The sequence below is a fragment of the Sphaerodactylus townsendi genome, linkage group LG13 (genome assembly GCF_021028975.2).
Source record: "Sphaerodactylus townsendi isolate TG3544 linkage group LG13, MPM_Stown_v2.3, whole genome shotgun sequence".
Lineage (NCBI taxonomy): Eukaryota > Metazoa > Chordata > Lepidosauria > Squamata > Sphaerodactylidae > Sphaerodactylus > Sphaerodactylus townsendi.
In genome coordinates this window covers 43261333-43397818 of record NC_059437.1, presented here as the reverse complement: position 1 = coordinate 43397818, position 136486 = coordinate 43261333, and the positions used below count along the sequence as shown (strand labels likewise).

The following is a 136486-nucleotide window of genomic DNA, read 5'->3' as shown; positions in this document are numbered from 1 at the left end:
TTTCCTTTTATTAGTACTAATTCTTCCCCCCAACATTTTCAATGAATGCCCCCTGGTTCTAGTATTGTGAGAAAGAGAGAAAAAATTCTCTCTGTCAACATTTTCTACCCCATGCATAATTTTATAGACTTCAATCATATCCCCCCTCAGCCGCCTCCTCTCCAAACTAAAGAGTCCCAAATGCTGCAGCCTCTCCTCATAGGGAAGGTGCTCCAGTCCCTCAATCACCCTCATTGCCCTTCTCTGCACTTTTTCTATCTCATCGATATCTTTTTTGAGATGTGGCGACCAGAACTGAACACAGTACTCCAAGTGCGGTCGCACCACGGCTTTATATAAGGGCATGACAATCTTTGCAGTTTTATTCTCAATTCCTTTCCTAATGATCCCCAGCATAGAGTTTGCCTTTTTCATTCCTGTCCCCACCCCCAAGCTGCCTCATGTTCCTTATCATGACTGATGCTGCCTTTCAATTGACCCATGATAAATTGGGATTACATGATTCTTGGAATATTTTTTTCTGCTGCCCTTTGGTAGAGGATGCTTTGAAAACCCATCCAAACCCGTTGCACCCTGTTAGCGGGGAGACACTTCTCCACTGAGTTTTGGAAATACAGTTCTGACCTTAAGCACAGCCAAGGCTGAATTATTATGATCTTTGGAGGCTCTAAGTACTGGGAAGATTATGCTACCCCCATATACTGTATATGTAATTTAAAATAAAAATAATAACGAGCCGTAAATATATGTATATTCTAATGAATAAATATCATTATTTGAATGAAACAAAACACCTTTCATTCCATTGCTTTCTTGCCTTGAAGATCCACAGCGTTTTAATTTGCACAAACCAAAGATGCAAAATAACTGTTCCTGTTGCTTACTTGTAACTTTATTTACGCTACAAAAAGTATTCTCCTGCATTTTTTAAATTGCAAAGTCTTTGATCATTTCCTCACAATTAATCGGATGTAACCAATCTGTGTCATGCTTTGAGGGAATGCTGAACAACAGCTGATGAATACTTTGTTTACACTTGCCAAAGCAGCAGCAAAACACAGCCAAGTGCAACACAAAATAACACTCCGTTTTGCTGCTTGCTGGGTGATATTGGCTGCTCAGATTTGGCTCAGTGTGTGCCCCCTTTACTAACAATGTTAGTGTAACCCCCATGCCCAGAATGGGTTGGCTCAGAATGGGTTGACCCAGTAAGGGGGTGGAGACTCAGAGCAGCAGAAAGGCTGCAAGAGCTCTTTGCAGAAGACAAGGCTACCAGACTCGGACCTTGATTTCTATAAGCCCTTAATACCTTGTTAAGGTAATTGCAATATTGTTGGGAACTACTGGGAAGGTAGTTGTTGTTTTTGCTATGTTGTAAATGTTGGAGTTTATTGTTTCAGGGTTTTCTTTTGTGGTTGTAATGGGTGAGAGTTCTCCTGGAGACCTTCATCATGTTGCAACCTGTTCATCAAGCCCTTGGAGTCTTCAGGAGCCAGCCAACTTGCAAAGAAGAAATTGGACTTGGCAATATCAGTAGACTGTAAATAGAAGGACTTGAAATGCAACCTGAACAGGACCTTGAATTGTAACGTTAAATGTTGATGTTTTAAAAGTGTTAATTGTAAAGAAAAGTAAACCATTTTGTTGTTTAAAAATTGTTGCTGCAACTCATTCCAAGTACTGCCCCACAGAACCCACAAGCTGAGGTTACAATAGCACGTGTATTGTGGCACGCTGAGTGAGCGACTGAACGCTGCTTGCCGGCTCACTCACAAGTGACGTCACGTTTGACATGTACTGTCATACTGGACACGTTCTAAAGCAGCGATGGCGAACCTTTTCGAGACCCAGTGCCCAAATTGCAACCCAAAACCCACTGATTTATCGCAAAGTGCCAACACGACAATTTAACCTGAATGCTGAGGTTTTCGTTTAGAAAAAACGGTTGGCTCCGAGGCGTGCGTTACTCAGGAGTAAGCTTGGTGGTAGTCGATGGCTTTACTTTGAAGCAACCGTGCAACTCTTCCAACGGGTCAGTCACGACCCTAGGAGGGTTTACTCAGAAGCAAGCCCCATTGCCAGCAACTGAGCTTACTCCCAGGTAAAGGATTGTGCTTCAGTTCTTCGCATGAAAATCAGTGGGGTTTAACAGCACTTAACAGGGTTGCCTATGCTGCTTCCCCAAAACTAAGTCTTAGGTTGAATGCTAATAATCGAGCCCAGCAGCCCAGGTCAGCCTAGATGTGGGCACTCTGTTTGCATGTGCCCACAGAGAGGGCTCTGAGTGCCACCTCTGGCACCCGTGCCATAGGTTCGCCATCACTGTTCTAAAGGAAGCGGAGGTCGCTCTGCCCCTATGGACCATGTGGCATTTTCCAGATTCCAATGTTGTTGTATTCCCAAGATTAAAATATATTATTAACCTTTTCAATACTATAATTATGTTAATTTTCCCCCCATTTATTGTGGGGGGCCCTTTTTATGGCCCCTGGTTCAGCTGCAACATTGCACTGTGGTACATTGTGAATATGGCACTCGAAAAAACTTCTTCGGGGCCTTCTTGACTTGAGGTCCTAAGCACGTGCTTATTTTTCTTAATGGCGAATCGGCTCAGAACCGCTATGCCAAATCTAATCCCACCATTTTCCTGACATGCTGAACCTCTGAAATATATTCTCAGGAGCCTATAAGGCCTGTTCCGATGCAGTCCCAGTAGGTACCATTGACTCGAACCAGGTGTTTGTCACAATATAAAGCAGCAACATGTACGCATATAGATTGCTGGCCGGCTCACATCAGTGCCTGGTGCAGAGAGAGGCAAAGCAATTTACAACTACTCTTCCGTGTCCACAAAAAACATTTTTACTGTGTGCCCATAACATATGTCACCAATTTTAATTCAAAAGGGGGGACAAAAACTTTGTGCCTCAACCGTTTTAAGTTTAGGATACATTTGGGCACCCTGCTGTTTCCCTGCTGTTTCCCCATTTGTTCCGTCTCGGCTGAGAATTGGTTCCAAAGCCTGTCAATTTGGCACTACAGTGTTAAACAAAACAAAATGCACAAATGTAAAAACTCCCTCCTTTACAATACCCTTGAGTCAAGGAGAACGGGATCAATGGAATGTACCTTGCATACAAAACGTCTGGGCCTCTCCAATGGCACAAATTGCGTTGCATCAGGGTAAAGCATCAAAGCTTCAACAAACAAGGATTGGAAGGACTGTCCTTAAGAATGAAAGGGAATATTTCAGCTGCCAAATGTAGGGGAGAGCTCTTGGGACTCTCCCTGTTTGAAAATCTATCTCCTAGATGAAAAACTGAATTTCCATGCCTCTGATGGATGATACTAAATTTTACCTGGTAGAGGTGACATTTCTTCTCCACTGAGTTTTGGAAAAATAGTTTTGAAGGACCTTGAAGTCAGATGTTCAACCTATCACACAATTTTCCTGAATATAGGCCTCGTTTCCCAGGAATCGAACAAGTCTGCTCTTAGGCAGAGTCTTAGCAGGAATTAGATGGTAGAATTCGGAAGCAGTTCTTCACTCAAATATTTAAGGGTTGGAGCCATTTGAAACGGCCTTAGGTCACTTAACAAACCTTGTAAACAGGTGGTCAAAACATGAATTTGATGAGAAATGAGAACCTTATTTCTTGAGGCACACAGTCAAAACATGAATTTGGTGAGAAATGGGAACCTTATTATTTGAGGCTGAATTGACTATGTAAAAAAAATAACAAGAGGAAGAATATTAATTTGTTAACGATCAAGATACGAGAAAATCATTTAGCAATTATGTTGTAGAGCCAGTGGACAGAAGGAAGAAATTTTAAGACTGTGTAACGTTCTTTCTGATACCGTAATATTCATTTTGTAATCTCAAACTTCAACATGTTAAGAGCTAATATTCATACAGTTTTGAGGGAGCTGTATTATCTTTTTCTGTTCTGTCTTTGCTGACCTTTTCTTTTTCCTGCTTCATATTTCTTTTTTTGTTTGTTAACTATTTTGAGAAAATTAGTAAAAATATTATGTATATATGTAAAAAGAAACTGCAAAGTTCTGTGGCAGCATGGAGATCAGAATTTGCCTCTTCCAGATGCCAGTCTGATACTTGAGCCACTATGCCTGGGTCCTTCTAAATGCAAAACAGGTGCTCTCCGGTCCTTTGAATCCTTTATCTAAAACAGACATCTGTAACCTTTTTGAGCCTGTGGGCACCTTTGGAATTCTGACCTAAAGTGGTAGATGCAACCACAAAATGGCTGCCACAGGAGGCGGAGGCAAACATAAAATGGCTGCCGTGAGAGGTAGAGCCAACCATACAGAGGATGCTGAGGCCAAGTCACACCCCTCCCTGCCTATTTCTCCTCCCACATAACAGTTCGCCTCTCCTTAGGCCACTTTGAACTCTCTGAGTAATTATGGCACCCTATTATGAACACTGTAGCACAGTTCAAGGAAATGAACTCACATTCACTGCAGTGGGTAAAGAAATAAGAACTCCTGTTGTATTCCAGGTTTGCTCTTTTATCAGCTGGTTATTCAAACAACCGGCGAGGCTTCGGGCTCTTCCCCTGCACCCAAGGATGATTCAGGACTTCATCAATTCGTAGTCGGTGAGCCACATTGGGATGCAGCATGTGGAAAATAAGATCTTTGCATTCGATTGTCATAGACTCTGGGAAGAGCAACCGGTGTTCCTTCTGCAACCGGAGCATTCGCTTCACGTTGGAGTCATCGTACGGCATGTATCCAGAAACCATGACATAGAGGATGACGCCCAGGCTCCACATGTCATAAACTTTGGGGTGGTAAGGGATGCCCTGGATCACTTCTGGAGCCGCATATGCTGCCGAACCACAGAAAGTCTGACTGGGGATGATCTTCCCATTCCCATCCCGAAAACACCGTTTGGAAAAGCCGAAATCCGACAGCTTGATGTTCATGTCTTTGTCTAGGAGGATGTTGTCACATTTCAAATCCCGGTGCACCACGTCTAAATCATGGCAGTACTTAATCGCGTAACACAGTTGTCGGAACATCCTACGGGCAACTTCCTCGGGCAGCCCCCGGTTGCTCTTGATGAACTCCAGCAAGTCTCCTTGCACCCCGAGCTCCATCACGATGTAGACTTTCCCAGATGTCTCGAAGATCTCGTAGATCTTTATGATCGAACTGTGGCTCACTGTCGACAAGATATCCAGTTCCCTGGGGAGAAATTTCTCCAAGAACTCGTCGGGGACGTTCCTCCTGTCTGTTATTTTTACTGCCACGTTGAACTTGAGGCGCTCCGAGTAGGCCGACTTGACTTTGGCAAAAGAACTCTCGCCCAATCTGTTCCCCAGGATGTATCCTTTCCTCTTAAGCACGGCCGCATCGTCCATGATGCAAAGGATGGGAATGCCAACCTCCCATCTGAATGTGGTCTAGCGGCACATTTTTTGGGGGGATGTGTAACAATCATCTCAGGGGTCTGGGGACTGCAGCTGTCAGACCTCCCTCCTGTGTTTTCAGGAGCTGATGTCAACTTGTGAGGTCATAAGGCTACGCTGTCACTGAACATGTGATTTTGGGGCTGGATGAAAGGGTGTGTTATTATTCAGCTTCATCACAGAGGAAAAGAGGGACTTGTTTGCATTTTCCCTGTGCTTACACCAAGGATCACAAGCTTGCCTTCTTCCTTATAAACGCTGTTCTATACTCAGCCAAACCTGTGGTCTACCACAGTGAGTATTGTGTACTGTAACCCATAATAGCTCTTCACAGGGTCTCAGATGGAGGTCTTTCCCATCCCCTGATTATTTTTATTTTAACCTGGAGATGTTGAGGCTTGAACCTGGGACATTCTGTGTGCAAAGCAGATGTTAAGCAGCACTTGTTCGCTCCACAAAAGTCTCTCCTTTGCCCATTGAAAAGGCATGAAAGCACTTATTTGAAAGAAAATGCCGGGCACAATTCTACAAACTGGCAGGTCTTGCTAATAGGCTTCCGGAGCAATATAAAAGCTACTGTAACAAAGCGCTGTGTTTCCCATTGTGTATAATAGTGGTTTTGACGGAAGTGGCAATTAAATAAGCTTTTAAAATGCTGCCAGCGAGTTGGAAGCGGTGAGGCAGGCTCTAGGACTCCGCAGAGCATCACAACACAGGAAGACGGGGCAGATTACTGCACACATATCCTGTGAACTTTATCCTGAGAAGGGTATAGTCTAGGACACAAGTGTCAAACTCTGGGTGGGGGGGGGGGGGGGTGGGGGGGGGGGGGGGTGGGGGGGGGGGGGGGTGGGGGGGGGGGGGGGTGGGGGGGGGGGGGGGTGGGGGGGGGGGGGGGTGGGGGGGGGGGGGGGTGGGGGGGGGGGGGGGTGGGGGGGGGGGGGGGTGGGGGGGGGGGGGGGTGGGGGGGGGGGGGGGTGGGGGGGGGGGGGGGTGGGGGGGGGGGGGGGTGGGGGGGGGGGGGGGTGGGGGGGGGGGGGGGTGGGGGGGGGGGGGGGTGGGGGGGGGGGGGGGTGGGGGGGGGGGGGGGTGGGGGGGGGGGGGGGTGGGGGGGGGGGGGGGTGGGGGGGGGGGGGGGTGGGGGGGGGGGGGGGTGGGGGGGGGGGGGGGTGGGGGGGGGGGGGGGTGGGGGGGGGGGGGGGTGGGGGGGGGGGGGGGTGGGGGGGGGGGGGGGTGGGGGGGGGGGGGGGTGGGGGGGGGGGGGGGTGGGGGGGGGGGGGGGTGGGGGGGGGGGGGGGTGGGGGGGGGGGGGGGTGGGGGGGGGGGGGGGTGGGGGGGGGGGGGGGTGGGGGGGGGGGGGGGTGGGGGGGGGGGGGGGTGGGGGGGGGGGGGGGTGGGGGGGGGGGGGGGTGGGGGGGGGGGGGGGTGGGGGGGGGGGGGGGTGGGGGGGGGGGGGGGTGGGGGGGGGGGGGGGTGGGGGGGGGGGGGGGTGGGGGGGGGGGGGGGTGGGGGGGGGGGGGGGTGGGGGGGGGGGGGGGTGGGGGGGGGGGGGGGTGGGGGGGGGGGGGGGTGGGGGGGGGGGGGGGTGGGGGGGGGGGGGGGTGGGGGGGGGGGGGGGTGGGGGGGGGGGGGGGTGGGGGGGGGGGGGGGTGGGGGGGGGGGGGGGTGGGGGGGGGGGGGGGTGGGGGGGGGGGGGGGTGGGGGGGGGGGGGGGTGGGGGGGGGGGGGGGTGGGGGGGGGGGGGGGTGGGGGGGGGGGGGGGTGGGGGGGGGGGGGGGTGGGGGGGGGGGGGGGTGGGGGGGGGGGGGGGTGGGGGGGGGGGGGGGTGGGGGGGGGGGGGGGTGGGGGGGGGGGGGGGTGGGGGGGGGGGGGGGTGGGGGGGGGGGGGGGTGGGGGGGGGGGGGGGTGGGGGGGGGGGGGGGTGGGGGGGGGGGGGGGTGGGGGGGGGGGGGGGTGGGGGGGGGGGGGGGTGGGGGGGGGGGGGGGTGGGGGGGGGGGGGGGTGGGGGGGGGGGGGGGTGGGGGGGGGGGGGGGTGGGGGGGGGGGGGGGTGGGGGGGGGGGGGGGTGGGGGGGGGGGGGGGTGGGGGGGGGGGGGGGTGGGGGGGGGGGGGGGTGGGGGGGGGGGGGGGTGGGGGGGGGGGGGGGTGGGGGGGGGGGGGGGTGGGGGGGGGGGGGGGTGGGGGGGGGGGGGGGTGGGGGGGGGGGGGGGTGGGGGGGGGGGGGGGTGGGGGGGGGGGGGGGTGGGGGGGGGGGGGGGTGGGGGGGGGGGGGGGTGGGGGGGGGGGGGGGTGGGGGGGGGGGGGGGTGGGGGGGGGGGGGGGTGGGGGGGGGGGGGGGTGGGGGGGGGGGGGGGTGGGGGGGGGGGGGGGTGGGGGGGGGGGGGGGTGGGGGGGGGGGGGGGTGGGGGGGGGGGGGGGTGGGGGGGGGGGGGGGTGGGGGGGGGGGGGGGTGGGGGGGGGGGGGGGTGGGGGGGGGGGGGGGTGGGGGGGGGGGGGGGTGGGGGGGGGGGGGGGTGGGGGGGGGGGGGGGTGGGGGGGGGGGGGGGTGGGGGGGGGGGGGGGTGGGGGGGGGGGGGGGTGGGGGGGGGGGGGGGTGGGGGGGGGGGGGGGTGGGGGGGGGGGGGGGTGGGGGGGGGGGGGGGTGGGGGGGGGGGGGGGTGGGGGGGGGGGGGGGTGGGGGGGGGGGGGGGTGGGGGGGGGGGGGGGTGGGGGGGGGGGGGGGTGGGGGGGGGGGGGGGTGGGGGGGGGGGGGGGTGGGGGGGGGGGGGGGTGGGGGGGGGGGGGGGTGGGGGGGGGGGGGGGTGGGGGGGGGGGGGGGTGGGGGGGGGGGGGGGTGGGGGGGGGGGGGGGTGGGGGGGGGGGGGGGTGGGGGGGGGGGGGGGTGGGGGGGGGGGGGGGTGGGGGGGGGGGGGGGTGGGGGGGGGGGGGGGTGGGGGGGGGGGGGGGTGGGGGGGGGGGGGGGTGGGGGGGGGGGGGGGTGGGGGGGGGGGGGGGTGGGGGGGGGGGGGGGTGGGGGGGGGGGGGGGTGGGGGGGGGGGGGGGTGGGGGGGGGGGGGGGTGGGGGGGGGGGGGGGTGGGGGGGGGGGGGGGTGGGGGGGGGGGGGGGTGGGGGGGGGGGGGGGTGGGGGGGGGGGGGGGTGGGGGGGGGGGGGGGTGGGGGGGGGGGGGGGTGGGGGGGGGGGGGGGTGGGGGGGGGGGGGGGTGGGGGGGGGGGGGGGTGGGGGGGGGGGGGGGTGGGGGGGGGGGGGGGTGGGGGGGGGGGGGGGTGGGGGGGGGGGGGGGTGGGGGGGGGGGGGGGTGGGGGGGGGGGGGGGTGGGGGGGGGGGGGGGTGGGGGGGGGGGGGGGTGGGGGGGGGGGGGGGTGGGGGGGGGGGGGGGTGGGGGGGGGGGGGGGTGGGGGGGGGGGGGGGTGGGGGGGGGGGGGGGTGGGGGGGGGGGGGGGTGGGGGGGGGGGGGGGTGGGGGGGGGGGGGGGTGGGGGGGGGGGGGGGTGGGGGGGGGGGGGGGTGGGGGGGGGGGGGGGTGGGGGGGGGGGGGGGTGGGGGGGGGGGGGGGTGGGGGGGGGGGGGGGTGGGGGGGGGGGGGGGTGGGGGGGGGGGGGGGTGGGGGGGGGGGGGGGTGGGGGGGGGGGGGGGTGGGGGGGGGGGGGGGTGGGGGGGGGGGGGGGTGGGGGGGGGGGGGGGTGGGGGGGGGGGGGGGTGGGGGGGGGGGGGGGTGGGGGGGGGGGGGGGTGGGGGGGGGGGGGGGTGGGGGGGGGGGGGGGTGGGGGGGGGGGGGGGTGGGGGGGGGGGGGGGTGGGGGGGGGGGGGGGTGGGGGGGGGGGGGGGTGGGGGGGGGGGGGGGTGGGGGGGGGGGGGGGTGGGGGGGGGGGGGGGTGGGGGGGGGGGGGGGTGGGGGGGGGGGGGGGTGGGGGGGGGGGGGGGTGGGGGGGGGGGGGGGTGGGGGGGGGGGGGGGTGGGGGGGGGGGGGGGTGGGGGGGGGGGGGGGTGGGGGGGGGGGGGGGTGGGGGGGGGGGGGGGTGGGGGGGGGGGGGGGTGGGGGGGGGGGGGGGTGGGGGGGGGGGGGGGTGGGGGGGGGGGGGGGTGGGGGGGGGGGGGGGTGGGGGGGGGGGGGGGTGGGGGGGGGGGGGGGTGGGGGGGGGGGGGGGTGGGGGGGGGGGGGGGTGGGGGGGGGGGGGGGTGGGGGGGGGGGGGGGTGGGGGGGGGGGGGGGTGGGGGGGGGGGGGGGTGGGGGGGGGGGGGGGTGGGGGGGGGGGGGGGTGGGGGGGGGGGGGGGTGGGGGGGGGGGGGGGTGGGGGGGGGGGGGGGTGGGGGGGGGGGGGGGTGGGGGGGGGGGGGGGTGGGGGGGGGGGGGGGTGGGGGGGGGGGGGGGTGGGGGGGGGGGGGGGTGGGGGGGGGGGGGGGTGGGGGGGGGGGGGGGTGGGGGGGGGGGGGGGTGGGGGGGGGGGGGGGTGGGGGGGGGGGGGGGTGGGGGGGGGGGGGGGTGGGGGGGGGGGGGGGTGGGGGGGGGGGGGGGTGGGGGGGGGGGGGGGTGGGGGGGGGGGGGGGTGGGGGGGGGGGGGGGTGGGGGGGGGGGGGGGTGGGGGGGGGGGGGGGTGGGGGGGGGGGGGGGTGGGGGGGGGGGGGGGTGGGGGGGGGGGGGGGTGGGGGGGGGGGGGGGTGGGGGGGGGGGGGGGTGGGGGGGGGGGGGGGTGGGGGGGGGGGGGGGTGGGGGGGGGGGGGGGTGGGGGGGGGGGGGGGTGGGGGGGGGGGGGGGTGGGGGGGGGGGGGGGTGGGGGGGGGGGGGGGTGGGGGGGGGGGGGGGTGGGGGGGGGGGGGGGTGGGGGGGGGGGGGGGTGGGGGGGGGGGGGGGTGGGGGGGGGGGGGGGTGGGGGGGGGGGGGGGTGGGGGGGGGGGGGGGTGGGGGGGGGGGGGGGTGGGGGGGGGGGGGGGTGGGGGGGGGGGGGGGTGGGGGGGGGGGGGGGTGGGGGGGGGGGGGGGTGGGGGGGGGGGGGGGTGGGGGGGGGGGGGGGTGGGGGGGGGGGGGGGTGGGGGGGGGGGGGGGTGGGGGGGGGGGGGGGTGGGGGGGGGGGGGGGTGGGGGGGGGGGGGGGTGGGGGGGGGGGGGGGTGGGGGGGGGGGGGGGTGGGGGGGGGGGGGGGTGGGGGGGGGGGGGGGTGGGGGGGGGGGGGGGTGGGGGGGGGGGGGGGTGGGGGGGGGGGGGGGTGGGGGGGGGGGGGGGTGGGGGGGGGGGGGGGTGGGGGGGGGGGGGGGTGGGGGGGGGGGGGGGTGGGGGGGGGGGGGGGTGGGGGGGGGGGGGGGTGGGGGGGGGGGGGGGTGGGGGGGGGGGGGGGTGGGGGGGGGGGGGGGTGGGGGGGGGGGGGGGTGGGGGGGGGGGGGGGTGGGGGGGGGGGGGGGTGGGGGGGGGGGGGGGTGGGGGGGGGGGGGGGTGGGGGGGGGGGGGGGTGGGGGGGGGGGGGGGTGGGGGGGGGGGGGGGTGGGGGGGGGGGGGGGTGGGGGGGGGGGGGGGTGGGGGGGGGGGGGGGTGGGGGGGGGGGGGGGTGGGGGGGGGGGGGGGTGGGGGGGGGGGGGGGTGGGGGGGGGGGGGGGTGGGGGGGGGGGGGGGTGGGGGGGGGGGGGGGTGGGGGGGGGGGGGGGTGGGGGGGGGGGGGGGTGGGGGGGGGGGGGGGTGGGGGGGGGGGGGGGTGGGGGGGGGGGGGGGTGGGGGGGGGGGGGGGTGGGGGGGGGGGGGGGTGGGGGGGGGGGGGGGTGGGGGGGGGGGGGGGTGGGGGGGGGGGGGGGTGGGGGGGGGGGGGGGTGGGGAAGAAGAAGAAGAAGAAGAAGAAGAAGAAGAAGAAGAAGAAGAAGAAGAAGAGGAGGAGGAGGAGGAGGAGGAGGAGGAGGAGTTTGGATTTATATCCTCCCTTTCTCTCCTGCAGGAGACTCAAAGGGGCTTACAATCTCCTTGCCCTTCCCCCCTCACAACAAACACCCTGTGAGGTAGGTGGGGCTGAGAGAGCTCCGAGAAGCTGTGACTAGCCCAAGGTCACCCGGCTGGCATGTGTGGGAGTGTACAAGCTAATCTGAATTCCCCAGATAAGCCTCCACAGCTCAGGCGGCAGAGCTGGGAATCAAACCCGATTCCTCCAGATTGGATACACGAGCTCTTAACCTCCTACGCCACTGCTGTTCCTGGTAAACCTGGCCGCCACTACCTATTGGTGTCCTCAGCAGGGGCCAGGGACATCCCTGTTCGCCCCAACACAAAATTTCCTGCAAGTAAACAACTAGCCCATCAGCAAGAAGTCTTCCAGCTCAGCCTCCTCCTCCCTGCCAACTTTTAAAAAGCTACTTACAGGGGATTTTTCAAAAGGAGAGATCCTACAAAAATGATACTGTCTTCCCCACTTCAGCACTCTACCACCCCACTCTGTTGTACCAGGCCTTGAAGTAAAAGAGTAGAACTGTCCTATGCAAAATAGAGCTGCTGTATGAAGACCTTGTAAATCCACGGCTACCTGCACCGTACTGTTTATGAATGTTCTTTTCCTCTCTTCTCTGAAGCTTCCCCACTGATGGGAGCCCAGCAGTTTCTCTCTTGTCACACATGATAAGGGAACAGCCGCCTGCTTTGAAGATCAGAAGAATTTTTGAAGGAGTCCAGTGAGAAAGAGCAGCAGGGGAATTCTTGTCTATGAGAGAAATGCCCCAAAATAGATACTCCAGCACAAGCCCCATTTTTGGGGACTTACTTCTGGGTGGCCCAGGCTAGAACGGCCTCATCAGAACTCGGAAGCTAAGCAGGTTTGATCATGGTTAGGACTTGGATGAGAGGCTGCTGAGGAATACCAGGGTTGCTACGCAGAGGGAGGCAAACTACCTCTATTAGTCTCGTGCCTTGAAAACCCTACTGGGTTGCCATAAGTCAGCTGCAGCTTGACAGTACTTTACACCAGAGGTGTATCTAGGGAAAATGTAGCCCGGTACAAAATCTGAGTGGGGGGGGGGGCGGGGGGCTCCCCTCCCACGACCAAACAACATTTTTTTGCACCAAGTCTTGAAGTCAGTGTATGGACCTGGGGGAGAAGGAGGAGGTGTGCGTGGGGGGCGATTTTCCGTCCCCATGTGACTAAATGGCCGCAGCCCGGGGACATTTGACCCCATATTTCCCCTTGGACGTTACGCCCCTGCTTTACACACTTCTATAGCAGACTGCGACTCGTCGATACAGCACATGCTTTCTACGCAAGTTTGGGATTCAGTCCCTGGCATGACTAGTGGAAGGATCTCAGGCAACAGGTATTGAGAGGAGGCCTTTCTCTTCTTGACCCTGGAAAGCTACCACTGGCCTGAGTAGAAAAAAAAACTGATCTAGATGAACCAGTTGTCTGATTTGGTATAGAGTAGCTTTAGATTATGATATGGCTTCAGGAAAAGGGTGAGCTTCCTTGACGGTTAACTTCGCGTGCAGAAGATTCCCGGTTCAATCGCTGGTGCTTCCAGTTAAAAAGCTCTCCGTTAGAAGCCATTGGACAGTTGCTTGTTAGTACTCAGCTGCTTAGATCAGTGGGATGACTTAGTGTAAGGTATAAGTTTTGCAAGTCCACTTATACTGAGAGCAGAGTATGAAAGGCTAGGCAGGCAGACAAGGAAGTCAGGCCTGATGTGCCAGTGCATTAACATGATAAGCTGCTAGATGTCATTTCAAAAGCAGAAAGGCAATTACCTTTCAATACTCATAAGAGCATATGTATGTGATAAGAGGTGGTGTTAGTAGTTAATGGGTGCACCAGTTCCACTGAAATGGTGCTCAGCTTCTGACAGCGGGGAGAAGTTCTGGCTCTGTGATAGGAGGTGTGCTTTGCATACAGGAAGTCCCAGATTTGATCACTGGCATCTCCATTTTGAGTCTCCTATAGGAGAGAAAAAGGGAAATATAAATCCGACTCTTCTTCTTCTTCTTCTTCTTCTTCTTCTTCTTCTTCTTCTTCTTCTTCTTCTTCTTCTTCTTCTTCTTCTTCTTCTTCTTCTTCTTCTTCTTCTTCTTCTTCTTCTTCTTCTTCTTCTTCTTCTTCTTCTTCTTCTTCTTCCTCCTCCTCTTCTTCCTCTTCTTCCTCTTCTTCTTCTTCTTCTTCTTCCTCCTCCTCCTCCTCCTCCTCCTCCTCTTCTTCTTCTTCTTCTTCTTCTTCTTCTTCTTCTTCTTCTTCTTCTTCTTCTTCTTCTTCTTCTTCTTCTTCTTCTTCTTCTTCTTCCTTCATTTAAAAAAGTCGTAGGTTCTGTGAGAAGACCTCTTGGCCTGTGGCCTTGGAGAGCAAATTGCCACTCTTAGCTTTAGCTAGACCAACATTCTTAGTGAGCATAACGTAGGTTCATGTATCTTCAGCCTAATGATGATTCAGATCTGATAACGCAGGACATTTCTGCATGGATTTGGAACTGACATCTGGTAAGAGACATTTTTCACGGAGGCCTCCCTTGGCTGCTCTAACAGAGCTCAGCATTTTTTATCCAGGAGCTGATTTATGTTTTGCCTCCTTATTACCATCCCCTCCTTACCGAGGCTGCTGAAGTTATGCTGGGCAGCGGGAAATAACCTCCTCGACCTCTTTCCGTCGAGCTGCCAAATGGATGGCATGCTATTAAGAGCTGGTCTCACTAAGGTCAGCCTCTCCCACATACTCTATAACTAGGAATCATCTGTCAAAGAGAGAGTGTGTGTGTGTGTGTGTGTGTGTGTGTGTGTGTGTGTGTGTGTGTGTGTGTGAGAGAGAGAGAGAGAGAGAGAGAGGAAATAATTACAACACACCTAACCATATGGAAACCTAGGAGGCAGGTGGCCATGAAAGCACATGCTATATTCTAAAAATAATATGCTCTCTGATCTCTTAGGGTCTGGTGCCAAGATTTAGTGGAGATCGATGTACAAGGGTGTCATGGGGTCATACTCCAGCCTCCCCAAGTGCCCTCAAAACCTCATTTTGAGGAAAGACGAATGTGAAGCAGCCCCCATGTCCTTGACCAAGGATGTTACTGAAGAAGGGCACAGGGATAACCTTTGTGGTGGATGTAAATGAAAATATGGGTGTGGGGAAATGGATGTTGTGAGGGGATCTGTCAGTCTTTGGGCAAAGGCGGGATGCTGACTACTCGTTGGCCTTTGTCTTGGCCTCCTTTAAAAGCATCCCACCAGGACTTGCATGCCTCCCTGTTGCTTCTAGCTTCTTGTGGGAAAATGTTTCCCTGAGACAGCTAAGGAGCTGGTCTGGCCATTCCTGTTGCCCTTTGCCCAGCCAATCTGGAATGCTGAGCCTCAGCTGGGGAGGAGACTGTATCTCTTTAAAAGAAGGCATCCCCGTGGCTATCTGTCTTCACCGATATAGCACTTTCCCAGTACGTCTGAGGACTACCTTAATCCTGACCTGGCAAATGGGATGATGAAAGAATGGTCAGCCCACGTAAAGTTGCAACCTCCAGCCATCCGCTGGAGCTCTTCCAGAACTCTTCTCCACATGACATTCCCCTGGAGAAAATGGAGGGAAGGCCACATACAAAGCTGGTAATAGGCCCAGGCCAGATGGGAAATGCAGGTCCCATTTCAAATTGCTCGTTAAGTATTTTTGTAATCAGTGCTAAATGTATGTAGCATGCACTTTCAAAATTGTCATTGTCCTACAAAACTGATCTTCAAAAACCCATACGTTGGTTTCAGTTATCTGCATGTATTTATATTTTATCTGAATTAATATTTTATTATTTATCTTCTTTAAAATATGAATACTTTGCGCTAAAAGATCCCCCTTAACTCTCTTGGCAATACCAATATTTCTTACCAAAGGGTCCCCTTTGCCTCTGCCTGAGTAGGTCCCCATAAAATTGTAGGCCCATGCCAACAGGTCCACCTGGTACCCCCCCCCCCCACTGGCCTGTTGGAAGGTGAACTCTATGGCAGTCCACCCCATTGATGTCCTTCCTCTATCTAAACCCTGCCCTTCCCAAGGTCCACCCTCCAATCTCCAATCTCTTGGAAGTTTGCAATCGAGAATTGACAACCTGAAGACCCAGTGACCTTCATGGCTAGGTGTGTTTTTCAGGCAGAGTCTCGTGCCTAGCTGCCTGATGCTGCTGACTTTCAATTTAACCTACATCATGGCAGCGGCTACTCCTTGTGACATTATACTTATGTCTAGACGTTGTGCCAAGCAGCTCTAATCCACTCTGCAGAACCACAATGAATGGGCCACAAGGACTCCTCCGATATAAAAGGACTCCTGCTGATATAAAAGACTACATGGCACAGCTCGGCCCTTGGGGTGCCATCTGCCGAGTAGGGAGAAAAAGTCCACCCCCCCTCCCCACCCCCCGGTAACCTTGGCTTTTGGGCAGGATCATCATTAGAGATCTGATGGAAATGTTCTTCCCATGCACAGCATTTGGCTTTATCAGATGCTTATGTTCCTCAAAGCTAGAATTAATTAGCCTCCAGAAGGCAGATTGGGAGTAGTCTGACCTAGCTGTGTGTTTTGTCCCAGATATATTGCTGGCTACGGGCGTATTTGCTTAACCTGCACTGCTTTCTTAGCTTCCTCCTTCCTATCAAGGCCTTGACTGACTCGCTCCTCTGCCCCAGTAGATTTAAATCACCTGGCAGCTCATGTTGCCGACCTTCTAGCCACACGGTCAAAGCATTTGACTCCCTTTTGCTCTGGATTAAATAACATTCCAGAGAGACTAAATGTTGGTCATAGACTCACCAAATAGCCTTTTAGACACTTTTCTAGCTTTGACTCCCTTTTGCTCTGGATTAAATAACATTCCAGTGAGTCTAAATGTTGGTCATAGACTCACCAAATAGCCTTTTAGACACTTTTTCTAGCAATCAAGTTAATTGAGGAGGGACCATTTTAGTGTATTGGTGGATTGATTGTATTTTTTTACCTTGTTTTTCATCCCTCCCAATAGTTCTAAGAGAAATCAGCTTTCTTTCCCCTTGCAACTCTTTAATGGACTTTCCCTCACTTCTCCGTTTGAGTGAGCGCTTGCTGCTATTGCTGTAGGAAGGGGAATATTATTCCATCAAACATAGATACAGTCTTCTTGAAACCTGCCTGTGCCGTTTCCCTCCTTCTGCTGCATAGGTCTTAAAAAGATTTGCCCTAAGCCTAAGTCATCTGCGAAGTAGTCAGCCAACCATGGGTAGTACTGGATCCAGGTGAGCTAGTTAGTTAGATCTGCCCATGCTAAGTGGCATATCGGGCAACAAGTTCTCTCCAGAATCCCAGTCTTGGGGGAGTATTTCAGCCTCTTCCCATTCAATATTCAGCGCCTTCAGGTCTTGCTTGAATGTTTTGGGGGCGTCCTCGCCGTTGTTTGGCATCAGGATGTATCCACCTTATTGCCATCTTTGGGATCCGACCGTTCTCCAGACAGTCAGAGTCTTCTGTGTGCAACGATGGTGTGGAGTTTGCACGTTCTGCTTCTTCGGAACACCTCTGCGTTAGCAATGTGCTCATAATACTGGATCTTCAGGATTCGGCATAGGCACTACTGTTGGAAGACGTCAAGGCTGTTGTTACTTGTTGATGCCTTCTAAAGGGGCCACCTTGCAAATGGGTAAGATGATCCCAGCTACCCATTCTCATGCATTCCTGGTAGTGGTTCCCGCCTTGTGCCACACCCTGCCTAAGGAGATCAGGAGGGCTTCCAGCGGAATGTGCAAAACCAAAACGTCCAACAGGACATTTTTAGAAAGGGATTACAACCGCAATAGAATGAACAGCTCAGGAAGGCGTCTTTATACTGAAACTGTCCGCTGCAATTATTTGGGCAGTTATCACCTGCTTTCACTGCCATCGTCTTTCCCTTGTAATCCACTTTCGGTATTATTTATAGTTTTCCTGCCTACGTTTGTTGTTCGCTTTGCTCCTGATTTTGCAATCGCAGTCCTGTTGCATCAGCTGTTGGTTGTCTTGTGCTGTTTTATTGCACTGTTTATGTCTTGTAACTGGCTTGAAAGGTGGACTATAAATCAAGTAAGCAGATTAAAATCAGACACTAGAGGTTTAACATGCAGAAGCGGGCAGCTGAAATCTCTCATGGCATGAAGCTAAACAGCGTCACCTGATCTTTGCTACAGATCAAAGTGATACTAAATGGACAGCTAGACGGACCGACTGTGCTCACGTGCCTACAACTGATAGGTCTAGGACGAACCAGATGACACAATGCTTACAAGTAATCTGAAAGTATACACATGCCAAATGTTCAGGCAGCCTATGGTTGAGACAGGTCTATTGGTCTCTCTCTCCCTCATCCCCTTCCCCTCTTACCTTTTCTGTGGAGACTGTAGGAATTTTAATATATAATTTATTGAGGTTTTACTGACATTAGGATATGTTTTACTGACAGACCAGGTCATGTATACTATTTTACTGCATTTGTAACTGTATTTGTACTATGTTGGAAGCCGTCTGTAAGAGGAAAGGCTGCCCACAAAACAAACAAATAAATGCCATATCTGCTTAGGCCAGAGGCGTAGCAAGGGGGGAAAGCGCCTGGTGTGTTGGTGTGTCCTTCGCCCCTGTCTTGCCCAGAACCCCCCATCCCACCCTGGAACGCCCCTGCCACGCCCCCGGAAGGCGCTTGCCACGCCCCCACAGGGGCGCGTGCCTGGTGCGTCTGGCACCCCCTGTTCCCCTTGGAGTTACGCCTCTAACTTAGGCCCAGAGTCTCAGTCTTACTGCTTTGTCCTGGTGTGTAATGCTTCACCTTCTTGCTCTCTGACTGGCTTTGTGCCCTAGTGACTTGGTTCTATCTTAGTTCTTCTTCCCTCTCTGGGATTGACTTTGGCCTTTCCTTGTGACCTTGACTCCCGCTGGCTCGGCTCATTGAGTACAGTCTGGAGTTCTGGCCCCATGGTATTAACCCTTGGATGGCTTCGCAAGTCAACCACCACCTTGCGATTGCCCATTTGTGACCTTGACTGCTGCCGGCAACCCTGGCGGCCCCATTCAAATGGCAGGGCCCCTGGATGTGGTGCTGCGGCCATGCTGACCTGGTACTCCCAAGGGGGCTTTCTGGTGGTACGGGGAGGCCAAAAATGCAAACAAGCCTTCCTGCTGCTAGAAAGCCCATGTTGGACTGAATGGACTTACACCACCAAAAAGTTGGCATAAGTCCAAAGCCCTGGCTGTTGGCACAGTGGCGGCAATGGCTGGGAAGAAGCTGATTATTAGTGTGGACTCCTCCCCTGACAACATCCCTGGACCCCCCTCACTACACCAGAGGCACAGGTGCAGGGGTGGTGGTGCAGCATTCAGGGTTGGGGAGGGTCATGGCGGCCGCTCGCAGGTGGATTTGCCCGGGCAGAGTGTCCTGGTGAGGGCAAATCTGCTAGTGCAGCCCCACGCCGCTCTCGACGGAAGATTCGGCTCATCTTCTTGGATGGGACTAGAAGTTATTTTAGATATCCAAAGCTTTCAAGTTATCCATCCAGCCTATCTTTCAACAGAAGAGGTTCAAAAAGAGGTCAGAGGGAGGGAAGAGAGAGCGGGGGGAACTTTTCCAGCTAAAACCAGAGGAAATTACAGTAGTAATGAAAATGAATGGGGATAATAACAAACAAAACCAAGCTTGTGAAATGACAGCAGGAGGGAACCTTTACAGATTTTTACTGCCAGACATCTGTTTCCTGAGAGACAAGGGAGATGGCATTGACGCCAGCTAAGGCTGTAGTCTGTTGTCTGTTTGGCTGGGATCAAAGGACAGCTAGCGATTCAGTGCAGTGTAGTGGTTAGAGCGTTGGGCTATGGCTGGACTGAGCTGAGCATCCATCCACCATGAATCCACCACCTCGGCCTCACACACCTCTCCGTTCCTAGCTTAATGACACAAACTGTCAGCTGATACAGAGCCTTTGATCTCACTGGGTTTTTATAATGAAATCCCTCCAGGGATGGCATCATGTAGAGATTTGGAGAATTAAGAACACTGCCTAATGAAGAGGCAATCAAGCTTCTTTGCCAAATGCAGGCTCGTAAAGAACAAAAGCCCAGCGTTGCAATACCTGCATTTTGTGAGGGCACGTTAGAGATCGAATGCAGAACTACGGGCCAAAGCTGATGAGAGGCATAATCTAGATACCTTGCAAAAATAAGTTCAACGCAGCTGCAAGAAGCAAAGGCGATTTGAATCAGGGTCATGTTGCTCCTGGATGAACCGTTTTGCACATGGCAAAGTCTGATTGTTGTGGGTTTTTCAGGTTGTGTAGCCATGGTCTGGGAGATTTTGCTCCGAACACTTCGCCCACATCTATGGACACGGATAGAAACACATCTTATGCCTCTGATGATGCCAGCCATGGATGCTGGGGAACATTAGGAACAAAATCTCTTAGACCACAACTACACAGCCCAGAAAACCCACAACAGGCAGTTGATTCTGGCAGTGAAAGCCTTCGACAATACATATTTACTCTTCCTCCCTTGTCCTTGGAGTTCCATGCTGAGAACATAATTCTCTGATTGACAGACTTGGGGCAGGCATGGCGACTGAGGCAAGAAGACACTTCATAGATGTGCAAATTGGTCATCAGTTCTGGCCTGTGGCATCTGCAGGTACGTTGCTGACCTTGGCGGTGGAGAAAGTGGTGTGGCAATGAATTGTGAATCTCTGTGTCAGGGTTGCAAGTCTAATTGATTTATCTCTTAAGGATTTATATTTTTAAAAAACTTTGGGAGATCTTGAACATAGGCCACCCAAATCAGGCCCAGTTTGGTTTTGTTCTGGTGGCAAAATAAGGATTCAGCTTGAAGTCTGTGGAAGGGATATAGAACGAAAACATCTGCCTGACATTTTTGCTCGGGTCTCCTGTGCTTTGTTTTGCTTACCACAGCCAGGTGTTTTTCCTCTACATACATGGGAGGGGGATGTACCCAAACGACATGGAAGCAGATGTTGACCTGAGTCCTGTGAAACGCTTATCTGTGTGGAACCAGCGACTGGCCCTGTTACATTTCCCATGATCCCAAAGCAGGCAGCACCAGAAGAAGTCTTGCTGACTCTCGTAGCTTTAATGGGCTTTCACAAGAAGCGTGATGCAAATCTGGAAAACAGGCCCACATAAGAACTGGCCTGCTGGATCAGACCAGAGTCCATCTAGTCCAGCTCTCTGCTACTCGCAGTGGCCCACCAGGTGCCTTTGGGAGCTCACGTGCAGAATGTGAAAGCAATGGCCTTCTGCTGCTGCTGCTCCCAAGCACCTGGTCTGCTAAGGCATTTGCAATCTGAGATCAAGGCAGATCAAGACTGGTAGCCATAGATCGACTTCTCCTCCATAAATCTGTCCAAGCCCTTTTTAAAGCCATCCAGGTGAGTGGCCATCACCACCTCCTGTGGTAGCATATTCCAAACAGCAATCACACGTTATGTGAAGAAGTGTTTCCTTTTATTAGTACTAATTCTTCCCCCCAGCATTTTCAATGTATGCCCCCTGTTTCTATGCCCTCGCATCTATGTCCAGCCTGCCAGATCCTGCAGCCCGCTGCAGATTTTGGGCTCGGGAGCAAACGCAAAAAGTAACACCGAGGAATAGAATTCAGTATCCTGCCAATCTTACCGATCTTAAAAAGAAGTCCATTGCTACCGTATATACTCATGTATAAGTCGAATTTTTCAGCACATTTTTAATGCTGAAAAAGCTCCCCTCGACTTATATGCGGGTCATTAAAATTTTTTTGTGTTTTTATTTTGCCGGCCAGCAGGGGGCGCAGTTTTTATGCTAGCGGCACAGAAATTTCAGGGTACCCTCAGAAGACACTCCTGATGATACCAGCCAAGTTTGGTAAAGTTTGGTTCAGGGGGTCCAAAGTTATGGACCCCCAAAAGAGGTGCCCCCATTCCCCATTGATTTCAATGGGAGCTATTAGTAGATGGGGCTACCCTTTTGAGGGTCCATAACTTTGGACCCTCTGAACCAAACTTCACCAAACCTGGCTGGTCTCATCAGGAGAGTCTCTTTATGATACCAGCCAGGTTTGGTGAAGTTTGGGTCAGGGGATCCAAAGTTACGGACCCCCAAAGGAGGTGCCCCATCCCCCATTGTTTACAATGGAAGCTAATAGTAGATTTTCCATTTCTGATAATATCCCTCTTAAAATCTAAGTTGGGTTACATTTGGACATACAGATGATGATGAGGAATCCAGTTTTGAAGGATTTTAACTCTTGTGTTTTAGCTTGGTTGCTGGTTGAGCTAAGATTTTTGTAAAGTTATTGTTGAGACCATATTGTTCTTGTTGACCCTCTTTTCCACTTACAGAGCCAGTTTATTGTTTTTCTTTGAAATAAATATTCAAAAACATTTAACCTACTGATACCTCAATTGATGTAATTTTATTGGTATCTATTTTTATTTTTGGAATTTACCAGCAGCTGCTGCATTTTCCACCCTCGACTTATACGCGAGTCAATAAATTTTCCCAGTTTTTTGTGGTAAAATTGGGTGCCTCGACTTATATGCGGGTCGACTTATACACGAGTATACACGGTAGTCATCATGGTGGGGAAGCCTGCAAAATCTCAAATTATGGGTAAATTGCTCAGTCGGATTTCTCACAGTCCGAGTGCTGGACTCCTGACTCCTACCTGTGACAAATGTTAGGTAAAATTGTACAAAAAGCCAATATATATTAAACTGCTTATGTTGGCTAATTCACATGGATCATGCAGCATCCAGGTTTGTGGCACACGAGTTTATCATTCTGAAATACCGATGTGTATGTGGCTCTGTGCAACGTTTTGGAAAAGAAGATCCTGATACCACCAAACCGCAGAAGCAGGAAGTGAAATTTTGATGGGAGGACTGATGGAAATCCCCCAGGGGTGGTTGTGGTGAGTTTGGCCAAGTTCTCCTCAGCATTTCAGAGAAACCACTGAGATATATACCAGGATTGGGGGGGGGGGGGTTGGCAGAATATAAAGATCATTCATAAATAAATAAGTGACCTGTCTGTGTCCCAAGCAAGATGGGAGACGCCAGTTGACAAAGTGGAGAAATTGACACCATGCTGACTGGAAATTAAAACTTTTTGGGGGTGGGGGGGGGGGGACTATGCAGAATGCCTCAGAAGGAAATGTTTTATTACCTGCCTCAAAACGTTTTATTTTGGTTCTGTGTAAAAGGCTCCAATGGCATTATATCCTGCCAAGGTCCCTCCCTAAACCTCACCTTTCTTATACCCCATTCCCAAATCTTTGCAAATTTTACAATCTGGAGTTAGCAACCCTAAGTCTCTCTTCATGCAAATGCTATACAAATAGGCACCAGATCACTTTCCCCTCCAACCTTTGGAAAGGTAACAACTTAGTTATGCAGAACCAAAAGGTGTACTCAGCACCCTACGAGCAAATATTTCCAATTGCTCTAATTTCCTTTTTAATAAACTTTTGTATTCAAATAAACGAACGTTTGTTTTTTAAACATTGACTGCCTTCCTGCCCCAGTGAGGGATTTTATATACATGTGCTATAAGCCGATATAAAACAATGAAGACATTCTTTAGCAGCAAGAAATACAGCACACTTAAACAGCAGTTAGAGCATTTAAAAACTAGTATGAGAAATGTCAAAAATGTGGTTCATTTATAAAACACATATGTTAATTAATTGTGAAAGCTTTGGGCACAAGCTGGTCTAAATATGGCAACATTCAGAAACCTGCTGTGAGAACACTGTGGTCTCCCATGGCGCTTTTCTAGTTCACATGAACACCCATGGAGCCATCTTGTATTGAATTAGACCATCAGTCTACCAAATTCAGAATTTTCTACCCAGACTGGCATTAGCTCCCCAGAACAAATGCTTTACCTCTGAGCCTTCCTTATCTGAACATTCCCATTGATAAGAAGAACAACAAGAGTGGATTTATACCCCACCTTTTTCTTTCCCTTTCTCTCTCCACAACACTTCCTCTCCCCACAACAAGACTCCTAGTGAGGTAGGTGGGGCTGAGAGAGTTCCAAAAAACTATGACTAGCCCAAGGTCACCCAGCAGGCTTCATGTGTAGGAGTGGGGAAACAAATCTGGTTCATCAAATAAGAGTCTGCCACTTATGTGGAGGAGTGGGGAATCAAACCTGGTTCTCCAGATTAGAATCCACCTGCTCTTAACCACTACACCATGCTGAAACACTAGGAACACTAGCACAACCTCAAAAAGATTTTTCAAATTTCCTATAGAACTGCTGAATGAAAATATATCAGCCAACCCAGTTCTTATTCATTTAGGGTTCAATTTAAGACTAGTGTTGATCTAGTATGTGGGACTGAGAGACCCTGACTGGAATCCTCCCCTCTGCCATGGAATCTTGCTGGGTGACCTTGGGCTGGTCCCACAGGTTGACAACTATGTACAGAGGCAACAAACTCACTGATTAAAGATGAAGTTAAATGTTTATTAGGGAGCTATGTTTCAGATAAGAAAACTGAGAGACACAGATAGCCTCCAGCTAGCTGGGAAAAGAGGGAGAACTGAACTTCTGAGAAGGAGGAAATTAGACAAGAGGTGACACCAAAAGATTTTTAACCTTCCAGCCATATCCCTGGCTGAGTCTGCTTCTCCGTTCCTTTGCAGACTAGACACTGTTATTTCCAACAACACAATCTCAGCCTAATTTACCTTACAGGGGCTGTTGCAAGGAGACAATGGAGGACAAAAATATAAGCTGATTTGAGTTCCCATTTGGGATATAGGCAGGTATTATGAAGAGAATAGTAATAATAAATAATAAATAAATAGAGATCAGGGTTTTCTGTCCCACAGAAGATAATTCAATTACAGTAGCTTCGGGAAGCGAGGAGATTGTATTATATTGCCTAGTTGTTGTTGCTGTGAATGGTCACTGCAACCAGTTACGCTGCTTATTTTTGAGCGTTGCATAGATATGAGTCTTTCCTTCTTGAGTTTCACAGCCTTTTGATCTCACTTTGCACACTTTTCTGCCAGCTAAGGGCTGGAATAGGTTTGCAGCCAACCATTAGGAGAGCATTTTTGCACCAGGAATAAGTCACAGTTTATTGTTCCATTTGCTGTGTATATGTTATTGATTCTGTTATCTACGAGCTGCATCCTTTACGGTATATCTAACGCTCTTTTATCCCCCCCCCTTGTTTATTCTAAATTGATAATCTTCTTTGAGCCACAGCGAGAAAGGCAGGATTCTCAGTGCAATAAATAAACAAACACTACATTTCTGTAGCATAATTGAACACTTATATGTCACAATCAACTTGTCTTCAAAGCACGACCAGATTTTTTTTTTTTTGCATTCAAGACTGGGCATAGAGGCCAAGGCCTTTCTGTGACATTGTCTTCTGACACTGGGGTTTAGAGGTTGACTGCCTCTGAACATGGAGGCTTCCTTTAGTCACAATGGCTATTAGGTGTTGGTAGACGTATCCTCATAATCCCCTTTTAAGGCTGTCTGTGCCTGTGGCCATCACTACATCCTCTGGCAGCAAATTTCCAATCACTTGCTGTGTAAAGAAGCATTCCTCTTTGCCTGTCCTAAATCTACTGCCCATTGGATGCCCTCAAGTTTGAGTATTTGGGACTGAGAGACCAAAGATGGCGCCCCCAAGATGGCGCCGACGAGGGCTGCCTCGGTGGAATGCTCTCAAATGGCTTCTACATTTTCTACTATTTCCTGCAATTTACAACGAATTTCATACTCCAGAGACCATCTGCTAAGAATTAGGGAACGTTTCCTTATGGAGTGGCTCTCTGCAACTTTACCCCTATCTGTCTTTACAACCACGGAGGAAATTTCAGCACAGGAGGCAGCCATTTCCCGGCAACAACAGATCTTTACAACCATGGAGGAAATTTCAGCACAGGAGGCAGACATTTCCCGGCAACAACAGATCAGCAAAAACAAGCACAGGTGGCAGAGACGAAGAGGTAAAGAGGAATTTTAAATAGACTACGGAATAAGCGAATTAACAAACCCCCGCTCCCTTCACTCTTTCTTACCAATTTATGCTCACTTGCCAACAAGATAGATGACATACTTCTTTTAAACAGATGCAATTCTGATTTTTACAACGCATCTGCCCTATGCTTTACTGAAACCTGGCTAAATGAGAGCATTGATGATAATAGCATGTGCATACCGGGGTTTCAGATATTTCGTTCAGACAGGATTGCAGAATTATCAGGGAAGAAAAAAGGAGGAGGATTATGTATATACATCAGCAAAGCTGGTGTCAAGACATAACAATGAATTCAAAAATTCTGTGATGAAAATTTGGAGTCCTTACTTATTAATTGCAAACCCTTTTATTCCCCTCGAGAGATAAATTCAGTTCTGTTTTTTTTTGGTTTATATTCATCCACAAGCATCTGTAAAAAAGGCATTAAGCACGCTACCCGATCAGATTATGGAGGCTGAAGCCAAATACCCTGATTCACTGGTTATTATTTTGGGAGATTTAAACAAAGCAAACTTAAGGGAAGACCTACCAAAATACTTTCAGCATGTCAACTGTCCCACCAGAGGCAAGAATATCTTAGACCACTGCTATACAACACTGAAAGATGCTTATCGGTCTTTACCACGAGCAGCTGTAGGCCATTCTGATCATTGCATGATTCACCTTGTACCTGCTTACAAACAAAGATTTAAAGCCACAAAACCAATAACTAAATCAGTGAGAACTTGGACTGAAGAGGCAAAGTTAAAGCTGCAGGCTTGCCTTGACTGTACAGACTGGAATATTTTTAAAGACACCTCTGCAGATTTGGATGAACTCACAGATACTGTAACATCATATGTCAGCTTCTGTGAAGATCTTTGTATACCAACCAGGAACTTGCGTATATATAGTAACAACAAACCTTGGTTCACAGCTAAACTTAAGCAGTTAAATTCCGTTCCAAAGAAGAGGCCTACAGAAAGGGTGATAGAATGCTGTACAATCAGGCCAGAAATGTATTAACAAAGGAGATCAGAGCAGCAAAAAGAAACTACTCTGAAAAGCTAAAATCAGTTTTCACCAAGCGAAACAGCAAACATGTGGAAAACTGTCAAAAGTATCACCGGTTACAGTAAAGCACCTTCCCAAGCTGAAGGAAATCAGCAATTGGCAGACGACCTGAGCGTGTTCTACTGTAGGTTTGAAAACAATCTACAGTCACCTTTCTCGACAACCTCTATCTCAGATGCACCAACAATGGCCAAACTTCCTATAACTGAACCCATTTCATTGGGTTTACAACCCCTGGTGATCTCAGAAAAGGAAGTGCAAGATCTATTTCTGAGACAGAAGCCTGGAAAAGCACCAGGCCCAGACAAGATAACACCTTCTTGCCTAAAAGTCTGTGCTGTCCAATTGGCCCCCATCTTCACCCAAATCTTTAACAAATCACTAGAGATGTGCTATGTTCCTTCCTGCTTCAAACACTCCACTATCGTCCCAGTGCCGAAGAAGCCTTCCATCAAGGAACTTAGCGACTACAGACCAGTTGCTCTAACATCTGTAGTTATGAAAACTTTTGAAAGGCTAGTGATGTACCATTTGAAAACCATCACGGACCCACTTTTGGACCCATTGCAATTTGCATAGCGAACAAATAGATCGACAGATGATGCTGTTAATATGGCTTTGCACTATATCCTACAGCATCTTGAATCGCCAAAGACCTATGCAAGGGTCCTCTTTGTTGACTTTGGTTCAGCATTCAATACTATCAGACCGGACATTCTTCTAACCAAACTAAATCAGCTAGCAGTACCTGAGCATATTTGTAAGTGGATCACAAGCTTCCTAACAGATAGGAAACAGCAGGTGAAGCTAGGAAAAATTACAGTAGACACCTGTAAAATGTGGACAGGGGGGCCCCCCAAGGCTGTGTACTTTCACCACTTCTCTTCTCTCTGTATACCAATGACTGCATCTCAAATGATCCATCTGTTAAAATACTGAAATTTGCAGATGATACAACAGTGATTGGTCTCATTCGAGACAACGATGAAACCGCATACAGACAGGAGGTTGAACAACTAGCCTCGTGAATTGCCACTGGAACAATCTAGAACACAGAACACACTTAAAACCGTGAAATGGTGGTAGATTTCAGGAGAAACCCTCCCATCCTACCTCCTCTCACAATACTAGACAACACAGTATCAACAGTAGAGACCTTTAAATTTCTAGGCTCCATCATATCTCATGACCTAAAATGGACACCTAATATCAAAAATGTCATTAAAACCGCCCAACAAAGAATCTTCTTTCTAAGCCAACTCAGGAAGCTCAAACTGCCCAAGGAGCTGCTGATACAGTTCTACAGAGGAATCATTGAGTCTGTCATCTGCACCTCTATAACTGTGTGGTTTGGTTCTGCAGCCCAACAAGATCGACACAGACTTCAGAGAATAATCAGAACTGCAGAAAAAACAATTGCTGCTAACCTGCCTTCCATTGAGGACCTGTATACTGTACGGGTCAAAAAAAGGGCTGTGAAAATATTTACTGACCCCTGCATCCTGGACATAAACTGTTTCAACTCTTACACTCTAAACGTCGCTACAGAGCACTGCACACCAAGACAACTAGACATAAGAACAGTTTTTTCCCGAATGCCATCACTCTGTTAAACAAATAATTCCCTCGATAATGTCAAACTATTTATTATATATTTATTATATAATTACTGCACTACTTTTTTCATCATTCCTATTACCCATCTCCTCCCAATTATGACTGTATGACTATAGCCTGTGCTGACATTTCATTTTATTTTATGATTTTACATTTTATGTTTTTATTACTATTGATTGTTTCCTGATTGCTTACTAGACCTATATGACAATCATTAAGTGCTGTACCTTATGATTCTTGACAAATGTATTTTCTTTTATGTACACTGAGAGCATATGCACCGGAGACAAATTCCTTGTGTGTCCAATCACACTTGGCCAATAAAGATTCTATTTTATTCTATTCTATTCTATTCTATTCTAAGTTTGAGTATTTTGGGAGAGGCAGAAAAAGTTTTCTCCACCCTGTGCATAATTTTATAAGTTATCATATTCCCCCATTCATCGTTTCTTTCCTAAACCTCTTCAGCCTTTCTTTACAGGGACGGTGTTCTAACCCCCTAAACATCTTTACTTATGAAAATGGGGTGTCTGTCAATCACTGTTCTTGGGAACAGTCATTGGATTTTACTGGTTCTGGTGGGTTTACCGGGCTGTGTGGCCGTGGTCTGGTGGATTTTGTTCCTAATGTTTCGCCTGCATCTGTGGCTGGCATCTTCAGAGGTGTATCACAGAGGGAAGTCTGTTTCACACTCTGTTTCTCTGTGTTTCTCTGTGATATACCTCTGAAGATGCCAGCCACAGAAGCAGGTGAAACGTTAGGAACAAAATCCACCAGACCACAGCCACACAGCCCGGAAAACCCACCAGAACCAGTTGAATTCGGCCGTGAAAGCCTTCGACAATGTCATTGGATTTTGTCTACTTGCTTAGCTTTGCATACAAAACTGTATCTTGATTGCATCATGTACATTTCACGACCTTTTAGCGCAGTTTGTAAACGTTTCTTTTCCCATTATCCAGGGCTGTGTGTGTATGAAGCCGGACACAAAAGCTTCGGACACTAGGAATCTGTTTGTTTTTGTGGTAGCACAATTGTTTTTGTTATTGGTGCCAGTGTCTATGTACCACAAGATTCTCTTTTGTTGCTGCGTTTAACATTGTAACCTCATGCAGATGGCCATAGTACTCAAAAGGTAAGTCTCCCTGAGCTCAACAGCATTGTCAGTTCCCAGAGAAATTTTTGCAAACATGTACTCCTAAACATGCTTATTATGCAGTAAACCTCCAGTATCTTCACTGGGGCCATCTCGGAATAAGATCAGGCTTGGTATGCACTTTTGCACTACAAATTTTTGCACTTTTGCACTGTGTTTCCTGGGGAGTAAATCTTTCAATAAGACACTTTTTACTCCCAGTAGGATTGTTTTATGAAGATACGATGTTGCGCACACTTACCAGGGAGAAGGAGTAAGTCTACTGAGTACAGTGGAAGTTACTCTAAACACGCTCTTAAATCACAACCCTAAACATTTACAGCGCAGTCCCAAATATGTTTACTTGTACCCGTTGAGTTCAATGAATTTTACTCCCTAGTAAATCGATTAGGATCATTTCAGCCTCCAGCAGATCATATGGGACTTAATCCCAACCGAGGGAGTAGACGGGCGGTCACCATGCACCTTCGTCATGTTTACTCAGGAGTAAGCCCCATTGAGTACAATGATTCTTACTCCCTGGTCAATAAATGCGATTAGGATCATTTCAACCTCCAGCAGATCAGGTAGGTCTTAATCCCAATTGAAGGGGCAGACGGGAGATCACCATACACCTTTTTCATATCTAATCAGGTGTAAACTAGCGAAGTCCAATGGGACTCTGCGTCGCAGGTAGGCGGCCGGCGCGGTCCCCACCTGAGCGAGGCGCCGCGGCCGGCGCGGTCCACACCCCCGCCCTCATTAGTCATTCACTATGCAGATTCCCAGCCTCGAGGCCACGCCCCTCGCCTCCCCATTGGCTGCGCGGCTCGGCGGCGGAGGAGAGGGCGGGGGGGCGTCGCGAGGAAGGAGCGGGGGAGGGGGGAGCGCGGCCGCCATCTTGTGCGTGAACCCAGATCCAAGCGGGCGAGGTGGCCTCCTGTGGAGAAGAAGGTCTTGCTGCCTCGGAGCTTCATCCCTCGGGGGACCCGGCTGCGAGGAGGAAGCGGGAGAGCCGGCTGAGACGAGGCACCCCGCCCGTCCTTTTCTGCCCCCTCCCGCGGGGTTTATGGTGCTGCGCTGGGGGAGGATGAACGGAGGATAAATGGTGCCCAAGGCAGACAGCGGCACCTTCCTCCTCCTCTTCCTCCTAGTGCTCAGCATCACCGAGCCGTTGCGGCCAGGTACGGGGGCTGCGAAGGGACACGCCACGGGAGGGAGGGGGTGGCCTAGGGGAAAGGCGAGGCTGCGCCTCCAAGTAGGGGAGGGGGCTGAACGAGGAACCCCCCACCAGACAGTTGGAAGCCCCTGAAGGCTTCTGAGTGCGGGGGGGGGGGCAGTTATTGAGTTTGGGGGAGAGACTGACACCCCCACCCCCCCCCCCAAGAAAGTGATCATTTCCCCAGAGCCTGCATCACTTTGAATGCTCGGGTTAAAAGGGAGTTTGCATTAACAAAGAGGGGCTGAATGCGTGGATTACCTGCCCTCCCAGGATCAGGGGGCGCTGGGGAGAGTGGGGAGCCTGCGTGATCTCCCCAGAGCCTGCATCACTTGGAACATCGGGAGTTGAATGGGGCACACTTGAATATTTGTCTTTTTCTCCTTTAAGGAGGGGGCTCCTCTCAGTTGGGAAGAATAAGGAGCCCCTGTGGCTTCTTGGAGGCTGTGGGTATTGCAATTATTGGGGGGGGGGGTGATGGTGGTCAGGGATTGTTTTGGCAATGGGGAGCTGAATCCTGAATTGAGGAGATCCCTCCTGTTTGGGTAAGGGAGAAGGGGGGGGTGCTTCGAGACTGAATCAAAGCACTGTTAAGTAGTTGGGATAAAGAGAGGTCTTTGTGTCTGTTATGGGGGGTGGCGGCCCTGTGGCGTTTCTCAGGACCTTTGGGTATTAGCAGGGCTTGAGGTGAAGGTTTGTTTTGATAATGTGAGTATTGGAAATCTCTTTTTGTCTAGGGAAGGAAACAGTGCGTTTGTTCTCTTGACAGGGGATCAGGATATTGTGAAGTACTTGGGGTGGGGGTGGTTGTGTGTTTGTAGCATCTGAATTTTTAGATTTTGTTTTACCACAGTGGAGGAGGCCCTTCTCCTGGACAGGGTGCTATCCTGACATCAGAGGGGATCTCTTAGTGTTTCTAGGGGTGAGGGTTTGTAATGGGGACTTCCGGAGGGTCCTACTTGGTAAAGTGTAGCATGGGGATGGCTGAATCTGAATTAGAGTGTTGCTGTGAAACTTGGGCTGAATGTTCATCTCTGTAATAGGTGACTGAATGCAGCCCTATACAGAGGATTTGAACGTGATTCCATTCAAATCAATATAGCTTGGAGTAACTCTGCATGGGATTGAACTGTAAATTTGGAAGAGGTGGGGGAGCCCCTGGTATTTTCCTGAGTACTGTGCATCAAAGTGTTGAGAAGTACTTGGGTGGATGTTTTCTGAGGGTTACGCTTGCTGAAGTGCAACTCCTCTCCTTTGTTCTCTGAATAGTGGGTAGCCGGCATTAGTTTCCTAGGAGCTGGATTAGAACACTAAAAGTACTCAGAGTGAGGAAGTTCTCAGAATTTGCTTTAGTAACAGGACACAAAGGCCTAATTCACATATGCAGTGGAATAATGTGGGAGGGTGCTGAGGTAGTAGAAGAGACTGTACCTTCTAATTGTACCTTAAGGATAGAATTTTGGAATACTTCCCTATGTAAATAGCAATCTGCAAATAGAAAATCAGCACATGGGGGAGAGAATCCAACTTCCTGCTGTGGTACTTTTTGGTTTGCATGGGGCACTTTATGCAAATGAATGTTCTAAGCTGGAATCCAGTACCTGCAGTTCCAAGTGTTGCATTCCGTTCTTCTACCTCACTCTTTGGGGTACATAAGCCAGGCCTAAGTTTGGAGGGATGCTTTAACTGATGATGGTAAAGGTCAGTTGGATCTGCAGTCCAAAAAAAACAAAAAAAGGAAATAAATGCTGGGGGCCAAAGCTCCCAGAAGAGTAAGGTGCTGAGTTTCAGTCAGAGGTCGAAGGGGCATGAGATATACCCTGGAGTTGTGGTATGTGTCAATTGGTCCAAGATATGATGTGGTGCCTAGAAAGGACTTGGGAAGATGTCCAAGTGATGCAGGGAGAAGAAAGACTGGAGGGCTGCTTGGGGCACGAAACGATGGTTGCCGTGGACTATGTTTTAACATGTGCAGGTCCATATTCTTTAAGAAGATGATTTAGGATCTTGGGGGGGGGGGAGTAACTAGGAAATTGAGTAACCAAGTTTTCAGGGGCTCTTTAAGCGTGACCTGACGGGTGTGATGTTTTCTAAGAATCTTTCAGGTGAAGTGTTGTGAGAGCATGGCAAGATGAGACCAGGAGTGTGTGTGGGAAGGAACGCACACATGCACAAGAAGGACAAGGCAAATGAGATGTTGGGACACATAATGATAACTGGCTGGGGTATATTACAAGCAGTTTTCTGCGGGTGCTTTTGTGGTAGCTTTGCTAAGAAGGTATTCTTGAGTTTGAAGTGGCTAAATTGCTATGCTGCTTTCTCTTGCAATATGCCAGTGAGGAAGAGTGTGTTCATAGCCTGTTCCCCAGGCTGGTGGAGGGGCAAGGACTAATGGCACCCATGCTTTGTTTGCAGGTACTTCTTTGAGATTTGTTTACTGATTTAAGCCTGCAGGTTCTCGATGTTTTAGCTTGCCGGTAGCCCGTTTAAGAAGAACTGCTTTCTCCACCAGTTGCGGCATGTAGAAGCTGTTTCAGTGATCAAGAAGTGGTGGCGTGTGCAGAATGAAGTTCAAAGTGCAGTGGAGGTCTAGCTGCTGATGGTAACTGGATTTGCTGCTCCGCTTCATTTTTCTGTGATGTGGTTGTGACATGCTACTGCTTGATCAGTTTTCTGCAACATTTGCACCTAGCTTTGGAGAAAGCCCAGTGAATTAACTCTGTGATGCATAGCCTCTCTTTGCTAAGTCAGGTTGCAGTGAACGGTGCTTCTGTCAGGAAAGCATTTGTAAGAGGCCATGATGTAACATTTCCAAAGAAATGTGGCCGAGTTACGTAAGGGTCTATTGCATGCGTATTGTGAACATGAACAGAAGTTGGGGGAGGGGGGCTTGAGGCTGTATTCATTGTGGACCTTGAGGAACAATTGTAAATCTTTGGCAAAACGTTCTTGCTGTGTTATATAATATTATTGCCGGCAGGATTTAACAGCTTCTGCTGTCTGTGCTCTTGTATTTGAGAGTATGATGGAACTTGAACTGTGATCTTGTAGCAAAACCGAGTTGCAGCTTGTCAGTTTGCATGATTGCAGATGCAAGCACTGTTGTGCAGCTCAAAGTTTAAGACCTAATGATGGCAATGAAAACCTCGAGGACGTACCCTGGCCTTTAGGGTTCTTCTTTGAAAGAACCTTTACAAACTGTGCTGCAAGACGACCGAATCTTTTATGTAGCTCTTTCTTTTCCCCTGCTTTATTTTAATGGCATTTAAAAACCTGGCCGTAATCTGAGCGGAGCTGACAGTTGGAAGCTTTAGTCCCTGGAACAACCGCAGTGACAAGGAAACAGCCTGTTGATTTTTTTCCCCCCATAAAAAATCTGCTCAAACTTTCTGCCTAATGCTTGGTGCTGCATCTGCTTATGGAAACCATGGTTTTGATTCGGCAGAACTATACGGTTTTGGGGGAAACTTGTCATTCAGCAGGAGTTGTTTTTTTTTAAGTCTCCACTGAGGTTTCTCGTGCTTACAAAGAGGCACTGCATTTTAATCTCTAAATTGCCTGTCTCTCCAGTAGCATGATCCCTGTCGTGAGAATTCTGGAGAAGCCCTTGGTTACTTCTCAGGTATCCGCGCGCACCTTGTATCTTCATTAGTTTGTGATCCATATTTGATCAGCGTATCCATGTGCGCTATTTAAAATTGTGAAGAAATGAGCTTAAAGGCGGCTTCTTTTAGTGTGTGTAAGTCTTGCATTTTGGAAGTTTAGCTTGTTGGCAGTGGAGTCTGTCTTCTGGTTCATGCACTCCATTAAGGAATTAGCATAATGGTGTTGAACACTGTAGATAAGGGAGCAACTGCGTGAGCCAGGAGATTACGTCAAACTCGTACTGTAATACACCTTTTCTCTCTTCTGAACAAACCGACCTCTCTGTGGTAGTGGATCCCTTTTTTGTATTTGACTACCAGCTTGCAAAGATGAAGACTTTAGCCCTCGATCTTTAACGCTTGTATTCAAAAGCCCTTTCTCGCGTGACATTTCAGAGCAGATCAGCTCTGAACTCAAACGTCCCTTTCTGTGTCGAGAACCTTAAGAAAAATCCTTTAGCTACTTTAAAATTGCCTGTTCGACAGTCTGAGAAGGGAGAAGAAGGCGAACCTCTATGGTTTTCAAGAAAGGGTGCTTTTCACTCTCATCTTCTCCTCTTTTGCTTAGCTCTCCAGCTGGTGAATTTCAGGAGGTGGCAGCACTAATCTCCCATCTGTCTCCCCTTCTGCCCCGACTCTTCCTTTCTTTGTGGAGAGGTTTCCCTGCCAGAAACGCAGTACAGTTAGATGCCTCCTCCTCGCTAGTGTCTGCTGTTCGCTGAGCTGTCCATGGTGACTGGTTGTCACTTGGAGCAACTTACCGTGCCCAGCCTGTCAATCCTTACAAAGAGATCTAGGCTGCTAATCTTGCTCTGACTGCTTCCTTCAGGAAATGTCTCCCAAGATAATATTTAAACAATAATTAGTGGAGTAATAGTTGGTATGTAATGGGGCGGGTGATACAATGGGGTGCAAACCTGTTTGAGGGAATTCCTCCTTGAACTTTACACCCCGAGAGCAGGAAATGTGAGGGATTTTGCAGATGAGCCAAGTGAATAGAAAGCAGAAGTTCATAAGGACAGATTTCTTGTCAGATTTTTTGAGGGCAAAGAATATTTTTTGAGACAGATCAATCCTTTGTGGCTATAGCTGGCTGAGAACCCCTTTCCTTACGCCACCTGTCTTGGAAAGGTCTATCAGACATAGAGAAAGCAGCAGCTGAGTAACCTGTATAGCACCTGGGGCGGCAGAGAGCCTCTTCCCATCCTACATCTTTGGTAACACTTATGTCCCAAAGTAGTATTTGAATAAATAAATTTTGTTCCATGTTCCCTTTTTGGGTAATGGTTTCCAGGAACAATAAATACTTCCTGTATATAATAACTGATAGGCAGAACCTTAATTTTGCTGCTAAATTAGATTTTTCTTTTAAACCTGCGTGAATCTTGTTCCAGTGTTCTATGTACCTAAACATTTCAAGAAGTATATTGAAAACATCTACGTTGGGATGAAGGGGAACAATTTAGCTGTGCTGTATTCTGAATATATTTTATCAGATATTATGATTTGAGCCATCAGTATTTTTCAGGCCCAGTTCATATGATTCTAATGTCCTGTACTTGGAGCAGCCATTGGAGACTCTTGTAAATAGTCCAAAGTACAACAGTCCGGAGTTTACCTGAAACACAGGTAAACATTGTCAAGGACACAAATCACAGAGGCAAGGAGTCCATCCTCAAATAATTGCAATGGCTGCCGATAGATCCATCACAGATTACAGTGTAGAAGGAAAGTGGGAAAGAGATAACTGATTCTCTCTCTCTCTCTCCCCCCGCGCCCCCAGTTCAGAATCTGTATTTTTTTTTATCCCTGCTTTAAATTGCCTTAAGTCGGTTTGGGTGGGAACCTTTGAGAGACAGTGTCAAAATATAATATAAATATGTACTTCTGTTTTGTCATATCGAGGTTATATCCCCAGCATGTTGCAACATGTGCATGAGCTCAGACTTTGGCCCAAGCACAGCTTGTGTAAAACAGAATATTGTTATGTTTCATATGTAAATGCAAGTGTGCTAAGGCTGCAAACCAGCATCATGAGAATATATGTGTGTGCAAGCCTCTTTGTGCTGGATACTTATATATACATATACAAACATGCATGTCAGTGTCATGTATCAATTCACTCATTCTATTTTAGCCATTTTTCTTGGCTTTGTGTACCTAAGGGACAGAATTAGGGGTCGGGTTGGCAATGGAAGGGGTGAACATTTGAACCACACTTGATTTACAAGGCCTTGTGGCCTACATGCTTCTTTCATGTACTAGTGTGCAGTTCTCCTTATACCAGTTGCTGTATGTAGCATGACGAATTTCCTGTATTAGGCAAGGTAGTGCATTTTCTCGGTTCTGAACCTACAAGATGTATGCATGTTACGAGAGGCGCTGCTGTGTCTTAATGGTAGAGCACATTCTTACAACAAAAGAGAAATTACACAGTCAGGACCTCAAAGATGCTTGCACACACTTATGTTCACGTAATACAAATAAAAACAAATACAAAACTAGTGTGTGTCATGTCAGGATACATTTGATCACAAGAATTTGAAAATTACAACTGCTGCACAAGAGCATTTACAGCAGTTGTAGCCTTCAGGTTCTCGTAATTAAATGTTTTTTGCACTGCAGTTGTAACCTTCAGATTCTTGTAATCCAGATACATGTAATGTCTCTTTAGCTTTACCACAAACCCTCTGGAATCCAGAGACTTTTGGCACCCGCTGTTCAGCTATTAGGGCTGATGTTGTTACTGGAGGGTTGTGGGTTCAAAATGACATATCCAAGACCAATGGCAGCATCTTCCAGTTAGAATGTATGGTACTTGGTCTTGTGCTCAAAAAGTTCCCAACGGAGCTTGCCCCAGCCACAGGCTGGTCCCAGGTGCCCTACCCTGGATAGCCCTAGGCTGGCCTGATCCCTTGTCAGATCTCAGAAGCTGAGCAGGGTTGTCCTTCCTTAATATTTGTATAGGCAACCTCCTAGGAATACCAGGGTCATGATGTAGAGAGGCAGCCCAGGCCAAACCACCTCTGAATGTCTCTTGCCTGAACATCCGATGGGATTTCCATAAATCGGCTGTTACGTGATGGGGAAAAGATCCCAGATGTCAACGGGATTTCCAAGGGCTGTTTTGTGTGTCACCCTGCAGGCCATTAAAGCTGGTCTTCGGTATATTCTTAACCTGTTGGATGACAAAGATGGCAAAAACCCTGCTTAAAACCACAGCCTTCATAATTCTGGAAATATAAACTGGAGTCTTGTGTCACCTTTCTAGCAAAAAAAAAAAGGCATTGTGTCTTTAAGATGCCCCAGGGCTTCAGTTTCTTTTTGCTGTGGCATACTAACAGGGCTCCCCCTCTGGAATTATGCTAATACTTCAGAGTTGGAGGCTAACTAACCTGCTTGTGTTAATTAACATTGGCATTAACCTGTTTCAGTTGCATCCAATCCTCCCCCCCCCCCCCCAACTTCCTTGCTGTAAGATTAATCGGGCTTGAGAAATGCTGACAAGTTCAATTTAATGCCTAAAATGATCAGGGCAAGAAGCCTTTCATTGGTTTATTGTGTAGAACTGTTATTCGGATGATTATTGCTAAGGGCGATGGAATGTTTTACATATTTCTTCAGAGAGCTATTACTGTTTGGCGGGGATTTTAGCAGGGGCTAGCTTTTAAAAATATTAATCTTATTAGTAGTCAGCAGAGCTGAGTTGCTGTTATATGGTGTCGTTGGGTGTTGGAGCAAGCCATTCACCGGGTTGCTTAATGACCCATTGATTTCTCATTTTTATAGCAATCTCCCCATACCATGGGTAATCAAGGTTACCTGGAGGAAATAATTTAATGTTGTTAAAATCTTGTGTGTGTCTCAACTAATCAGTGTTGGCTACAAGGTTTGCCATTTCAAGGATAATTAAAAATTGATTTGGATCTAGTTTTGTCATTAATCTGAATATACGTTGATTTCGGTTCCTTTATGCTGTACATGCTGCACTAGAATTTGGCACAAACAGTGAAAATCTATAAACGCCTAGCTTTTGTATTATTCAGACGTGCAGCCTCCGATCTTGAATTTAAAAAGATGCATTAAAGTGGTGTGAATTCAGGCTTGTTTGCATGAGACTACTTTCAAAATGATACTGCTGTTACAGGAGTAGAGATAAAGGTATTGTGTGGGTGCTGTGTGGTTTCCGGGCTATATGGCCGTGTTCTAGCAGCATTCTCTCCTGACGTTTCGCCTGCATCTGTGGCTGGCATCTTCAGAGGATGCCAGCCACAGATCTGAAACTAGCGTCGAGGAAAATTAGCTGCCATCGGCTGTGAAAGCCTTCGACAAAGGTATTGTGTGTCTTTAAGATGCCCCATGATATGGCAGAAATTTATAACACTGATGTCGGGCCAAGGGGATAAAGAGAACTTTGTCTCTTCCTGTAATACTAGAAACTGAAGTCGCCAAGTGAAGTTGGGCTGTAGGTTCAAGTACAGACAGAGCAATTCATTGATGTATGATGAAGTGATCATTAGATTGGAGGACTTTGGAAGGAAAATAGATAAATTCATGGAGAAACTGTGGTTATTATCTGTGATATCTAAATGAACCCACCATGTTGAGGGGCAGTGTATCCCTGAGCTCTGGTTGCTGGAGGCAACAGTAGGGGAACCTGGTTGCCTTTGGGGTTCCTGGGGACATCCAGGGAATGAGAACAGTGGAGAAGATGGACCTTACTTCTGATCCAGGAAAGCTGTTTTTGTTGTCTTGCAGAGGCTTCTTAAATGTGGTGTACTGAAGAAGAAGAAGTGTTGGATTTATATCCCCCTTTCTCTCCTGTAAGGAGACTCAAAGGGCTTACAAACTCCTTTCCCTTCCTTCCTTACAACAAACACCTTGTGATGTAGATGGGGCTGAGAGAGCTCTAAAGAACTGTGACTAGCTCAAGGTCACCCAGCTGGCGTGTGTTGAAGTGCACAAGCTAATCTAGTTCACCAGATAAGTTTCCACAACTCAAGTGGCAGAGCTGGACCTCCTCTAAAACTTGGTGAAATTGACCACCTCTAAAACTTGATGTGCTTGACTAAGCAACTGACAGACTTGTTAAAATTAGGCTCTTATGGAATTGTCTTTTATTGCCTTATATGACTTATGCATTGCAGGGGAGGCACTCTGGCCATTTCTGTACTTTGGCAAAAGTTGCAAGCTTGCTCGCGCCAGACTAATTTTTGCAGTCGAAAAGATCACTACTGTTGGGTTTTTGGCTTAAAAAAGAAAAAAAATTGTGATGATAAAAACTAAATGGTGCACAAATCTTCCTGCATAGTATTACAGCTGGTAAATGTTTAAAACCCTAGTTTGATATCATGAGGACAGCATAGTGTATTAGAGGCCTCTTTTACGCAGGGGATGGCTAAAAGTTGCACTCAGGTGGAGCCATATTGTGTGGGGCTCTGTGGAAATGGGGCAGGTGACTTACCTCTGTCCAAATAGTGTCTGATGCAGCCCTGAGTCCAGCTGTTGTATTGACTGCTCAGAAGTACTTCAAGTAGGAGGCAAGACCTGCCTAAGCTGATTTGGACGGATGCCCAGGCAGCTTTGCCTTGACCACTCACATGGTGCATCTTAATTGGTTCAGGAAGCCGGTGTCAACTCGCCATCCCTCTTCCTTTCAGAGACAGGGAAAAAAGTCTAGAATCCCATACCTCTGTTGTCTTTATTGGCATTTCCAGTTGAAAGATCAATCTGGGTTTCCATACTAGACTTCCAGCACAAAGTCTGAGGATGTCAGGGTGTAGAGTAGTGCTACTTTGCATTCGTACAGTCATGAGGAAAGGTCTTGTGTATGTGTTTTAATAAATGAAACAGAGTGACAGGCAGTTTTTACCTCAACTTCAGCCTTTGTCCTTGTTAATCTCTTTTGTTTTCCTGAATTGGATGAAAATCCACTGTTCCCTTGTTTGTGGGTGAGGCAATGGCTTTCTTTGTCACGAGGCAGTATTTCATCTGGGAACTCCTTCGCCCATTATGCATGGAGTGGTTGCTTTGGGACTCTTCTCTGTGTAGTGGGCTCTCCTTTGGTTTCTCTGTTAATACACGAGGAGGCAGAGAACTCTTCTGGGCCTGGTTCCTTTAACTTCAACCATCAAGTACTCCTTAAGGGCACAGATCTCATTTTACTTGGTAGTCAAGATTGCTGGCTTACTCCTTTAAAATGCACTTATATCAATATTACGGTTCCAAAAATAATCCCCCCTTAAAAAATGATAGATGCGAAGCAATTTCCTGGATCATAGGCTGCTAAAGAAGGGAACTGTCCTAGAGCTGATATTCTGTCCCCCTCCCTTCCACACACAGGGAGACTTGTTATTTCCAAGCACTCTTTGTTGTTGTCATATCAACATCTTGATATATCAATATGAGAAGAAGAGGTTGGTGTGTTTTGGCTAAGCCCACGTGAGCAAGCGTCTTTTCTGTGACTTGAGGCAGCTGGCAATATGGAAGGCATGAGGAGAAAAGCGACAATGGCAGTGAGGAGGCTTGCAGCGGGCAGAGGGAAGATGTCTGGGGCAAAGCAGGGTGGGGCTGTTTCTTACTGGGGAGAGTCGCGGTGTCTCTTGGTGTAGTGCTGCTTCTTCAGTTCTGTCACAGGCTGCTACGTTCACCCACTTTGGAGACGTTCACCCACTTTGGAGACGACAGCCATGGACTGTCTTGGAGGCCACACAGAACGCAAGCGGGACTTGGCATTCTGTTGGCACACCATGTTGGCACATTCAGGGTGACTTTCCTGTAGAGGTTAAGACTCCTGCTTTCCCATTGGGCTGCCTGCCCTGTATTGGTGCACCATGTTGGCGCATTCAGGGTGACTTTCCTGTAGAAGTTAAGGCTCCTGCTTGCCCATTGGGCTGCCTGCCTTGTATTGGCGCACCATGTTGGCGCATTCAGGGTGACTTCCCTGTAGAGGTTAAGACTCCTGCTTGCCCATTGGGCTGCATGCCCTGTATTGGTGCACCATGTTGGCGCATTCAGGGTGACTTTCCTGTAGAGGTTAAGACTCCTGCTTGCCCATTGGGCTGCCTGCCCTGTATTGGCGCACCATGTTGGCGCATTCAGGGTGACTTTCCTGTAGAGGTTAAGGCTCCTGCTTGCCCATTGGGCTGCCTGTCCTGTATTGGCGCACCATGTTGGTGCATTCAGGGTGACTTTCCTGTAGGGGTTAAAGCTCCTGCTTGCCCATTGGGCTGCCTGCCTTGTATTGGCGCACCATGTTGGCGCATTCAGGGTGACTTTCCTGTAGAGGTTAAGGCTCCTGCTTGCCCATTGGGCTGCCTGCCCTGTATTGGTGCACCATGTTGGCGCATTCAGGGTGACTTTCCTGTAGAGGGTTAAAGGCCTGCTTGCCCATTGGGCTGCCTGCCTTGTATTGGCGCACCATGTTGGTGCATTCAGGGTGACTTTCCTGTAGAGGTTAAGGCTCCTGCTTGCCCATTGGGCTGCCTGCCTTGTATTGGCGCACCATGTTGGCGCATTCAGGGTGACTTTCCTGTAGAGGTTAAGGTTCCTCCTTGCCCATTGGGCTGCCTGCCTTGTATTGGCGCACCATGTTGGCGCATTCAGGGTGACTTTCCTGTAGAGGTTAAGACTCCTGCTTGCCCATTGGGCTGCCTGCCCTGTATTTCTGTTAGAAGCTCCCATGCACGGGTCTGAACTACGTGATCTAAATACTAAAAATGTCAAGGTGTGCAGTGTGCTCAGTCTGGGTTCATGTGGAGTGAAATCTACCCATGTAGGCTTGTGTGCCGTTGAAAATCCCTGTGATGTCTGTGGCACAGGGGGCTCTGGGAGGCAAGCTCCATGAAACAGACGTACGGAAGATCAGCAGAGGCCTCTTTGTTTAAATGGTCCTTTTGTAGCTTTGCAAATATTTGATCGTACTAGCATGTACACTTACAAGGCACAGTCTCGCCAAAGTCAAGCCTCATTGATCTCAACTGCGGAGAGTTAACTGTATACTAATTGAATTTGCATTCCACTTTTCTTCACTAAATCCCAAGTGTCACATGTAGGGTTTCCTTCCACACAGGGAAGATCTGCTGACCTTCAGCACCATTGGAGCATCGAATGCCTTCGGAACAGAACCTGGGAACTGGCATTGAAATCAGTGGGGCTTGAAGGATGTGTGTTGGTTAACCCCCATAGTCTTTAACACTTACAGGGCCGCAAAAACTGGATGAAGTTGTTATTTTCAATCAGTGTGAACAATACATTACGTTGTGCTTGCCTTTCTCAACAGGCTGGGTGGGATAGTCCCATCAGGTCTGAAGTGACCCGTTTTCCTCTCCAAATGGCTCGTCCAGGCTGAAGAAAGCCACCCCCTGCCTCCCACCAGACAAAGATTCCATCTAAACACCTCTTGCATTGCCCAAGCAACATGTGGGGAATTGCATGATTTTCGTGGCTTCAGGTTGTTAGGGTCTCCCCACTCTGCTGGTGTTCAAAATAACACTGATCCTAAACCATGAAGAAGAAGAAGAAGAGTTTGGATTTATATCCCCCCTTTCTCTCCTGTAGGAGACTCAAAGGGGCTTACAATCTCCTTACCCTTCCCCCCTCACAACAAACACCCTGTGAGATGGGTGGGGCTGAGAGGAAACTCCAGCTGTGACAGCTAGCCCAAGGTCACCCAGCTGGCATGTGGGGAGTGTGCAGGCTAATCTGAATTCCCCAGATAAGCCTCCACAGCTCAAGCGGCGAGCTGGGAATCAAACCCGGTTCCTCCAGATCAGAGTGCACCTGCTCTTAGCCACTGCACCACTGCTGCTAAGGAATTGAATGTCGTGATGACGAACCCTCAATCAATAAGGGAGCAGGACTTACAAAGTCCCTCATTGCTCATAATTTGCCACCCCAACATTCGATTCTGTGTGGTGCTAGAAGCTCTCCCACCTTCCCAGACAGCCAAGCCGGGTGGTGGAGCAAATGCTCCACTGCCCAGCACCCGCCTCCTGCCCACCCCCCAAACTGCCAAGCGGACAGGCCCTCCCTCCCCACCCCCAGCAGCCTTCCCCGGACCCCTCGCACCCCTCCCCGCCTCCCCCTTCCACTCCCAACACCCAGCTCCGGCCCGCCAAACTATAATTGGAAAGAGTTCCTGTATATAAGAATTGTATTTCATTAAACGTCACAAAGAAAACTGGATCTTTGCCATTGCTCTGCGGTCCCTCTCCTTCTCACCAACTCTCAATATTCAACAAAGATGAAATAGATTTTTCTAAAGATCAGACTTTGTCGTCAGGAATGTAGGTCACCAGAATCTGTCAGAATAACAGACAAAGCACAGCGGAACTTGTGCATTTTAGTTACCAGATCTTAAGCCAAAGGACTGCGGCCTTTACAGTTTCAAAGGCAGATCAACCATGATGTCTTTCTCCCAGTACCCTTTGGTTCAACCTGATGTGTAGTGCAGCTTAACCTAAGGAAGATTTCATCACGTTGGCTCTGCTCCATTTCAAGACTTCGGCAATCTCTGATTTAGTTTGCGCTCTCTCCCCCTCACCGTTTTTGTTTAACTTCTAGCCTGAAGAAGTATTCTGGTAAGATCAAAATCTTACATTTACTCAGTGACATTTTACTCGATTCTTTAAAAAGGTGTTATCCTATATTTGGTTTCAGATTTCTCCCTAGACTTAACAAAGTTAGATTTCTAAAGAGGCAAGTTGAAGCATGTTGCAAATCCGGACGACTGTTCTGAGCAAAGTAGCAGCAGCAAGAGTTTGGAAAATGTAATTCTAAGCAAAGGTGGTACCGTTGCCGCAAAGTTGAATGCGGGTTGCTGTCACTGTCGTTTGACTTTCCCTCGCACCGACACTTGTCCCGAACTACTTCCTTTATTTACTTGGTGCCAGGAAGCAATACTTTCCTCACCAGTGGTTTGGAAGGAAGTGTGATGTTGAATCAAGTTCCTGTCTTAGTTAACGTGCAGCTCTATTTAGCTGAAGGGGAGTCTTCTGTGGTAGCAGCGGCATCTAATCCAGAGAACCAGGTTCGATTTTGCACTCCTCTACATGAAGCCTGCTGGGTGACCTTGGACCAGTTGCAGTTCTGTCAGAACTCTCTCAACCCATGCAGAAGTAGGCGGTGGCAAAACACCACCCGAGTGTCTCCTTGCCTTGAAAACCTGCACAGCTGTCAAACTCGCAGCCCTCCAGATGCTATGGATTACAGATGCTGGCATGATTCTGGCAGGGGATGATGGGAACTGTAGTCCATAACATCTGGAGGGCCGCGAGTTTGACACCTATGGCCGGGTTCCCATAAGTTGGCAGCGACAGGGCACTTCCCCCACCAGCACGAAAGGGAGCATGGCGTTTGATTCCAGTTCCTGTGTTATGTAACTTGTAGCTCTGTTCAGTTGAAGAAGAGGCTTTTTATTTGAAGATCTGTGGACGTTTGGAAAACACCTCTCTGTTTTTCAGCATAAACAAGAATGGGGGGAAGCTGGGGGTGGGTGGGGAGGGGAGGAGGATTGTCAACCCTGAGGCATTCCATTCACATAGCTCTAGTGTTCTTGCCAATCCTCATGTTCAGCCAAAACAACAAATTTCTTCAGCTTGTTGATCTTCCCTGGGCATGACGTCTGGTCCTTTCAGAACAAAAGACCAAGTTGCAAATGTGGAGCCTTAGCTAGTGGCTTATAGGGGAAAGGCACAATTTACTGCTGTCCAGGTTCGTATAGGAACCTAAAACTAAGTTGGCTGTGATCTCAGCATGATGCGCTGAAACGAGCCCCAGTGTTGACAGCAGGATTGATGGCTGCGGCTCAGAGTCGAGCGCATGCTTTTTATGCCGGAGGTCCCGGGTTCAGTCCCCGCCGTCTCAAGGTGGGAGGGTGTGTGTGTGTGTATGGGATAGCTTCTGCTGCAGTGGGTCTGTGAGAATTGGCGTTGCATAACACAGAGTACAATGCTAGAACAAGTATTGGGCTCAACTGTGACATCAAGGCAAGCCGTGGTTTGTGCTAACCATAGTTTAGAATTCAAGCGTTATTCGCTATTATCTGGATGTAAAGCGATGGTTTATTCATTGATGTGTTCCTCCAAAGCATAATGCGAATCATGGTTTCTGGTAGTTTGGCCTGTAACTTGTCAACTCAGGCGTCTTGGTGAACCGTAGTTAAGCATTGCTAGCCAAGTTTTGCCCTGATGCTTGAATTGGCATTTGTTTTGCCTGTGACAATAACATACCGGCCAGTTGTTGGATCCAAAATTTTTAATAACATGTTCCGATGGTGGTGGGATTCAAACAGTGGCGCCGCCGCACACACGCACCTCAAGTTCCTATTGGGCAGGGAAGTTGCTTTAGTAACCCCTTCTCGGCACTCAGAAAAAATTAATGACCACTTCTAGAGAGAACTGGTTGGATCCCACCTCTGATACCGGCCACCTCTACATGAGTTATGTCCCGTTTATAGCACAGCCGGCCTGCAGTCTTCCTTTCCACTCATGGCAGGGCAGATTCCACACTCTAAGTATAAGAACAAAGAACATTTTTTTTTTGCTTTCGTACCCCAATTTGCCTTCTAAACAATCGGCTCTGCAGCTTTACCATTTTCCACCTTCTCACACATTTTATAGCTTAGAAATTATGATCTTCAGCATCCCATGCTGAAAAGCCGATTGTCATTGGCCAAACTGACCAAATAGCCACTGGCAACCGGCCTTCTCTTCCTATTTCTAACTCTTGCAGTATCCTATTTCCTGAGAGGCTGAAATGGCTGATACCTCTTTGCCGCTGTGACTTGCAACACTGACTGGTATGCGCCCCCCTCCCCTCCCCCCCCAGCTGACGGAAGCTGATTGAGGATTTGAGAATTCATAGCTGGGATTCCAGAAAACATTCTCTGTTTTGTCCTATTGAATGTCATTCCGCTGCTTGTTAAATTGGAATAAGGATTAGCAATGTCTTGTATCCAGTGAAGCATGAATGGAACGCTGATTTCTCCATTTTCCTCTCCACTCCTTCAGGTCGTTCTTGAAGTAGTGAGATCTGTAGAGCCACATGAGTTTTTTGGAGGGGGGGAGTACAATTTTTTTTCCATGGATGCAAGAGGAAGGGGAGATTCTCTTCTCACTGCAGCTTTAACCCCACATGGCTGTTCTTCCTTGTGGGTCATGTGACGCTCAGAAACAATGTTTTGGGGATTTAAACAGGACTGGGAGGGAAAATAAAAAAAAACCACATGTACTTTCTGTGTATGCTTCACTGAATACAAGCCATTAACTTAGAATGTTCTGAGTTCAGGAACTTACACAACCCTGGTGAAAATGAAACAACTGGATTGAGCAGGTGCATTTTTATTATTGTAAGCTACCATGAATTCTGCAAGGTAGAAAGGAAGCTAATAAGGGTAAAAATAAATAGATTAACTAAAAAGTATGAAAGCGTGAATTTCCCTTAATTACCCTAATGTAAATAATCTGGGATGTGGAAACTTGCAGGGCTGATGTCGCTTGTTAACATACCATGATATCTTGTGCATTTCAAGTGTACAAAGGGATCCGTGCCCATTTTGGCAGCCCCTTCAGATTGCCTGCATGTGGTGTAGAGAAACTGGCTTACTTAGGCATTTATTAAATTTATATCCTGCTTGTCTTTTAGGTAGCTCAAGGTGGTGTACAGAATGTTCTTCATGAACAGTCTCCCAAACGATCACTACATCGCCCTTGCAGGGTCGATGTATTCTGCATCTCTGAGCTATTCTCATAGCTTGAGGGCTGTTCTATATGCCATCACCATTTTTCCACGTCTTTCCTCTGGATAATCTAGGTCGTATGCATAATCTGTGTTGGGACTGTTTTGAGAAGCTGTCGTAAAATTAGGCTTCTGTATCCTTGTTTCCAAAACTGAAAATTTAAAAAGTCAGTTGGCCCTTCTGGTATTGGTATATAAGAGTTTCCCGTAAGCTTTCTATTACATCTCAAATTGTAGGTTCGCATCTAGCTTTGGCAAGACTTCTTACAGGTGAGCGTCTGATCTGGGCGGATGGCTTACAGGGTCTCAATAACCCCACAAAATGGTCTGGTCTCCCATAAGCTGTTGAATGTCAGGCTTTGTGCCGTTTTCACCCTGAAAGGTTTCAAATCTCGACTCCCAGTTTTGTTCCTGACCTTCCAGGTACTTTTGTGTAACTTTATACCTCTCCCTCACCTTCAATAACAGCCCTTTTTATGAAGGATACCGTATATACTCGTGTATAAGTCGACCCGCATATAAGTCGAGGCACCCAATTTTACCACAAAAAACTGGGAAAACTTATTGACCTGCGTATAAGTCGAGGGTGGAAAATGCAGCAGCTGCTGGTAAATTTCAAAAATAAAAATAGATACCAATAAAATTACATCAATTGAGGTATCAGTAGGTTAAATGTTTTTGAATATTTATTTCAAAGAAAAACAATAAACTGGCTCTGTAAGTGGAAAAGAGGGTCAACAAGAACAATATGGTCTCAACAATAACTTTACAAAAATCTTAGCTCAACCAGCAACCAAGCTAAAACACAAGAGTTAAAATCCTTCAAAACTGGATTCCTCATCATCATCTGTATGTCCAAATGTAACCCAACTTAGATTTTAAGAGGGATATTATCAGAAATGAAAAATCTACTATTAGGTTCCATTGTAAACAATGGGGGATGGGGCATCCCCTTTGGGGGTCAATAACTTTTGGATCCCCTGACCCAAACTTCACCAAACCTGGCTGGTATCATAAAGAGACTCTCCTGATGAGACCATCCAGGTTTGGTGAAGTTTGGTTCAGAGGGTCCAAAGTTATGGACCCTCAAAAGGGTAGCCCCATCTACTAATAGCTCCCATTGAAAACAATGGGGGATGGGGGCACCTCCTTTGGGGGTCCGTAACTTTGGATCCCCTGACCCAAACTTCACCAAACCTGGCTGGTATCATAAAGAGACTCTCCTGATGAGACCATCCAGGTTTGAGGTAGTTCAGTTCGAAGAATCCCAAGTTATGGACCCCTCAAAAGCCAACCCCATCTACTAATAGCTCCCATTGAAATCAATGGGGAATGGGGGCACCTCTTTTGGGGGTCCATAACTTTGGACCCCCTGAACCAAACTTTACCAAACTTGGCTGGTATCATCAGGAGTGTCTTCTGAGGGTACCCTGAAATTTCGGTGCCGCTAGCATAAAAACTGCGCCCCCTGCTGGCCGGCAAAGTAAAAACACAATTTTTTTTTAATGACCCGCATATAAGTCGAGGGGAGCTTTTTCAGCATTAAAAATGTGCTGAAAAATTCGACTTATACATGAGTATATACAGTAATGACATCTTAATTAAAATGGCATACTTCTAGTTAAATAACGCTGAATTTAACAAAGAACTCTAGAGGGCATTAGTTAGGATTCAAGAAGCTCTCTGACGAACTCTGAACCATAGTTTGGAGCTATATGAGAAGAGCCTTGAGCTGCTCCCTCCTTTTCCTGTGCCTTTAAACTGGGTGGGTAAGTATTTTTGGATTTTCATCAAACTTTTTACCACTGCAAATGGAATCACACACTGTAGCTTGGTTTCAGGCTGGCAACCATGTTGGTTTACTGTACTGAGAAACTCCCTGCCCCAAGATGTGGTGACAGCTGCCAACTTGGAAGGCTTTAAGAGGGAAGTGGGCATGTCCATGGAGGATTGGAATATCCTCAGATACTAGCCAAAATGGATACTAGTCAGGATGCAAAACTATTCTCCCACTAAGCGGAGGACGTCTTATGGATGTTTCTCAGCGTCCTGTCAGGGAGGCAGGAAATGAACCTTTTTCTCCTTCCTGGTTGTGATGAAGCCGCCCATCTTTCCCCAGTTATTTTCCTGCCTAGCCAGGGGAGAGCAGCTCGTGGGTTGTCTTCACCACTTCTTCATACAACGTGTGATTGGTGTTTGGAATATGCTGCCACAGGAGGTGGTTATGGCCACTAACCTGGATAGCTTTAAAAAGGGCTTGGACAGATTTATGGAGGAGAAGTCGATCTATGGCTACCAATCTTGATCCTCCTTGATCTCAGATTGCAAATGCCTTAGCAGACCAGGTGCTCAGGAGCAGCAGCAGCAGAAGGCCATTGCTTTCACATCCTGCATGTGAGCTCCCAAAGGCACCTGGTGGGCCACTGCGAGTAGCAGAATGCTGGACTAGATGGACTCTGGTCTGATCCAGCAGGCTAGTTCTTATGTTCTTAATTATATTCATGGTAAGTATCATTCTCTCTAGTATCAGAGGAGTATCCCTATGCTTCTGCAGTTGTTTTGTTTGTGGGCTTCCTAGAGGCACCTGATCGACCAGCATGTGAGTAGACTGCTGGACTTGACAGGCCTTGCATGGCTGTTCTTACGTTTAGTAGAAGAGCAGTATTTGAGTTCAGCAGCACCTGAATTTCCTACAAGATTTTTTTCCCAGAGTATAAGCTTTTGAGAGTCCCAAGTTCCATTCAGGTAGCTTGAGTTTGCCGTTCTGATAGCCAGGGCAAGCACAAGCCATAATTGGCTGGTTTTGATGTAATGTCAGAGTGTGGTTTGTGAGGAGCCTGGAAGTAACTCGGGATTATTCCCAAGAAGCTTGAGTTTGGCTAGATATTTACACCCAACTCCCGACCCACAATCTTAGATGGGTTTTCACAAGGGCAAGACGCAACTCATTTCCCCCATCCCTTCTTCAAGGGCGATTTGCCAGTATTCCAAAACTCAAACGATTGGGCTCATTTTGTTTAACCAATGAAGATTTGATGGAGCCCATTTTGCTTGTATGTCCAAAAATTGAACAATCTGAGGCCTAACCTCTTTTCATTGTTTCCTAATCGGCGCTTTGTGTCTCCCTTGGAGTTTTTGCTCAACAACAGTGAGGCCGAAGTAACTGTTTCGGTGGCAAATTTCCTGTTGCTTGTGTTGGAGTAAAACCTTGGTTTGGTGATTCGTTTCTGGCTCTGCCTGTACGGAATTTGTTGACTTCTTTCATGCCTAATACAGGTTATCTGATTCCGATAGGCTTGCTGGATGCGGTGAGGAGCTGAGAAAGGGTGCGTGAACAATCCTGACCAGTGGTGGGATCCAAAAATTTTAGTAACAGGTTCCCATGGTGGTGGGATTCAAACTGTGGCGTAGCGCCAATGCGGCTGGGCAGGGCATTCCGGGGCGGGGCATTCCTGGGTGGGGCTGTGGTAAGGATGCAACCGCTGCGCCGGTCCTTGGGTGGGAAACGAATGCACGCAGACGCAGGCTGCCACGCACGCCGGTGCACCTCCTGCTAGACTGCTTCAAGTTCTGCGCGCTACTGCTGAGAGGAGGGGCGTAACTGAGGCAAAAATCACACGGCAAAATCACCAATTTGTAACCCCCTCTTGGCACACACAAATAATTAGTAACCTACTGTCGGGAACCTGCTGGATCCCACCTCTGATCCTGACCCCCTTTCAGGCTCTTTCCGGCAAAACGGTGGTGCTGAGCTCCTTCTGGACGCTGCCACCCTGAGCGTTTCAAACGTGTAGAGACTTGGCCAGTTTTCAGCGCTGGTTGTGTTCTCAGGCTGCCTGGGAAGGTTCTTGGCTTTTGGAAGCAGCGTTCAGGGAGGAAAGATGAGAGGATAAGATGGGGAGAAAGAGGAGTGAATGTGATCGCACGGTCTTTTACATTCTGCTCGTCTTTTAAGAACAAAACAAAACAAATTCCCTTCGTGTATTTTTAGTTCAAATCGTGAAGGGTCTAATACACTTTATTGAATTCAGTTGTGAGCTTTTTGAGGAGCTCGTCATGTGTCACGACAGTTGCTTTGCTTAACACGGTTTTCAGATTTTCCTGGCTCTTACGAAGCAAGCCCTCGCATTTCTCAATGCGGGGATGACATTTTGCTTGGCGTGACTTGCAAGAAACCCAAGATGTATGTTTTTCATGAAACCTGCTGACTCCTGAGCTTTCCAGAGCTGCTGCGAACGATCTGTCTGCCCCAGGCTCATGCCGTCAAGTGCAAAACTTGATGAGAAAACAATTGGAAATCCCAGCCCCGCATGTGAGATGCTTGTTTTTATCACAGACTTTCAGAGTGGCTGCTCTGTGGACAGCCTGCTGCTTCAGATCTTTTTATTTGAGAGACTCTGGAGATCAAACCTGGTGCCTTGTGCCTACAAAGCTTGGGATCGATCAGTAAGCTGGGATCCCTCCATTGATCTATGTCAGTTCAGCTTAAGAGCTGTGTTCTTTTGAGAACTCCTCTTGGGACCATACTTCAGTTGGACGATGTAGGGCAGGGGTGCCCAACTCTGGCGCTTCAGATGTCCATGGACTACAATTCCCATCAACCCCTGCAGCAGGGGCTGATGGGAATTGTAGTCCATGGACATCTGAAGCGCCAGAGTTGGACACCTCTGATGTAGGGTAATTTTTGGACATTTTGGAACTTGGGAACTCAGGAATTCCCTCAAGTCTTACAGGTCTTTTGCCTTTTGGCAGGACAAGCAAGGAGAATTTCTACTTCAAGAGCTCACCATTTGAATAGATGAGTTTGTAACAGGGCTGTAGGCTGGTACTAGAGAACCTAAAAGGTAAGCTTGTTAAGAGTATTAATTGGTATTCCACTGCACATGGTATCTATGTCCAGATAGAGAAATCGCTAGAACTTCTTAAGAGACTGGATGTCTCAGAGTTGCTTTTGTAACCTGAGAGAGGTGTAATTAGCAAGTACAGAGGGCAGATATACCTTTCTATGTTAAGGCTGCAATCCTAGACATTCTTATATTATAGTACCCCCCCTCCCCAACCCATGGATTTTTTTTTTCAAACAAGTTTGAGATTGGGCTGCTTTGAAGTTACGTTAAGGTCTCCTTCAGGCTCAAGTTGTCTTCCACTTCTGGGCATAACTTATTTGTTCAGTAAAGCGTAATCGTAAGTTTGTACATACCTCCTTGAACAGTTCTCTAGAACGCAGCATGTTTTTACTTTCTGCAGTTTAGGGGCACAGGGACATTCCAGAATGATAACTGGCTGGAAAACGGTAGATGTCTTTGAACAGTGTAGCCCTTTGTAGTGTTCTTTTTTGCCTTGGATCTCTCAGTTAATAAAAGCTCTGTATCTTCAGTGTTTTGTGCTTTAAATCTGTATGCCCTGAGTAAAATCATCTGGACGCAAACTGACATTGGTTACGCTGTAAAAACAGGTGTTTAAAATGTAAACTGAAAATTAACTCAGCTTCAAATATAGCATGACAAAAACGTTGCACTTGCTGGGTTGCATCTTGCGGCTCTATTCTGCTGGCAGATATACTTTCCTCCAACAGAAGAAGCTTTCCCTTTATACAAGATGTGTTTCATGAAAGAACTTCCTCTCTCAGTGGAATGGATCTCAGCATTCCAACCCATTGGTAGCTATCAAACTTTGGGTGGAAATTAATATCTGCTTCTGGCAATCTGTACATTGATTCAGCAGCAAACGCCACTCAATGCTTGAAATTGTGTGTAGGTTTGCAGCCTAAACTTTTCTTTCAGAAAGCCTCTTACAGTTGATTGTGGCCCAGGGTTTTATGAGACCGAACAACAAAAGCAATTTTAATCTATGGAAATCTGTTGTAATCTGCAGTAGCCATCAACCTGGAGGCCGTGAGGAGTAAGCTTCCTTGCTGAATTTCGAGTTTCTATTGTTTAGAGAACCAGGCCTCCTTTTATTTCTTTTCCAAACATTTATATGGGCCACTTAGCAGAAATATGCAGTGGGCTCGAAATCAGATTCTTCCAAAAATAGTGCAAAGTTGGGTGGCGTGCAGACTCTCCCAAACCGATTCCTTTTATTATGTGTGCAGGGTATTAATATAGAAGACTTGATGAACACATCCTACAACTGTAGATGATTCTTTGTATTTATATGTAGAAGAAAACAAATTGAAAGCTCAAAGTGGTATTATATTCCCATTCCTGAAGAGGCTGTGATTTTATTAAACGTTTCTGTCGAGCTCAGAAACTGTTTGAACGTTGCCTAAATCTGTGATTTTCAGTCTTTACTCCCTAGCTGCATGTACCATTGTTCGTCCTCCTCCTTTGCATCTCTAAGGAAGGGCAGAATCCCTCTGTTCTTAATAGTTGTTGCCATACCAATCCTACAACCCTTGGCTTCATAGGGTGCAGCCCAAGTCTCCAGCTGCGGCTTACCGGTCACCTGATCTTCCCAGCCATTGTATAATGGCAGTGGGCTTACCTCATCACTAGTTGAGTTTTCTCCAGATGCTCCAATGCTCAAAGCTACACAGAGCACTGTTATCGCCTTCTCCTGCAGGTGTTCCACTAGGGCAGTGATGGCGAACCTATGGCACGGGTGCCAGAAGCGGCACTCGGAGCCCTGTCTGTGGGCACGCGCACACAGAGTTCGTCATGTGGGGGGTGGAAAATCACCCCCCCTCCCACACACACACCGAGGCTGGCCTGGGCCACTGAGCACGATGTGCATGCGCCGCGGTGAGCAGGGAGGACTCGGCTGGCGGGCCTGGTGCCTGTGCTCTGAGTGGCTAATGCCTGAGGGGGGGCATAGAGGAGGCAGAGATGCTAGAGAGGCACAGAGCAGTGCGCGCAGGACTTGCTGGAGGCTAGAGCAGGCTGGCTCCTACTCGAGTGGGTGGGGCAGAGGAAGAGGGAGCCAACCGTCTTTTTCTAAACTAAAACCTCAGCATTCAGGTTAAACTGCGGGGTTGGCACTTTGCGATAAATAAGTGGGGTTTGGGTTGCCATTTGGGCACTGGGTCTCAAAAAGGTTCACCATCACCGCACTAGGGTGAGGATTTTCCTCGAGCAGAACTTGGCCTTTCCTACCCTTGCAGTGTTTTCTCCCTCTCTTTGTCTGTGCTTGAGCTGTGTTGGCCGGGATTGAGCAGGTGTCAGTTTCTTAAGCAACCGTGATAGGAGAGTGGTGGAGTCTGGGCCAGCGTGGTTTACTGGTTAAGAGCAGGTGGATTCTAATCTGGAGAACCGGGTTTGATTCCCCACTCCTCCCCCCGAGTGGTGGAGGCTTATCTGGTGAACCAGATGTGCTTCCGCACTCCTACATTCCTGCTGGGTGACTTTTGGCTAGTCACAGTTCTCTCAGAACTCTCTCAGCCCCACCTATCTGACAGGGTGTCTGTTGTGGGGAGAGGAAGGGAAAGGAGCTTGTAAGCCACCTTGAGTCTCCTTACAGGAGAGAAAGGTGGGAGTGTGAATCCAAACTCTTCATCTTTTTCATGCACCACTAGCACACCAGGGTGACTTCTTTCTGAGCTAAAGCTCAGGTACATAAGGGAGAAGTATTTAAAGTGAGGTGCTGGACCACGTGAATCTCCGCAGTGGTAAGTGTGTTCCTGGTGTCCTAAGTCACGCATAAACGGGTTCTCAGTGCTGCACTCTTCATAGTGCTCACGCTTTTGTTTCTGAACATTAGCTATAGATTTTTCTGCCGTTAAAAGCTACAGATTTATGACTTGCACACACAGCTTATAATTTTTAAAAAAGAGAGGGGGTCTTTCAGGTATCCTGCCCACTGTGCATTAATATTTCAAATGGTTGCAAGTAAGTTAAATAGCTGTCTGGCTTCCCAGAATGTGAGTGGCAAGTCCTTGAAAAAACGTCATGGATGGATTCTAATTTAGAAGCTCCCTCCATGCAATTTATTTAATTACACTCCCGAGCTTTAAGATGAAATGTTATTGAATCCTTTAGAATAATGGGGAGCAGGGCGGGGGGACATTTCCCCCTGCTCACATGGACACGTGCCAGGTCTTCTGATGCAGAAGGCTCTGAGGTTTCAGGAGTGATGGTGGATCCTAATAGTGAACGGCTGGGTCCATGTGACCTGTAGCTGCATGCTTTCTACTTCCTACTGGCAACCGTCTCTGGAAGCTTAGACAAAGAAGGTTGTTCACATTACCTGCTGTCAGAGAGCCTTAAGCTGGGGGTGCCAGGGATTTAAGATCGGGCTTTATGAGAGGGGCCACGGGGTTGGACATGTGCATGTAGAACACTCAAACTTGCGGCCCTCTAGATGTTATGGACTACAGTTCCCATCATGATAGTCCATAACATCTGGAGGGCTTCGAGTTTGACACCTACGATGTAGAAGATCCACAGTTTAGTTCCTGGCATCTCTACCTAAGGGGAAAAAAATCAGGTAGTAGATGAAAGAGACCCCGGAGAGCTGCTGCCAGTCAGATTCATCATTGATAGATGAATGGGCTGATGTCTCATACAACAACTTGAGGTGTTTGTGTAATCTTCTATGTGCAATGTATGCGATTTGCTACTGAGCCATCGTGCTTCTGTAATCTGGTAGGTTAGGGTCTAATTTGCCTAATGGTTTGAGGGCAAAGCCCTGTGGCTGTGGGAGGGAGGGAGGGAGGGAAGAGCAGAAGCACTCACACTGAATGGAAAATACGCGGCTCCCTTGCATCTGGCCACTCCCCTAAGCTCTAACTTCCTTCCTCGAAGGTCTTGAGAAGGAGTCCTGACCCTTCAGGTTAAGCCCTGGGAGCTTCCAACCCTAGCAGCTGTCGCCCGGTTCGAATGGCTTGTATTGTCACATTAGTATAAGGTGCTAGGATGCTGCTAAGGTTTGTGACATGCTGTCGGTGCAGCCGATTAGCCATTTTCTTTGCTGGCACAAGTGGACTGCTTTTTCCTTTAGGTTTACGCCCAAAATCAAATACAGAGCGTGCCATGCCTCCTGTCAATTCTAGTTTCGTAATCCTCACCCCTTTGCATTGCTTATTGGATATCTTCTGTCTGATCACATGGGTTTCTATTTCACAATCTGCCTTGAGTCTCAGTGAGGAAGCATCCTTTTGACCCATACACCCTTTCTTTATTAATATCTGTACCATAATTCCTGCAATCCTGTTTACTCTGTAGAGATGCTGATAGCAGGAAGAAGAAGAGGAGTTTGGATATACCCCCTTTCTCTCCTGAAGGAGACTCAGAGCGGCTTACAATCTCCTTTTCCTCCCCCCCCCAACAAACACCCTTTGAGATAGGTGGGGCTGAGAGAGCTCCGAAGAACTGTGACTAGCCCAAGGCCACCCACCTGGCGTGTGTTGGAGTGCACAAGCTAATTTGGTTCCCCAGATAAGCCTCCACAGCTCAAGTGGCAGAGCGGGGAATCAAACCCGATTCTCCAAATTGGAGTGCACCTACTCTTAACCACTACACCACGCTGGCTCTGTGAACCTTAAATGGATGCCAACACTAGTAAGTAGCCCCACCTGATGCTCCTCCTGGCATCAAGCTGGGAAGGGGAGAGAAAACCAGGTACGTGGTGGCAGCAACAAGCAAGTAAGACCCCCTTCAAAGCTCCTGGAGAGAGAGAGTGTGTCTGGGAGCCTGATTGGGAAAAGGGGGTTTCCCTCTGCAAAAACAGATTCTCCCCACTTTCTGAGCAGGGTTGGGTCTTGTTCCTTGTGGGCTTATTGCTCAAGTCCAGGGTGAATGTGCCCCAGCACATGCTGGGGTGGCCACGGTACAACAGAAGCAAGCTCTCTGCATCTGCTTGTGCTGCACCTCTGGCAAATGCCTGGCCTGTGGCTGGTCTTTCCATCCTGAGAGAGAAGCGTCCTCTTCACGTGTGAATTTTAATCCTCCGGCTGGTGGCAGAGGCAAGTAAGCTGCCATCAAGCTATGGCCCAGCAAGGATCACATCTTGTCATCCCTTTGCCTGGGGATGTGTTTTTAGAAGTAAAGGCACGGGTGCCATTCTTGACAGCTGTGAGATATGCATATTGTTTCATAGGTGGCCTCCGTGATTCCTGCAACCACAAATGGTAAGGCTGATCTCTCAGTTCAGAAGTTACTTGAAACACCCCCCTCCCTCCTTACACACACTGTTTGAGTACACAAAAGAGGCTTGAGCATGGATTGGACATCCTTAAGCTCTGAATTAAGTGGTGGTAATCCATAATGCCCCCCCCCCCCCCGCCCCCAAGTGTTGTTTACAGAAAACCTGATCTCAGAGTTTAGCATTCTTGCTTTTCTCGGCTCTGGAGAGCCAGTGTTTTCAGCTTTAATTTTTTTTAACGTGTTTTGCGTTGTATGTTGTGATGACTGGGCAGAAATAAGCAAGTGGGTCAAAGCTGTTTTTGCCTTGCTGTAACGTGTATTGTCTTGTGTGCTAGTCTGGCAAGTCTGAGTTCTGAGCCGTGTTGTGACCTGAAGGATTGTTCCGAGTGGGTGATCTGTCAGAGAGGATAGGCCTATTTTCATTTCCCAGATTTGGCATGAAGCGCTTTTATGCTCTGTGAGAGGAGGCACTTTATAATACCAATTCACTCCTTATTTGTCTGTCTTCCATTGGATTCCACCTCCCCCCCCCTCCCTTAGGCTTTCAATGCTTTCATTTTCTATGAGCCTCCTCCCTCCATTTGATTTCTTTACTTCATTTATGACCCAGTGGGCACCCAAAGCAGATTACATCATTCTCCTCCATTTCTTTCCTCAGAACAATCCTGCTAAGTAGGCTAGGCTGCGAATGTGTGACTGGCCGAAGGACACCCAGCAAGCTTTCCTAGCAGAGTGGGGTTTGACCCTTCGCCTCCCAGTTCCAGCTGCCTCTCTGACCACTACATTACGCTGTCTGTAATTTGAAGGAAAACAACTGCATACTCATTTTAGTTTTGAATCCGCCAGCGTCATTAACCTGTAGAGCAGTTATGCCACAGTAGGAATACCGTGTTTTCTCGGAAATAAGACAGGGTCTTGTATTAATTTTTGCTCCAAAAGATGTGTTAGGGCTTATTTTCAGGGGATATTCCCCCCCCCCCCAGGTGATTTTGCACCCCCCCCACGTGGCCAGATCAACTGCGCTGGGAAATCTGTAACTAGGGCTTATTTTTGGAGTAGGGCTTATATTTTAAGCATCCTCCAAAAATCCCAAAAAATCATGCTAGTGCTTATTTTCAGTATAAGTCATATTTTCAGGGAAACAGGGTACTACTCAGTTCTGTCTTGTTATAAACATCTGTTTTCTCATTTGAGGAAAATGGGGACTTTATTCTCAAAGTTGGAATTTCTTTGACTTGTACCAGTTCAGGTAACTCTTTTGTTGACTTTGGGGGATGATCCCGCTAATGCATTAAAACATCAAGATAAGGGCACACCCTTATCTTGTATCACAAAGCCTTAATTGATTTGGAACTGCAGAGAGTCCGACCACTGGGGGACCGAGGAGGCAGCTCTGCCGTCTGCCACTTGACAAAAGTCTGTCTGCAGAGAACTGTTCTCAGCAGTCAGGAGGCATGTTTATTAAAAATAGTGAGATTGAGTTTTCAAGCTGTGCTTTTTTAAAGTCATGGTTGAATATGTTTTTAGAATTCCTGACGTTTTACATGTTCAGCACACAGCCATGGGAGCAGGGTCTGTAGGACAGTTCAGCTGTTGGTTTTAGAGAATGTTGGTTTTAGAGAATGCAATAGTCCCCAGTGTAGGCAGAAACAGATTTTGGCAGGCCTATCTGCCGCAGTCAGTATGTAGAAGCCTGCCCTGTTTGTGCGTGTGTGTGTGTATGTGTTGGGGTGCAGATAAGCGAGAGACTAGTTTCATTCCCATTTTATTAGATCAGTTGTTATGGCTTGCTTTGCATAGCCTCTAAAACAGAGTGAAAGGCCCAGTGGCAGAGCTGCTGGTAACCATTTTGTCCGGAGGGCTGTTTTGTTGGGGCCAGTCAGTACCTGTAGGAGTTTACCGTCTCTGTATTAGGCTAGACTTGTTATTCTTTTTCTCAGGTTGCAAAACCTTTGTAGAATAGATTTTTTACACTGTGCCTTTTCACCTGTTAAATCCTGTCTGTATCTTTGGTTAGTCATCCATTGGAAAATACTTGGGATGGCAGAAGTTCACAGGGAGTGCAGATAAGTGTTACTTGCTTTGAATGTGTTTCTGTCTTGCTTTTTTCTGCTATGGAGCTTAAGGCGCTGTGTGTAGAGTTCTCCAGCTAGGCTAGAGTCTTGCTTTGTTTTAGTTTGGCGTATCTCTGTCCGTCAGCTGTATCCTGGCTTCCATTGGATGCCCATTCTAAGTAAATTAGGATGTTCCAATGGGAATACTTTCCTCAGACTGAATATTTCTGGGCATTTTGAAGCCAAGGGGCAGGGAACAACTCTTGGAAAAGATTTGTGGGGTGCGGCGGAATTGAAATATATACAACGTTTCATTATCAAGTTTTAATTTATTGTACTGCTTTAACCAGGTAAAATGCATCATCAATAATTCAGCATAGTATATGGTATTTGTAGAGAATGTAAAAATATGGGAATGTACCCCATTCTGCCTGACCTGGACAAATGCATCTTTCTCCCTTGGACAGGGAGGAGAATTGAAAGTAGAAAATACAGATTTTTGTAATAAAAGGAAATCAATTTGGATAGAGAAATCTTTCCTACAGTCACTGCTGTGTTTTTGCATATTAGACTACATTTTTAGACATCGAACTCTTCTTTGACACTACCGTTAGGCACACAATAGGATTTTAAGTGTGATTTAAATTACATGTTTAAATGAACATCTCCTTTTCTGCAGCATAAATGGACAATCTGCACAGCATTAGATAATGATAATTATGATAATCTTCCTATACATCACTGAGTGAAGCCATGTCTTACCGCATTTCATCCTTTCCAAAAGAGAAATGAATTCTTTCAGTCTTCCTGCAGATTTCAAGTTTTTCGGTTGGAAACGGTGGGGAAAATACTGGTGGGGACACACACGCACACAAATATGGTCGGGCCTCCCAAATACTTCTATGTTTTCCTGGAGGCGACTCTGGGCATCCTGGATGGGTGATTTCCCACCCCTTCCTCAGGGTGGCAGGAGCTAAATCTTGTCACTTCCTGTGGAAGGCTGGGCATCCATCTGATTCTCCGCCCTTCACGTTTCTGATACCTTCATATAGAGCTAGGAAGATAATACAGATTCTCAGCACCAGCCTACAAATGCAGGACTACCCCACAGCTCAGATTGACCTGATCCTGACCTGGCTGATCTGATCTCAGAAGCTAAATGGGGCTGGTCATGGTTAGGACATGGATAAGAGACCCCCAAGGCAGACTGGGGTTGCTAGCGGAGGCAGCCAGTAGCCAACCACCTTTATTTGCCTTGAAAACCTTAAAAAATTAGCTGCCCATTCACAAATTGTAACCTCAGAAGTATCCAACAGAAATAGAAGTTTACACAGATCAGACATTTCATTAGGTATCAAGGAAAAGAGATTAAAATAGTGAAATCTAATTTTTTCAGTCTTAGAACAGCGGAACAGTTGGCGGAACAGAATTTCAATTTGTCAGTCGTTACAAGAACATAACCTTTTGCTCATTTCTATATTATTGAATCTGCCACGTAAAATAACAGAAGGAAAGCCGTTAAAATGAGCAAGTGTAAGCATTCTTCTCAGTTGACCTTTAACTTATTTAAAAAATTGTCTTGTTATCCTTGTCTACCTGCTCCACAGAGGGATTATATCCACATTGCGTATGGAGAAGGGAGAGGCTGGCTTTTCAAAGGCCGTCTGTAGTATTGCAGAGGCAAGATTTAAACTATGAATTCCCAGATTTGTAAGTGTCATGGTTGGCTGTGGTTGCCCACGCCAGCCCATCCCAGGGGAAAGCTGGGGCAGCTAGCACTGCTACATTTTTTTTGAGAAGCATCCCTAAGTCTGAAAAGTCTGACTGATCAAATAATTGTGGTTGGTAGAGGAGCCACACCTGTGTTCAAAGTTTTTGACTTCTTCTGCATTACAAAATTTGACCCAGCTCTTTCCAGGGTAGTTACATGCCCAGTCTTGAACACTTAGTTTGTCTTTAATAACATTGATGCCTAAACTATTTTAAGGGGAAACATTTGTTTGTGTGGTGCTGTAGTCCTTTGAAGTTTCCAGGTGGGCTGGTGAGATCTTGTTTGATCTGTCTCTCAAACAACACTTTCTTTCTTTTTTTTAATACAGAGCTGCGCTGTGTACCAGGGCAATTCGCTTGCCGCAGTGGGTCGATCCAATGCATCCCTCTGAACTGGCAGTGCGATGGATGGCCCACTTGTGAGGATGAGAGCGATGAAGTCGACTGTCCGAGTAAGTGCTCCTGAAATAAATTATATTGTCCGCTTGGGTCCTGCAAACATTTCATGAGGAAGAGAGCTGTGTAGGTGCACCAAAGTGGTGCTAGGGGTCCATCTTACTCAGAGTTACCTACTCCGATTGGAGCAGCTCTTGGTTCCAACCTCATTTTGTAGCTCTTCAGGGACCCAGGCAGAGAAATGTCTTTTGCAGCAACTGCTATTTGGAGATACCAGGGCTAAATTGAAACATTTCTTTCCATGCAAAGTACGTGTTCTGCACAGAGATCATGAAAAATAGCACCAATGTAGCCTCATGCATGCAGTACATTACCTGATTGCATTGATATTAGTAAAATGAAGTTGGAAACTGAGAGCCGTGAAGCAAAATAGCCACTGGCCCTGTTCCCCAAATGCCTGTGAAGAGGGTCAAAGTGAAAATGAAGAAAACTTGTACCAACCAGGCTACAATAATAACTTCAAAAATTTGTTCTCCCACTGAAGTAGCAATTTACTTACAAGTAACCAAAATAATTTTATAATTTTACAAACAGCAACAAAATGTTTTGGAAAAATTGTGTTTGGAAAAATTGTTTACATTTTAATGGGAGAATGTAAACAATTTTTCCAAAACATTTTGTTACTGTTTGTAAAATTATAACATTATTTTGGTTACTTATAAGTAAATTGCTTCTCCAGTGGGAGAACAAATTTTTGAAGTTATTATTGTAGCCTGGTTGGTACAAGTTTTCTTCATTTTCACTTTGGTGTGTACCTTCCCCTTTTGCATAGGATGTGAAGAGGGTCAGGCAGTGCTGTAGCAGAAAGGCTCTGCAGCAGTTTACTTGTTTTTGCTTGTACAGGAGAATACGTGCAGCATTGTATTTTGTTCTGTTCTTCTCATACAGCACTCTGATACGCAGAATAAAACAGCTCCGCTGTGGGTAACAGATGTCTTCTGCATGCAGGATTAAACTCCTGGTTTAGCTCTGAATACCCCATCCGGTGTGGCTGAAATCTGAATTTGATTTTGGGTAACGTGCACATTTTCAAGGTGTTTTTTTTTGTTGCCTGCTACAGCTTTATCGGGATTTTAGAAATCTTGTGTTTTTCTCTGAAGTTGAAGTTTCCATCTCTTATGCCCACAAAACGTGTCAGGGAAAACCGCACAGGGGGAGGGGGGGGGGGAAGCAACCAATTTATAATTTGTCCGCTCCTTTTTTCAAGTCCATTTTCTTCTTAAGAGAATTAGAGGGGAAACCCACGTCTTCAGTTGCCATTTCACAATTGACTGCCTAGCCCAGGGGTAGGGAACCTGCGGCTCTCCAGATGTTCAGGAACTACGATTCCCATCAGCCCCTACCAGCATGACCAATTGGCCATGCTGACAGAGGCTGATGGGAATTGTAGTTCCTGAACATCTGGAGAGCCGCAGGTTCCCTACCCCTGGCCTAGCCAGTCCATTAGGTTCGCTAGCTACAGTTTATCCCCGTGCTCATGAAAATTGGGTGCAAAGTGTTGATTAAGGCATTTATGTACTTTATTTTCATTATTTACAGTCTGCCTTTCTCGCAGGGACTTGTGGCGAGTTACACGTAGCAAGTCGGTACAACCAACGAAATGTTTATGCCTTCAATGAAAGCGACTGCGGCTTGGTCTAAACCAGCGGTTCTCAACCTGGGGGTCGGGACCCCTTTGGGTGTCGAACGACCCTTTCACAGGGGTCGCCTAAGACTCTCGGCATCAGTGTTTTCCATCTGTAAAATGGATAAATGTTAGGGTTGGGGGTCACCACAACATGAGGAACTGTATTAAAGGGTCGCGGCATTAGGAAGGTTGAGAACCACTGGTCTAAACAGAGGGAACAGTGAAGTGGTTCACACAGGCAGGGTGGTAGAACAACCATTGAACTTACCTGTGAAAGGTCCTTCTCAGATGTTTACCCAGATGTCCTCGAGCTCTAATGAAGAATAGATTGTACCACTCCAGACTGCAGGTTGTTGGATTACATCTTTTTCATAGTTCCCTTACATTAATAATTTTTTTCTGAATGGGGAAATCTAGCAGACAGCAAAGCTAGAACTTTTCTCCTTAATAGCCTCACTTATTTTTTTTGTATGTTCCATCGTGTCATGGCTGACATATAGCACATACAAAAAAATAGGGTTTTCAGTGTAAGAGACATTTGGAGGTGGTTTGCCGCTGCCTGCCTCTAGGTCACGACCCTGGTATTCCTTGGAGGTTGCTTTTGCAACTACTGACTGGGGCTGACTCTGCTTAGCTTCTGAGATCTGATGGGAACAGACTAGCCTGGAGCTATCTAGGTCATGGCAACTTACTTACACGGAGGGTTTTTTTTTTTGATCTATGGAAGAGCATGTAAGGTATGACACCCTTCTTTCCCCATATGGCATGGTACGGCCCATTCTGCCGTTTAATTTTGTCACTTATATAGACTATGCGTCAATTTTCCCTCGTGGTAGCTTCCTCACAGTTGAGTTTACCATAACTCTTTGCGCTTAGACTTGTTCCTGGAAATATTCTTACACTTGATTAGCTATCAGTTTTGACAGGCACAGAAGGGTTGGAAGGACCAGTTAAGAACGTAAGAACTAGCCTGCTGGATCAGACCAGAGTCCATCTAGTCCAGCACTCTGCTACTTGCAGAGGCCCACCAGGTGCCTTTGGGAGCTCACCTGCAGGATGTGAAAGCAATGGCCTTCTGCTGCTTCTCCTGAGCACCTGATCTGCTAAGGCATTTGCAATCTCAGATCAAGGAGGGTCAAGATTGGTAGCCATACATCAACTTCTTCTCCGTAAATCTATCCAAGCCCCTTTTCAAGTTATCAAGGGGCTTTCTCCAGTCCTTCACCAACACTGTACATGTTCACTCCCAGTTGAAAATGCTGGCTGGGACTTGCCCCTCATTCGCTGTACTCGACAAATCTGATTGATGAAGGAGGTGCCAAGGAGATGAGGTTGGAGAGCCATTCTGTCCTTTCACAGCCATAGGCCAAGACTGAAAAAGCCATACAACCAGTCCTGAGAGGCAAACAACAGCCCTCCCTGTGCTCCTTGGCAAAGCGCTGGGTGACATGGGGGGGGGGGGGGTCCTGCTCAAAGTGAAAAACCGACACTCATTCCTGGCACACACAAGCTCTTGGCCTTGCCGAAAATAGCTCTTTGAATCCTCACTCTGCGGCTTGTGCAGAAACAAAAATTGCCCAACGCCAGCTGTCAAATCTAGAAAATCTTACAGCGCCACAGTAAAAAAAAATCCAGTCAAGTGAGCATTAACGAGACGCCTTGCAAGCAAATCCTAGTTAGGAAAACATGCCGGAGAGTTTCGTTTTCAGCTCTGATCCAAATTTCAGTCCTGGTTCAGTTTTAATGTGCCTCTTCCACAGCTACTTGGGTGCTGTTTTACTTGAACGAGTTAATGCCCTTTTCTGCAGCCTCTTAGTCAGCTAGTTTTGGCAGAAGAATCAACCTGATTTCAGCGGTGGTTTGTATTTTGTTTTGCGCTCCCGAGACTTAGAGAGAGACCTTTCCACGAGACGTGTTTCATAAGTCTCTGACATGTGTAGTTGCTTCATTATTTTTTAAAAAGCCGTGTTCACCTTAAGCTGTCGGACTAGAATGTTGAGTGACGGCTCGGGAGGAAGCGGACCTGCCACACGGAGCTTAACAATCAAAGAGCCTCACAAGATTACATAAGAGGTGCATATTGTCATGGGTGGGGAGTTGCCAGCTGTTTCCACCCCCCACTCCTCCGGCACATGGCTTCCCTTTCAGGTTGGTTGTTTTGAGATTGTTTTTGCCGCAGATGGGGAGCTCTGTTTGCCTTGCCGAATGATGTGGGCTAATTTGTAAGGAAGCAGCTGTTTCTAGGTGCCCAGATAACAAATGGGCCTAATAACTTAAGAGGAGGAGACTTGGAACTGGGAACTTCAGCGTTCCCAGCAGCCAGACAGACCACATTAGAGGGGATGTGTTGAAGAGAAGCTGAGGGCGGGAGCTGGATGAGCCAAATTCCAGCGAGCTGGGAAAGTAGCGCCTCCATGTCAAGAATCAATCATGCTTACGGGTGAATTTAGAAAGTTAATTTCGCGTTTTCGTTTTCCCTCGGCTTCGAAACAGCGTCGGAAGCATGCAAACCAGATGCATTAAAACACGGGGGTCTAGAAGCTTGTGTATCGAACAGGAAGCAGCGATCAAGAGATGCAGTTCAGTAACTCCTCAAAACTTATCGCTCCTGGAAAGGACAAGGAAATGAAGATGGAAATAATTAATAACCTTAAAATTCTGTTTAGAGCACTGCAAAAACAACAACAACATAACAGCAGTTTTATAACATGTCTTTTGTGTTGAGTTTTTTGGGATACGTGTGCACTACTTCTTTTAGTATTATTATTTATTTGGATTTCGTAGACCGCCTTATCCCAGGAGGGCTCTTGGTGGTTTACAACACAACACATAATATCCAACAACAGTTAAAACACAATTACAACCCTTAAAATCAGTAGCAGCATACAGAAATTCTAAAACAAAGACAACTTAAATCCCATATGGGTGGCGCCCGGTCCCAAGGCCCGGAGGGGTGGCAACACCAAGAGAAGGAGCCAGTATAAAGCATTGCCGAAGAGGACAACAAGGCTCTTGTTTGCAACTGTCTCTGGAGATCACCCTTCCTGTCCTTGAGGTCACATGGTTCTGCAGGGTATACTTTCATGATGACAGAAGAACCAAAGCCGTGTGGACGAAATGTCCTCTTGCCCGGGCCATTGCTGGCACATTCAGACTTAAACTTAGGGAATACACCCATCACACCGGCCTATGTCAAAAGCCTAGGAATTGGAATGTGCCGCTTCGTATGTGGATATGAATGGGAGGGTGGCACTCTTTACCATCTCTAAGCAGTAGGAAAAACATCATAGCCTGGAGTTCGGCATTTTGCCACGATTCAGCAGTGCAGTGATGGGGTTCCCTGACGTTTGGGGCAGAATGCATTGAGAACCTTCCCCAAATAATGTCTAGATCATAGGTGTCAAACTCGTGGCCCTCCAGATGTTATGGACTACAGTTCCCATCACCCCTTGCCAGTATCATGCTGGCAGGGGATGATGGGAACTGTAGTCCATAACATCTGGAGGGCGCAAGTTTGACACCTCTGGTCTAGATCAGGGGTAGGGAACCTTTAACACTCAAAGAGCCATTTGGACCCGTTCTCCACGGGAAAAGAAAACACTTGGAGCCGCAAATAATTTTTGACATTTAAAATAAAGATAATACTGTATATATTGGGTTTTTTTTACCTTTTACTCCACTCATTCTGAGAAGCGCATGGATGCGCCCGCCCTGCTGCCTGCAGGCGAACGGGCAAAGGAATAGAACCAGTGGCAGCCTTTTAGCCGTCCGCATGGAGAAATATACCCTTTCGAGCAGGGGTGGGCCGAGAGGAAAAGCCCGCAGCACTGCCCAGCCGGCCACGGGCAATTGGTGCACTCGCCCTGCTGCCTGCAGGGCGGGCAACGATGAAGCCGGCGGCTCGGCCTCGCCATCTGCCGGGAAAGCACCCGCCCCACTCCAATGGGGGGGGGGGGGCGAGAGGGGAAGCCTGCGGTGTGGCCCAGCCATCTGTGGGCAATTGGTGTGCCCGTCCTGCTGCCTGCAGGGCGGGCAAGGATGAAGCCGGCGGCTCGGCCTTGCCGGCCGCCGGGAAAGCACCCGCCCCGTCCCAGCGGGGCCGGCTGAGTGAAACCCGCGGCGCAGCGACAATCCGTCCAGCGGGCGGTTAGATGCGCCCGCCCTGCTGCCTGCAGGGCAGGCAAGGATGAAGCCGGCAGCTCGGCTCGTGGAGCTGCAGTGCAAGGGCAGAAGAGCCGCATGCGGCTCTTGAGCCGCAGGTTCCCTACCCCTGGTCTAGATGAAGGACCAACCATCCCTTCTGATCGCTACAGGATCAGAGTTTTTGTGTTGTACCTAGTTTGATGATGGGTAGCGCTGTGAAGGATCCTTGGATCCATCCTGTCTTTTTTGTTTGTCCCCAAGGCCTCTTAAAGCATGCTGCTTCTACTGTCTTTCCTTTCCTCAAGCTGAGGATAACGATGAGATTTGGGGGACTGGTACTGTCTGTTTACACTACTAAACACAGTGTTGGCACACTGGTCTAATCCATCGGTCATATGTCATCGCGTTCCCTGTAGCCAGGAATGCTGTACTGTGGGTGGCATTGTGTGTTTCTGTTTTTCATTCTGGTGTGGTTGTTGGTGAAGGTCGGAGGGAGGGTTGTTTGCCTTTCAGCCTGGCAGTAGTTGGTTGCAGAACCTAGAAGCACAGCAAAATATTTCCAGCTGGTATCCACTGTACTTGCCAGTGTTTTCAAAAAAGAACAGGAGCGCAAGCAGCCATCCGTGTTAAAGGTTACAATAATTAATTGGAGCTGCTTAAACTTAAACACTTTACTAGTGTGGGCTTTCCGGGCTGCGTGGCCGTGGAAAGCCCACAACCAGTTGAGTCCGGCTGTGAACACCTTCGACTGTACATTAAATACTTTAGTTGAACTGGCATAAATATTAATGCTGCTCTTTAAAGAGCTTTTTTTTTTGCAGTTTTTGGTTCTCATTAAACTTTAAAATTATTTATTATTTTACCACTTTCTGTGGGGAGGGTGGAGGGAGCAATCAAAATTATTTATTATTTTACCACTTTCTGTGGGGAGGGTGGAGGGAGCAATCAACTGCCCTCTGTTTTGTACTTCTCTGAGAAAATGTTTTACAGTAGCTGTTGGTGGGGTAAATCAAGGGAATACTATCTGCAAACAGGTAGGATAATTTGGAGGCCTTAGCTCCTGTACAGTAGTATCATGGTAGTAGCAGCTGTGGTAACTGATGATTTTCTCTTACCGTAAGTGATAATTACAAAACCCTGGATGAGCCTCTGCCTGCGGCATTCTTGTGCAGGTACGTCTGTAGCAGGATGGCTTCCAGGATCTTTGTTAAACCATTAACACCATCAGAAAGGAGACGTCTTTTACCGACTTTCTTGTCCGTCAGTCATTGCGGGCTGGAGAGGGAATGGCTGATAAGGCGAAGTACAACTGGATTATTAGATGGTAGTAAAGATGCAAAGGAGTTGTGGGAGGGAAAGGGAGAGGAAAGCAAGGCAAAAAAAAAAAGATGGTAGAAATGCATTTCTCTGCCCATTATGCCTGATTATAAAAGAATTGGACTGTTCCAAAACTTCCCTTGATGAGAAAGCCAACTGTGTGGATTGTGGTAGTCTTACTCTGGCTAGGGACATTGCACAAACGAGTGGCTGGTTCTGGCAGTGAAGTATCCCCAACATCTGTGTTTCAAAGACCAAAAGTACTGAGCAGAGGTATCCATTCCTACTTCACAAATCAGAGTGATCGCTCAAGCTGTGTTTACCCAGGGCCTGCCCCTCGAGGGCCTCTCTGTACTCTGGTAGAGCTGAAAGCCTAATCCTCATGGCATGTTTACACTAGGGGAAAATCATTAAGGGGCCCTTATATATATGTATGCATATATATAAGTCCTGCTTATTAGTTGTCTCGCTCTCCCCTGTATCTCCTTTTTGCGCATTTTTATTTTTAACACCAAATTACTTTCAATTCCAGCTAAACTGTAAGCCCTGACACTCAAAATGCCCCCCCCCCCCCCCGACACACACTTGCTTTCTTTTGCTGGTTCTTTTCCCTAAGCACCAGCCTGGTGGTTTTGCATCTTTGATCTTTAGTTTTAAAAAGGATAAAGTCCTTCTGCTGCCGCTGACTTGCTTGCATGCTTGAAATTGCTAGGAGGATTTACACAGCATGCACCCTCAATTCCTCTCGGCCTTGAATCTTGCTCTTATGAAATCATGTTCTGTTGAGGTCTGGGGTGGGGGAGGAATAGACCACTGAAAGATTTGCCAGTTCCAACACTGTTTTCCTGACCAAAACACATTCATGTCCTATCCAACCCTCATAACGAATGAGTTCGACACCCCCTGCTCTAATCTGTGTGAGGCATGTTTCGCCAACCGTTCGGCAACTCAGGCTCTGTGTTATTAACGTTGCCTTCAGTGGGATGTTGCTTTAACTGATTGTATTGTAATGGTAATAACGATAGTATTGTCAAGTTGCAGCCAACATGGGCAATCTCTTAAGGACTTTTCTAGGCGAGAGATGAGCAGAGATGGTTTGCCATTGCCTTCCTCTTGTGGGACAACTCTGGCGTTCCTTGGTGGCTTCCCATCTAAGTGCTAAAGCTTCTGGGCTGTTAAAACTGTGATACTGTAAGTCTAATGCATGGGTGACACTCAGGTGTTCATCAAAACATTCGAATAGTTCCTCTTTTTGCCGTCCCCCTAAATTTACCCTGTTCTTCTGGTTGGCTTGTTGATTCCAAGGTGTTTGCTTTTCTCGGAAGCTTCCTCCACTGTGGATTTTCAGTCACTTTCCCCAACACATCAGCTGTTCCCAAGTTTCTTGTTTTTGTCATGTCTGTCTTTGCATTGTTTTTGTCATGTATGTCTTTGCATTGCTTACGTTGTGGGGCTTGCTTCTGGCTCATCTGGTCTCCCTTATAACCCTGCTCCTGCCTTCATTTCCCGTATCTTCCTATGCAGCACAAGTCCCCATGGTGCTGAGCTGGAATTTTCTTTCCATCTGGGATTCATTACTGCTGTAGTATCTGCTGGAGGGCCACTTAACAGTGAAGTGACATTAATGTCTGCCTCACTGTGGGTGAGGGGATAGGAGGACCACAACGGCCCTTCATTCCCTGGTCACTGTAAGAGTATGCTTCTGGTTTCTGATGGTAGCTCTTCTTGGGTTTTGTTTGACTTCACACCAACATTTTCACCAACTGTGGGCACTGCCTTTTGAATCTTGTTGGACAGCTAATGTTTACCCTATGTTTGAGATCGTCTTGGAGTTTAGTGTGGGCAGAGATATCTGGGGAAGCCTTCACAGATGTAGAAATAGACGGAGTGCGACTGGGCAATCAGGTAGCCAGTGTCTGATTCTCAGATGAGGAGGCTGATTGGCGGATGGAAATGTCCAGGCAAAGGCATTTATCACATAGCCTTCTGGCAATGATTGAGCTATGACAGCAAGAAATAACTACCGTATATACTCATGTATAAGTTGAGTTTTCAGCACATTCTCCAGTAGACGTAGGAAGTCTGATGGGTGTTCCTGTTGTCTGCTACCAGGAGGCAGGATCTTCTTTAAACGAATTGCTTCCCTTTGACCCCTCGTCAGGGTTAAGTCCCCCAGTTGACTTCCTGCCTCTACAGGAGAGCAAGGCTTTTTTCAGAGCTCCTCATTTTACCTCAGGGCTCTAAGTTTTCTTCAGCTTCCCTTCCTTTTTACCTAATGTTTGTTTGTTCCCCCCCTCCTTTCCCTCTATTCCTCACGTCTTCTGAAGGAGGGCTCCCGTCAGCACGGGAAGCCACAGGCTGCAGCGCCTCCTTCCAGCGACGACGACGAGCGCTCTCTCAAGCGCGCGGCAGCCCCGCCTCCACTTTCTTGGCGCGCAAGCCTAGCGGCTTCACGGAGCACCAGCCAGCCGTTTTTTGGCGCGCTGGGAGGCGCGTTTGCAACATCGGTGCGGGGACTCTTCAGACGGGCGCCATTTTGGAGCGCAGCTCCTTTGCCGCGATACTCAAGCTTCCCAAGGGGTTGCTTCTGAGGCACTCTCAGTTTAACGGGCGGCAGTAATGGCGGACGGTCGTTTCTCTCCTGAGAGGGAAACTTACTCTCGCACAGCGGCAGAGTCCACTCGAGCGTCTACCGCCAGAGCTTCCTCCACTCAGCCAGAGAAGGACGGGAACGCTCCCTCAGCAGGCGCCGCCGCTAAGTCCAGCCGTCAGTTGCCCAAATCCGGGCACTCTAAATCGGCGGACCACCTACCCCAAACGCATAAGGGCAAAGCCCCTAAACGCGTGGGGGCCCCTGATGCCACCCAGGGACGAAAAGCCACCAAAAAGCGCAAGCACACCGAAACCGAAGTGCAGCTGACTTCTGAATCACGGCAAGTAACTGTGACAGAGAGGGCTGATGAGGTTGGGCAAGCTAACCCCAATTCCCTGCAGGAGGGAGGGCAGGTCAACCTTCCAGATATTCCAGATGCCTGGAGTTCTATCTCCCCCCTGCAGTTTGCAAATATTCTGATCCAGCAGCTGTCCCAACAGCAGGGTACTCCAGTGCACGAACCTAACTGCCCTGCCAGATCCAGTCAGCCCTCACAAGCAGAGTCAGAGAGCGAAGCAGGCATCAGCGAGGCGGAGTGTATAGATGAAGAGGAAAAGTTCTCTGACACAGAGGATAGTCAGATTGAACCTAGTGAGCAAACTCCCAGATTTTTCAAATTAGAAGACCTTCCATTCCTGATCTCCAAAACAATTTCTGCCCTGGACCTCCAAGATTCTGCAGAGGCAGAGGAGGTCCCTAATTCTCAACAACTCAAACTTATCAAAGGCAGACCCAAGGGAAATCAGGATTACTTCCAACAGGATGGAACAGACAAATCTTGCTTCCCCATCCCAGAAGCCTTCGAAAAGCGAATTAGGAAGGAGTGGCAGAACCCCACATCTAGCAAAACCCCCCCTCCTCTAGCTAAGAAACTCTACGCTCTCCCAACGTATGTACATCAATCCTTACAGGTTCCACTAATTGATGCACCTGTCGCAGCCATCCAATCAGGTAGTTTAGTTCCCAGGGATGGAGATGGCTCCATCAGAGACCCTCAAGACAGGAAGGCAGATGTGCACCTCAAAAGGGCACACGAGTGCTTAGCCATGTCCATGAAGGCACTTCTCCCATCCGCCACTGTGGCTAGAGCACTCCTAGCTTGGCTCAAAAGAATTTCAGAACTTCTTCCCCCCTCAACTTGCACACGAGTCAGCTGTATTTTTAAAATATTTTAGGGTTTTTACTTTGTCAGCTGCCAGGGGCATAGTTTTTAGGCTAGCGGCACCAAAATTTCAGGATATCATCAGGTGATGCTTCTGATGATACCAGTCACGTTTGGTAAAGTTTGGTTCAGGGGGTCCAAAGTTATGGACTCCCAAAGGGGGTGCCCCATCTCCCATTGTTTCCAATGGGAGCTAATAGTAGATGGGGCTACATTTTGAGGGTCCATAACTTTGGACCCCTTGAACCAAACTTCACCAAACCTGGGTGGTATCATCAGGAGGGTCTCCTAAAGATACTCTGTAATGTTGGTACTGCTAACATAAACATTCCTCCTGTGACAGGTTGTGTGAATGTCCCTTCTAAAATGACACCTGCCATGTGCAATTTAAAAAATATGTACACTAAAAATAATGAGCTATTCTTTTAAAAAGCAGGGTAGTTTTGAGTCACAGTGAACAGGCATGTTCATTCCAGTTTTTATGGTAAGATCCATTATTTAAAACCCTTCCTTGCAAAAAACCTAAGGTTTTTGTACTTTTAAAGTTATTGTTGATACCATATTGTTCTTGTTGACCCTGTTTTCCACTTACGGAGCTAGTTTATTGTTTTTCTTTGAAATAAATATTAAAAAACATTTAACCTACTGATGCCTCAATTAATGTAATTTTATTGGTATCTAGTTTTATTTTTGAAATTTACCAGTAGCTGCTGCATTTTTCACCCTCGACTTATACGCGAGTCAATACGTTTTCCCAGTTTTTTGTGGTAAAATTAGGTGCCTCGACTTATATGCGGGTCGACTGATACACGAGTATATATGGTTACACGAGTATATACGGTATTCAGAAGTTCTCCTGTGTAAATTGTTATGCCCCAGTTTTCTCCCAAAGCAGCTTACACCATCATTTGTCTCTCCTCCATCTTACCCTCTCAACAACATCCTTGTCAAGTAGATTAGACTGAGAGAATGGCTGGCCCCAGGTCACTTAGCAGTCTTCCAGAGCAGAGTATGTATTCAAACCTGGGTCTTCTACTGGAGGCGGGGGATATCTTGATAGGGTGTCTTCTTCACCAATTGCAAGGAGGCAGGAACTAATTAACGAAGTAACGCCTTCTTCCTGTGAGGTCACGACTCCTTCTAGCCTCAGTATTCTTTCCTGCCTGCAAGGAGTGCATGCGTTTGTGCTTAGCTCCTTAAGGATCTAGCACTTAGGAGTCTTGTGTTGAGTTTGTGTGTGTACTTGTTTCTTGGTGTTTGTGTCACTCCCCTCCCCAGCTTAGGTGTGTAAAGCGTTTAGGGAAAAGAGGTAGTGACTAGGTTAGATACATTAGCAGCCCTAAAAGCGCCAGGAGGCGAAGCTCCCTACGATCCTCGCCCGCACCGCGGTTTCCATGAGATTGTCGACCCGGCTCCTTCACACCCCCCAGGGAGGGATTCGGCCGTTCTGCTGCGGAGGGGACCATCCCGAGGCAGGGCAAAAACGCCATGTAGCCTTCCACGAAGGCTCCAGCAGAAGAAGGACCTCCGGTTAAGAAAAAGAAAGCAGCCCGGCAAGGGCGGGACCCCAGCGCCAGCCAGTAAAGCGGCAGCGGACCTGCACAACAGTTAGAGGGAGCTTGGCCTTCCGAGGGCGCAGCCCGTTAGCTGGCGGACTCCGACACCGGTTCCCTCCTACCCCATGCGGGATTAGCGGAGTCCCAGGTGCTCCCCGGCCAAGAAGAGACCTGAAGCCCCAGTCCAGGCAACAACCCACCGTTGACAAGGCAAGAGGCGGGGCCCCGGGGGGAGGAGAAATTGCGGAGATCCCACAGGCCCAATTCTCCAGCCAGCAGCAGCGGCAGCGGCAGTCAGCTGACCTGGCATAGCTTAGCACCGCCCAGAAAGAGTTGTAGCGCTTTTTGGCCGAACAAAATAGACAAGGACCCTGGAGGCCAGGGAGGGGGAAGCGCCACCCCGGCACAGAGCAGCCACTGCAGCCCAGTAAAAGCGGCAGCCACGACCAGCCAAAGAGAAGTGGCCGGAGGGAAAGGCGCCAGTACAGGAGATCCCATTGAGTTCCCGAGGAGGAGGAAGAGGAGACTCCCTCCGAGAAGCGAAGAAGAAAAGGAACAGGGGAGGAAAGAGTTCTCTGGCCTTAGAGGAAGCTTGGCCATAGAGGCTACAGAGCAGTCCCCAAAAAATTCTCTTTAAATTAGAGGACCTCCAACTACCCCGATCCGAGAGTCCCATATCAGCATTGAAGGACCTGCCACCAAGAAGATCAGGAGGGGGCAGAGAGACCCCCCAGCAGACCCTGACTCTGACGGCATTGTTCCAGCAAAGCCCATTAAGGGGCTTCCCAAGAGGCAAACTAGACTACTTCCTCTCCAGACCAGGAAGGGGGCAAAGTTTTTCCGATCGAGGAATGTGTACTTTGTGGGGAGGCGCATTAGAAAGAGAATGGCTTAAACCAGCCCAGGCGCACAAAAGAAACGCATCCCACCTTCCTACAAAAGACATACCATGGTCCTTCCCCAATTCCAGCTACAATGTTACAGGCACCAGCCATAGATGAGACGGTAGCAGCTCTCCACTCAGGGGGACCTGAGGAGTGCCGGTCCAAGGGAAGGAGAGGGAAGTAGTAGAGATTCACTAGATAGAAGGTCGGAGACAGCCCTCCGAAAGGCACACAAGTGGATGGCCGCAGCCATTACCCCAAGGCCCTCACTCCGGCCTCCCACGGTCTCCAGAGCCAGCATGGGGCGTGGCTCAAAGAAGGATCCTGGAAAGGATCCCTGCTATGAACTCTCTGCCACCAGAGAGGGAGTGGAGGCGAGAGTGCTCCCTGGCTTCTGCCTTTATAGCGGATGCCAAGCTGGATGCCATCGGCTCTTATAGCAGCCAGAGACCATAGAAGCGTCCACCACTTGATCGCCAAGTGAGGCGGCTTGGCGTGGCTCCGCCCTGGCAGCCCGGATGCTTTCGGTCAAAAAGCGTGGTGGCTGACCTACTCCTATTTTGGGAGAGGCTTTATTTGGCAAACATCTAAGACCGGGTTTACTGAGTGAAATGCGAGCTTAGGAAGGACAAAAAAAGAAGGCAATGCCTGCCCAAATCTGGCAGAGACAGGGAGAGAAAAACAACACCAACTCCTAGAACCACGTTTACGGCTCCAACAGAGTGCTCCCAGATACTCAGAGACCTCCAAAGAGAACCAAGCTGGCAGCAGCAGCAACACCAACAGAGCTCCTTTCGGAACAAAAACTTCCCAAAACAACATAACAAACAGGGAAAACCATTCAAGCCAGACTTCAAAAAAAACAATGACTACCTAAGACCCCCCAATCGGGGGGCGTCTGTCAGGTTCAAGAATCCCAGCCCTGGCAGGGCCCCCATATGAGCAAGGTGGGCCAGGGAGGGTAGTTCAAAGAAGGCTATGTGATAGAGGATTAGCAAAAGTTTCCAAAACCACAGTTCATTACCGTCTCCCGTTGGCGCCACGGCCGGCCAAGGCTCTCCTAACCCTCCAGGCAGTGGATCGCAGCACCTTTTTTAAACATTATTCAGGCAATAGAGCCAGTGCCACTGCAGGAGAGGGTTCTTAGGCACACTCTATTCACACTTTTTACAGTCCCCAAAGCAGAAATGGGGACTGCAGAGCGAATGCTGAATCTAAGGACAGTTGATCCAACAAATCAATGTTAGATTGCCGAGGGTTTCCATTATGGAAACTCTCCGAACTACTATCTGCGGCCCTGCAGCTCAGCAATTCTTGACCTCCCTAGACCCTCACAGGAGGAGAGCATACTTGCACATCCCGAGTCCACCAGAGCCCATCCCGAAAAGTTCCTGAGATTTCGCGGTGGGCCTGCAACACTTCCAATACAAAGCGCTCCCATTTGGACTGGCCATGGCCCCCAGAGCGTTCTCGAAAGATAACTTCTAGGTCCGATAATTAGCGTCTGAGAGGGAGGAATCCCACACCCATCCCTACTTAGACAACCTGTTAATCAGAGTCCAGCTCCAAACAACAAGAGAAGCGTGTCGATGTCACCAGAGTGCAAGAACACACTGCAAGCACTACGGGTTCATGGTCAACCTCGAAAAAAGAGCTCAATCGAGACCAAAAGAAGGATCGAGGCACCTGGGAGCCATCCTGGACCATGACAAAGGACTCACTGTTCATTCCAGAAGAAAGAGATCAAAAGAATCCAGCAAACAACCTCCAGCCCTGTTAACCGCCAGGCAACCATTAAGCTACTCAAGGCGAAAGCCAGCCTCCTGGGACTTTTCATATCAGTGATGGACCCTGAACCAGTGGAGCCCGATTCCACGCCAGAGCCACTGCAACACCTCTTAGCACTTAAATTTCAATGGGACCCATGAAATCCAAAAGCAGGACAAAAAAATATCCATCATCCCGAACTCCAGTCCCGCTTAACACAGTCTCCGTTGGTGGCTAATCCAAGAGAGGAACCACCACAGAAGGGCAAAGCGCTACCTACCGCGAGGGCGTCCCCAGGTCTTCACAGATGCCAGCCTGCAGGGATGGGGAGCCACCCTCGGCCAAAAATCACGATTACAAAAGGAAGATGGGAGGAGAAAAGAGACCAAACTACGCCATCCCAACATACTGGAAACCAGAGCCATAGCTCTGGCCGTTAAGACTACTTCAAAAGATCTACAACAACAACACGTGATTATCAGGACCGACAAGCGTGGCCCGGCCAAAATGTATATCAACAACCAGGGGGCTCCAAGATCCCCGAGGTTTGCGCATCAAGAAGTGGAAAAAGATCTTGTCCTGGAAGGAGAAAAACCTGCTGTAAGCTGGAGGCATAACTATATCAAGGGAAAGCTAAACAACCAAACAGACTGGTTGAGCAGACAGCAGATACAAGAAGGAGGAATGGCAGCTGAACCCGCGAGTATTCCGTCCTGATCTGCAAAACCTTCGGAACTCCAGAAGTGGACCTCCCTAGCCTCGCCCGGACAATGCCCAGACAGCCAGGTTCTTCTACCGAGGTTCTTCCAACCCGATGGCGGAGGAAACAGATGCAATGGCCGGTGAAGTGGCGCCGGGCCTGCTATCACGCATTCCCACCATTCCCATTAATCCCGCCTCCTGAGGAAGATCCTCATCTCTTGGAGCAGGCAACAGTCATCCTGGTGGCACCAAGATGGCCCGCGAGAACCACCATGGTTTTTACTCTCTCCACCATCCAGGGGCTAGCCAGCGGACCAAGCCTCCTGACACTACCAACAGCCCCCCAGACTTGCTAATACAAGATCCAGCTATTTCACCCCGATCCAAGCGTGTGGCTATGCTTGACCTGCCGTGGCATGTGAAGGAAAAGACTAGTGCAAAAAGGCTACTCCGAAGGTGCACCAACACTTCATCATGGGTGCACGGAAGAAATCCACTATTAACATTTACAATGCCTCGAAATTGAGAGAACCTTAAGCCCACGCTGGGCGAAGTCAGAGACTATAGACCCGGAGAAACCCGGCAATCAAAGAGACATTTTTAAGAGTTCCACTACAGAAAGGATTTGATCTATGGAGCCTGAGAAGCGCTACGTTGAGGCGGCAACTGGCAGCACTTTCCCCACCGGTGTGCTTGGCGCCTATCAAGAGGCAACGCTTACCATTTGCCAAACACCCTGGCGTGAGAGGCCCGGTTCCTTAGAGGAGTGACTCTCAAGCAACCTCCGGTAATTCACAGGTTCCCCACCTGGCGATTACACATGCAGTCTTGAGGTACGCGCTAAGCTTGAAGCCACCTTCCGAACCCATTCAATCGATACCGCTGCGCTGGGTGAGAATGAAAAGCCTCTGTTCCTACTGGCCATCACGTATCAGCCAGGCAGCGGCATGTATCGGAACTGCCAAGCTCACAGTAGCCGTCCAACAGAAAATTCTGTATTTTCCACTCCAGACAGGGTGACCCTTAGACTGGACCCGGCGTTCCAGCCCAAAAAATTCATTCGACATTTCATTTTAAAACAGGAAATATCCAGTCCCGTCATTTCTGCCTAGAAGCCAAACCATCCCAAGGAGAAGCTCCTGGCACACCCTGGATGTATGCTTGGCGGGCACTCCAAAGCCTTTCTGATCAGATCAGAGCCCCTTAGGAAAGCGGAGCTGTTCATCCAATGTAAACCCTCCCCAAGCGTGGGCTTACCTATGTCCGAAAGCAACCATCAGCACCAGCTCAAGGACTTCTACGATTATTGAGGCCAGAGTACAAAGCACAATCACTACCCATTCCAGTCAGGGGTTTACAGCCAGCTTTACATTAGGGCTGGCGGCTATAGCGACCTTTCAGTGGCGACAGTGGAGGAGATCTGCCAGAAACCATGCCACCTGGTGCGATCCAATCTGATGGATTAAGTAAGACATTACAAGAGCTGGAACTCCATGGCCGCCTCGAAGTAGCCTTCGGAGGAAGAGGAACGATGGAGAACATCATTGGGGACTGATGCTTCCCACCCTAGTTTTTGGGGACACTGCTTTCGGGGAGGTCCCTATCAAGATATCCCCCGCCTCCAGTAGAAGGGTCCATTGAATACTTACTGTGAAGGGCCTTTCTACTGGACGGCAGGGGGATATCTTGGCCCTCCCTGGGGGGCTATCAGTCCCCAATGTTAATGTTAATGCTCTAGTTTAGGTCAGGTTACCGGGGAGCAACTGTTAGTTTATTGTTGATCTGTTCGATGTTCTTGTTATGTCTTCCCTGTGGGTCCCTGTCATGTGACTGCTTGGCCAAAAATGGATACTGAGGCTAGAAGGAGTCGTGACCTCACAGGAAGAAGGCGTTACTTCATTAATTAGTTCCTGCCTCCTTGCAATTGGTGAAGAAGACACCCTATCAAGATATCCCCCTGCCGTCCAGTAGAAAGGCCCTTCACAGTAAGTATTCAATGGACCCTTCTGGATCCTGGTCATATACTAGATCAGTGATGGCAAACCTTTGGCACTCCAGATGTTATGGACTACAATTCCCATCAGCCCCTGCCAGCATGGCCAATTGACCACGCTGGCAGGGGCTGATGGGAATTGTAGTCCATAACATCTGGAGTTCCAAAGGTTTGCCACCACGGTACTAGATTGACCTCTCCAAAACCAGTTGAGTTGGCTAACTAATTGATTTGTGAGCCACCTCGAAGGCTCCTGTTTATTCCCAAGTTGGGGACGATGCAGGCAGATCCTTATGCCGCTTATCCTAGTCTAGGCCAGTTAACTTAGTTGGCGACTCCAGGGAAAAGTAGGTCACTGAATCATCCCTGAAACAATGTTAGTCTTGTTGAGCTCAAAGCATTCATTCAGACTTAAAAAAAAACAAAAAAACAAAACCTTAATTGGAGAGAGAGACCGATGGCTCAGTACTTGGAGTACTGTGTCCAGTTCTGGTCGCCGCATCTCAAAAAGGATATTGAGGAGATAGAAAAAGTGCATTGGAGAGAAGGGCAGCAAGGATGATTGAGGGACTGGAGCACCTTCCCTATGAGAGGAGAGGCTGCAGCGTTTGGGACTCTTTAGTTTGGAGAGTGAGGAAGCTGAGGGGGGGATATGATTGAAGTCTACAAAATTATGCATGGGGGGGTAGAAAATGTTGACCCGAGAGAAATTTTTCTCTCTTTCTCCACAATACTAGAGACCAAGGGGGGCATTCATTGAAAATGCTGGGGAAAGAATTAGAAGGACTAATAGAAAGGAAACACTTCTTCATAGCGTGTGATTGGTGTTTGGAATATGCTGCCACAGGAGGTGGTGATGGCCACTAACCTGGATAGCTTTAAAAGGGGCTTGGACAGATTTATGGAGGAGAAGTCGATCTATGGCTACCAATCTTGATCCTCTTTGATCTGAGATTGCAAATGCCTTAGCAGACCAGGTGATCGGGAGCAACAGCCGCAGAAGGCCATTGCGTTCACGGCATCCCACAATGGTGAGCTCCCAAAGGCACCTGGTGGGCCACTGCGAGTAGCAGAGAGCTGGACTAGATGGACTTTGGTCTGATCCAGCTGGCTTGTTCTTATGTTCTTATGTTCTTATGTTCTTAAATGTTCTGCTTCTAAATCAGAGTTGCACATGATCACGTTTTTGGGTGTCTGTGCCTATGCATTGGCCGCCAGGGAGCTCCTGTGGAAGAATGGACACAGATCTAATGTGCTGAAAGGCAATTCTGACATCCCCCCTCCAATTTTTAATATAAATAAATATTTGAAGGGGGGCTACAGGGAAGATGGCAGCAGCTGGAAAAAAAATCTTGGGATTTCTTGATTCACTGGAGTAGCTTCTATAGACCCCCCCTCCCCGAATTCTGCCTTTAGCATTATACTGGTTTTGTAAGTGGTCTACTGGTATAAGCAACTAGTTGCACGGGTTAGTGAAGTGCAACAGTGCCTTCTAAAAGTTATCCTTGAAAGTTCTGTCCTGCTCCTGTTTAGTGTCTGTAGATCAGGGCCCTGTATGGTGCCTGTAGAACCACGGTCTCTTCTTTAAAATAGGAGTACCAAGAAAGGCAATGCATCAAGGCCTAGTCCTTGCTTGTTCCCTGGGAAGCCATGGGGAGGTCAGCCTGGAGGACAGAAATCCTGCAGGGCTTTTACCCCAATCCAGTTCCTGCTAAGAAATATCCCCGTTCAAATACAAGGGCATCATCTTTTAAACGAGACAGTTGTAGAATTAGTACTGTGAAACCATCAGCTGTGTTTGAACATCTGCCAAGATCATGAAATAGAGATGCTGATTGCATTTGATTCGGAAATGTGCAAGCGGTCACTAGCTTCTAATATTAGATTTCCCTGTTTGGTTAAGAAGGTTCATGTTGGAGCATTCTCTCCATGTTGAACATGCCCGTCAGGGTAATCTCCGTGCACTTGGAGGGGAGAGAGGCTTATTTTCCTATAGAGAAACCAGTTGTTGTGCACTCCTGCAAGTGTCCACCTGCCCACGTGACCTGCGTTCTTGCCGTTTTCACATTTTTCTGACAGCTCTATTACTGTATTTACTCAAAAGCAATGTGATCCTGAATGTAATAATACTACCCATGTTCTACATGAAATGTTTATTAATGCACATAACTGTAACTGGGGTGTGAATTTAAGAAGGTCCTCTCTTTTACAGTGTAGCCAGCGTGGTGCAGTGCAGGTGGATTCTAATCTGGAGAACTGTGTTTGATTCCCCAGTCCTCCACCTGAGTAGGAGAGTCTCCTCCTCCTCCTCCTCCTCCTCCTCCTCCTCCTCCTCCTCCTCCTCCTCCTCATCATCATCATCGTAGTCTTGCATTTAAAAATATTAACATTTATTTTGCAAAACATAATAACCTAATGAAGGATGGAAAAAGAAGAGCACAATTAAAAAAGAATAATAGTATACGAATGCATAAGATGGATCTGCGTTGATTATTGATAGTACTGAAAGAATTGAAAAAAAAACACGATTTAGGAGTCTTGAGTTTGAGTAAGTACAGTACCGCCATCTTCCCTGCTGGCAGGGACAGAGGGCTGTGGGAGCTGGCTGGGCGCCAAGTGAATGCGATCTGTTGTAAGCCCTGACAAATGCTTGTAGGCCACGGGTCACACTACTGACCCTCTTATGAACTCTCTGGAATGTTACCTCTGGAAATGAGAGCGATGAGCTACAGTTTTCAACGGGACACGTCTGTATATGCTACTCAGTATTGGAATCACCAACTTCCTTAATGCGTTTCCCTTTTTTCCTAGACCAGAGCATGCTTATTAAATGTGAAAGGTTTTGAATAACTTTTTGAAAAACATATTCCGTTTTTGCCAGTTTTTGACCTGGAAGAAGTAATAAGTCACTAGTGGTTCTATGCTGTATCCATGTTATGTCTTTATGGTGCACACTTCACACTGCATACTTTAGAAATTCAGTTCTGTTTTTTTTTTGCTTGTGTAGATATCGTGCAGTCTAATCTTCCTGCACAGTAATTTAAGAAAGTTAGTACTGGTGCTAGAGTTTATGAAGCTTGCTCCCCCTTTAATCGCTGAATGACCTAGCCATCTACTTTTCTTTTTAAAAGTTTCTCTCTGGAGTTGTTTGGAGCATGTATATTTCCCATTGTGCAAATCTTGCTTAATTTGCAATAAAATATATCTTCCATCTGTGTCTTTGACTTCTTCAAGAACACTTGTCTGCTGATTTTTTAAAATATATAATCACCCTTCTCTTTTTTGTATAACTTTAAGCCACATATTCTTTGCCTGATTTCTTGTTGTTCAATATATGTTCAAGTTTTGCTTTTATATTTGTTTCTTGAATACATATGACATCTGCTTTTTGTTTGTATAATCCAATGATTCCCAACCAGGGTTCCGTGGTACCCTGGGTTCCATGACAATGCTACCGCCTGCCCCCCCCCCCCAATCAAATTTTGAAGGGGGTGGTTGGAAGCCTCATGGGCTCCCTTTAAACAACACTGAAAAACAGCATTGTTTTACTTGCCTAAATTCGGCGTGGATTGGGAGAGTTGATTTAAAGGGAACTCTCCATTTAAATCCCCCCAATCCATGCCGAATTTAGGCAAACAAACAACGCAGCTGTCAACGCTGCTTTCCCTCCTCTCCCCCTGCTTGCCAAAAATGGAAAAAAAACCCTAAACAATGCAAAAAAAAAAAGCAAACGAACCTCAAGGGTACCCTGAGATATGAAGAGCGAGGTCAAGGGTACTGCAACGTCAAAAAGGTTGGGAAACACTGGTATAATCAATTACAATTTTTTGTTCTTTTGGACGGGGAATTTAATCTATTAACATTGACCAAAATAATCTTCATTTTATTTGTTTGATCCAGTTTATCTTCTTCTTGTAGGGGTTTAGGTTTATTCTCTTTTTAAGCTTTAGGTGAGTTCTTTGAATTATCTTGACTTGTGGATTCTTCTGGTGTTTTCTCCCCTGTGAGTTGTCCGCTAATTGTCTAGCCTGAATCAGGGTGGGTGATTTTTTTTTTGCCAGAGGGTAAAAAATGCAAATGGAATTCTCCAGTGGTATTTTATTTCTTCCCTTACCCAGATCTGTCTCAGAAAATTAAATTCACTTCTTTTTCTCAGTAACATGCATGGAAGGTTTTGAAATTCTGTATTTTCACCTCAGTCTTGTCAACCACTAGAGATTCTTCTCTGCTTTTTCTCAAAATCGAGTCTCTTGTTTTCCTGGGTGAAAACTTCACCAGAATATCTCTTGGAAGTTGCTTCCTATATGCAGATCGTGAGATAATTTGATAAATTTGCTCAATATCTGGGAAGTCTTCATTCATTATTAGGTAGAATTGTATCAATTTATGGAAATCTCCTTCAAGATCAGATTTTCCAAATGGTTCAGAATTTCCTCTGAATTGTTAATTACTGCTTCTTCATTGAACTTCCTAGCACTTCAATTCTTTCCTCTGCTTTCCACAGAAGTTTATCTTGCTTTTTGGGAAATAAATCCGTTTCCCATTATTTCTCTTTAATGTTCACCATTTCCTGAGTATTTTCATGCTCTTCTTGACATCAGAAAATCTCTTTTGAAAATCTCTTTGAAGTTTTGTACTTCTTTCTGCAGCTCTTGCTTCAATTCCTCGTTCGTGTTTTGCTCAGACCGCTTAATTTGAGTAGAAATCTCCTTTCTTGTACTTTGAACTTTTCTCAGTTCTCTTGTATTTTACTCTGACTGTTTGATTTGTATTGTAACTCCTTGGATTTGCTTGAGGATTTCTGAGGGGGATTAGTGCTTCTTTTGATATTTTTACAAGTCAGTTTTTGCATACCTGGAGAGTCCTCTATGTCGAGAATCCTATCTAGTCTTAGAATGACCGGGGTTTGCTGGGTTTATGCTTGATGTGAATGTAGTGATTAATGGTGGACCTGGTTTTCTGACAAAAGTGAATGTATGTGCTGCTCAGATGCAAAATACATCTGGTGTGCTCCAGTAGCATTTAAGCTGCCGTCTTGTTTATTTTAAGTTGTTTCTATACTTATGTTGGTGGTTTTTTAATACTATTTGGGATTTTATTGCTGTTTTAATTGGAGTTTTATGCTTCTGTATTGCCGCCCAGATCCCTTCGGGGATGGGCAGGATAACAATTCAATAAATAAATAAATAAATAAATAAATAATACGCTGTGTTCAGAATTCAGCTGAACTGTGTGATGCAAGCTAGTGGAATTCCATCCATTTACTCAAGAAGTCTGGCATAGTTTATAATGCAGTTGCGTGAGTTGTACTGTGAAGATGTAATCGATGTGTTGTAACAGAACCTCAGTTGTTGGTTCTTCAAACGCCTTTAATGGGCTTCTAAGGGACTGCAGTACTCCAGTGAGTACTCTTCATCATGGGTTACATTCTAAGCAGAAGAGTCTCTTGCATCAGAGGAAGGTTCCTTGTGCCAGAAGAAACTACTAGTGGATTGGATCTGTGAGTTCTGACTTTTAAGCCCTTGAAGGTCCTTGAGTATAGCTGTGCTAGGCATTCATTAATAAAATAAACAGAAATCTCTGCCCAAACAGAGAGATCTTTATTTGCAAGAATCTTTAATCACTGTACTTTTCCTCCTGGAAACGTTCCGTGTTGTTCTCTGTAGCTTTAGAACGTGGTCAGTTTCAAATTGCGTTTGAACATCCAGAAGGATTCTTGAAGAGGTTCTCTGAGTGTAGTTGATTTAAAAGAAAAAATGTCACTTTCCTGCAACTTCTAAATTTGTCTTTTTTTTTCATCCAGATTTTACCGGGGACCAACGAAATTATCATGGGAAGGAGAACGTGGACTCCAGGCATAATCGTGGAAGAGGAGGGGACACAACCCGCTTTCACACTGTCAACGTGGCACAGCCGGTTCGGTTTAGCAGTAAGTTGCAGACTTTGAAGCAGAGTCCAGGGCTGGAAGTAACAATTTTTGCACAAAGGTTTCAAACATGTGGCCCACGGATTAGATCCGACCCTTTAAGAGGGTTCATCAGGCCCATGAGCCAGCTGAGGCCCCCCCCCCCCCCCGCTCCTGATGTGACCTGGTGAGCCTGCTGTGGGTGGACCAGTTCAGACACCCATCCATGCTCCGCTTGCAATCTGGCCAGGTAAGCCCTCTGTGGACTTGCCAGTCCAGGCATCCACCCCACTCTTCTCCCGATGTGACCCAGCGAACCTGCTGCAGGCTTGCCAGTCTAGGCACCCGCCCCCCACTCCTGATCTGTGCTGGCAAGCCAACCCCCCCATGCCAATCTGAGCTAGCCGCTGATGCAGCCACCTTTCCCCCCAGTGCTGATTTGGATTGGTCTAATTTCTCCCTTCTTCTTGGAAGTCTCTTCTCAGTTCTTCCTCAGCTAGCAAGACAGACTGTCCCTGTCTCTCAGTTTTCCTATCTGAAACGTAGTTCCCTAACAAACATTTAACTTTATCTTTAACTAGTGAGTCTGCCACTTCTCTGCATAGCTAGCAAGGTGTCAGCACCAAGTTCACTATGTCAGTCCAGCAAAGAGTTCTAGAAGTACTTCAGCATACAAACCACATTCAATGAGTGACTCACTAAATTATTTCCGCTGCCTTTTAAGCTCTGTTGAAATTTCTGCTAAATTTAACTAAGGGGATTCAAGATATCCTTCACAGACAGCTAAACATTTGACTTCTGACATGTGCAGTAAACATTCTTATTTTTGTCGAAGGCTTTCACGGCCGGATTCAACTGGTTGCTGTGGGCTTTTTGGGCTGCGTGGCCGTGGTCTGGTAGATCTTGTTCCTAATGTTTCACCTGCATCTGTAGCTGGCATCTTCAGCGGTGTATCACAGAGAGAAGTGTGTTACACACTGTGTCCAGTGCATGGCCTGGAACAGGGCTCTCATCTACCTACTCCCACCTCCAGCAATGAGGTTTTTTTAAAATGCAAGGATTATTCAGTCCTCGACTTTCAGTCTGAACTGGTACAGAGTTGGGCCTCCATTATAACAACAGCTTTCTTGAGCTGCTAAAAACACGATGCTCAGGTTGAGATCCTGACTTGGGGGGAACTGTTTCCCTTCTCTTCTTCATGTTTCCTAGGGAAATGCCCGTCAGGATGGCATCACTACGACGGCACCGCCAGCTGCTACCGAGTGTACTTGAATGGGGAGAACTACTGGGATGCCGTGCAGACGTGCCAGAGGGTGAACGGCTCTCTGGCCACCTTCACCACGGACCTGGAGCTCAAGTTCATCTTGCAGCAAGAGTGGGACTCGGAAGAGAAGGCCTTTGGGAGGAAGGACCAACGGAGGTGAGCGTGCCCAGAGCGGGGAATAATTATCTTAAGGAATTCTGCATTGGTTAGACCTCACCTGGAATACTGTGCACAGTTCTGGACACCGCAGTTCAAGATGGATATTGATAAGCTGGAACTGATCCAGAGGAGGACAACCAAAATGGTAAAAGGTCTGGAATCCATGGCCTACGAGGAGAAACTTAGGGAGCTGGGTATGCTTAGTTTGGTGAAGAGAAGGTTAAGAGGTGACATGATAGCCATGTTTAGATATTTGAAGGGATGTCATGTTGGTGAGGGAACAAGCTTGTTTTCTGCAGCTCCAGAGACTTGGACCAGGAGTAATGGGTTCAAGGTGGAGAAAAAGAGATTCCACCTAAACATCAGGAAAAAAACCTCCTGATGGTAAGGGCTGTTCGACCGTGGAATGCACTACCTCAGAGTGTGGGGGAGTCTCCTTCTTTGGAGGTTTTTAAAGAGAGAGGCTGGATGGCCATCTGTCAGGAGTGCTTTGATTGTGTGTTCCTGCATTGCAGGGGGTTGGACTTGATGGCCCTTGGGGTCTCTTCCAACTCTATGGCAGGGGCGTACCTAGGCAAACTGGCGCCCGGGGACAAAACCTGAGTTTGGCCCCCCCCCCCCCCCCCGGCCCGGCGTATGGGCGGCCACCCTCCCCCACCATGGCCAAACAATGATTTTTTGTACCAGCTCACAAAACACCTCCCACTCCCATCAAAACATTCATGGCTCCCTCCCCACCAACTCTTTTCCTAATTTCCTAATCACAACAACCCTATGAGGTAGGTTGTTAGGCTGAGAAACAACTCCAAGCCAGTGCAAGTGGGTATGAAGCATGTAAATCTCTCACAAATCACCCCCAGAAAAACATTTACCAAACAAATGTCAGCATCATCTCTCACAAAACACCTCCAGTGGGATCCACTCAAACAGCATCACTTTCAATGAATTGTTTAAACTAGGGGAGCTCAGATTCTTCTTTTAAATCTACCTTAGGGGAGAATCTGGGGTCCCAGGTTAAAATGAAATGGAAAGTGATGCTGTTTGAGATGGATTCTCCCCTACCTGAAACTGGCCTCACTTTTTTGGGGTTTGGAGATTCAGATGGGACAAATAGCAGATTCATTAGAATCTGGGCAGTGGGCACAGTCGCTTTAGAAATGTCCAATTATGTCCTGCCCAAATATGAACAAATGCGAATGCAAGGTATTTAAGCTTTTAGGGGGGTATTTCTGGTGTTTTTTCGGACTGCAGGGAGTGCATTTTTAAAGCTAGCAGCACCATGATTTCAGGGCATCATCCAGAGACTGCCCTGATGATACCACCCAAGTTTGGTGATGTTTGGTTCGGGGCAGCAAAGTTATGGATGCCCAAATGGAATGCCCCCATCCCCATTGTTTTCAATGGGAGCTAACCTGAGATGAGGGTTACCCATTTGAGGGACCATAACTTTGGTCCTCCTGAACCTAACATCACAAAACTTGGGTGGCATCATAAGAATAGTTAACAGATGATACCCTGAAAATTTGGTGTCACTAGCTTTAAAAATACACCCCTTCCAGGCACCCCAAGACATTTGCCCAAGATTCTTTGTTTTGCAGTGACTTTGCTCCACTGTAGCCAATGGGGAATTTCTGAGTGTGTAGGCAGGCTGCACATTTTTGAAGATAGAGGCACCAGAGTTTCAAGGAGGCTCCAGGAGGGCCTCCTGGTAATAGCATCCAGGCTTAGAGACCTTTGCTTTTGGGGGTTTAATTTTATGGGCCCCCAAAAGGCTTATTTTGTTTCCCTGCTCCTGCACATGAAGCCTGCCGGCTGAGTTCTCTCAGAACTTCTCATCCCCCCCACCCACCCCCAAAAGCAAAGCTCACCAAGCTTGGATGCTATTACTCAAGACCTCTTGGAGCCACCTTGAAAGTCTGGCGCCTCTATCTTCAAAAATGTGTGGTCACTGCTTACTCAGAAATTCCCCAGAATCTGCCAGGCTTTTCAGCAAGTTCTGTGGTGGGAAAAATTATTTTCCCACCATAGACTTCACTGGGGCTTTCTGTTATGCCCAGCTGGCGCTGTGGTAGAGGTTTCAACAGGAGGCACTGTGGTGGTGAATTAACAAGGCGGGGGCACTTGGCTCCTGCAGGGCTGCTGGTCTTGGAGTCTCACAGAAAGGAACCAGCCAACTTTGCTAAAGGTTTGCCTGTGATGGCTGAATGCCAGCGGGCATCAGGTTCACCTTCAACTTCGGTGCCCACAGCATTTTCCTCTTCCACACACATTTTAGCAAATTTGGTTGGTTCCTTTCAGGGAGACTCACACCCAGCAGCTGAGGCCTTGCCCACACCCAGAGCAAGATCCCTACCACAGTGCCTCCTATTGAAAGCTCTGAAAGAGCCATCTGAGCATAACAGAAAGCCCCATTGAAGTCTATGGCAGGAAAAGTAATTTTTCCCACCACAGAAAGATGCTGAAAAGCCTGAAGATTCTGAGGAAATCTGAGTGTGTAAGCGCTAGCTGCACATTTTTGAAGATAGAGATGTCCAGAGCACAGAGGCAACTCCCAGAGGCCTTGAGTAATAGCATCCAAGCAGTAACCTTTGCCTCTGGAGTGGGGGGGGGGGGTTGAGAGAGTACTGAGAGAACTCAGCCCACAATTTCATGTGTGCAGGGGCTGAGGAAACAAAATAAGCCTTTGGGGGAGCCCATAGAAACAAACCCCCAAAAGCTGGAGTCTCTAATACAAGATGCTATTACCAGGAGGCCCTCCTGGGGCTTCCCTGAGCTTCTGGTGCCTCTATCTTCAAAAAATGTGCAACCTGCCTACACACTCAGAAGATTGGCTACATTGTGAGCAAAGTCACTACAAAACAAAGAATCTTGGGCAACAGGTATACAGAGAAAGGGTGTATTTTTAAAAGGCTGGTGACATGGAATTTTCGGGGAGTATCATCTGTTAACTATTCTTATGATACCATGAAGTTTTGTGAAGTTGTATGTTCGGGGGGGATGAAGTTGTGGTCCCTCGAATGAAGCCCCTATCTCAGGTTAGCTCCCATTGAAAACAATGAATGAACCCTCTTTGGGGGTCCATAACTTTGCTGCCCCTGAACCAAACATCACCAAACTTGGGTGGTATCATCAGGGCAGTCTCTGGATGGTACCCTGAAATTTTGGTGCAGCTAGCTTTAAAAATGCGCCCCCTGCAGGCCGGAACGTGAAAAAACACTTTAAATTTTTTTAAAAAACGACCCTGAAATGTTGGCGCTCCCCCACGTGACCAAATGGGGGGCGCCTGGGGACATAGGGTACCCCCTGTTCCTAGGCAGTAATGCCACTGCTCTATGGTTCTATGAAGTGAGGACTTTCTGAGCAGTAGTTTGATTCAGCTGCTTGACTTTCTGATGGCTGTATCGACAATGCAGCTTTTCAGCCTACTTTGGCTGCCAATAAATAAGTATTAAAATAAATAATTCTGTTGAATTTAGGATGTTGCTGAGAAGCCTTTTGGTCAGGGTCCCCACCACCGTAAATTCACCCCGTGCTGCATCGCCTATGGCAGTGGTGGCGAACCTTTGGCACTCCAGATGTTATAGACTACAATTCCCATCAGCCCCTACCAATTGGCCATGCTGGCAGGAGCTGATGGGAATTGTAATCCCTGTATCTAGATTATAAAGGTTCGCTCCTAAACTTTCTCGATGGGGACCTGAGAGTACAATAATATGAGCAGTTGATAAAGAGGATAAGAAGAGGGGACCTTCCGGGTCTCAGTCTTTTGCTTTCATGCCAGCCTCTTTAACTTGAACCTTACAGGATCCCTGCTTTATGGTAAAAGTTCCCCTCCTGGAAGTATTTCCCTACAAAAAAATAACCGGGGCATCACAGATGATCTTGCTCAATAGAGACCCCAGTAGCTGCTGTTAAGGTTTGGTAGAACACTGTTGCTGCAACTCCCTTCTGTCTTGTTGCCACCAAATCGGAACCCATCATTCATCACGTTTAGCAATGCTTATTTTTATCATGGCAGTTTTTGAATTGACTTGTCCTCTGTTGTGAACTGAATCGTGTCATTTGTTGGACCACAGACAACTGAAGGCATGCACTTGTTCGGTCATGTGCAGCGGAGCTTCTGGACTCTCTTTCTGGACTGCCAAAAATATAAAGCCACATATCAGTGATTTTGAAATTTGGCCTTTGTCTGCCACCTGGGATCGTTTCCCATTGTCTAGATATTCTGATGCGTAAAAAGAGTGTACAGTGATCTTCCACTTACATTGAGCCCTCTTGGAAGAGGTTTGGAGGAATGCAGTTATAGCCTAATTCACAATTCAGCCTGACAAACCATACTCTGTTTTACATAAAGATGTTAGTAGGTGGTATATTCCTCTGCCACAGAACAAGGCATGCCAGATCTTTGTTGTTATAGGATGCTCTGTCTGGGTCCTGCTGCCTACACTCTTGTATCAAAGTACCATATTCAGTAGTGCACAAAATTATGGTTTTGACAACGTGAGCGCGTAAGAATGAATGATAATTCTCATATTCGTTCTGGACCATATTCTAATGCATAAGTGTACGATTTTCTCAGCTGCTGCACCTCAACTACCCTGTTTTCCCGAATATAAGACATCCCTTGAAAATAAGACGTAGCAGAGGTTTTGCTGAAGTGATAAATATAAGGCATCCCCCGAAAGTAAGACATAGCAAAGTTTTTGTTTGGAAGCATTCTTGACGAACAGAACACAGAAAAATAAGACATCCCCTGAAAATAAGACATAGCGCATCTTGGGGAGCAAAAATTAATATAAGACACTGTCCTATTTTAGGGGAAATACGGTAACTGAACTAACGGCTTTATGTGAAACAGAGTATGAACATGAAGGTTTGATCCTGATTCTGTATCCTGCCTTAGAATTAGGATGGGCCACAGAAAGAATAGCACACCTCATACACCCGTATGAGGCAGATGTTAGCTTAACAGATGTTAACAGATGTTAATAGAAGGTTAGCTTCTGGTCCCGATTTGAGGGGCTGATTTTTGCCTTGAGAGTCCTACTTACCTTGGGTTCTCTCTTCCTGAATGAGCCCCCCTTCCCTGTCTGTTTCCTCTTGTCCGCTAAGGGCAGCTGAACAGGTTGTGGTCACTTGTCAAAGGCAAGATCATTATGTACCTGGAACTGGGCCCCTTGAGGTTTGCCCTTCCTCTTCGTAGCTGCCTGCCTGGGGAAGTCTGCATTTCATCTGATGATTATAGTACATGCTGTATGTCTTTAAGCAGAGAAGCATTTTATAACAATGTCATGGTTAGTGGTGGGAAGTATTTCTTTCCAAGATAAAGGACCAGCTCACCCTTTCAGGAATGTCAGTGGTAAGCCTTCTGGTTGGATTGCAGAACACTGAGTGTCAGGGATTAAATGCAACTACAAGAACACTATCACAACATTCTCCTGCTTTGGGTGTTCCTTAGCCTTCCCCAGATAATTCCTGTTGATTTTGTTGGTTTTAGATGCATATAACCATTTCTGCTGATGAGCTCTTTAAAAGATCTTGTTAGAGATGTCTTTAAGAGATCTTATTTTAGAGTCAACACCGGGGAATCCTTCCACACATGCAGAATAATGCACTTTCAATCCACTTTCAATGCGCTTTGCAGCTGGATTTTACTGTGCGGAATAGAAAAATCCATTTTCAAACAATTGTGAAAGTGGATTGAATGTGCATTATTCTGCATGTGCAGAAGAGGCCCAAGTACTACTGTCTCTTTCCTGTTTGTGTTTGTATTTCTGAAAAACGTTCTTCCGGTTTGGCATTTGACAAGAAAATGTCCCATTATAGGTTATGGGTTGGATATCAGTTTGTCATCACGAACCGGAACCATTCTCTGGAAGGGCACTGGGAAGTTTCCTTCAAAGGTAAGCACTGAAACAAGGCATGGATCTTTGTGCGTCTCCATTAAGGCTTGAAGCCCTCTAAATGCACAGGTTGCAATGGCTTTCTTCAAGTATGTGTTGTTCGAATAGACAAAACAGTCATGTTTATCATGCCCTTCCTGTAACCTCCTCCCCCTGATCTCCTGGCATTACTTGCTGCTATCCCTGACCGGTCTGCCTGATTTGGTGTACAGGTGAGTGAGTAAGAGATGTTTTCCTGCTCAAATGTGCCTCACTGTTGCAGACCGACTTCGAAATTCACACAGTAGTTGCTAAGGATAAGGGAATATTTTTGTTGTTCTCTTATGAGCTTGAAGAACAAAGAGTTCAGCATTTTGTGTTTAATTCTGGTGCAAGATGGCATCACGTTCCTTGTGCAGTTGCATCATAATTGGTACATTCTTTTTGTTGATTCCCATTAACTATTTTAGGGGAGAAAAGTGTGGGGAGGTAATCCCTGCACTGCCACCTGCAGGCAAAACTGCAGATGGCACTTATGGTACTTCTGAACATCGCTGAATCTTGTTGAAGGCTTTCACGGCCGGATTCAACTGGTTGTGGTGGGTTTTCCGGGCTGCTTGGCCGTGGTCTGGTAGATCTTGTTCCTAATGTTTCACCTGCATCTGTGGCTGGCATCTTCAGAGGTGCATCAAAGAGGAAAAAAATGTTCTTTTTTTGGAGGAAGATTCTCTTCCCCCTACGTTTGGTTTTCTATTTGCAGGGAGTTTCAAAACAATAGGGAGCACTCCAAAATGTGATTCTTCACACACATTATGAATTGGCGCCATCTCTTTCTGCATCTCATTGCAGCTTGCATGTATGAACTGGGCGGTTTTGCTATTTCAAACATTTCAGTACATCATAGCCGTCTTGAGAGCCAGCGTGGTGGAGTGGTTAAGAGCAGGTGGATTCTAATCTGGAGAACCAGGTTTTGATTCCCCACTCCTCCACCTGAGTGGCAGAGGCTTATCTGGTGAACCAGATGTGTTTCTGCACTCCTACATTCCTGCTGGGTGACCTAGGTCACAGTTCTCTCGGAACTCTCGCAGCCCCACCTGCTTCACAAGATGTCTGTTGTGGGGAGAGGGAGCTTGTAAGCCACCTTGAGTCTCCTTAGAGGAGAGAGAGGTGGGGTATAAATCCAAATTCTTCTTCTTTTTCTTCTTCTGCATGTTTAGACCCAGTTGGCTGTGTGGGTGATTTTCTTGAACTTGACTTTAAAAGACTAATTAATGACCTCTTTTATAGCTGCTCTATGATGAATTCTTGTCATTTTAGGTTCATCGGAAGTATTTTTGCCCCCTAAGCCTACGTTTAGCGCTGCTGTGTCCGAAAATGACAACATCCTTTGTGCCCAGTTTCAATGTTCGCACTTCCCGACTCTTCGACACCGTGGTTTTCACAGCTGGTATGCTGAAAACTGCTATGAGAAATCTTCATTCCTTTGCAAAAGAAGTGAGTTGCCTGCTTAGAGGTTTGTGTTTCGTGATGTACCTCCTATGCTTGAAAGTTCAAGCGGGCAAAAATGCCATTTTTGCTCATTATTTTTAAAAAACCCTATATTCTGCATTTCAGCAAAAATTATCGGTCTTATATTACGATAACTGAAATCAGTATATGATGATCCAAGACAATAAACTGATGCTTTACAGGTAATCCAGCCAAATATCAAGAAAAGCAGCTATCTACTAACTAGTAAGCATCTAGTACAGGGGTAGGGAACCTGCGGCTCTCCAGATGTTCAGGAACTACAATTCCCATCAGCCCCTGCCAGCATGGCCAATTGGCCATGCTGACAGGGGCTGATGGGAATTGTAGTTCCTGAACATCTGGAGAGCCGCAGGTTCCCTACCCCTGATCTAGTATCAATGGGCAGGATCCAAGCTGAAGAAGAAGCAGTTTGTTGTCTTTAGCTTACAGTGACAGAAGAGCGTGGCTTTGACAAGCTTTCGAGAGTTTAGAGGAAAAGACCAAATGTGTTATGGATTGAGGATGTGTGTGGGAGAGACGGCGACAGTTCCAATGTCTGAGGGGCAGCACCAAGAAGCCCCTGTTTCAGTATACCTGGCTTTGAGACCTCTGATGGCAGTGGGACACAGAATAGGTCCTGTTCAACTGACCCAAGCAGGTTGGTTTGTATCAGAAAAGATGGTCCTCATGCGCTGGAATTATGAGGAGGTCCGTGACTTTTTATTTTAAATGTGTGCTTCAAAGACCAGGCTGTCTCAGGTACATTTCTGTGGGTGGGTTTGGATGAAGGCTGGACCACTGCTGTCTGCTTTTAAAAAACTGTGTCGCAGTGGATAACGGAAAATGCTGCAAAATCAGATGGGTCCATCCCATGACCCCTTCCGTTTTGTGAAGTGCTCCTCTGGACCAGAGGTGCAGGATCCAACCATTCCACTTTTCCCCCCTGCCATTCCTCTAGTGAGCTCAGGGTGCCATGCACTGTTTATTAGTTCATCCTCACAACAACCCTATGAGGTAGGTAAATCAAAGAGAGTGGCTGGTTCAGAGCCACATCATGAATTTCATGGCTGAGCTGACACTTTTAATCGGGGCTCTCCCCATTGTTAGTTGGGTGCTCCAACCATTGTGCGCCACTGTTCCTCCTGGGTAAAAATCTGCACAAGGCTGTCTGCTCCTGTAGGTCACCACTTGAACCATTTGTCTGGTATAGAATTAGGGGAAGTGAAGAGCTTTTTCATTTGTAAGTTGTGAGCATTGCTCATTACGTGATGTAATGGGCAGTAGCCAATACACATGCCAGTGATACTTGCAAAGTCGCCTTATACAAAGTACTTGCAGCAGTGGCAGGTTCAGTGGTTTGAAGGAAAATTTGTGTTGTCCCAGAAACAAAAATAGTGACAGAATTTAAGTGCCAAGAAAAGGGACTTTGTTTCAACAACAGGTACATCTATTTCAAAGAATCCAGATGCTTTCCCCGCTGTGCAGCAGCTTCATATTCATTGACCTTTGCAAAGATTTATCTGCAAGCTTGAACTGTAAAGGGGCTATCACTCAGAATCCTTCCTGTCCAGCTACCTCTGAGCTCGGGGAACACTTCTCTTGTGCAAAGGATTTCAAGAATTAGTGTCTTCAGATCTCACGCACCTTGTAATGACAACTGACATGGCTGAGGGCTTTCCCTATTTGTTTCAGGCCAAACCTGTGTGGATATCAAAGACAACATTGTAGATGAAGGCTACTATTTCACCCCCAAAGGAGACGATCCGTGTTTAAGTTGTACGTGTCACAAAGGAGAGCCGGAGATGTGCGTGGCGGCCCTGTGTGAACGGCCGCAGGGATGTCAGCAGTATCGCAAAGACCCCAAGGAGTGCTGTAAATTTACATGCTTAGATCCAGGTAAGAGCTGAACTAGGTTATTAGCTTTGTCTTGAGAATACATGTATTCGCCTTGTTAAAAAAAATCTGATATGAATTCTTATTAAAAAGTCCTAAGAGAATAACTAGCATCTTAACAGACCAGGTGCTCGGGAGCAACAGCCGCAGAAGGCCATTGCTTTCACATCCTGCAGGTGAGCTCCCAAAGGCACCTGGTGGGCCACTGCGAGTAGCAGAGAGCTGGACTAGATGGACTCTGGTCTGATCCAGCTGGCTTGTTCTTATGTTCTTATTTTTCTTGGCTGGAAAGGAAATTATTTTGCCTGGAAACCTTTTCCTGAAGTGGCAAACACTAAAAGTATCCTTTGTTTATTTTTGTAGCTGTAATATTTGTTCCAGCCCTGCCTTGAAGTTCAGGTAGTTCACGGTGGGCAGAAAACAGACCAGATGTTAAGTTCTTTCCCATTGCCCCTCTCCCTCCAGTAGCCGACAACAAGCCCTCTCCACTCTACTGTATTCCACTGCTCCCTCCCATGGAAAGAGAGAGATGGAAATGCCAGAAGAGCTAAAACTTCCTGCATGTATAAGTAAGAACCCTGTGTCGAAGGGACATTCAGTCTCCTCCAGCTGGGAAAGAGGAATCGCTCATTCCGTGGAATTTCCCTTCCTGCAAGTGCCACTTCCCCAAAAAGCTGTCAGCCACCCACACTATGAGAATATTACTGCAAAAGAATTGTTTGTATGGAGCTGGTTGTGTCTCTTTGAAGGGCATTTTTGTGACCAAGTTCAGTGGCAAATCAGCACAGAGAGCCAGCAGGTGGCGCTGTTGCTGTTTTTCTGTGTAAAATTTGCAGCCCTGCCTTGCTCCTTCATAAAGATCCAGTTACCTGAACGTTTCCTCCTTTGCACCTAAGATGAATAATATTTGTCCTTGGTAGTACTAAACTGGGGAGCCACCCCCTCCACTCTGAAATTGGGTGCTTTTAACATACTTCAAATGCAATAAATAACCTTCAGTTGGAGGCCCATGTTTTCTGGCGTGTCGGTAAAACCAGGGAGGCTTTTAAAAAAGCTATCAGCAAATACAGGGATTTGTGGAATATATATTGCCGTCTTGCAGTTGTTGAGATAACCTGCTCTTAACATTCTGGAGGGGTAGCTGTGTTAATCCACTGCCGCCAGGGCATCAGAGACTCTGGCACCTGTAAAGAATAACATATCTACCATGGCACCAGCATTTTGAGAGCCAGAGCCCCTTTGGATCCTGGTTGCCAAAATGCCTTAGCTTTTAAGGTGCCACAGTGATCCGCTCTTATTCTTTTGTAATGTACCCTGAGCTTTTATACTTGGGCTGGGAAATATTTGCTTGCTGGGCTGTTGATAGTGGCCAGGAACTTCAGCCAGTGCCAACCAGGATCAAATTCGAGGTGCTTTCTGAACTTACTGGGGTGATGCGGGTTTTCCAGGCTGTATGGCCATGTTCAAGTAGCATTTCCTCCTGACGTTTCGCCTGCATCTGTGACTGGCATCTTCAGAGGATCTGATGGTAGCAAAGCAAGTGGAGTATATGCCCAGGGTGGGAAAAGGAACCATTTGCATTGGTTAAAAGTGTTAAGGGTGCAATTTGCAAGCGTAATTTGCATGTGTCGAGTGTAATCTACCCATTTTAGCATATGTATATAACACTGAAGTTGCTTAATCAATTAGTGAGGGCAAGAATAGTTCATCATTGTGATTTCTGTGTAGTCCCACATGGTAACAGCATGTACACAAGCCCGTGCCTGCATGGTTCCCATGCGAGACTGCACAGGTGACTGACCACACAGTGAACAATAGCTACAGGTAAGCACAGCCTTGTTTTCTCTCACTGGCCCCTTCTGCACATACGGAATAGTGGATTTTCAATCCACTTTCACAATTGTTTGCAAGTGGATTTTGCTATTCCGCACAGTAAAATCTAGTGGCAAAGTGCACTGGAAGTGGATTGAAAGTGCATTATTCTGCATGTGCGGAAGGGTCTTGCCAGAAGGTCCCAAAGATGGATCCTTGTCTGATCCTTTTTGGGAGGCTGCTCTATAACAGTGGGGCAGCAACAGAAAAGACAGTGGCTGTAACAGCTCTTATCCTCAAGAGGGCATGGACTTAATTCTTTCAGAGTAGGATTTGTGTTCTGGTTTTCTAAAAGCCTGTACTTTGGCTCTCTTTTAAGTATGTGCATCCGTCTCTATCCAAAATCAGATTAAAACTTTCCTAATTCTATTTGTGCAGAATACAAACCATTCTATTTCCTGCACATTTACCAGAACAGATTTCTCCCAGCTATACGATTATTGTAAGGTGTCCTCTAATTTCAAGGAGTCTTTACTAGGCTGAATTAAAGTCTCCTTTGATTCAGATTCAAGCTGAGATGCACTTATTTCCTCTGAGGGTAACTTGCCTCCAGCAAACTGTCTTATAATTTTACTATACTTGTGGTGGGAAGTTGGAGTCTGGATCATTGCATCTGTTTATAGCCCATCACTTTGAGAGCAATTTCACATATAAGAGGGGAACGCTGCTTTCCCCCGGAAGCTGCTCCCAAGTAATATGCATCGCCACATTTGTAAGATGCATGTGAGTTGCTGCTTTGTCAAAGATCTCCCTTCCAGCCCTACATCTTTGGAGTGGTGGGGCTGGGAGGCTGATTTCTCTCACAAGACCTTGATTGTAGGTTTTTCTGTAACACACCGAGTGGCTTGTGGCGTGTTCGAGATAGATTTATCGAGGCAGGTGTCTTCCTTGGGCAGAGAGCACGTTGTTAAGTGCTTGTCAAGATAGCGCAGGCAGGTTTTTCTGCAGAGAAGAGGACAAGAGTAATAGCTCTATAATTAGAAGAATTAGTTAGGCATTCCTGTTAGTGGGCTCAGATGATTTTATCCATTTAATGGAGGCAGGACTGAAGGTTTTGGTTTTGTGTCCTCCTGCCTCTTTCTCGGTGGTAATGTTCAGAGCATGCCGGCTAGACCGTCACAGGGTGACTTCACTAGGACTGCATCAAATGCGTCTAAATTGGCTTAAGTGTGTGATTTTCATGCTCTGCAGATGTGGCGTGACTTGCATTCTTCACCAAATACTCGGTGTTGTGCGCATCTCTGTTCTCATCCCAGTTCTAAGGTTTCGTAGGGTGTGCGCAGACACATCTCCTGTGCCTCAAGTAGCGCGTGCTTCCTTTTAATAACTGCCCCTGGAAAAGTGAGGCTTGTATGGAAGCAAGAGTAGTGACTCTGAATCTGATTCACAGTTTTGAGAGGCCTGTATTGTTTTTATCCTGAGCTCGGGAAAATACCGAGGGCTTTACTTCAAATTGTCATCGCCACAGAGATGTTTTAATAGTGTGGGACGTGTGCGATTTCCTTTCTTGGTGCATCGATTTAGGTTGACGTTCCCCAGGGTGCTTGGGAACCGGCTCCTCGAATTGGAGTAGGAAATTGCTACCGTTGAGATGTACTCAACAATTTAAAACATTTTTGATTGGTGTGAAGCAGTGAATTGCCTCTTCCTGGCTTGTTTTGAGGGGATATTATCGGGTTAGGAAAACTGTGACTGTGACATCTCTAGTAGTACCTCATTTCTACTGGCTCCTGTTTTAAAACCAATCCTTTACCATGCGTCAAAATGTTCTCTTTAGGTGAACGTCTTTCATTCAGAACGATGTGCTGTTCTTGCTCTAATGAAATCTCCATAAACGTTTTGCCATGGTGACTTTCTTTCTCCCCACGTTGTGCCTGCCAGCACTTTTCCTGGTGCCTATGAAGTGCTTTTAGAAAGTGAGTGAGGCCAGGTGGGACTTTTGCCAGTATGGCTTCTGATTGGCCATTGGAGATTTGATTCACTGTGTGGACTTATAAAACCGGCGCTTTGGCAGCAGCTGCCACCCCAACACAAGAATTGTCAACGTGCGAGTGAAAGTAAGCTGCAGCTGCCATTTTGTGGATGGCCCCACCTCCTGAGGCATTTTGTGGCAGCCATTTTGTGGATGGTCCCACCTCCTGAGGCACTTTGTGGCAGCCATTTTGTGGATGGCCCCACCTTCTGAGGCAGCCATTTTGTTGCAGCCATTTTGCAGCCGTGCCCACTGCACTGTGTCAGAATTACAAAGGTGCCCACAGTCTCACAAAGGTTGGGGACCCCTGCCCTCTTGTGCTATAATTTTTTCCGCAGATATCTTTCCCCATATAGTTTGGAAGAGGCTGGTCAAAACTGTAGCCCAATTCAGTAGATCTTGGAAGTAAAGTCTTAGTTCATTGGATGGGAGACCTTTGAGGAAGTCCAGGTTAACTATGCAGAAACAGGCTATGGCCCACCCCCTTCATCTCTAGCCTTGAAACTGTGCAGGGTTGCCACAGGTCAGCTGCAACTTGACAGAACTTTCCACCAGTTTGAAAAAAAGAACCCGAAATGGTTTTATTCTGCATCACTGGACCTGTGTTTTGGTTCCTTTCCACAGACGGCAGCAGCCTCTTTGACTCCATGGCGAGCGGCATGCGCCTCATTGTGAGCTGCATCTCCTCCTTTCTGATATTGTCCCTGCTGCTTTTCATGGTCCATCGGCTGCGGCAGAGGCGTCGGGAGCGCATCGAGTCCTTGATTGGGGCAAATTGTAAGTTGCTGCCCGCTGGGAGGGTGGAGTGGGGGAACAGGCTGATTGGAAGGGATTATGTTCCACCATCCGTTTTTTTGTAATAATTTTGTATTGTAAATAATTATTGGGTGTTTATTATACTACTGTTTTAATTTTTGTATGGGTCTATTTTAAAATGTTTTAATGAGCTGTTATTGATTTGTTGTGACCCCGAGCCGATTTGTTGTGATCCCCGCCCCGAGCACTGCAGGGATGGGTTGGGATAGGGTAGCTTCCAATACCCCTTTGAGGTGGAATTCTGTGCTGAACAAACGGCAGTGCTATAGTAACGACTTTTCATTTTGGCTCTCTTCTCTCCCCTCCGCAGTGCATCATTTCAACCTGGGCCGGAGGATGCCTGGTTTCGATTATGGCCCGGATGGTTTTGGAACCGGCCTCACTCCGCTGCATCTTTCTGACGATGGGGAAGGCGGGGCATTCCATTTCCACGACCCCCCTCCGCCCTACACAGCTTACAAGTATCCAGATATTCAGCATCCAGATGACCCCCCTCCCCCCTACGAGGCTTCCATCAACCCGGACAGCATCCTTTGTTCGGCCCCAGGTACTCCACTAGAGTGTTGCCGTGAACAGGTGCTCAGGAGCAGCAGCAGCAGCAGCAGAAGGCCATTGCTTTCGCATCCTGCATGTGAGCTCCCAAAGGCACCTGGTGGGCCACTGCGAGTAGCAGAGTGCTGGATCTAGATGGACTAGATGTCTGATCCAGCAGGCTCGTTCTTATGTTCTTATGTTCTTATGACTTGCTTAAGGGCTGTACTTTACTTTGTCTTTGCGCTAGACCTGTGCTCAGTATATCCCACTCCACCACCTCCTCCTCTTCTTTTGTAATACTTGACCACCCTTAATGGGGCAGGTTATGCTGCAAAATCAGGTTCTGGGCTTCAGACTGGTCAAGAGGGTGGCTTCTAAGGTACTCTAGCTCTGGCCTAATGACTTAGCAAATGATTCCGGATGGCATGCACATCTTATGTTCTCAGCAGCAAATCCTGTGTGCTCTGGAAGGTACAGCGCTGGGACTTGGGTTCAAGTCTTCCAACTCTTGAATTGCACAGTAACCAGCTGGAATGGCCATTGATGTTAACAAACCTGGTGGGAAGGCCATGTGATCCTTGGGCAACTTATTCTCCTTCTGGTGCAGACCAAGTGGGAGAATTATAGGGAAAATGCTCCATTCCCCTACATGAGTGCTGTAAGAATTTCAGCAAGCCATAAGGTACTTGAAGTTTTTTGAACACTTGGAAGGGCTGTATTAACTTGTATCATGAACGCAGCCTTTGGATGTGATTATTCCACTCATCCAACACCTTCTTTTGCCGTTCATTTGTAGATGGAATCCACTCCCAAACAGGACTGAACAGCCAGCCGTCGCTAGGAAACGGCGACGTATCACCGCAGCTCACGGAGGAGTCGCTTCCGCCTTCGGTCGGCCCTTCCCCGGTGGAACTGGAAGACTCTGCCGACAGCAGCACCCTCCTTGTACCTCCTGACACGCCCTTAAGCGAAAGCCCATCGGCAGAGACTTTGGCAGGAAACCGACACAGTCACCGTTCCCTGAATACTGTTGTATAGAGGAAAATTTTTAAAAAGCGTACTGCCGGTCAGAAATAAATCTGAGCAACTGTTTGCACACCAGAGATGCAGATGGACGATAATCCGTGGACTGAACTTCAGAAATAAGCTCTACTCCCGCCCCCTTCCTTTTTTTGAAGCACTACTATTCTAGTTTAGAATTGTGCCTCTCGGCTATTGCTGTCATTCTCCATTCTGGTTGGGTTGCCCTCTTTAGAAAAACAAAATGGATCGTGCAGGCTTCACCTCCCCCTCCCCAGCTATGGGAAGAACGTGAAAGTTTTTTTTCAACGTTATTTTTCAAGAAGAAGAAATGAAACGGCATGGATAGTTTTCATCGTCTTCTCCCCATCTCCTTTTACATTTCTGAAAAGGAAGCCGTGAAAAAAATGTGTCGTGGGGAGACTTAAAAAAAAACAACAACAACAACTTCTGGACCGCAGTATCTAGGAAGCAGATTTTGAAGAAAAATGTAGAGAACAGCCAGTGGTTACAGAATTTAATTGACCCCACGTTCTTATTCTCAGCCCTGAAGCAGAGGAGGCTGGAGTGTGGAGTTGCTGGATTGTGCCCCCCCCCCCTTTTAACAGAATAATGATTTCTGGCAGATTAAAACACGAGCCAAAGAGAGAGGCTCTGAGGCACAGTTTGATCGTCACATAGCTTCCGCCGCTGTCTTGGAAGAGGGAGTCATGAGTGTGAAAAAGTATGAACACTTAAGTTGGGGGGGCGGGGTTGCCCAGGGGCGGGGTGAAGTTAATGCAAAGTACAAAGATCCTGGTGTGGATTCGGTGAGGAACGGCCTGTTTCGCTTTCCTGTAACACTACACGTAGTGTACTGTGGCTGGTAAACTTGGTGACCTGTGAACACACTCAGACCTCTCACTGGGCTCTGTTCTTTCTTAGGTTCATGAGTGTTTGGGGAGGGGCATGAGATGACCGTGTGGGAATAAACCCGTTCGTTATTAAACAAGATCACCCAGCTTGAGTAGTCGCCTTCCCCTGTTCTTCGCAGTGGTTATGAGCTGGTTTTCTTGCCTCCCTTGGGGCTGAAGTATAAGTTGGTTTTTTTGCGAGCCCGGTTGAGGTTTCCCATGCCCATCTGCTTTTTCCTCACAGCCACGCAGCCGCCATGGGGAAGAAGCACTCTGAAGTCCATAGAAGGCCAATTCTATTTGGAACTACCGTGTGGAGAGAAGGAAGAAATCCTGCCCTCCCTTTCACGTCATTTTCCCAAGCTGAAACGGCCACTGCGGGAAGCTGTTCGGAGCTCCGCATAGCATATTCCCAACACTCGTTACTCCAAAGTGATGCTGTTTCAGCTCAGAGAAGCAGTGCGGAGGGGAAGGAAGGGACCTCTGTTTACCCCCATGCTACAGTTCTGTGCGGAATTGGGCTTCTGGAACCTTTAAAAATGCCTTTCCCCTCAGCAGTCGGGTGACCGACCGCAGGGGAAGTGAGTCAAGTCCAGGGGACCCCAGCCCAGCTTGCCAAAAAATGTAGCATGCAGTTTTGCCCTACGCAGTTGGGTTCATCGAAGCCTTAAACAATCAGTGAGGAGTATACTGATGTAACAATATGTTGATATGTTGACTCTTGTTAACACAGCAGTGAATATTGTGGCTGATGACGTTTGCTCACTGGTTGTGGACGGGAGAACTGGGGTCAAAGAATCAGTTCGCACGCCTCTCCCGACGCCTGCACGGGTCCCTGGCCTCTCGCAGGGCTGTCCCCGAGTTGGAGAGCGTTGTTGAATTGCGCAAGAGGGCTGTGCGGAATGTGCATTCCTGTTGCCTTATGAAAGCCAGCAAGGCTGGAGGGATCGGGAAGGAGCATGATAGGAAGTGAGCACTCCCCTGGACTAGCTCCCCATTGGCTCTAAACCGAACTTGCCCCTCCCATTTTGGTTTACCCTTCCGCTGGCATAAATGCTACTTAGGACTAGGTACCCTTCCATACTCTTGATCAGGGGAGGTGGTTCTTGGCCAGATTTTTGTGCGGGGGCTGGTGATGTCATTCGCCGTGCAAGTTGGGAAGCTACAGCTCATTGGTGGAACATCTGCTGAGGGTTCCTGGTGCAGCCTGTAGAGAAAAGGGTCTCCAGTGCAGTGCAGGGAAAAGACACGGAAGGCCACTGCCACAGCAGGCAGCGCTGGGGTGGATGGTCCGTCTGGGTTCAAGGCAGCTTTGTATGTGGACTTATCAGTTGGTGGTTGCCTGTGAACAATCATAAAGCCGCTGGAGGTGATTTGCAATGCAGCAATCATTCTAATGTCTAAGCCAGGGGTGACGGGCTCGTTTGTTATGAGGACCGGATAGGACTTATATGTGATGGTCAGGGCGGCCCTGGGGGCTGCCTTGGTTCATCCCAGCAAGGCACTGATGGTGATCGTTCCTGAACTGGCAAGCCCGCAGTGGGATTGGGTGGCTGCCCGAAGAGGGCTTATCAGGCCCATGACCAGCTGTGGCAACCCCCCGTCCCCTGCTTCAGCTGGCTTATGGTCCTGAAAAGCCCCCTCAAGGGGCTAGATGTGACCTCTGAGCCACACGTTTGACACCCCTGGTCCAAGCACATTAGGAAATCTGATTCATGGGCTTATTATAGACACGGCTATCGGCTAGAATCATACGATTCCTTCCCCCCACCCCAGAAAAGCTGGCTGTCCAGAAGTCAGCTCCCCCAGGGAGAAACAACGGAAATTTGTCTTGCAAAAGGACCCCACATGCAACAAGCAGACTTTGGGGATGGGGGTCATATCTGTTATTTTGCGTGGTGGCTGCCGAGCCAGATAGATTATCCTCATAAGACAAAAGTCCAGGTTAAATCTGTCCGGAGTGTCCGCAGAAACGGCTGCGTGAATGGAAAACTTGAGTCCTGTAAACTCCCCCTCCCCAGCTGCCTTGAACGAGCGGTGCAGAGCGAGGGAAGCCGTTCTTCCCCCGGAGGACTCTCGGTGGCTTTGGGCTTGCGGACTGTAAGCCCTGAACCTTCAAACAAGCGAGCAGCTGCCGCCGGAGTCCTGAGTTCAGTGTCCGGCGATTTCCGAGCATTTCTGAAGTACGAAAATAAAAAGCGGGTTTTGTGCATTTTTAGCACGTTCATAAGTTTTATACATTGTAGGTACTGACCTGTCCCTTTAGTTTTATATATATGTGTGTGTGTGAGAGAGAGAGAGAGGGGGTGTATAATATGTGTTCCTGGTGGAGAATAAACCTTCTACACTGCGCTTTGTGAGCTTATGCAAAGTGCAGCCGCAAAGGCCGAGGCAGGAACCCGACTGGTTAGCTGCAGTCCTGGTGTTTTGATTCACTGTACAATAGAACCAGGATTTGGCCAGGGCGTTACTGGGCACAATGGAAATCCTGTGATGCAATATTATGCTTGAATTGCCACAGGACGCTCTTACGCGCTGGTCTTTACTCCGCCCCCCCCCCCCCGCCCCTCAATAATTTAGCTGAGCTTTTTTTCCACAAGGCTGGAAGGGTTGCGTCTGGAGGCTTATGTTAACCAACCTCAAGCCATGTCAGCTGGGCATTGCTACCATATTCTGTCTCAACAAAAGAAAAAAACCACAAAATTGTAACTAGGTAGGCGCTAGGACCCAAACGGAGCATTCCGAAACAAAGACGGTCCAGCACGAGGCGAACGAAGTTACAATTTTGGCTCTTATCTTTTGGTGAAAGGATATAGTAGCGTCCAGCACAATTTCATTGCGGACGTGGCTTGCTTGTACAGCTATTATGGGGTGGAAGGGGGAGACTGGTACGGCTGCTCAAGTTTTTCTCGCTTCCTGATGGCCCGGCCACCCCTGGCAGGGAAGCAGCTGCTTGAAAACTCTGTAGTTTGCTGAGTTTTGTTTTGCTGGTTTTTGTTGTTGTTTGAAAGTCCTAGAGCTTCCCAGGTTGCATCCAGGGATTCCCTCCTGCTAAGTTGGTCTCAGTCATCCCAGTGGCTTGGTTGGAATCAGTGACTTCAACCCCTTTTCCTTTTTACCAACAATCCTGTAAAGGTTGTGCCTTGAATGGCTGCTTTGGGCCCCTGCTCTGTAATAAGCGCATTTGTACATGAGCATCTCTAGGGTTCGGTCTTTATAGCCGCAGTCTCTGTAATTGCGAGTGTTATCTAAGAGCGCAGGACCATTCCAATCGACTCCCTCTGCAAATGACTAAATGGAAGATTGGCTGTGGAATTTGTCAAGAATAAGTGGGACCAGGGGAATTAGGCTGGGGAGGGGAAACCCATTTTACTGTATCTTTTTTAATGACGGTAGCCTGTCAGTTCCAGAAAGAGAGAATAGATATGGGTATTATAAGTGATCATGCAGAGGCGGCACAATATACGATCATCATGGGATGACTGTTAACGTTTGCAAATTAAACCTTGAGACAGCCAGGCTATGTTGGGAAGCGATCTGTCATCAGTCCCGAGGTTAAGATGGCAAGAATGGTGGTTAGTTTCTGGAAGCAAAAGAGATTAAAAACAGGTGTGAAAATATTAAGATAATACAAAAGCCCATATAAGTCTACTACATTGATGATCTTGCTTTTAGCCCAGTCCAGCTAAACTTAAACGTCCGTGCGTCTCATTCGTTTGAATGGGAGAGTTGAAGGCTTGCTTACATCTCCCTCTGCTGAATTAATCAATGGGGAATGTTGGCTGGATCACGGCTGCCCTCCCACCCCTTTTATTCAGTGCTGTGGATTCCCTCCAATTTTTTCTCCTTCAAGGAGAACTTTCAATATGTATTGTCCTGTCATAAAAAATTTTTTTTGGCTGATCCTGCATGGAGACTCTAAAAGTCCATATAAAGAATTCCAGATAAGGCTGCACTGTCTTAATCAGTTAATTAGCTTAATTATCCAGTTAAGCGTATGTTTGGGGAAAGCTGGGGAAAAAATATCGGCATGGTAAAAGACTCCCTCATCCAGCGGTAGATTTTAAAAATCTTAAGTACTGGCAAAAGTGGCAGATAAAAAATGACAGCTTAAGCGAGGCATTCCCTTTTGTGTGAAAGAGCGGATGCCTCCTGGAAGTTGGGCTTCGTCTAAAAACTGAGCAGTTCCCCCCCCCCCCCATTTTTAGAGTTTGTTTTGTTTTTCTCAAGCAACTGGGTCTGCAAAGTTGGCGGAGATCTTTGCCCCCCCGTTGGGTCACATTGCTAATTGTGTGTGTGATGTGGGAACATCCTGAGGGCATTCAGTGTAGAACAGGGTGGCAGTCCCATGCAGTCGCCTTTTATAGGCACAGGTAAAAGCCAGGCCAACTTGCCGCAGGTATGAGCGAAAGGGCAGACACCAAAGGGAGCCTCTGGCTTGAACCTTGTGTCCCTGTGGTGTAGTGGTGAAGGGCAGGTAGACTCTAATCTGGAGAACCAGGTTGATTATCCATTCCTCCACCTGGAGGGCAGAGGCTTATCTGGTGAACCAGATGTGTTTCCGCACTCCTGCATTCCTGCTGGGTGACCTTGGGCTAGTCACAGTTCTCTCGGAACTCTCTCAGCCCCATTTGCCTCACAAGGTCTCTCTTGTGGGGAGAGGAGCTTGTAAGCCGCCTTGAGTCTCCTTACGGGAGAGAAAGGCGGGGTAGAAATCCAAACTCCTCTTCTTCTGGTGGGTCTCAGCACCACAGGCAGCACTGACATGTCACACTGAGCACTACAAGTAGCAGGAGCAGTGCTTGAGTTCTAGACCACGAACGCCCCATCAGAAGATGTCCATTTGATATCCATAGACAAGCCCCACTGGGCAGATTTTGTTTCCCTGTGATCCCGCCAGTGGTTGTGGTTCCTAGGATTTTATAGTGTTATGTTCCTGGATATCTGTATGTTGGGAAGGCGAAGCAGACGAGTGGCCGCTAGTGGGTGTACTGGTGGGAGAAGGACAGGCCAGGTAAGGGGAAGAAAGGGTCCTCAGACTGTTGCCCATCTCAGCGAGGGGTGAGAGTGAGGTTGGTGATATGGTTGATCACCCGTCAAGCCTAAAAGCGTAGCTGGTGAATGCCAGGTGAAGAGAGCAGCCAGGTATGCATAACATACATACCTGACCCTACCTACACAGGCAAGGTGTGTGGTTACCAGAGGTGGGGCCTTTTCGGTGGTGGCATCTTTCCTTTGGAAGGCCCTCCCCCCACCCCCCGAGGCTTGCCTAGTTTCTACTTTACTCGGCTTTACCTGACAGATCAAAACATTTCTCTTTACTGAGGCTTTTAAGCGAGATGTTCCATCTTTTTAAGCTTTTTTATGGTCTGCGCTTGGCCAGAAGAATGTTTTATCAACACTGTTTTAGACCATTCTGTTTTATGCACCCAGGTGGCTGAGGCTAGCTCAGCCTCATTGGATCTTGGAAGCTAAGCAGAATTGGCCCTGGTTAGCACTTGGAAAGGAAAACTGCCACAGGAATCAAAGATTGCAATACAGAAGCAGGTAGCGGCAAATAATCTCTTTGTCACTTGCTTTGAAAACCACCTGTGGTTGCCATAAGTCATCTGCAACTTCATAGCCCTTTCTAAACCACTGTGCGCTGGCTGTTTTTATTGGCGTGCTTTTACTGCTTTTATCCATTTTGTCTTTATTTGCCTCGTCAGGTTTCTATTTTTGAGTCGTGCTTAGTTCCGAGCTGCCTGGAGCAGTGCTGGAGAGACAGCAGATGAATATTATAAAGGAAAGAAATAAATTCAGCTGTGAGCCTGAGCGTAATATCCATGCATTGGCCAGCCCAAGATTTCCCTGTGGAAACAGTCTAGATTCCATGATTCCTTCGACACAGACCAATCTTTGCTGTGAGCTTTTGATTTATTGCTGAAAAAGTTATCTCTTTGTTGAGACATCTGAAAACTCTGGCTTGGTGTGACCTCACGCTTCAGGGACCTTGGTTCCTTTATTTGCTTGCTAATGCAAACTGGATTTCCTTTCTTTTGTGTGGGACTGGGGGGTCCCTTTGTTCCCAAATGTCGATACATGGTTATATGTGCCATCAATAACAACATTCTTTTTAAAAAATCAGTTTTACTTTACAATTTTACTTAGGATCTCTGCATAAATGCTTCCCCCTCTTAGTTTGGAGATTCAGGGGGGCGGGGGGAAACCGACAAACACCATGGCATTACACAATCCTCCATTTATTTCAATATTGCTGGTGGAAGTGGGTTTCTCTGCTGTGCTTGTCATTCTTTGTCCTGCATTGACCAATAAACACTGGTTGAGTCAAGATGTGCCGGTAACAAACAAATTGACCAGTTTTTAGCTGCGTTCTGTCTAGCGGACTGAGGCTAAGTGAAAAATTGCAGGGGGATGAACGCTTTTCAGTGCAAAGCAGGAGGAGCTTTGGGGAAGGGGGGGGGGGTGTCACAAAAACACCTGCCACTTTTCTCCCTTGGGGTGGGCAAAGATTGTGTTCCCATTTCCACCCAAGGCGCCAGAGTCAACAGAAGGGTATCGCCTTCCTGGTTTTCACATCATGCCTTCACATAGCCAAGTTTCCTTGGCAGTAGGTGATGTGAGTTGAAAATGAGGCAAAGGGAGGGTCTCTTTCATCTTTGGGAAATGTTGTAGGACGGAACGTCACCTGGCCGCAGGGGCAAACACGAGCATTTTGCCTCTGCGTTCCGGCTCTTATCTAAAATCACAAAGGATTTACCTTCCCCCAGTTGGTGGGCGGAGCTATTGCCACTTCCCTGTGAACGCCAAGTGACGGTTCCAATTCCCGGGGCCCCCGTCTTTCAGGGGTGAGCAGTGGCAGATCTTTTGTGACCACATTTGAGTCCTGTATGCCGAATGCCAGACTTGTGGTATGCCTGGGAGGCATGTTCTGTGCGCATGTGCGTGAGGTGCGCGTACGCATGGGCAAATGTACGAGGGACTGCTTTTTCTCGTTTTTCGGGAAACCTGTACAGCCAAGGCTGGGTTTGTGGGCTCCTCCCGTGCCACTGATCTGTGGCTGAATTTAATTGTGGCTCTGTGTGTGTGTGTGTGTGTGTGTGTGTGTGTGTGTATGTACAAAGATTTTGATATTCCATTAAATTACTTCTGTAGAGATGGATTTGATACTGTAATAATTTGGTCTTTGTGACATTTTATGTTTCAATGTTTTAATCTTTTTTTTTTAGGAGACTCGAGGCAGAGGAGGGTGGGACGGGATGACACTAATCTTTTATTTTTCTCAAGATGCTGTGAGAAATATTTCATCCAAATGCCAAATAAATTGTGTTCTGTAAAGAGGAACCCATTTTCTGTTTGGACTGTCTGTATTCCCCACCTGTGTGTATTCCCCTTTTCTCTGTGCCTTCCTAGGATCAGACATTTAACAAGAACTGTTAGATCTTCATTTGCTTTATTAAAGACTGAATGGAAAAGACACAGGCTGCGTTGGCAGAGGGAAAAATTCAAAATTCTTTGCGGGATCTAACCTGAACTACAGACAGTGCCGTTTTGGGGGTGGGGAGCCCCATTCAATTCCAAATATTGCCACCTGGGTGAGAACCGTGGGAAAGATCTTAACCGATGGACAAGTTCATACCAGAGAAGGAGATCCTTGATCCCAGCCCGCTTAAGTCCTCCATACCTGAAAGCACTTCTCTACCCCTCCAACAGGCCACATTAAGAAATCCCTACATACCTAGAAGAGTTCATTTAGCTTTGATATTGAGGACTGATTTACATGCCTGGGAGGATGGGGGGAGGGTTGAATGGACTGCACCACTTTAGCCTGCAGGTGGAGGATCACGTTTTGGAATACTCCTCTATGTTGAAAACTCTTTGCAAACAGAGAACCTGTACACTGAGCCCTGCCGTGATAGCTTTCTGTTTGCATGGAGACGATGCAAAGGCCCTTTCAGTGCGGGAATCCACTACCCCACCTCTTGTGATATGTGACCGAGACCCTGAATGAGTCACGAGACCAAATACATGCCACACATAGCCTCGGCTAGCCGATCACTTCCAGAGGTAGAGTTTTAGCCGCTTGATTTAGATTTGGAAGTAGTCCAAAGCTGATTCACTGAAGCAGTTTTTGAACTGAAAGGAGAGTTTCCTTTCTAATTAAAACTCATTTGTGCACCTTTTAATTACCATCTGTGGACCAGCTGCCACTTAACATTTTAGTGGCATTTCCCCCAAAGTGCAAATTTGAGCGGCGCATAATGTTTCGACTCTGCTCGCACGTAACAAGGCAGAGCCTTTGATATATGACTGGCAGTGCGTCAACTGTTGCTTACATCTCAGACCACTTCTGCTGAGCAACCTAAATGTTAAATATACTTAATGGAGAATTTAGAATTGGCTTCCTTTCATTCAGTGTGAGCTTTGAAGCTGAGACAAACGGTCATATGGACAGATGCACTGAAACGTCAAAGAAAATATACGCAAATATCTGCATTATTTCAGCAGCGGGGAGAACGTTAAGTCGCTCGTGTTTGATTGACCTGCTTAAGAGAGGAAAGAGATCAAGCCCACTCATTTGGAGACTCGCAATTTGTAATGAATCCCGTAAACGTGGAAACGGCAGCCGAGAGCTTTAACGAGGACTCTAACCTGCGAAGAAACGACGCTACAATTTTTGCGCACTGGGATGCTTGAACTGGGCTTTCGCTGCTGCCCAATGCTTGCTTTTTCAGCATTCTCTGTGCTCGCGTTTATGATTTGTTTGCAGTTGAAATTGAGCCGGCTGTTGAGTGTAGATGCCTGCACTGTAGGGGGTGTTCATTATCACAGGCAGCTGTCTGCCAGTTGCTGTTACTTAGGACGGGCAGAAGTTGGTGAGAATTATAGTTTTCTTCCCCTTCTCATTCAGTTGTTGAAGCTACAAAAACTCAAGTTCCCATTAAAGGCAGCGGGAACCCATGCTGGGGAAGCTTGGGAAAAGTAATTTACAGGCAGGAGACCTTCTCAGTGGAGGTTTCCTCTTTCTTAAAGAGCCAATGTGTCTCTCAGAATTCTCTGCTAACCTCAGCTATAAACCCCACGGTCAGTATTACCAGTTATTCCCATTAAGGCCATGTGTCCCCAACAAAACAGCTTCCCTGGGGCCCTGCTGGCTCTCCAATTAATGCACGTAAAACTCAACAGCTTGAAAAAGCCGACAATAAAGCCGTGCAAGAATTAGCAGCGGCATGAAAGCGTTTCATAAAAACCAGATAGCCGTTTCAAGTCTGTTTCAAGTCAGCCACAAAGGGATAATCTTCTGAGCGTGCCTGCACATTTGCGCTGGGCTGGCCTAATGAATGGAAGACCTTGCAGATGAAAAGCTGCACCAAATAAGTCTCATTAACAGGGAGCAACGACCGTCAGACCTCGGAAGCTAAGCAGGATCCGCACTGGTTTGCACTCGGAAGGGAGACCACGGAGGAAGTCCAGGGTTGCTATGCTAATGACAAATCGCCTCTGTTCATCTCTTGACTTGGAAACCCTTTGAGGTTGCTACAAATAGGCTGAATTTAACCACCAAAAAAAAAAAGCCATCCCCACACACAATACTATTGATTATCAATAGTGAAAACTCAGTTTATGAAGCCAGTGTGGTGTAGCAGTTAAGAGCAGGTGGATTCTAATCTGGAGATCCGGGTTTGATTCCCCACTCCTCCACCTGAGCGGCAGAGGCTTATCTGGTGAACCAGATGTGTTTCTGCACTCCTGCATTCCTGTCTTTGGCTAGTCACAGTTCTCAGAACTCCCTCAGCCCCGCCTACCTCACAAGGTGTCTGTTGTGGGGAGAGGAAAGGAAAGGAGTTTGTAAGCCACCTTGAGTCTCCTTACAGGAGAGAAAGGTGGAGTATAAATCTGAACTCCTCCTCTTTTTTCTTTTTCTTTATTTTTCTTTCTTCTTCAGTTCAGTGGGCAGTTGTTTGGCATGCAGTCACTACCAGGACCAATCTTTGGCACTTCCAGTTAAAAGGGGCAGGGGAGTCAGTGATGTATTAAACACCAAAGAAGTTGGATAGCTGCTTCCAGTCAGAGTAGACCATACTGACTTTGATAGATGACACATCTGACTTATCTAAGGCAGCTTCATGTCTTAATGTATGCATTCACCCACCTCAAAAGTTTTTTCAATTATGGTAAAATAGGGATGGGAGAATTCGGAGATCCTCTGAAGAGGGACGGGATTAAGAAGAAAATGAGGAAGAGTTTGAATTTATACCCTGGTTTTCTCTCCTGTAAGGAGTCTCAAAGTGACTACAAACTCCACCCCTTCCTCTCCGTACAACAGACACCTTGTGAAGTAGGTAGGTAGGGTTGAGAGAGTTCTGAGAGAACTGTGACTGACCCAAGGTCACCCAGCAGGCTTCATGTACAGGTCCAGAGAAACAAATTAATTCACCAGATAAGAGTCCGCCACTCATGTGGAGGAATGGGAAATCAAACCCGGTTCTCCATATCAGACTCCTCTGCTCTTGACCACTACACCACTCTGACTCTCAATTAAAAGATACTGGATAGGGCAGTTAATTTAGACTAGGGAAATCAATTTTGGGCTATCTGAATTTTGACCTGCTGCTACCAAGATCTCATCTGTGCCCCTTCAATTTTCATCAAGACTGTTCAGAACTAAGCCGAAAGACACACGATTCTTAGCACTGGGATCTTTCACAAAATCCTTTTCCCACCACCAAGAACTACCATGGAGAGCTCCTGCAGAGCCGGAGTCTGCCTCCAGAGGGCAGCATCAGCCAGCACACTTTTCCATCGAAATTGGCTAGTGATGGTGAAGGCATTAAGCAACCATTCTATAGGCCCCTTCCGCACATGCAGAATAATGCACTTTCAACCCACTTTCAATGCACTTTACAGCTGGATTTTACTGTGCGGAATAACAAAATCCACTTGCAAACAATTGTGAAAGTGGATTGAAAGTGCGTTATTTTGCACGTGCGGAAGGGGCCTAACCTCTGCCTAGAAAAGGAAACAAATAACATATTGATTTCTCCACTTCATTTGGATAGAGGTTTGAGGGGCAAACTTAGGGGGTTATTTGCAAAAAAGCTTTGCAAACAGATTAAGGCAATTATGTTGATAAAAAACATTTATTACGGAACAAGAATGCCAGTAACATTAAAGGTTGCTAGCAAGGCAAAAAAAAATGATGTGAAACTGAGCTATTTTGTAATCAAAATGCAGGAGTTGTAAAGTTTGGACGAAATAAGGATTTACAAGAAGAGTGAGTGAGGAAGGGGGCATGCAAGGGAGGGAGGGAGGGGTGCAGTGGTGGGATCCAGAAATTTTAGTAACAGGTTCCCATGGTGGTGCAATTCAAACTGTGGTGTAGTGCCAATGGGGCTGGGCAGGGCATGACGGGGGCATGGCCGGGCATTCCAGAGGTGGGACATTCCTGGGTGGGGTTGTGGCAAGGATGCAGCAGCTGCGCCGGTCCTTGGGCGGGAAACGAATGCACGCAGGTGCAGGCTGCCACGCACACCGATGCACCTCCTGCTAGACTGCTTCAAGTTCTGCGCGCTACTGCTGAGAGGAGGGCGTAACTAAGGCAAAAATCCCGTGGCAAAATCACCAATTAGTAACCCCCTCTTGGCACACACAAATAATTACTAACCTACTCTCGGGAACCTGTGAGAACCTGCTGGATCCCACCTCTGGAGGGGTGGCATGCAAGTGAAGGGGAGGGATGGGAGAGGAGGGAGAGGGTAGCATGCAAGGGAGGGGAGGGAGGGGGCTCAGCATTTGGACATGGCCCACCCACCCTAGTGGACGGAGGGGGAGGAGAGAGAGGGAGAGGGTGGCATGCAAGGGGAGGGAGGGAATGAGTGATGGCATGCAAGAGATGGGAGGGAAGGACGGGTCTCTTCAGTAGCTTTGGCTGTCAGGGCAATATCACAGTCTCTGGAAGCCAAAGATGTCATTGTTTCTGAGTGGCAAAGGCAAGCAGGCCTGTGACGGAATGGGTTTGGTCAGCCGTTGCCACCTCTTGGCATCTGTGTTTTGACACAGCCGCTGTTGTGCTTCCTGTTCAGAATGTAGCTTAGAATTGTTTTGTTGGGGACACAAACACACTGCTGGCTTTTCCCAGCCATAGAAACGGACAGAACATTAGGAGCAAAAATTACCAGACCACGCAAGATACCCCGGAGAACCCACAGTGGCCATCTGTGAGTTAAGTCCATGCCTGGTGAAATATTTATTGGCTGCTAGGAAGGTTAACGTGAGTGATGGATTAAAACAATTTTTTTAGCTGTTTTAATTTGGAGTTTGACTATTATACGAGGAGAATAGTTTCCCTATGGGATGAAGGTGTGGGCATGAATGTGACTAGTAGGACAATGGATCCCAGCCGCTAAGCAAAGAGGGTGGCAGGTGCCGACATTCTGCTGAGCTCTTGTTTGCTTTCCAAATCCCCTTTCCTCTCTGTTCTGGTCCTGACATCTGTCGCTCTTGAAGCTGCTGTTTCAGCTGCCTTTTAGAACAATTTATTTGTTGCTTCCGAATCCCAGAATAGTCACATTGCGCAGGCGGTCACTGATCTGGTGAGATGGCGGAGGCAGCCAGGCTTCTTTGGCACCACGTGGGGCTCGCCCACGCACTTTGGGGGATGCGTTCCCTTCCAGCAGAAGGGGACTCTTTTCGGTCTGGGTTCAGCCGATGACTTATTCCCCTTGTCATCGTAGTGGGTACCACATATGGGGTCAAATGTCTCCAGGCTGCAGTCATTTAGTCATGTGGGTTTTTTGTGGAAAATTGCCCCCACACCCCTCCTCCTTCCCCCCAGGTCCATACACTGACTCCTTACACTGATCGTGGTGGGGGAGGGCAGCCGCTCATACGAGGGGGAGGGGGGACTCAGATTTTGCACTGGGCTACATTTCCTCTAGATACGTCTCTGGTACCATATCTTTCCTAAATCCATTTCTGTAGGGATGAGAACCTCATGGCCTTGGATGGTCTCTCCACCAGATGCCCAAGCATCATTGGCTAATTTTGTGTTTTTCTCCAAAAGGAAAGTACCCAATAGTCCCATAATGCATTTGGCTGGTATCAGCAGGACTCATGGCAATAATTCTCGGCCCTCGTCTTGAATTTTTCCCTCCTCATGGAAGGCCATTTTCCCACCAGCCATGGGTTCTGCTCGAAGTTTTTGAGGAAAATTATGCATCAGTATAACTCAATAGTCTTCAGGTTTTGCAGAGTGTTTTTAGAAACCTTCAAGGCTAAAGTACGCATCCAACATGGCTTTTGTTGATTTTGCTTTGTCTCTGCTGCCTTTACAGAAGAACATGGGAAGAACCCTGCTGGAATAGGCCAGTGTTCCATCTAGTCCGGCATCCTGCCTCACACATTTGGCAGGAAATAGCAAAGATTTCCACCATCTGCAATGGTACCAGCTGTCCAGTTTTGTCTTTACTTTGAAACATCAAAATACGCTTTTGGCAATATTGGGCGATGCCTTTTAATGAGGCTTAGCAGGAAGCCAGCAAGTACAAAAAGGAAACAGATTTTCATACGATTTTTTTTTACAGGGGTGGGGAGGTTGCTGCATGCATTTCAGATTCTTTTTAACTACGACAGTGTGGCGGGGCTACCTCAGTGCCCTAACCTAGGGGTGGCTAACCTATCATGTTCCAGATGTTCATGGACTAAAATTCCCATCAGCCCCTGCCAGTATGGCCAATTGGCCATGCTGGCAGGGGCTGATGGGAATTGTAGTCCATGAACATCTGGAACATGATAAGTTGGCCACCTCTGCCCTAACTCAACATTTAAGCAATTATCATCCCACTACATTTCCCATGTCTTATTAGAATAGTGCAACAAAAATTTTTGTTTAACTATTAAATACGGATTTTTCTTTGATTTCTTTTTTCTTTGATTTTTAAAAAACTATCTTAGAGGGTGCAAACAAGTTTCAAAAACACCTAGCTAGTTGGCCCTTTGGGGACATGTAATATATCTGGCTCCACAGATAAATACTGTCAGAATGACAAATAGTGTAACACATGAGCATCCCCCTCCAAAAGGCCGGGTTCCCGGGTGTGACACTGTGCCCTCACCAGCCCCTAGTTCCCAAGGCTTTCCAGTGGCATGGGGGGAGGGGGCTAAAACACAAAAGAGCTTGGTGTAGGGGTTAAAATGTTGTCCTTGGATGTGGAGGACTAATTTTCAAGTCTCTGCTATGCTCTGAAGCTCACTGAATGACTTTGGGCCTATTGCTCTCCCGAACCGTATACAGTGGAACCTTGGTTTTCGTCGCCCTCGCTTTTCGTTCGTTTTGGTTTTCGTCGATCGCCTGGGCAAAAAAGTTGACCTCAGTTTTCGTCGATCGCCTCAGTTTTCCATCACCTGCTGTCCATCAAAACCACGTCAGTAGAGAGCGACCCAGGACTGCAAGGTAGGTGGCTTTATGGTGCCTCGGTTTTCATCGGTTTCGGTTTTCGCCGGCTCCTGCCGACGAAAACCGAGGTTCCACTGTACTACTTAGTTTGAGGACTTCTCCTTGTTACTAGAACAGGGCGTAGAGATTGTGGTGCTACAATGGCAGCCGCTATGGACCTCCACAGTGGTGGGATGCGGTGCTGAACACTGCGGCAGCATCCTGGCACCCCTCCTGCCAGTGTAGTGGGGGGCGGTCTGAGGGCATGACTGGGGGAGGAGCTAACATTAATTGGCTTCCACAGCAGCCGGGGCTTTGGACTTACTGTTTAGTGGCATAATTCTATTAAGCCCAATAGGGTCTTTCTAGTTACAGGGAGGCTTTTAAAAATATTTTTAGCCTCTGCATGCCACTGGATAGCCTTGGAAATGGGGGGCTGGTGAGGCCACAGAACCACGTCCAGGCACCCGGCCTTTTGGATGGGGTTGTCCATGTGTGACACTATTTGTCATCAGCTCCTGCTGATGTGAATTGTAGTCCATGAACATCTGAAGCGCCAGAGTTGGACACCCTTGGTCTAGGTGAAATCCCCTTTCAAATTGTCCCCTCTACAGACATTGCCCCTAAATCTCCCAAGAATTTCCCAGGCCAGATTTGGCACCTCTAACAGGTTTTTTTGATTCTGTACCTCCATGCTCTCAATAAACACCCCTTCCTCTTGGCATTGAACCCCCCTGGAAGTGTTCTCTAATTGTCAACCCTCACTGCGCTCTTCCAAGTTCGGTATTTCTCTTTCAACATTACACCCGGGGGTATCGTTAGGCCTTAAAGTTTTCATTACCCATTTTTGCCCATTCTTTGCTTTGCCGTCTCTCATATCGAGACTTTTTTTACAGCTTTATTTTGAAAGGCAATTGCAAAGGGGGGAGGGGGGTGAGACCCAAGGACAAATTGATTATTTCATTAGCAGCCAAGCACAACAACATGAATTTTATTTTGGGACGGGGGAAATGCTTGCCCTTTTCACTGATCCGCTGGTTTTCCTCCAGGAAGCCCTCTTGCCCTGCAGATGGCTACAGCTCCTGCAAAGAATTAGCACTCAGATAAGATGAACTGGTGAGAGGCAAATAAGCTTTTGGTATCAATAATGATGATGATGATGATGATGATGATGATGATGATGATGATGATGATAATAATAATAATAAACACAATACTCCTGACCTCACGATTGAGGAAAAAAAGAAAGTGTGGATAGTTGATGTTGCAATTCCTGGTGACAGCAGAATTGATGAGAAGCAACTGGAAAAACTTACACGATACGAGGATTTAAGGATTGAACTACAAAGACTCTGGCACAAGCCAGTAAAGGTGGTCCCAGAGGTGATCGGCACACTGGGTGCTGTGCCTAAAGACCTTGGACGGCACTTAAAAACAATCGGCGCTGACAAAATCACCATATGTCAGCTGCAAAAGGCCACCCTACTCGGCTCTGGACGCATTATTCGTCGATACATCACACAGTCCTAGATGCTTGGGAAGTGTGCGACGTGTGATGTAATACAAAATCCAGCATATTGATCTTGTTTGCTGTGTATAACTGTTTTTGTATCAATAATAATAATAATAATAATAATAATAATAATAATAATAATAATAATAATAATAATAATAATAATAACCTCTCTGTGTAGACTCAGCTAGAAACTGAGAAGTGGTGTGAACTTAGTATGCTTAACATTCAGGAAGCTCTTCAGATACCCAAAGAGTTGTCATGTGAAAGAGGGCAAAGAGATCTTGCCTGCTGCTGCAGAAGGCAAGACTCTAAGGCCCCTCCCGCACATGCAGAGTAATGCACTTTCAATCCACTTTCAATCCACTTTGCAGCTGGGTTTTACTGAGCGGAATAGCAAAATCCACTTGCCAACAATTGTGAAAGTGGTTTGAAAGTGCATTATTCTGCATGTACAGAAGGGGCCTAGGTCTAACAGGATCGTATCTAGTAGGGGAGGGGCTGGGGCTCAGTGACGGAGCATCTTCTTCGAATACAGGAAATCCCAGGTTCAGTCCCCCGCATCTCTAAACATTTAAGATGATGAAGTAGTAGATGACATAAAAGTCCTCTGCCGGAGACCCCGGAGAGTTGCCACCAGGCTGAGAGGACAGTACTGACCTTGATAGACCAGATAAAGCAATCTAACATTGTATAAAGCAGCTTCATGTATTCACAAGGGATATTTGAGAGCCCTGACCTGGATAGCCCAGGATAGCCTGACTTTGTCAGGTTCTCGGAAGCTAAGTAGGGTTGGCCCTGGTTATTATTTGGATGGGAGACCACCAAAGAATACCAGGGTTGGTACGCAGAGGCAGGCTATGGGAAACCAACTCTGAATGCCTCTTGCCTTGAAAGCCTTTACTCTGTAAGTTGGCTGTGAGTGACTTGATGGTTAAAAAACCCTAAATGAATCTAGGATTACCAACCTTGAGTGCAGCCTGCAGATATCCCAGAATTACAAATTGATCTCCAGACTACAGAGATCTGATCCCCTGGAGAACACAGGTGCTTGGGAAGAGGATGTTCTGTGCCCTGATACCCCTCAGAGCCCCATCCCCCACCATTCCCTATTTCCCACCCTCCCCAGGTTCCACCCACAAATTTCCAGGAATTTCCCAGCCTGCAGTTGGCCGCCCTAACGGATGCACAAGTGCTAATTGATGCATTGAAACATGCATGACAAAAACTATGAGGCAGGGTAGAAATCAAAATAAAGTAAAGAAGAATAGAAAATAAAGAATTGCAGGATTGGGGGGCTTGAAACCGTGGCCTCTCTGAGGGGCCTAGGCCAGTTGTAAATTTTGAGGTGCCTAGCCATAATATATTTTTTTTAAAAGATCACAGATGATATGCATAAAAACGATTTGCAAAACTTATCACCCCCTGCCTCATGAACAAGTGTTTAAATTGGAGGCCATCTGTGAATGTGAGGTTTGGACCAAATGGCCAACCTGCTGCCTCCTCCCCTCAGTAAAAGGCCCAGATTGAACCAGCAGATGAATAATGAATATGAAAACAGCCCTGCTGGATCACACTGATGGTCCATCTAGTCTGGCATTCTATTTTCTTCTGGAAGGCCTGTGAGTGAGCCAAGGCCTTTGGAGTTGGCTCTGGGACCAGAAATTCTTCCATCTGTGGAGATGCTCAGGTGGAGTCAACTCTAAACCCTGTGGCAGTGAGTTCCACCAGGTAGAAAACAATATGATGGACAGGGAGCGTGACTTGCATATGGCTGCTCTGTGAGTTCATGGCAGCAGTGAGATTCAGACCACGAAGCTGTGATTTACAGTGTAGTTTCTTGGCCAGTATCCCACATCTTCTGTAACCTAGGTGCAGAAAGTCCCCAGAAACAACATGTTGTATACACATTGTTGGTAGATTCTTGCCTCTTTGTGCTCGCTCGCCTTGCTATTTTATACCCCTAAGCTTGTGGGAGCTCTGCGTTTGTTGCTGTGTTGCATGCACAACAGCCAAACGTGCAATCCTATTTTTGTAAACAGCCTTTTCCAATTTTAGCCAAAGGCTTAATTTGGGCTGCTGCTAATGGTTCCAAGAAGCCCGCTGCTTTGCTTACAGTGGTTTTGCATCGATTGACTTGTAAAGGGAATATGTACCTACATTGGAGAGAATGCTCATTTGCATTACAAATGCCTCTCCTCTGCTTTCTTCTCTGCATGCTCAATGATCTGATTGGACATTAACATAATATGTCTCAGGCAAAAGGCTCGGAGAGAGTTTACGCTTCATCTATGGAAGAAAACCTCCTTTCTGACAACAGAGGAACATCAGGAGGCTTGATGGACAGCCCCAGTTGGGCAGGCCACTAGATTATTCAGCTTCTTGGCTGGCAGCTAATAGTTTTTCCCTACAATCCTTAGTCCAGGGGTAGGGAACCTGCGGCTCTCCAGATGTTCAGGAACTACAATTCCCATCAGCCCCTACCAGCATGGCCAATTGGCCATGCTGGTAGGGGCTGATGGGAATTGTAGTTCCTTGGGGGTGGGGGGGGGGGGGGGTGGGGGGGGGGGGGGGTGGGGGGGGGGGGGGGTGGGGGGGGGGGGGGGTGGGGGGGGGGGGGGGTGGGGGGGGGGGGGGGTGGGGGGGGGGGGGGGTGGGGGGGGGGGGGGGTGGGGGGGGGGGGGGGTGGGGGGGGGGGGGGGTGGGGGGGGGGGGGGGTGGGGGGGGGGGGGGGTGGGGGGGGGGGGGGGTGGGGGGGGGGGGGGGTGGGGGGGGGGGGGGGTGGGGGGGGGGGGGGGTGGGGGGGGGGGGGGGTGGGGGGGGGGGGGGGTGGGGGGGGGGGGGGGTGGGGGGGGGGGGGGGTGGGGGGGGGGGGGGGTGGGGGGGGGGGGGGGTGGGGGGGGGGGGGGGTGGGGGGGGGGGGGGGTGGGGGGGGGGGGGGGTGGGGGGGGGGGGGGGTGGGGGGGGGGGGGGGTGGGGGGGGGGGGGGGTGGGGGGGGGGGGGGGTGGGGGGGGGGGGGGGTGGGGGGGGGGGGGGGTGGGGGGGGGGGGGGGTGGGGGGGGGGGGGGGTGGGGGGGGGGGGGGGTGGGGGGGGGGGGGGGTGGGGGGGGGGGGGGGTGGGGGGGGGGGGGGGTGGGGGGGGGGGGGGGTGGGGGGGGGGGGGGGTGGGGGGGGGGGGGGGTGGGGGGGGGGGGGGGTGGGGGGGGGGGGGGGTGGGGGGGGGGGGGGGTGGGGGGGGGGGGGGGTGGGGGGGGGGGGGGGTGGGGGGGGGGGGGGGTGGGGGGGGGGGGGGGTGGGGGGGGGGGGGGGTGGGGGGGGGGGGGGGTGGGGGGGGGGGGGGGTGGGGGGGGGGGGGGGTGGGGGGGGGGGGGGGTGGGGGGGGGGGGGGGTGGGGGGGGGGGGGGGTGGGGGGGGGGGGGGGTGGGGGGGGGGGGGGGTGGGGGGGGGGGGGGGTGGGGGGGGGGGGGGGTGGGGGGGGGGGGGGGTGGGGGGGGGGGGGGGTGGGGGGGGGGGGGGGTGGGGGGGGGGGGGGGTGGGGGGGGGGGGGGGTGGGGGGGGGGGGGGGTGGGGGGGGGGGGGGGTGGGGGGGGGGGGGGGTGGGGGGGGGGGGGGGTGGGGGGGGGGGGGGGTGGGGGGGGGGGGGGGTGGGGGGGGGGGGGGGTGGGGGGGGGGGGGGGTGGGGGGGGGGGGGGGTGGGGGGGGGGGGGGGTGGGGGGGGGGGGGGGTGGGGGGGGGGGGGGGTGGGGGGGGGGGGGGGTGGGGGGGGGGGGGGGTGGGGGGGGGGGGGGGTGGGGGGGGGGGGGGGTGGGGGGGGGGGGGGGTGGGGGGGGGGGGGGGTGGGGGGGGGGGGGGGTGGGGGGGGGGGGGGGTGGGGGGGGGGGGGGGTGGGGGGGGGGGGGGGTGGGGGGGGGGGGGGGTGGGGGGGGGGGGGGGTGGGGGGGGGGGGGGGTGGGGGGGGGGGGGGGTGGGGGGGGGGGGGGGTGGGGGGGGGGGGGGGTGGGGGGGGGGGGGGGTGGGGGGGGGGGGGGGTGGGGGGGGGGGGGGGTGGGGGGGGGGGGGGGTGGGGGGGGGGGGGGGTGGGGGGGGGGGGGGGTGGGGGGGGGGGGGGGTGGGGGGGGGGGGGGGTGGGGGGGGGGGGGGGTGGGGGGGGGGGGGGGTGGGGGGGGGGGGGGGTGGGGGGGGGGGGGGGTGGGGGGGGGGGGGGGTGGGGGGGGGGGGGGGTGGGGGGGGGGGGGGGTGGGGGGGGGGGGGGGTGGGGGGGGGGGGGGGTGGGGGGGGGGGGGGGTGGGGGGGGGGGGGGGTGGGGGGGGGGGGGGGTGGGGGGGGGGGGGGGTGGGGGGGGGGGGGGGTGGGGGGGGGGGGGGGTGGGGGGGGGGGGGGGTGGGGGGGGGGGGGGGTGGGGGGGGGGGGGGGTGGGGGGGGGGGGGGGTGGGGGGGGGGGGGGGTGGGGGGGGGGGGGGGTGGGGGGGGGGGGGGGTGGGGGGGGGGGGGGGTGGGGGGGGGGGGGGGTGGGGGGGGGGGGGGGTGGGGGGGGGGGGGGGTGGGGGGGGGGGGGGGTGGGGGGGGGGGGGGGTGGGGGGGGGGGGGGGTGGGGGGGGGGGGGGGTGGGGGGGGGGGGGGGTGGGGGGGGGGGGGGGTGGGGGGGGGGGGGGGTGGGGGGGGGGGGGGGTGGGGGGGGGGGGGGGTGGGGGGGGGGGGGGGTGGGGGGGGGGGGGGGTGGGGGGGGGGGGGGGTGGGGGGGGGGGGGGGTGGGGGGGGGGGGGGGTGGGGGGGGGGGGGGGTGGGGGGGGGGGGGGGTGGGGGGGGGGGGGGGTGGGGGGGGGGGGGGGTGGGGGGGGGGGGGGGTGGGGGGGGGGGGGGGTGGGGGGGGGGGGGGGTGGGGGGGGGGGGGGGTGGGGGGGGGGGGGGGTGGGGGGGGGGGGGGGTGGGGGGGGGGGGGGGTGGGGGGGGGGGGGGGTGGGGGGGGGGGGGGGTGGGGGGGGGGGGGGGTGGGGGGGGGGGGGGGTGGGGGGGGGGGGGGGTGGGGGGGGGGGGGGGTGGGGGGGGGGGGGGGTGGGGGGGGGGGGGGGTGGGGGGGGGGGGGGGTGGGGGGGGGGGGGGGTGGGGGGGGGGGGGGGTGGGGGGGGGGGGGGGTGGGGGGGGGGGGGGGTGGGGGGGGGGGGGGGTGGGGGGGGGGGGGGGTGGGGGGGGGGGGGGGTGGGGGGGGGGGGGGGTGGGGGGGGGGGGGGGTGGGGGGGGGGGGGGGTGGGGGGGGGGGGGGGTGGGGGGGGGGGGGGGTGGGGGGGGGGGGGGGTGGGGGGGGGGGGGGGTGGGGGGGGGGGGGGGTGGGGGGGGGGGGGGGTGGGGGGGGGGGGGGGTGGGGGGGGGGGGGGGTGGGGGGGGGGGGGGGTGGGGGGGGGGGGGGGTGGGGGGGGGGGGGGGTGGGGGGGGGGGGGGGTGGGGGGGGGGGGGGGTGGGGGGGGGGGGGGGTGGGGGGGGGGGGGGGTGGGGGGGGGGGGGGGTGGGGGGGGGGGGGGGTGGGGGGGGGGGGGGGTGGGGGGGGGGGGGGGTGGGGGGGGGGGGGGGTGGGGGGGGGGGGGGGTGGGGGGGGGGGGGGGTGGGGGGGGGGGGGGGTGGGGGGGGGGGGGGGTGGGGGGGGGGGGGGGTGGGGGGGGGGGGGGGTGGGGGGGGGGGGGGGTGGGGGGGGGGGGGGGTGGGGGGGGGGGGGGGTGGGGGGGGGGGGGGGTGGGGGGGGGGGGGGGTGGGGGGGGGGGGGGGTGGGGGGGGGGGGGGGTGGGGGGGGGGGGGGGTGGGGGGGGGGGGGGGTGGGGGGGGGGGGGGGTGGGGGGGGGGGGGGGTGGGGGGGGGGGGGGGTGGGGGGGGGGGGGGGTGGGGGGGGGGGGGGGTGGGGGGGGGGGGGGGTGGGGGGGGGGGGGGGTGGGGGGGGGGGGGGGTGGGGGGGGGGGGGGGTGGGGGGGGGGGGGGGTGGGGGGGGGGGGGGGTGGGGGGGGGGGGGGGTGGGGGGGGGGGGGGGTGGGGGGGGGGGGGGGTGGGGGGGGGGGGGGGTGGGGGGGGGGGGGGGTGGGGGGGGGGGGGGGTGGGGGGGGGGGGGGGTGGGGGGGGGGGGGGGTGGGGGGGGGGGGGGGTGGGGGGGGGGGGGGGTGGGGGGGGGGGGGGGTGGGGGGGGGGGGGGGTGGGGGGGGGGGGGGGTGGGGGGGGGGGGGGGTGGGGGGGGGGGGGGGTGGGGGGGGGGGGGGGTGGGGGGGGGGGGGGGTGGGGGGGGGGGGGGGTGGGGGGGGGGGGGGGTGGGGGGGGGGGGGGGTGGGGGGGGGGGGGGGTGGGGGGGGGGGGGGGTGGGGGGGGGGGGGGGTGGGGGGGGGGGGGGGTGGGGGGGGGGGGGGGTGGGGGGGGGGGGGGGTGGGGGGGGGGGGGGGTGGGGGGGGGGGGGGGTGGGGGGGGGGGGGGGTGGGGGGGGGGGGGGGTGGGGGGGGGGGGGGGTGGGGGGGGGGGGGGGTGGGGGGGGGGGGGGGTGGGGGGGGGGGGGGGTGGGGGGGGGGGGGGGTGGGGGGGGGGGGGGGTGGGGGGGGGGGGGGGTGGGGGGGGGGGGGGGTGGGGGGGGGGGGGGGTGGGGGGGGGGGGGGGTGGGGGGGGGGGGGGGTGGGGGGGGGGGGGGGTGGGGGGGGGGGGGGGTGGGGGGGGGGGGGGGTGGGGGGGGGGGGGGGTGGGGGGGGGGGGGGGTGGGGGGGGGGGGGGGTGGGGGGGGGGGGGGGTGGGGGGGGGGGGGGGTGGGGGGGGGGGGGGGTGGGGGGGGGGGGGGGTGGGGGGGGGGGGGGGTGGGGGGGGGGGGGGGTGGGGGGGGGGGGGGGTGGGGGGGGGGGGGGGTGGGGGGGGGGGGGGGTGGGGGGGGGGGGGGGTGGGGGGGGGGGGGGGTGGGGGGGGGGGGGGGTGGGGGGGGGGGGGGGTGGGGGGGGGGGGGGGTGGGGGGGGGGGGGGGTGGGGGGGGGGGGGGGTGGGGGGGGGGGGGGGTGGGGGGGGGGGGGGGTGGGGGGGGGGGGGGGTGGGGGGGGGGGGGGGTGGGGGGGGGGGGGGGTGGGGGGGGGGGGGGGTGGGGGGGGGGGGGGGTGGGGGGGGGGGGGGGTGGGGGGGGGGGGGGGTGGGGGGGGGGGGGGGTGGGGGGGGGGGGGGGTGGGGGGGGGGGGGGGTGGGGGGGGGGGGGGGTGGGGGGGGGGGGGGGTGGGGGGGGGGGGGGGTGGGGGGGGGGGGGGGTGGGGGGGGGGGGGGGTGGGGGGGGGGGGGGGTGGGGGGGGGGGGGGGTGGGGGGGGGGGGGGGTGGGGGGGGGGGGGGGTGGGGGGGGGGGGGGGTGGGGGGGGGGGGGGGTGGGGGGGGGGGGGGGTGGGGGGGGGGGGGGGTGGGGGGGGGGGGGGGTGGGGGGGGGGGGGGGTGGGGGGGGGGGGGGGTGGGGGGGGGGGGGGGTGGGGGGGGGGGGGGGTGGGGGGGGGGGGGGGTGGGGGGGGGGGGGGGTGGGGGGGGGGGGGGGTGGGGGGGGGGGGGGGTAATTCCACTGGGAGCCAATGCAGCTGGCGCAGCACAGGTTGGATATGATCATGAAAGGCGCCCCCTGTGAGCAGGCGTGCCGCCGCATGCTGGACCAGTTTCAGTTTCTAAATCAAATGCAAGGGAAGGCCTGCGTAGAGCGAGTTACAATAGTCCAACCTGGAGGTGACCGTTGCGTGGATCACTGTGGCTAGGCCCGCCTGAGAGAGGAAGGGGGCCAGCCGCCGGGCCTGACGAAGATGGAAAAAAGCAGTCCGAGTTACAAGGGCTACCTGGGTCTCCATTGAAAGAGACGAATCCAGGTGGACCCCCAGATTGAGGACGGAGGAGGCCGGCGCCAAAATGGCCCCCTCCCACTCCGACGGCTGGAAATGTCAACAACTCAAACTATTAAGGTCTGTCTCTTGTCTTTTCCCAGAAAGGCAGGACTCCTCTTTCTCCTAGGAGATCAAGGGCCACCCTGAGGTTTTCCTATAAGAAGCCCACTCTCCCAGTAGCCACTGTTCACTATCCCTGGACACCTCTCTGTTTGTTGATCTTGTTGCACAACTTGTTGTTCTTCTGCCGTTCTGTTCATTGGCCTTTCTGCTCCAAGATCAGACTATAACCCTCAGTTCCCAATTCCCTTCTTCTATACCAAACCTATCCACTCAACACTGCTTATATCCTAGGACAGTGTGTATGTTCTGCTGCTTTGATTATTGTGCGCTTGTGTACCCTGTTATCCCTAAATAAACTTCTTAAACTTTATTTGTTCTCCTGTGGAATTTCTTGCAAAAGCTGATCTTTGTATACATAGGTAGCAAAGACTCCAAGCTTGCCTGACCTTTTGTTAAGTCAAGAGTCTGCTCTTGCTAATTCCCCACCCCAAAAGGGAGAGACTCCCACAGTTTCAAGTTACAAAACAAAGGAAAGATTAAATAAAGGTCAGTTTCTACTTCTGCTACATGCCCAGTCTTGGTCGTTGGCCAAATTTCTGGCGAGGTATGAGCTTTCGTGAGTCACAGCTCACTTACTCAGCTACCACTAGAGGTGAATCCATCTGTCTCCCTAAGCAGAGAAAAGTAAATTCAGACTCCTAATGGCAACAGCATGTAAATGTCAATAACAGGTAAATGACAGTAGCAGGTGTGATTGGATTAGGTGTGCAGAAATCAGCACTGGTAATGAGACAAAGAATCCTAGGTCTCCAGGAGACTACATTGACCTGCATGATTAGTTGTAATTCAGCAGTCTCTCTTTCTGATCTCTTGTTGAAATCCCTTTGTCAGATAACTGCTACTCTTAAGCCAGCAAATGAATGTCCTGGAAGGTTAAAACGTTGTGGTTGTTGATGTTAATCTTATGTCCATTCAATCCTTTTCTTAGAGACAGGCCTGTTTGTCCAGCGTAGAGGCCAGAAGGGCATTGCTGTCATGCGATGGCATAAATCACATTAGAACATAGGTGTCAAACTCACGGCCCTCCAGATCAGTGATGGGATCCAAAAATTTTAGTAACAGGTTCCCATGGTGGTGGGATTCAAACTGTGCCGCAGCGCCAATGGGGCTGGGCGGGGCACAACGGGAGCGTGGCCAGGCATTCTGGTGGCGGGGCATTCCTGGGCGGGGCTGTGGCAAGGATGCAGCCGCTGCACCGGTCCTTGGGCGGGAAACGAATGCACGCAGGCGCAGGCTGCCACGCACGCCGGTGCACCTCCTGCTAGACTTCTTCAAGTTCTGCGCTCTACTGCTGAGAGGAGGGGCGTAACTAAGGCAAAAATCACGTGGCAAAATCACCAATTAGTAACCCCCTCTCAGCACACACAAATAATTAGTAACCTACTCTCGGGAGCCTGTGAGAACCTGCTGGATCCCACCTCTGCTCCAGATGTTATGGACTGTTATGATCGTGAAATGCAAAGAGGTGCAGTTTGTGCTGTAAATACTTTATTTGACTAGCAGTATCAAATCAGTTGTGTAAATGACAGTGCGATCCAGATGGGGGGACAAAATGTCTCAGGAGGTGGTGAGTCCCCAGTAGCAGCGCATATGCCACTTGTGCTGGCATAAGGGACATTTATGTTGGCATTGAGGCACTTATGCTAGTGCTGAGAAGCTGCACGGCAGTGTGACGCCTCGGTACCAGCACAGCTGCACCAGCACCAGCACCTCCCCCCCCCCCCCCAGTGCAGGAGCTTGTGCTGGTGCGGAACGGTGTGTTCCCATTAGCAAGGTTGGCATTAGTTTGCTTCCTGAGCCCTTCCAACCTGGAATGCCCACATTTGCTGGTGTGAACTTATGCCAGCAAAAATGGTGGCTCACCTCATTTTGCTGTATAGGCCATTTTCATGGAAGGGGTGGGTGGGTGTTACTATCAATCTGTGGGTTGGGGCACAGCAGGCCTAATAGGAGGTACCTGTACCATCCCTGGCCATAGCACAACTACCCCATTTTGAATTGCATTGCCTGTTGCAAATGTTTTCAGTTTGCACTTTCTTTGGTGCAAAATTCTGATCCTTATTTTAAGTCCAAGCATGTGCATGCAACCTTTAGGATATTTTGCAAATTAAGATTAATGACCACAACAGGTTAAAAGTTGCTCTCCATTTCTCATAGATGGCAGATACACTAAGTGCTTTTCATAAAGCACAAAACAAGCTTGTACCAGTGCATTATCCCCAATAGAAACGATTCATTAAATAGCCACTGTGTGCGTTCAAAATGTTTACGGCTGAAGAAATCTCTGCGGGGCTGCACAAGAGCTTCCAGAATTCTTCTGGAGTTCCAAATTACTAGTCCTGTTTCCAAAACAGAACTGATGCATTAGGGATCACCATTATTCTGGGTTTCCAACTATTTTTTTTGGATGCTGCACTCCGTACGCGCAGTTTGTCACAGCTTTCATACCTCCGGTTTCTCTTTGTCTTCCCTCCTGTATATTATACGCACAAATATTCACAAATATATTTATAAACATTACAAAAGTCCAGTCTAAGTAAGATCCTGATGTTATTAGCTGTTGCCCTATTGGAATAATGTACCTTATGGAATTTCCTGTCCCTCAATTAGATGTATGTACAGTCATCTCAAGATTCTTTCTGCATGGTATGTTATAAATGTTATAAATGAAGTGCAGCGCATGTATACAGCAGTAAAACAGCATACATTGCAGAATATCGATGCAATCATTGGTGTGGTCACATACAGACTGTTTTTGAAGAAGAAGAAGAGTTTGGATTTATACCCCACATTTCTCTCCTGTAAGGAGACTTATAAGCTCCCTTCCCTTCCTCTCCCACAACAGACACCTTGTGAGGCAGGTGGGGCTGAGAGAGTTCCGAAGAACTGTGACTAGCCCAAGGTCATCCAGCAGGAATGTAGGAGTGCGGAAACACATCTGGTTCACCAGATAAGCCTCTGCCAATCAGGTGGAGGAGTGGTGAATCAAACTCAGTTCTCCAGACTAGAATCCACCTGCTCTAACCACGGTGACTCTCCCTAGAATGGTAGATGGTGCTTTTATACAAGATACATGCATGCAATAGAGAAACTGAATATCCCAACAAAGTGAACGATTACTGAAAGTTGGAGTGAACGAATGAAGTAAACTACTGACATCAACATTAATTAAAAAGACAGGATAAAATAGTTTAATTAATACAAATTGCGATAGTTCATAATTTTGATGTCGTGGTTCTTCTACCAGTTGCATTTACTGTAAAATTGCCTTTTTTATAGATACCCCCTGAGGAAGCTTATAAAGCAAAATGCGTAGGGGTTTTTACATGAAATAAGGCTGTCACTTGGAATCTTTTTCCTTTTTTTTTTTTGCTGGCTCATTGCTTGGTGTGGTCCTATTTTTTTTCTTTTTCATCAGCAGCTGCCCCATCTCAGAATATGCTGACTCTCTGCTGTGACTTCTCCAAGTTTTCAACCCCCTAATGAATGCAATCCTGGCTTGCCTCCCAGGACCGTTTTAATGGTTTCCACAAGATTGCTGCCTGTTGGATCCTGCGTACACCGCATGCTCGACCTCCATATGTTCAGCAGGTATCCCAAACAGAGCTGTATGTGGTAATCCAGAGCAACATGCTTGGTGAGATGGAAAAGTCACCATGCAAATGTGTTGGGATTAGAGTTCTTTTCAGACCATCTGCATGAATATGTAGGGCTAGGAGCTATGTCCCCTCTACAGGGGCATATTCACTAAAAATGGCACCCAGGACAAACACCACCCAGTGTTGAGCTGCGTGCCCTGCCCCCAAACTCCACATGGAGTTCAGGGGGTGGGGGAGCACAGTTCAAGACTGGGCTTGGCTGGGCCCAGATTTAAACTGCAGGCTCTGCCTCTGAAACTCTGCACTTTCGCACATGCAGAATAACGTCCTTTCAATCCACTTTCACAATTGTTTGCAAGTGGATTTTGCTATTTCGCACTGTAAAACCCAGCTGCAAAGTGCATTGAAATAGTTTTTAAAGTGCATGTGTGGAAGTGCTCTCTGTGTCTGTTGAATGTGATCAAATGTTTGCATAAGGCCAGTGTAGTGCGGGGTGAGAGTGTTGGGCTGTGATGCAGGTTCATATCCCTACTCTGTGAAGCTCATTAGATGATCATGGGGCAAACAGTCTCAGTATAACCTACCTCACAGGGTTGTTGTGAAGACAAAACAGGAAAGAGAGAGCCACATGTACTCAAGCCTCTGAATTCCTAGATCAGGGAGACTCTTATGGCATCTCCAGATAAAGAGGATTCATTCCCATCAGCCCCTTCCAGCATGGTCAATTGGCCATCCTGGCAGGGGCTGATGGGAATTGTAGTCCATAACATCTGGAGTGCCAAAGGTTTGCCACCACTGTCCTAGGAGCTGGCTGAAAAGCAGTGGCGTAGCTACCAGGGAATGGCGTGGGAACCAGCGCTAAACAGGGTGCAAGCTATCATTGAAATCACATCAGGGCTTTAAAAATTGCCTCCCTCACACACCTCCCTCCCTTTCCCCCCCTTGCTCCCACTCCCACACCAGGGCTGGTCGGGTGTGGAGGCTGCTGCACGCGCCACTTCTGCCCAGCTCCCTCACTTCCACTTGCCCGGCCCGCCACCAGCTAAGGTAACTGGCATGGGCCCATGAGGAGGGCGAAAAACTCGGAGTCCGCCCTGGGCTCAATTTTCCCCAGCTTCGCCTCTGCTGAAAAGGCTGTGGACAGAGAGGTTGGTGTAGTAAATATGCCTTAAGTTACAACCTTAATGGTAGAATCTGGGCTTTAATTTGATCTGATTTTGTTATTGAGGACAAATTTAACTCTGTTATCCATCCAGGGGTAGCTGAACTGCCAATACAGTACTGTGAAAGATATGACTGACAAATTGGGTAGGACGATTAAATAATTTTGGCGTTCTTGAGCCCCTCCTAGCTCTTTAGCATGAAGGAAAAGGTTTTGTTTTGCCCCGGAATAATAATTAAGGCAAGAGCTGTGCCACTGGAGACAGTGATAAAACCACGGCTGCAAACATGTTCCAAATTATCATATTAATGCTATGAGGAAGGTCTTCCCTAGGGTCTCTTTCTCAAAGGAGGAGGAAAGGCGTATATACACCCTGGTTAATTAAAACCGAGGAAAATTCTCTGAAAGATAAATGAAGGAAGGTTGCGGGGCTGTGAGTGACGACAGCTCACCCTAGCTGCATGCTGTTCCGTATCACGGGACCCTCTTTGTGGTGTGGACAGTGACATCGAGTCACAGCTGACTTAGGGTGACCCCATAGAGTTTCGAAGACAAGAGATCTTCAGAGATGGCTTGGCAGAGCAGCAGTGGTGTAGTGGTTAAGAGCAGGTGTACTCTAATCTGGAGGAACCGGGTTTGATTCCCTGCTCTGCCGCTTGAGCTGCAGAGGCTTATCTGGGGAATTCAGATTAGTTTGTGCACTCCAACACATGCCAGCTGGGTGACCTTGGGCTAGTCACAGCTTCTCGGAGCTCTCTCAGCCCCACCTACCTCACCGGGTGTTTGTTGTGGGGGGGGAAGGGCAAGGAGAGTGGGGGGATATAATTCCAACTCCTCCTCCTCCTCCTTCTCCTCTTCTTCTTCTTTTTCAGCAGTGGCGTAGGAGGTTAAGAGCTCGTGTATCTAATCTGGAGGAACCGGGTTTGATTCCCAGCTCTGCTGCCTGAGCTGTGGAGGCTTACCTGGGGAATTCAGGTTAGCCTGTACACTCCCACACACGCCAGCTGGGTGACCTTGGGCTAGTCACAGCTTCTCGGAGCTCTCTCAGCCCCACCTACCTCCCAGGGTGTTTGTTGTGAGGGGGGAAGGGAAAGGAGTTTGTAAGCCCCGTTGAGTCTCCTGCAGGAGAGAAAGGGGAGATATAAATCCAAACTCCTCCTCCTCCTCCTCCTCCTCCTTCTTCTTCTTCTTCATTGTCTGTCTCCCCTGCTATTCCTTCGAGGTCTCCCAGTCAAATACTTACCAGGGCTGACCTGCTTAACTCCCGAGTTCTGATTAAATCAAATGAGCATGAATATCCCCTGAACCGCCATTCAGGAAGGCTCCAGTCTCACCTCTTTCTTGAACCCAACCATTCCTGAATCTTGATTTCTTGATGCTTGAACCTGCCTCTGATGCTTCAAAGAACTGGTTTCCGGCTAACCCCACCTGCAGTCTTGTGTAGGCTGTGCACAAAAGCCTCGAACGCCCTGTGCTGCCATCCAGTCAAATAAGTCTGAATAGCTCATCGCTTTGACAAAGTAGCTCTTTCCTGGGTTTGAATCATTAATCAGGTGGGGTTCGTCTCATTTGGCATTTGAAAAGGAGAAATTTATTTCCTCCACCCATAGCGACCACAGAGAGCCGGCGTGGCGTAGTGATTAAGAAGGGTGGATTCTAATCTGGGGAACCTCACTCCTCCACATAAAAGCCTGCTGGGTGACCTTGGGCCAATCATAGTTCTCTCAGCTCACACAGAGGTAGGCAATGCCAAACCACCTCTGAATGTCTCTTGCCTTGGAAACTCTACAGCACAGGTGTCAAACTCGCACCCTCCAGATGTTATGGACTACAGTTCCCATCATCATGCTGGCAGGGGATGATGGGAACTGTAGTCCATAACATCTGGAGGGCCACAAGTTTGACACCTATGCTCTACAGGGAGACCGTAAGTCAACTGTGACTTGATGGTACTTTCCACCCAGAGACATAGCAAGGGGGAAAAGCGCCCAGTATGTCCTCCTCCCCTGCCATGCCAACATCCGCCCCTGTCCCACCTTGGAACGCCCCCTCCCCTCCCCACCCTTGCCCCACCCCCACAGGGGCATGCGCCCAGTGTGTTGCGCCCCCCCGTCCCCTTGGAGCTATGCCTCTGTTTCCACCATCATACAATGGCTTAGGAATACTGATGGCTAAAAGCTGAATCTGTGGACCTACTTAGACTGATTCCGAGAATTGTCTATTCTTGTCCGTGCTGATTCTTGTTTGTTTATTTAAAATGTTTTTATGCCACCTTTCCACTCAACTTAGAATTTGTATGGTGCAGTCATTACAGTGTTAGACTTGGATCTGGAAGACCAGGTTTGAATCCCCACTCTGCCATGGAAAACTGCTAGACAACCTTGGGCCAATCACATGCTCACAGCTTTTTGAGAGCCAGGGTGGTGTGGTGATTAAGAGCAGGTGGATTCTAATCTGGAGAACCGGGTTTGATTCCCTACTCCTCCACCTGAGGACAGAGGCTTATCTGGTGAACCAGATGTGTTTCCGCACTCCTATATTCCTGCTGGGTGATCTTATTATTATTATTTATTCAATTTCTATACCTCCCGATCCCCAAAGGGCCAGTCACAGTTCTCTCAGAACTCTCTCAGCCCCACCTGCCTCACCAGGTGTCTGTTGTGAGGAGAGGAAGGGAAAGGAGCTTGTAAGCCACCTTGAGTCTCCTTACAGGAGAGAAAGGTGGGATATAAATCCAAAGTCGTCGTCGTCGTCTTATTGTTGTGCTCATAAAATGGAGGGGAAGAGAACAATGTAAGCATCTTTGAATCTCCACAGGGGAGAAAGACAGAATACAAATTAAATAATGGAGTAACTTAGGGTGCCAAAGGAAGAATACAGTCAAAAACATTAAAATCGGCTTAAAAGCATTGGACCAAAGCACATAAACAGGAAGAAGAGTCAATAAGGGAATACCACATCTTCCCCATGCCAACAAGTCTTAATTCACTGCTGGGAGACAGCAGCCCTTTCCACACAAACCTTTTAAAACGTTTTGAGGAAGGAAATACAATGTTTCCTCCATGGAGTTCCACATTGTTTTTACCCCAAATGTTTTATTTCCAGCCTCAAAATGTTTTAAACGGATACCCTTTTCAAACCATTCTCTGGTGGATTCTGCACAGCAGAAATATAATGTCTTGAGTACATTATAAAAACGCATTTTGGGGAAGAACTTCACACAGCTCCAGTGGCGAAGCTCCCAGGGGAAAGGGGGTGCCCAACGCACCGGGCGCACGGAGTTGGATCACATGGGGGGCACAAAATCCCCCTGGCCCCTCCCCTTTCCCCCCGTTGCCCCCCCTACACTTACTTTACTTTGTGCCCTGAGTAGAGAACAGTCTTCTCTAGGTTCCTAGGAACTACAGCATTTCCCAGGTCTCCTGGGAATGTAAGTTCCCACCAGAACAGGAAGGCCTGTTCCCAAGCAGCCCGCTCAGCTTCCTAAAGTAAATGTGTGGGCGCAGTGCAGGCCCCGGGCGCGGATTCCCCATTGCTGCCGCCTCTGCGGTGCCTTTCCCCATTGGGAAACCATGGCAGAACAGGCCTTCCTGTTCTGGTGGGAACTACATTTCCCAGGAGACCCTGGGAAATGTAGGTCCCACCTGAACAGGAAGGCCTGTTCTCCAACCTGCTTGGTTTCCTAAAGTAAGTGGAAGTGGGAGAGAAAGTGGGAGGGGGGCGCCACCGCCGTCGGGGGGGGGGGGGGCGAAAAAGCCAGAGTGTGCACCGGGCGCACTCTGGCCCAGCTACGCCTCTGCACAGCTCACTTCCCCAAAATGACTTCAGAATGTTACATTTCTCTCAACCCAGGGTTTTGAAAAATCACCAATTTGGCCATCTTTTTTCAAAAACCTGGGTTGAAGACGCTCCAGCGTGAACACAACAGGCAAGAGACGCTTTCTTTTCCCCACCCAATGGCTGATTTCACTCTCCCTTCCACGTTTCCACTTTTAAAATTTGCATTCCTGCTGCCCTCTACCATTGCAGAATGATTCTGCCTGCCCACCATTTTTGTGCAATTGGCTCAGCATGTTGTAGGCTGATTCTCTGACGTCCTGCTATTTTACAAAGTCCCCCAAGCACTTTTTCTCCCCATAGTAGCGATTATGTCTGCCATTTCACTCATAGATCTACAGTAACATATTTGTTATTGCCTGGTCATTGTGTGAAAAGTCCCCTTTTCTCTTGGTTTAATTTGTGTGTCGAAAATGGAAAGCTACAATAGTTCGAAAATGGCTAGCACGAGGTAGTGGTGGAAAGGGTCCTCGAAGAGGGGCTGTCTGGAGGGAGGGGAAGACCCGAGATCTCCTGGGGATATGGTGGGAACACGCCATCCAGGAGGCCCTCAACAAGAGCCACTGCGACATGGACTTTGTTGAGAGATGGCTGCAGAAATGAGGAGACTGGGCCACAACGGCAGTGCCACCAAACGCAGAACAAAAACCAAGATGATTTGGCCTGAATACCAGCATAACAGCACAATGATCCACTCCAGTCAATATTCCGGCTACAGCATTCTGTACCAGCTGTAGCGTCTGGACAGGCTTCAAGGGCAATCCCATGTAGATTGCTTGTACCTTGTTTCCCTGAATATAAGACATCCCCTGAGAATAAAACGTAGTAGAGGTTTTGCTGAAGTGCTAAATATAAAACATCCCCCGAAAGTAAGACGTAGCAAAGTTTTTGTTTGGAAGCATGCCCGTCGACCAGAGCATGCAGCTGTGGAGCGGAAAAATAAGACATTCCCTGAAAATAAGACATAGCGCATCTTGGGGAGCAAAAATTAATATAAGACACTGTCTTATTTTCGGGTAAACACAGTAGTAGTTTATTCTAATACTCTGTGGGCTCCCTTTGTGCAGGAGTGCATCCATGCATCCTAATAAAACACCACACAAAAACAAACTGGGGGCATTTGTTCATGCTGTTAAATGCAGATTGCTTTTTGGTAATGTTTTATCCATGTGCGTACGCATGTCTGAAATGCAAACAGTGAACAAAAAAAAGGATGAAAGGAATGGAAAGATATGTGAGTGCTCTAATTCTGAAATTAATTTAGAAGTGAGATTAT

General features: G+C 49.6%; 2 protein-coding genes across 3 annotated transcripts; one reads left to right on the top strand and one right to left on the bottom strand.

The window, feature by feature from the left end:
• Nucleotides 1-4544: 4544 nt before the first annotated feature.
• On the bottom strand, nucleotides 4545-5390 carry LOC125442478 (testis-specific serine/threonine-protein kinase 2-like). The gene has a single exon (XM_048513844.1). It carries the CDS (start codon nucleotides 5388-5390, stop codon nucleotides 4545-4547), a length of 846 nt encoding a protein of 281 aa, XP_048369801.1.
• Nucleotides 5391-30062: 24672 nt separating this feature from the next.
• DGCR2 (DiGeorge syndrome critical region gene 2) lies at nucleotides 30063-106875 on the top strand. 2 transcript variants are annotated; one of them, XM_048514108.1, is made up of 10 exons: nucleotides 30063-30388; nucleotides 61041-61163; nucleotides 84775-84900; nucleotides 86086-86296; nucleotides 92126-92202; nucleotides 93499-93675; nucleotides 95383-95586; nucleotides 100052-100204; nucleotides 100554-100790; nucleotides 101574-106875. In XM_048514108.1, the coding sequence occupies exons 1-10, from the start codon at nucleotides 30310-30312 to the stop codon at nucleotides 101813-101815; spliced, it is 1629 nt and encodes a 542-aa protein (XP_048370065.1). In that variant the 5' UTR covers nucleotides 30063-30309; the 3' UTR covers nucleotides 101816-106875. The 2 variants fall into 2 exon arrangements, with proteins under 2 accessions (XP_048370065.1, XP_048370064.1); XM_048514107.1 differs by having other exon boundaries at nucleotides 86077-86296.
• Nucleotides 106876-136486: the final 29611 nt, after the last annotated feature.

What these genes read in the sequence shown, in the direction of transcription:
- LOC125442478 (XM_048513844.1), bottom strand. Translation starts at nt 5,390, where the DNA reads ATGGACGATGCGGCCGTGCTTAAGAGGAAAGGATACATCCTGGGGAAC.
- DGCR2 (XM_048514107.1), top strand. Translation starts at nt 30,310, where the DNA reads ATGGTGCCCAAGGCAGACAGCGGCACCTTCCTCCTCCTCTTCCTCCTA. An exon ending in ATTTACATGCTTAGATCCAG is followed by an intron (nt 95,587 to 100,051) that starts GTAAGAGCTGAA and finishes TCCTTTCCACAG; the next exon opens with ACGGCAGCAGCCTCTTTGAC. An exon ending in CATCCTTTGTTCGGCCCCAG is followed by an intron (nt 100,791 to 101,573) that starts GTACTCCACTAG and finishes GTTCATTTGTAG; the next exon opens with ATGGAATCCACTCCCAAACA.